The sequence below is a fragment of the Xenopus laevis genome, chromosome 1L (genome assembly GCF_017654675.1).
Source record: "Xenopus laevis strain J_2021 chromosome 1L, Xenopus_laevis_v10.1, whole genome shotgun sequence".
NCBI classification, from domain to species: domain Eukaryota; kingdom Metazoa; phylum Chordata; class Amphibia; order Anura; family Pipidae; genus Xenopus; species Xenopus laevis.
In genome coordinates, this window is record NC_054371.1 from 158,624,124 (window position 1) to 158,755,815 (window position 131,692).

The 131,692-nt window shown below is 42.0% G+C and overlaps 2 protein-coding genes and 1 long non-coding RNA gene across 3 annotated transcripts; 2 read left to right on the forward strand and 1 right to left on the reverse strand.

Moving 5' to 3' along the window:
- The first annotated feature begins 240 nt into the window (after positions 1 to 240).
- tmem119.L (transmembrane protein 119 L homeolog) lies at positions 241 to 4,437 on the forward strand. Its single transcript, XM_018260902.1, has 2 exons — positions 241 to 342; positions 1,893 to 4,437. Exon 2 carries the CDS (start codon positions 1,929 to 1,931, stop codon positions 2,805 to 2,807), a length of 879 nt encoding a protein of 292 aa, XP_018116391.1. The 5' UTR covers positions 241 to 342; positions 1,893 to 1,928; the 3' UTR covers positions 2,808 to 4,437.
- Positions 4,438 to 18,067: 13,630 nt separating this feature from the next.
- Positions 18,068 to 32,603, reverse strand: iscu.L (iron-sulfur cluster assembly enzyme L homeolog). Its single transcript, NM_001087232.1, is given in 5 exon segments — positions 18,068 to 19,080; positions 20,526 to 20,604; positions 21,058 to 21,168; positions 22,394 to 22,507; positions 32,468 to 32,603. Coding segments are annotated over 5 exon segments (477 nt in total). The 5' UTR covers positions 32,558 to 32,603; the 3' UTR covers positions 18,068 to 18,997.
- A 17,774-nt stretch (positions 32,604 to 50,377) lies between these two features.
- LOC121394586 lies at positions 50,378 to 111,345 on the forward strand. Its single transcript, XR_005961798.1, has 3 exons — positions 50,378 to 51,020; positions 98,303 to 98,430; positions 110,950 to 111,345. It is a non-coding gene; the product is annotated as an uncharacterized LOC121394586 (long non-coding RNA).
- The last annotated feature ends 20,347 nt before the right edge of the window (positions 111,346 to 131,692 follow it).

A 131,692-nucleotide genomic window follows, 5' to 3' on the forward strand; every position in this document is an offset into this window, starting at 1 on the left:
AATAAAGTTGTCTGCATTGTTTAAATCTTTTTGACGGCATTTTATAACTGCTTAATTTTAGATCAAAAACTCACAACACCACAAAACACCCCGTCTGGTTTTTAGGGGGGGGGGGGAGGTTGTGTGCAGAAATTTATGTATGCCTCCCAGATACCTAAAGGGTTAATATTCCGCCCATGGATCCAGAAGGATGCACAGAAAAGGCAGGAGGGATTTTATTTTAAGGGTTGAGCCAACCCCCTTCTTCCCTCTCTTTTAATGAAAACAGTGTGCATAAGGCAGAGTTGGAGTCTGACTATCAATGCAGACAGACAGCAGGAAATTGCAAGGCTGGAAAATACAGTAAGTTCTTAAATCCCCCCCCCCCCCTCTAGCTAACTACATAACATCTGAACCCTTACATAAATTGGGCAAAGGTATATATTAATATTAAATTTTTGTTATAGTATCTATGCACAAGTCATATACGTAGGCTGCTCTGATTGTAATTCGCTCATAGATTACATTTAGGTTTGTCATATCCAGGGAAATCAAGATCCCCTATTGTGTGTATTGTGTACTCCTCATTGTTTCATACATCTTTCCATTTATATCATGTACTACTGTGTATTATCTAGATTTAGATACTCGTTAATTGTGTTAAAATGTCACTGAAATGACCAAGCATGAGGCACGATGCTGCATAATGTTACCAATAAGTTTTATTTAAGTTGATATATCTTGGTACTGGTACGGGAATCATGAGAAATGGCTCATATGGTTTCATAAATCAACTCATTCTGACACTGAGATAAATAACAAACGAACTGTAACCATTTAAATATCAAGATGCATTTTTAGAAATAAATCCTATTAATGGCAAAAACACAGAACAAATATGCCAAAATGCTGTGGCTTTAAGACATTTTGACTTAACTTCAGTTACATACGAGAAATAATAGGATCACCTAGACTGCAAATGAATTCCCATGCCAATTTAGCCTCCAGATGTATAACATTTTCTCCAAGCAGACCAGTGTGACTGGGTATAGAGGTCCCCAGGGACAGAAATGTGCAACAAAGAGGCAGACATAGGCCAGATGTGCTTGCTTGCTAAAGTTTTAAGAGGGTTGGTGGGGGGGGGGGTTGGGACGGATACGCAGGCAGGATTTGATTCTGTATGTTTGCAGGGAAAGCCAGTGGGGTTTCTGGAAAAATCAATGCACTGTTCAACTCAGTTTCATCTTATTATGTCTGGCATAAACTGTTCTGCTAGGTAACCAGAGGCCACTAATGGAAGAAGTCTTGATTCTCCCCAAAGAGGAGATCTTAAACTCTAACCTTTTCTATGAGACTTTACTAGCATGACATAAGAAAGGATGATAGGAATTCCTTTCTCTTGTGAGTTTTTTCCCCAGTCCTTGTGATGTCAAAGTTGTGGACCTCCAGCTGTTGTGAATTCCAGGCTATCCATGTCAAGTTAGTTAGTTAATGGTGCTAGGGGTTGAAGGACACAAAAACGGGAATGCTGTTACATTATTATGCTTGATTTAGTGATAAGGTATATTTTATTTTTTTCTAGGATTTCTTTCCAGCAGGGCAACAGGAACTGATTAAACATATTTATTTTAACATATATTGTACATATTACATATTGCTACCAATATAAACATTGAAGAGTTATTTATTTATCCAGTATATTTGTAAGTGCTCGTAATGGAATCTCCTGGACTAAGACCTCAATGTCATGGTTAATCAGTCATTCATCTAATTACATTTCCAGAAATAAACTAAGGTTCATTTTTGTCATACAAACAGAGTTTCAAAATATTTTGTTCCCTCCAAAGCTTTCTCAATAAGCCCAGAGATATATTCCCCATTGACATGCACTGCTTTTGTATTTTCTTTCACAGACTCAAAGATAAGAAGAGGAGATCTGTTAATTAAGAATGGCATTCCTTAAGAACGTCTGTGTGTTCCTTATAATAACATGCCCCTTGTGTCTAGCAAGACATACAACCTCTTATACAGACTCACCAGCAGGCAGTGGAGATGGAGAAGTCCTGACTGTGATGTCTCCTAATCAGAGCCATGATCTTATCAACCTTACAACTGAAGGTCCAGGGTCGTTTTCTAATGGAACATCAAACCATGTTAATATATTTGACAGAATAACAAAGGTCCTTAAAGAATACATGTTGCTTGCCATTGTAGTTGGTACCTTAATTATTCTGTTGATATTTGTAATGTGTGGTGCTATAATTATGAGCCACAAACACAAGGCATCTGCCTACTACCCTTCTTCATTCACACAAAAGGAGTATGTCAATCACAATGATAAATCTGGTGGGACAAAGGCCTTTAATGAGATTCCAGAGAAAGCACAGGATGCCAAGGCTGAAGAAGTTGTAGACTCTAGTAAACAGCTCCAGGCGGACATCCTTAGTGCTGCCCAAAACTTAAAATCACCAGCTAAAGGTGGCAGCAGCAAAGAGGAACACAAAATACAAGAGGAACTCAAAGATCCCCAAGTGGAGACTACTACAGAAGACAAAGATGTGGCTACTAATGATAACACTCAAGTAGAGTCTCCCTCTGGAGAAGCAGAAGAAATTTCAGGTGAGCATACAGAGGAACCAAAACCTACTGATTGCCCTGAGGAACCTTCTGCTAACTTAGCTGAGCAGAAGAATCAAGAGGAGGCAATTGAAATTGTGGATGAGACCAATCCCCACCCATGTGATCTTCCTCCAGCAGAAAACAGCCCCTGCAAGGAACAAGCGGCACAGGAATCTCCTCAGCAGCCTCCAGATACATGTGGAGTTTAAAAGAATAAGGGGTTACCATTTTAAAAAATATTTTTAATGTTTGCAAACAACAAGGACCTGTAGGGCAAATATCTTTAACTTGTTAAACTGGTCATAATATCAGAAGGACCACACATTCATCTAGATTGATTTTTTCTGCTAACTCACATGTAAAAACTTCAAACACAAGACAAGGGCCAATGCTTTGGCAATGTTTTATGGAGATCCAATGATTGCGCAAACATCATTACTGCTCATTACTGTAATGGCCCCTTTAAGATTTTAACCTTTATCCAAAATAATGAGAGCAGGATGAGAGCAAACTTACTTGCTTACTTCTGGCATTACCAATAAAAACTGTTCAATTTCATGAATTTGTCAAAGGTTTTCATGAAGGATACAAGGGAGTTAAAGTGGGTTAGTGTGTGCAGTTTCTTAACTTTGTTAAGAATTATTGTTAATACGTAAGTGCGGAAGGGTGTACACATCAAACATACAGACTGCATCTAAATACTGGCTGATATTGGAGGCCTTGGGGTATTAGAAAGAATGGAGTAATCCACCATGCAGAAAACTACCATAGGGTAAAATAAACATGTTAGCCCCACAGAACCTATGGTTTTTATATACCTGCATTAGAGTCAGTGCAATGATATCTAACCTCTACCTGTTGCCAAACTACAGTTCTTAACAGCTAAAGACTGATAGTAAAGGTTGGATTGAAAGTTTGAAACCCATCAGGGAAGATGTGATGCCAAAGGGGCCAAATGTATTTCACAATTAACTGACTTGTGATGGTACCAAAAAAACAGACTGTCTACAGAGGCTTAATCCCATGGTCAGAAGACAAATAGTAAAATCTAATGTTTAGTATATTTCACAGGATGGAAGGCTTCACAATTTTTTAGTTTGTTGTGCCTTACTTACTTGAATTGATTCTTTACTGATTTTCGTTATTGTCATTAACATTACAGAAAACATAAATACAAATAGTAAAGACAAGCCTGCTAAAAGTAATACAAATGATATAGTTTCAGCTTTGCATTAGCCTTCATAGTTTCACAGGTCTTAAGAAACAAGATTGCAGGGAGTGTGGCCTCAGGATTAGCATGGCAGCAGAAAAAAAAACCTATAATGTATGACAGTGATATAGCCTTTTGCCGCTTTATTGAGTTAGGGGCCACTTTAAAGTGGGGTAAAAAGGACATTTGTCCTGGTGCCACCGATTAGAGAGACAAAGTTTAACTTGTGTAATTGTTCGTAGTTTTATATCAGTGAAATTCAACATGCGGCTTCTAAAATTTTGAGGACAATTGCTACAACATCCGAGATTAAATATTTATTTCTCTAAATCTGGGGCTCCAGCATTCTTCTATAGACCTAGGTCCCCTTTTTTAATTCTAGACCCAGCCAAGTCCATCAGAGATATTTAAACAATTAAAGAATTCCAAGTTATCTTACATTCATTTCTAAATTTCACTACAAGTAGCCAGTGTTCTGTATATATATATATATTTGAAGAAGTGCCTTATAAAAATCTCTTTTTACTTAACTGTTAGATTAGATTTTTGCAATGACAATTTATTTATTTTATGTATTCCTGAAAAAAAACCATATTACTTCAAATAAAACCAGGATGTCTCCATTGTAACTGTAGGCTGTTTGCTTTCATGTCTTTATGCTTTATGACCTTGCATGCAATGGAAAGGAATTACAAATGGTTCTAAAGTTATTTGTAAATGGAACTGTTATTGAAAGCTGTATTTGTCTGGCTCGTTATATTCTCTGCACTCCTGGCTCTGACTCCAGAAACAACATAACAGAAGCCAGCTGGGTAAAAGCTGTTGCAAGTTACATTGGTTTATGGCTCAGACACATAGAGCAGAACGAGATTATGACTTTAATTATTATTATTATTATATTATTAACATGTACTTATAAAGTACCAACAAATTCTGCAGCATTGTACAATAAATGAGGGTATACATACAGGTTACATACAAAAAATATAACCAAGAGGGCCCTGTCCAAAAGAAATGATAAACATTTACACCTGACAATACATAATGTATGTATATTAGAAAGTTGCTTAGAATTATTATTTTCTTTCATTGTGCAACATAAAGTAATGGGTAAAAATTCCCATAAACCTTATTAGAATAGAATTTGGACATATTCTAGGAGTCAGCACTGTGGTCCAAACTTGAGGCAGAATAAGTGATGCAAATTGATGCATCTACTGACAGTTTTTAAAGGTGCTAGTTTTTAAAGGGAACCTGAAACATGTTTTTTTCAAAACGCATCAGTTAATAGCGCTACTCCAGCAGAATTCTGCACTGAAATCCATTTCTCAAAAGAGCAAACAGATTTTTTTACATTCAATTTTGAAATCTGACATGGGGCTAGACATTTTGTCAATTTCCCAGCTGCCCCTGGTCATGTGACTTGTGCCTGCACTTTAGGAGAGAAATGCTTTCTGGCAGGCTGCTGTTTTTCCTTCTCAATGTAACTGAATGTGTCTCAGTGAGACATGGGTTTTTACTATTGAGTGTTGTTCTTAGATCTACCAGGCAGCTGTTATCTTGTGTTAGGGGAGCTGTTATCTTGTTACCTTCCCATTGTTCTTTTGTTTGGCTGATGGGGGGGGGAAGGGAGGGGGGTGATATCACTCCAACTTGCAGTACAGCAGTAAAGAGTGATTGAAGTTTATCAGAGCACAAGTCACATGACTTGGGGCAGCTGGGAAATTGACAATATGTCTAGCCCCATGTCAGATTTCAAAATTGAATATAAAAAAATCTGTTTGCTCTTTTGAGAAATGGATTTCAGTGCAGAATTCTGCTGGAGCAAAAAAAAAAATTTCCCCATGACAGTATCCCTTTAAAGTTGTCAGTTTTTAGGGGACTATAGTGTCCCCCCACAGATAGCATGATGAGCCTTTTTTATAAATATGTTATAAAAACCATTGGATACTCACTCAAAGATAGCCACTGGGAGTTTCCATGCAAGTGTAACTAACACAATGCTCCTCCTGCAAAGATATTTTGTGCTGTTAAGAATAAGAATTTGCAAACCTTGAAGAGTAAAAACCCTGCTTTTAGCTATATAAAGACTATTGACATAATTATCAAAAACACAGCAGTCAAAACAAAGAATATTTAATATATACTTTACGTCAGTACTGAAAGATATTTAAATGGCATTTTAATATGAACAGGTTAATAAAAATGTCATTATTGTATGCTTTGATGGCTGCTAGGAGGGCAGAGGTTAGAAAGAATCCAATTCTTCTGTTTTCAAGCAAATGCAACCTTTCAAAAACATCTTTCTAAATTGGATTCTCTTCAGAGGTTCTCAGTGGCGGAAATACAAATGGCACAAAAAGAACTGGCTCAAAATGTTTGATCTGCTATTCGGGACATTGCAAATAATCACATCCATCTGGAGAACAAATGCTTGTAGGGTGCAATGAAATATACAGAGCCAGATGTAAAATGTCATTGTTTCCTCTCTTGTGAATGGGAAAGATAAAACTGTAGAGGTTTTTGGGAATTTATGGGAATTTATAGCCATTGTTTTATGAACTGGTTTTTGTTCTTAATGCAGGGCAGCATTACTGGCATTTCCATGTGCTGGCAGCTTTAAAACATGAGCAGAAGAGGCCAATTAACCAGAGCTCAGCGGGTCCCACAATAGCCAAGAGTTTATATGGTGCATATCTTCAAGTAATAGCAGATCCGACATTTTTATCAGCAGTAAGACCTCTGTAACATAAATTTTTCATTTACTATAACTTTTGTTAGACATAATTCTTATAAAATATAATCAACTTTAGCTGAGATTCCCTTTGATACGGCAAGTGTGGTGGCATATTAGTCTGGGTAGTAGTTAGCTCTGGTTTGGTTTCCCTTTCTGTGAAGAAATAAGTCGTAAAGATTATAAAGTCAGGAAACGGACACGAGTACGAGTGAACAGTTTTTTTCAATCACTCCCTAATGTAGAAGCAACAGAGTTAGAGGACCATTCATCTGGACTTGGTCACCATAAAATATACATGTTAGAATATATTATAGGGGCATGGGCATCACAAGCCACAAATGAAAAACAGCAGTCCTGGTTTGATTTCCACTCCTTCCTCTTGAACACAGTAGTTCAGATAGAGTTAAAGGGAAGTGATTTTATCTTTTTGCACCCAGGAACCTGGTCCTCTCCTCAGCTGCATAGCCCCTACTTCCCCCAACTCCCCCATAATGCCATTTATTGATCAATCTCATTGTAGCAGACTGCCTTCAGCATACACACCTACGCTGACCTCCCAGTCCAGCATCTTCCTTGGTATATGTGCTGTTCTAAAAAAACACAAAACAAATCTAACAATTCTTACACAATATATGTTTTTGCTTTCATCTACTTTTTTCCCCAAAAAGCGGCTGTGATGTTGGGGTCCCATGGGGGAGTTTAAAAAAGGAAATTGTTGCAAAATAAATCTAAATGTACTATTTTTCATGGGGTTTTACTTTTTTTTAAGCAATGTTGCTTCTCCAACACACACAACCCCACATACTGTATGTGGTTTTTCAATAAGCCCCCTAAAAATTTAAGGAGAGTATTTAATCCATTAAATAGCCCCAGTTTACCACAAGCTGAAAAAGTTCACTTCAGTAAAATGTAACCTTCTACAAGAACATATCAGGCCAAGAGCGGACACTATACCTGCAGTAAAGATGTACACACATGTCACTACCATTTTAAAAACTTGGTCTTGTTTCCCTTGCTTTCTGTACAAGTTTCTAAAGTCCTTGACAGGCACTTCTCTCACTCCGCAGAATGCAGGCCAAAGTAAACAGCTGCCTGGGCCAACATGCTCAAGTAGTGACGAGATGCCTTAAATATCCAGTTCATTTTTTTCTCCCTAGGAAGTAATAAAATAAAATCTGCCTACAGAAAGACATTTATGTTCACAATTTTTTCTTACTCTATTTCTAACACTGTAATACTCAGTTTATCCAAACCATCCATGGTAGTAATGGTGAGAAATCAGGTAGGTCATTTACTTTAGCAGGGTGTCTATTTCTAGCTAAAGAAAAATGGCCAGCTGATTTAATAACCACTTTCCTGCCAAGGCCCTTTGATCTTGCTGCACTATGTTGGCCGGGCTATGACATAGATCAAAGAGTAACCCAAAGGTACCTGACAGCCAGCAGCAGACACTGTATAATCTATGGCAGGTAAGTGATTTAACACACAGAAAGAACAAAGTGACATATATGGCCTCTCTACTTAGCTCTGCCAGTGCAAAGTAACTTGATTATTCTATCCATTTCTCATTCCCACTAAACAATGAAAAATGTTTACTGTAGATAATTTTAAGATGTACACCTTATCAGACTCAACAAAGTCCCAACATAAAGGGTAGTTCGCTATAAAAGTAACTTCCTGTGTTATTTTTATTAGTATAAAATGCTGACATATTCAGCAGAGTATAGAATATTCATTAAACATGCAAATTCCATGCAAATACCTATCAATTCAGAAGCTCAAGAGAGCTCTGTATGATGAAAAGGCTGCTTTTCTTGCCCTAATAAATGACTTCTTAATCCATCAGTTATCTTCACCACAGCCTGAACTTATTGATGATTATTCATTGGTGATTGACTGTTACCAACAGACTGGGGTTTTCTGTGCAAAGAGACCATCTATCTCTACAACCATTTAAGGCTTTATTTATTACATGGTTATTGTTTTTGGTACTACAGTATGTTCCTGTTTTTTAGAGCACAGCCCTAAACATTTTTACTGGCAACCCCAGCACTTTGTATTAGGTAAGAGCAAGTGGATAATGGTACCCCAAACTACATTATACACAGTGAAAGGTGCTGGCACCACAAAATACATTATATATGGGTACTATCACATATCAAGTGAAAGTGTGAGGACAAGGTACATTCTATATATTAAAAGACAGTAGTACTGGCAGATCCACCTTCAGAAATCCAGGGGCAGTGCATAACTTGGTTAGCAAGATTCTCCCCCTCTTCTCCCTCTCAACTTTCTTGCTTCATGACTAGCAGGCCACACAATATGAAATTTATCTCTGAGATAAGTCACCATTCCAGCCAATAATGAAGCAACGACTGACACTAATCTGTAAGGGATCAGGGCCTCGTCTTAATTGAATTGGATAGCAGAACCATTTAGGGTGGTGGCACATGGGGAGATATAGTCGCCTACGATTAACCTTTGCTACTGCCGGCGACCAATCTCCCCGAAATGCCTTCCGACCAAGAATGCGAATTGCCGGCGGGATGGCATAAGTGTCCTGTCGGTTTTCCAAGTCGTCTGAAGTTTTCTTGTGAGGCAACTTCAGAAAACAATAGTGATAATTGGCTTTTGAAGACGCTACATGTGTTTTAGCTGCGGCAATTCTCATTATTGTCTACGGCAGGGTGTTTTTATAGCCACATAAAGTAGCTGCTACTAGTAGCTCTGTTTTTCTTCACCCACGCTTTACTAGGGATAAAACATTTCTAGAAATAGTACTGCTCCATGTGTGGCCATTTAGAATGTAGTGGACTGTTCTATAGGTAAATCAAACAGTAGACCTCAAAGGGGTTCTTGAACCAAAAAAGTCAAAAAAGTCTACCCTGTAATAATAAACCAGTTAGAAATCTCTCCTCATATTCTTTAAGTCATACGGACCTCTGCTGGTAGAATGCTTTTTCTAGTTTGAATTTCAAATATTCAGACATGAGTATTTTTTAGGGATGCACCGAATCCACTATTTTGGATTCGGCCAAACCCCCGAATTCTCCGCAAAAGATTTGGCCGAATACCGAACCGAATCCTAATTTGCATATGCAAATTATGGTTGGAAGGGGAAAACATTTTTTACTTCCTTGTTTTGTGACAAAAAGTCACGCAATTTCCCTCCTCACCCCTAATTTGTATATGCAAATTTGGATTCGGTTCGGCCAGGCAGAAGGATTCGGCTGAATCCTGCTGAAAAAGGCAGAATCCCGAACCAAATCCTGGATTCGGTGCATCCCTAGTATTTTTAAACATTTTATACAACAGGTTAAAAGTGCCAATATTTTAAAATTGTGTTTTAAAAGATGGATTTTCGACTTACCGGAAAATCTTTTTCTAGACGGCCTGGACTGTCAGTGCAGACGCTATGGGGTTAAGTATCCACCTCCGGAGGCAGAACAGAAGAAGAAACTTTTCGGCTCCACCCTCCTCATATAACCTCATACTCCTCCTGATTCCCTCAGTTGTGTCTGTTAGCTTAATTAGGAGGAGAATACAATACATGCACGAAAACTAGCAATATAAGTAACATTAACAACATACAACTATAACTATTTAGCAGAAGGGTGGGGCTTACTGCACTGACAGTCCAGGCCGTCTAGAAAAAGATTTTCCGGTAAGTCGAAAATCCATCTTTCTCTGGACCGGCTCTTCCTGTCAGTGCAGACGCTATGGGGACGTTCAAAAGCTGTCCCTTAATTTGGGTGGGTGCAAAATCATTAATCATGCCTGATTACAGCCTGTAGAACTTTCCTACCAAAAGCTGCAGGGGCAGAGTGAAAAACATGTAGTCTGTAAAATTTGGCAAATGTCGAAAGTGATGCCCAAGTGGCCGTTTTACTAATTTGTTCAGGGGTAGCTGAATTATGTAAAGCCCAAGAGGAGCTGATAGCTCTGGTGGAATGAGCTTTGAGCTTGAATGGTCTGGGTGTATTACTAAGGTCATAAGCACAATTTATGGTTTTCACCAACCACCTAGCAATTGTTCTTTTTGAAGCCGGTGACCCTTTGTTTACTCCATAGGTGACCAAAAAGGTGTCTGTTTTCCTATATAGTTTCGACCTGTCTAAGTAGTATCTAATTGCTCTAACCACGTCTAAGTTATGAAGAGCTTTCTCTTTAGCATTAGAGGGTTTTGGGCACAGGGAAGATAGGTTGATCTCCTCATTTATATGAAAGGAGGCGACCACCTTGGGTGTAAAAGATGGAATTGTTCGAAAGACTGCTCTGTCTTGGTGTATTATAAGCCAGGGTTCCTTTCTGGATAGAGCTGCCATATCTGATACCCTCTTGGCGGAAGTAACAGCCAATAAAAAAATCTTGCATGTAAGGAATTTTAAAGGGCATGAAGCTAGTGGTTCGAATGTAGGACCTTGAAGGACCGTAAGCAAAATGTTAAGATCCCAAGGCGGTGTGGGATCTCTATATGGTGGTCTAACTCTGCCTACCCCTTGCTGAAATTGAATAAGGTCTGGTTCTCTAGCCCATTGGTGTTGAAGTAGAAGGGAAATGGCAGAAATTTGACCCTTTAATGTAGCTAGGGATAAACCTAAATGGAAACCTTGTGTTAGAAATTCGATAACAGTTTGTACGGAAGCTTGCTGCCATGGAGTGCCCATGGAATCACACCATGCTATGAACGTCTTCCATGTCTTATAGTAGATTTTGGTGGTGGACTGTTTTCTGGCTTTTAAAAGAATGTTTGTGGCCTGCTCTGAGAAATCCTTGGAGCGCCATATTTCGGACTCAATAGCCAGGCCGTCAAAAGCAGAAATTGTAATTTGTCGTGTTTGATTGGTCTCCATGGTGGAGCTGCTGACATGTTTACGAGTTCCGAGTACCATGCTCTTCTCGGCCAATCTGGGGCAATGAGAATGGTGGGTGTCCCTTCCTGCCTTATTTTGCCGATTATCCTTGGCAAAAGCACCAGTGGGGGAAAAACTTAAACTTTTTTGAAAGTCCATGGTATGACTAAGGCGTCCACATACGCTGCTCCCGGGTCCTGAGTTCTGGCGCAGTATGTGGGAACTTTGTAGTTGTGTCTTGATGCCATGATGTCTATGTCTGGTGTCCCCCATTTGGACACAATCTCCTGGAAAATGTCCTGGTGGAGTGACCACTCGCCTTCAGGGCTGGTCTTAGGCCGATTGGACCTATTGCGCCCAATCGGGCCCCCCACCCATGGGGGCCCGCACAGCAGCTCAGATGATGAGCTTTCGGCAGGGCTTTCCACTGTGCCGAATAGTTCTCTCTCTGTCCCGAACTTGTGATGACTCTTCGGCTCTTTGCCCTGCTGTTCAGCTCTTTCCGACGTGTTCTTGCGATGTTTCCCCTGCTTCAGCCCAGGCTGGTTGAGACTGGTGGAGTGGAGGGGCGGGCTGCGTTCTAATCTGCCTGCATCTCCGGTCCTGCCCGTGCAGTTTGTTGAGGGTCAGGGGGTCATGCTTTCCTAACCCAAGGATCCTTTCTGATATAGCTAGGTATGTTGTGCTACTTCCGCATAGTTTATTTATTTTTATAAGAAATCCTTACTGCTTATTGTTCTGCTCTGCATTTTGTCTCTACTACAATGCACTTCACAGAATTATTAGCTTGTAGACATCCAGCAGAGAAAGGAGACCAATTCAGCATAACAGAGACATGGGCTGAGGAATTTCAAGGTCAGAAACTCTTACAGAGGATACATAAAAAGAGACCACTAGAGAGGAGGCTCTTTATATGGGGATAAAAGTGGTTCATGGAATCACAAATTGAAAGGAAAGATGTTCATGGACTTTTGGAGATTGTGTTTTAATTACCTGTAAATACTATTCTAACTGTCTTATTAAAAACATTCTGCCTCAGTGGTGCAAATTCCTATCTGCAGCCCAGCTCAAGCAGCATTTCTGTCCTGGCAGACTTTATGAAAAGTTAATTCTTCTTTGGTAGCATTCTGTCCCAGTGGCTGCACAGATCCTATCTGATCCCCATTGTAAGCAGCAGTCCTGCCCTGCTTTATGGCAGCTGAGATTCTAGCTATCTACATATATGTGCTGTTTTTCTATGCAGAACATGGCAGGCTTTGGGCATCTGTTCACAGGTGTTTATCTAATATTCCTCTGTATAATTGTATCCAAGGAGCAGATTAAAAGAACTAATATACCAGGAGAGTTGCCTGCTATAACCCTCACCCCCAAGTTTCTCCTCACAATTTTAAGTACTTTGTTGTTTTTCAGCCAAGAAAGTGGTGATGTAGTAAATTAGGTTAAAACATAATTTTAGAAAACAGTTTCACAGCAGGAATATCCTGTTCCAAGAGATCCTATAAAACAATATAGTATAGGTATTCCCCTGTACTAATCACAATTCTGCAGGAACAGCCCCTAAGTTTGCTCATAGTCTGTACAGAGAGATCCCATAAAACTATGGCAGCATAGGTATTCCCCTGTACTAAGCACAATTCAGCAGGAACAGTCCCCTAAGTTTGCTCATAGTCTGTACAGAGAGATCCCATAAAACTATGGCAGCATAGGTATGCCCCTGTACTAAGCACAATTCAGCAGGAACAGCCCCTAAGTTTGTTCATAGTCTGTACAGAGAGATCACATAAAACTATGGCAGCATAGGTATTGCCCTGTACTAAGCACAATTCAGCAGGAACTGTCCCTTAAGTTTGTTTATAGCCTGTAGAAAAAGATTACATGAATGAATACCAGCATTTCCCTGTACATTAGAGCAGGAAGGTCTGAGGGTAGGGTAGAATGCATCATGCGTTTATTATGAAAATGTTTAGCTGCTGCTGAGTATGCAGTTGCTCCATGAAAATAAAACTGAGTAACAAGTGAAATGTATTCATTTTGTATATATAATCCATGGTACTGCACACACATTTTACACTAGTCACCAATATTTTCACAAACAATTTGTTTTTGTGAACGTACTATAGCCTTAAAAAATGAGGGAGCATCGTCTCTCAGCTGCCCAGCCTGCCCACAACCTCAACTGGCTGACAAGCAGACACTATTTGCCACCCCACCCTGGAACCCTGTGGCAGGCAGCATAATTCCATCGAAGGGGCCCCGTCAAAACGGTTCCAATTCGGCCCCGCAGTTGGTAAGACCGGCCCTGCTTGCCTTGGTCTATCTGTTGCTGGCTGAGATAATCTGCTTCCCAGTTTAGTATGCCTGGGATGAAGACTGCTGAGATGGCAGGGACGTGGGACTCCGCCCAGTTGAGTATTTGAGCAACCTCTTTCATTGCTCGACTTCTGCGTGTTCCTCCCTGTTTGTTTAGATAGGCTACCGCGGTGGCATTGTCTGATTGGATTCTGACGGGTAGACCCGTTAGTTGTTGTGACCAGTGGAGAACTGCATTCCGTATGGCTTGGATTTCTAGAACATTGATGGGCAACTTCACTTCCTCCGGTGACCAGGACCCTTGGCAATTTTGTGGAGGGAAAACTGCCCACCAGCCCGTTAGACTGGCATCCGTGGTTATTACTGTCCATTGATGTGAGGTCCAACTTCTGCCCGAGGACAGGTTGCTTTGTCGTGTCCACCAGTTCAGTGATTGTCTGATTGTTTTGGTGATTGGTATCTGTTGCAACAGGTTGAGATGATCTTTGTTCCAATGATGCAAGAAATGGTTCTGGAATGTTCTCATGTGAAACCTGCCGAAAGGTAGTGCTTTTAGTGCTGTTACCATGTAACCCAACAGTTGTAGACAAAGGTCCACAGATACTGTGGTCTGGAGGCAAACGTGTCGTGCCGTCATTGTGATATTCTGAATCTTTTCCGTTGTCAACGAAATTGTCTGGGTGGTGGAGTCGAACCACATTCCCAGGAACCGAATGCACTGTGATGGCGTAAGTTGACTCTTTTTGTGGTTTATTAGCCATCCATGGTTTTGAAGTGTGCTGACACAAATTTGGGTATCCTTCAAACTCTGTTCATACGTTTGGAGACCTTATCAGTAGGTCGTCTAGATATGGAGTGAGTGAAATTCCCTTGTGTCTGAAGCACGCCATGAGGGGGCTGAGTGTCTTTGTGAATACCCTCGGTGCAGTGCAAAGACCGAAGGGCAGGGCTGTGAGTTGAAAATGTTTGTCGAAGATCGTGAACCTCAGGTATTTTTGGGACTCCTTCCTGATGGGGATATGCAAGTAGGCATCCTGAAGATCCACCATTGTCATGTAACATTGTTGTGTCATGGACATTAAGACTGATCGAATTGATTCCATGCGAAATTTTTGTTTGGACACAAACTGATTTAGAGGCCTCAAATTGAGTACTGGTCTGAAAGAGCCTTCCTTTTTCGAGACCAGGAATAAATTGGAGTAAAACCCTTTGTAGCGCTCTTGAGATAGAACTGGGGTAATGACATTGTTTTGTTGTAGTTCGTCGACTATGGTGACTAGTGCTTGAAATTTGTTGGGGTTCCGTGGAGTGGATGAGTTTTTGAAACTGCGAGGAGATAGTGTGTCAAATAGAATTCTGTACCCATCGTTGATGATGGAAAGAACCCAATTGTCTTGTGTATGTGTCTGCCAAACTGGAAGGAAGTTGTGCCTGCCCCTCCTAGTCTTTGATTGTGTAAGTCAGGTTGAGGTAGTTTTGGGCGGGCCTGGTTTTCTGTTTTGTCTTGGTTGATTGGACCAAGATGGACTAGGCTTTTTGTGATCTGTATTCGCTTGTGATGGGCGAAAGGTGGAATTCCTAAAGGGACGAAAGGAGCGACTTTGAGAGTTCCATTGCCTATTGTAAGGCCTACTGAAAGACTCCTGTCTGGGCCTTTTTCCTGATGGTAAAAAGTTGTTTTTACCACCGGTAACCTCTGTAATGTAGTATTCTTAGAGAGTCTGGCAACTGCGGAATCTACTTTAGGGGCCCTATCCCAACTTTTTTGCTGTTCCTGAGGAATAGGATATGTTCTGAGAAAACATTGAGTTAGATTCAGCCTGTGATCTGGTTTAGCCCATTCATTGTCTATGATCTGAGATACTGACATAAAAGTCATCAGAAGAATTAACGCTATCAGATAGCTCACCTGGTTCTGGGTCACTATCGTATTCACTGGTGTCATCTGAGCCAGAAGAATCAGTATCTAAAGGGACCAGTGGTTTCCTCTTTTTGCTATGAGCTGGAACCTTATTAACCAATGATTTAAATGTGGATTTGATCCAGTCAAATAATTCCTCAAGTTGAGGTGTTTTTGTTGATGTAGATGGATTTTGCTCCGGTGTCTCTTTAACTTGGGGGCAATCCTTTATATCTTGAGATAAAATTGGATGTGGTGAGAGGATTGGTGCAATATCTGGTGGTTCTGCGCAGTCTAGACATATATCCTGCTCACCCTTGCGTAGAGTATGTTTGCATCTCCTGCATTTTATAAATTGGCTATAGGACCTTTTAGTAGTGGCCTTCTTAGTCTTAGGTGTTGTAGTAGTGCTTTGCATGTCCTTTCTGAGATCATCTAGAGCAGAGTCTGTCTCCATGATGTTAAAGGTAAGCTGGTATCGATACCTGTGTGACATAAGAATAACACAGCTTAGTGATGTAACAGAAGGACCCTACGTAAGCTGTAGTGTAGGGGTTATGGTTGTGTACAATCTACACTACCCTAAGGGCTGATGCGCCTCTGTATGTAGTTATAGTCTTAATAAAAGTTGCTGCGCTGTTGGCGCAAAGAAACCATAAAGTACCTGTGCCTTGTAAGCCTGCAATGGCTGTGCGGCTGGTTGTGCCTCAGATCTCTGAACCGTAGCTTGTCAGCGCCTTGCCGAATAAAGAAAATGGCGCCCGCGCAACGTGCGCGACGTTTTGGTGCCTAGACTCCGTGAAACCGGAAGTGCGGCTACGCTTAGTAGCGTACAGGGAGACCGGTGACCCCATTCGGTCTAGTCCCTGTAAACAGCAAACCGATCTCTGTGAGATGGTATTTGCCGTTCTTGCTGCCTTTGCACTTGTGAGTGCCTCAGAGTCGCTCTGTCCCTAGTCCTGAGGACTGGAAAGGAATGGCAGTGTATTTCTGCAGAATTTGTTAAGTGAAGGCAGCGCTTGCATACTAGCAAGTAAAGGATCCCAGAAGAACCTAAAGAAAAAATAAAGAAAAAAAAAAAAAATTGTCCTAACCTCCAGTAGGACAGAAGAAAAAACTGAGGGAATCAGGAGGAGCATGAGGTTATATGAGGAGGGTGGAGCCGAAAAGTTTCTTCTTCTGTCCTGCCTCCAGAGGTGGATACTTAAAGTGATACTGACACTAAAAAATGAATTTTAGCATATGAATGTACATTAAATGTTACCTATAGGTCATGTTGATCATTTGTTGCTGAGATGTTTGTTTTTGTATATAATTGTTAGTTGAAATTCCTAAGCCTGACTCTCTGACACTCTGACTTTGCCAACCTGACTGTCCCATCTCAGCCTGTTAGTTACAGTTTCTAATGCTAATGGACTCCTGCTGCACAAATATGGCAGCCCCCTCATACAGGAACATGGGGGGGATCAGACATGTAATGTAAAAGCATCATGCAAATACTTTATGGCAAAGTTAGAAGTAGCTTGCAAAGCCAATATTATAATAGATGTAAAAAAAAGTTTAATCAGTATCTCTTTAACCCCATAGCGTCTGCACTGACAGGAACGGCCGGTCTAGAGAAAAGGGGATATCCACCACCACCATATACTGTAGTTAACAGGAAAAAATAAAAAACCCATATAGCTTGGTTTCCTGCTTCATACTGTCTCCTTAAACAAAAAATAAAAATTACTGGGGGTTCCAATGCGTTGAGAAACCCCTAGTAAACATCACTGCTAACCTTACATTGGTACTATTCCTGCCACCATTACACATGCACAGAGTAAATATCAGACTTAAGGAATTGCAAACTTTACTGTACTGCGCATGCACGCCATCCGGGCAGTGCAGAGGTTCTCTGGGGCATTGTGGAAGATGGCGGTGCAGTTGACAGGAACATTACCCTGGGCAGTGTACTTTTCAGTGGATAGAAGCACTGGGGTCTAACTTTAGAGATGATATTCACTAGGGGGGGGGCCAGGTCAGGTCAGGCATAAATGGTGCTTCCCTCTGTATGGTTAGCAAAAATAGATATATCAAACATACTAGGGATGCACCGAAACCAATATTTGGGATTTGCCCGAATCCTTTGTAAAAGATTCAGCTGAATACTAAACTGAATCTGAATTTGCATATTCAAATTAGAGGCGGGAAAGGAAAAAGTGTGAATTTTTTCCCCCACTTCCTTGTTTTGTGATGAAAAGTCATGTGATTTCCCTCCCCACCCCTAATTTACATATGCAAATTAGGAATCGAAATTGGTTTGGCCTCACACAAGGATTCTGCTGAAAAAGGCAGAATACTGAATTCTGCTGAAATCCCGAATTCTGCTCAAAAAGGCCAAATCCCAAATTCGGTGCATCCAACAGCAAAATGTCTAAATTACAGAAAGACAATGCATAATATTTTCTTTTCTTTATTATCTTATAGCAAATATATACAAAAGCAAAAGGCAGCTGGTCAAATGCACTGCATACAAAACGGTGAAGCATTATCTCTGCTTTCGATACTGTTACTATCATTCTCAGTCCTCAAAATAGGGAATTTTCCAGGCTGCTGGTATGATGGCTGGAATATGCTACTTCCTTTTTTTTAAGCTTACAAACCCAGTTTTGGTATGGGATCAGAAATTTCCAGCCAGACATTCAATTCTCAAAAATGAACCCTTCTGAGAACAGTTACATTCCAGTTCAGTAATATACAATCACACAAAATAAATTGCATCCACTAAAAAAATTGTACAATGATGTACATATGAACAGGTCACAGTGGCTAGGTTTCTTTCATTCCTGTAATCCAGCATGGGTTTTATTTTCTGACTGCATAGCTGTTTATGTACAAAACCGTACAATATTTACTCAAGCAGAAGGGCGCAAAAACAGATGAATTTAAAAAAAACAGAATAAACACACATCTTCAGTGTCTTGGTGCAGATGAAGATGTGTGTTGTGGTATCTATTTTTATGGAAATACTGAAATTAGACGGACTAGATTACATTTCTATTACTTCACAGGGGTGGTATGAGAAACCTGGCAATGTTATATAGTGGAAAGTCATGTGTTCAAATCAAAGATTGTTAAAATCACATGTGAACAGAGGACAAGTGCAGGTCTTGGATATTAGGGAATAAAGAACAAAATAACTTCCTTTTCTCAAACTAAATATAATCAGCTTGCAAATTGAAAGTAATCACATTAGGAGGAGATTCACACACAGTTTGACAAGCTGCTATATAATTGTGCGTATCAGAAGTCTGCTGTTCAAATGGTAAAGGCATGCTTTAATGCCCAAAGGAGTGGCATAAAGTGACTGAATGTTGCTATGATGGTCTAGCTGATAGTCTGCTCAGCTAGCCACTTGCTGCAGCTTCATCTTTATCCTGCTTCAGTCTGTAATCTGCCAGGGCTGCTCTGATGGCATCTTCCGCCAACACTAAAAACAATGGAGGAGAACAAATACACAATCTGTTAAAAGTGATAAATCAACTAGCCAGAGATGAAAATAAGATGTTCAAATAAAGTATTTTTCAGTAATGTTAACAGTAGCAGAGATAAAGTATTTAAAAAGCCTCTGACTTTCTCTGCAACTTGTATTGGGTTGCTTGTAGGGATGCAAAGAATCCCAAAACCTTTGTGAAAGAAGCATACAAACCCAAATACTAACTTAATTTGCAATTCAAATTAGCGCTAGGAAGGTTCTTAGATTTGGCCAAATCTGAATCCTGCTGAAAAAGGCAGAATCTTGGCCAAATCCCGAACGGAATCCTGTATTTCATGCTTTCCTAGTTGCTCGTTAGCATTATTGCTTAAGTAAACAATACATCAATACATGAGCAACGAGATAGAAGCCTCCCAATATAGGGAACTATAGCGAAAACGAAAATTTAATATCAACTTCAACATACTGAAATAAGAAAATTACTAAATACATTCAAATAAAAATTCTGTACAGTTTCTTAAATACTCAAGTTTATCTTCACTATCCCTCTCTCAGCATCTGTTTTTCTTCATTTTGTCAATGAATCAAAATATCTTATAGGGGGGCTCCTTTTGCCAAGAAGATGTATTAGAGCTAATTTTTAATAAAATCACCAGACATCATGTCTCTCTACATGTCTCTACAGGATTTGAGCAAAAGGCAGCTATTTTGTTAATTTGTTTGTACTGGAATCAGTTATTTAACTGAGCTCTAATACCTCTGCTAGGAAAGGAACCCCCCCCCATAAGATATATTGGATGTAACAGTCAATGAATATCTGACAGACAACTCCTGCATGAAGACAGAATAAAGATAAACAGATGCTGTGAGAAGGATAGTCAAGACAAACTTGATTTCAGAAATGATGCAGAAAGTTTCATATTTCAGTATGATGAAGCTTATATCAAATGTTCATTTTCACGATAGTTCCCCTTAAAAAAAAACCTTCCACCTAAGGGAATTGACCAGAAAGTGTTTTCACCTCTACTGCCATCAACCATGTGAAAAATGCACTGCCTGAGTGACACACGTCAAAACACAAAGATGTTAGCTTTCCTAGCATCCCATATAGCCAGTGAGATATGGCAGCTTTAGCTGCATGTTGTTCATCTCACAGGAACAATACATGAAAATGTATTGTGGGTCTCAGTGAGAAATTCAGAATGAAATGCACCAGATCTTAAAGGCTGTTGTGGTTAATCTATAAAAAAAAAGAGTATTTTTACATTAAAATAGGCAGAAAACAAGATAACTCCTTAATGTATAAAATAGGACAAATACCACCCACTTCATCCCTTCACATATCTGATTTAGACAATATGTTCTGTTTATATACAAGCCATTGAATTAGACAGATGCTGTTAAACATTCATAAGTCTGGTAAAAGCATACATCCTTACTTGAACAGTGCAGCTTCACAGGGGGAAGGCAGAGTTCTTTGGCTATATCTGTATTCTTGATAGTCATGGCTTCATCTACCTGTGTTTAAGAAACAAAGCAACATTAACTAGCAAGAAACAAGCCATTGGTTTACCCAAAGGGGCATATTTGTTAATATTGGAGACAAACATCATTGGTGATGTTACCCATAACAACCAGATATTTGCTTTTGTTTTCTATCTTGTAAGTTACTCTTCAAATCTAATTGCAGATTGGCTGCTATAATAAACACCACATGTGATCTATGCATCCAATGTTAATAAACAAGCACTTAAGTGTATAATGATTCCTGCCCAAGAGTATATGACAAAGTTACAAGGTTATCTCAATATACCCATTAGAAATGTTACAAGCTGCCAGTAGAGTAGCGTTAAAGAAATTATTTTAACCTCTAAGACACCTGTTTATGAATATCATACTAATTCACAAAAGGGATAAGTAAATTCCTCAATACAGGGGCAACATAGATTAAAAAAAAATCTATTACATTACCGTTTTTCCCTTAACCCATTCTGTGGCCAGAGAACTGGAGGCAATGGCAGATCCACAACCAAACGTTTTGAACTTGGCTTCAATAATTTTTCCATTGGCATCCACTTCAATCTGCAAAGTGAAACATCATGCAAATATCAGTCTGATTATAACTGCCATCCCAGTAGTACATTGAAAAATGGACATTACAGCAAGAAAAGGTATAAAAAATAAACAATGTGATTGATTCCAGTATAGCTGGACCCTTTGGGCACAAAACCCCTCCCCCTGTAGGCCCTCCGGCCTAACTCCCCCCCGGGCAAATGCCCCTAACTTGATAGTCACCCCACTGTGCAGGTCCTCTCTTGCCGAGTTCACGGGCGCCATCTTCGTCCGAGCGCACTTCTTCCTGTACAGTAGGAGGCATTTGCTGGTTGGATCTACTGCGCATGTGCCCGAATTTCACGATTTATTTTTTCGGTAACTTTGTGACTTTCGGCGCATGCGCAGTAGATCCAACTGGCAAATGCCTCCTACTGCGCATGCGCCACCAGATACAGAAAGAAGAGCGATCGGACGAAGATGGTGCCCGTGAACTCGGCAAGAGAGGACCTGCATGGAGGGGTGACTAACAAGTTAGGGGCATTTGCCCGGGGGGGAGTTAGGCCGGAGGGCCTACAGGGGGAGGGGTTTTGTGCCCAAAGGGTTTCCTTCTCCTTTAAAACATTGAAAAACCCATCGCCGCTGATGTTGTCCATAGCAACCAATCAGATCTTCACATTTGTTTTATAACTTGTAGGTTACTTTTGAAATCGAATTGCCAATTAGATGCTATGGGCAACATCGGTGATGTTTTTCTCCAATGTTCTACACAGCATTATAAATAGGTCCCTAACTGTTTAATACTAAGTGGAGTGTTTATGAACATTGCTGAAAAGTACTCCATTAGTGATGTTGCCCATAGCAACCAATTAGAATCTTTGCTTTTGTTTTCTATCTTTATGTTGACTATTGAAATTTAATTGCTGATTGGTTGATATTGGGCAATATCACGGTGATGTTTGTCTCCAATGTTAATAAATACGCCCCTAAAACTAAAAAAAACATGTAAATCTGGTGAAGCCGAAATGAACACTTTGTTCCCCACAGTTTACAAATCAGTGATCTAAAAAGCATACTAAAGTAAACACAAAATGTCACAAGCCAATTCAACTTTATTATTACATTTCTACAGAGTTTTAAGTGACATTTTTATCCTTAGCAATTCTAAGGTCGCCCTACAGAATAATGAGCTGTTTTTGTAAGCAAAAGAAGAAAAAGTTTGGAAAACACAGATCGAGTTCTGAAAAGCGTTTACCTGTAGTTTCATGACATCTCCACATGCTGGTGCTCCAACCAAACCAGTCCCAACATTCTTTGCATTCTTGTCAAGGGATCCAACATTTCTTGGATTTTCATAATGATCAACTACCTGTGAGAAAAAGCAGGTGTATGATTTAATAGCACGATATAATAGACAATTGTTTATATCTTTAAAAATTAGCTAAGTTCATTTTTTTTATAATAGGAAAAAAGCACTGGTCTATCATACCTATTCAACCCAATGTGATTGTTTTGCCATCAATATGGATTCATGTATACTGTATAAATATGGCCAAGGTCACAAATTCTATCATTTTAAATGTTGCCTACAATTGCATAGTAAGTTAGGTTGAAAAAATGACACACGTCCATCAAGTTCAACCTTTTAACTCTATTTTAACCAGCCCAACGAAACCTGACTGACTAAATCATTGGCTCCAAAATCTGAAAAAAAATGCCCTATTAAATTATTACAACCAGAAGTGGATTATATAATTTTTTTTTTACAATTCTATACAGGTATGGGATCTGTTATATGGACAACCGGAAAGCTCTGAATTACGGAATGGATGTGTCCCGTAGACTTCATTTTATCCAAATAATCCAAGTATTTAAAAATGATTTCCTTTTTCTCTGTAATAATAAAACTGTACCTTATCCCAACTAAGCTATGATTAATCCTTATTGGAAACAAAACAATCGTATAGGGGTTTAATTGTTTACATCATTTTCTAGTAGATTTCCATAGGATAAACAAAAACCTCCTGATTTTGTAGGCAATGATGTATACTATATGTTGCTGGTTTTACTTTAGCCTGTAAATTAACATTATCTTCAAAAATGGCCCCTTTATTGGAGCTCCCCATAGATGTTCTCTGTTTCAAATGAGGGGTGGGCATGTCCTAATGGTCCCTGGCAGAAGTACAGTAGGAGGTGACGGGCAATCACAGCCCTGCAGTCACACAAGCAGAGACAGGCTTAATTTCCCTATCAGGTCAGCCGAGCTGCTGATTGGTTCCTATCCTACAGTGCAGTGTGTGGAGTGCTGCTGACTCCCCTGCACAGCCTGGGAAAGGAGGCAGCAGGAAGTGGAACAGATGGGCGGGAGAAGGGTGGGTTTTTGCATAAGTTTTCAATAAAGTAACCAGAAACATAACTTTTTCAAGCGCATTCTTTATATATCTAAAAGTGTTTAATGCACTGGTAGATTCTTGTACCTTTAAGGTATGTAGAGAAAGATCCCTTATTCGGAAAAACGCAGGTCCCAAGCATTATGGATAACAGGTCCCATACATGTACAATGGGTTTTTTTTTTAATTGCTCTTGCTTACTCAGACATACTAGTGCGTAAAACATTCAGCATAAATAAATACTGCTAACAATTAAGAGCTTCAAGGGTAATGAAACGGTGCAATTATGTGATTTGAGTGTTTTAGCAAGACAATTCTTAGTGCAGGTATTGGGCCCATTATCCAGAATGCTCAGAACCTGGGGGTTTCCAGATAAGGGGTCTTTCTGTAATTTGGATCTCCATACCTTAAGTCTACTAAAAAATAATTTAAACATCAACTGAACCCAATAGGTTGGTTTTGCTTCCAATAAGGATTAATTATATCTTAGTTAAGATCAAGTACAAGCTACTGTTTTATTATGACAGAGAAAATGGGAAATCATTTATATAAATTTGGATTATTTGGATAAAATGGAGTCTATGAGAGACAGCCTTTCTGTAATTCAGAGCTTTCTGGATAATGGATACCATACCTCTATTGTCTATGGCAGGGTATATAAGGTTGCAACAAAATGCAGGTGACAAGTAGCACCAAGTGTTATTGTAATAAAGCCTCACATTTTCATGCCAGCCGCATTTACCACTCTTAAGACAAACATGTAACGGTTCTATAAAATAAACACTAGCATAAGATTACCACTCGTTAATTTTTAACCATGTTATAACAAGCACTGCACATAATTACCCGTCTGCTTTACAAAGTTGGCTATGCAGCATTAACATTTTTAACAAGTTTTCTATTTTCATTAAAAGATTGTTTAACCAGCACAAAATAACACTACTTTAGTCATCATATTTGTACAGGTATGGACCCGTTATTCAGAATGCTCGGGACCCCTAATTTGGATCATCATATCTTAAGACTACTAGAAAACCATGTTAACACTAAATAAACACAGCAGGTTGGTTTTGCTTCCAATAAGGATTAATTATATCTTAGTTTGGCATTCCATAGTTCGGAGCTTTCTGGATAACGGATCCCATACCTGTAAAGCTTCTTATGTAAAACGTCCTTTTAAACAGTGTATTATCACTTTGTTTGAACTTTTAAATAAAGCATAACCTCGGTTTTCCATTTTCCATGGAGTAGGGGTTAAACAGTTGGAAAAAATAAATTCAAAGAAGTTAAAGGAGTATTTTGGAACTGAATTTAAGGGTGTAAACTGGATGAATGTAGGAATACAATAGAGGTTTGTTTTTTTAGTAAATCTGTGAAAGCATTTTGCACTGCGTGGTTCAAGAAACCAAGCCCTGAACTGTATTATCTAAAGCTCAATGAAAAACAGGTGAGACAGGGAAGGGGATTACATAGAAACACAGCCACAGAAAGGGTCAGTGCTTCTGGGAACCTGTGTATTCCAGGTGACAACCATCACAAACCTATGATCAGACTGCCACAAATATTGTTTCAACTCCACACACCTAAAACTGGATGTGAGCGCTTGCAGAGGCACAGAGGACTCTTTCCCACTGACTTCTATTAAAATTACAGTGCATATTTGACTAGCGCTATTGGTTTAATTTCACTGAGGATAAAGCTGTAGTACCTCAACTTTGTGCAAAAGTGTGAAATATACACTGATCTTCATGTATATGAGTGATTGCATCCAATTATATCTGACGAGCAATTACAACATAAACATCCATAATGCCTATAGCATGAGGTGTTTCAAAAATCATGATTTTCTCAAGGACAGCTACAAAAGGTCAAAACACCCTTACTACATTCCCTTCTAGGGATTCACCGAATCCACTATTTTGGATTCGGCCGAACCCCCGAATCCTTCGCGAAATATTCAGCCGAATACTAAACCATATGCAAATTAGGGGTGGGAAGGGGAAAACATTTTTAAATTCCTTGTTTTTTGTCAAAAAGTCATGCGACTTCTCTCCCGCCCCTAATTTGCATATGCAAAATTAGGATTCGGAATGGGTTCTGCCGGCCGAATCCTGCTGAAAAGGGTGAATCCTGGATTCGGTGCATCCCTACTCCCTTCACATTCAAATGAATGGCAAAATCTCTAGCTATACTATGTTCTGTGATGTCAGCTTAGCGACATTACCAGCTACTAAGTGTTTCCAATTCACATGAATAAATTTTTTTTTCCCAAGCCACCCATGGCAGCATATCACCAACATGAGTATTCCCCGCCCCTCAGGTCACTGGACAGGAAAGGGTTAACTCCCAACCCTATAACATCCGCTCTGCACCGCCCCCACCTTGTCTTTTTTCCTGTCCAGGTCACGTGTGTAGCTTACCGCTTCCAGGGTCTCTCTGCTCTCTCTCTGCCCTGATGCCTCCCATATGCTCCCCGGAGGGGATCGCGGTGGAGAAGGACCAATGGCTGGGTCACATTCCACCTATCAGGCCCACAGTTAAATACTGGCCGTGTTGTTTGGTGGCGAAGTGCGGATCCTCTGAAAACCGCTTCTAACAGACGCAGGAAGTACGTCATTTTCCTCCCAGAGCCAGGCGTTCTTGCGTTCCACCGGCCGGATGTACGCGTCATTTCCGGTCGCGCGTCATTCCGGTCGCGCGTTATTTCTGGAGCGACGGACGCGTGCGCCGGCGTCTGACGTCACGACGCGCGACGGAATTGGAAGTGAAGCGTGGTGTGTTGGTGAGCATGAAGGAACTTAAATTCTCAATTTTTGGACGCAAGGGTGCTTACTATTGCCTGTCTCATAGGTTACAGACAACATGGATCAGTCTGGCTCTGGGAGAGGAGTGCAGCCAAAAGTTTCTAAGTAAGCAAACGATAACAGAGTTATTGTTGGGGAGAGAGTGGAGGCTAATGGTGCTTGTTTCTTTCCTATTAGCCTCTCTGCCTCTACTGAAGCACAGAAGGTGGAAAGTCAACAAGCAAGAAAGCAGTCGGTGGCGGAGCAACCCTTAACGGCTGAGCCTCAAACTTCTACAGCACCCCAATTGGATGCCTTAGTGTCCCTAATTAAGCAAGCAGTGGTGCAGGGGGTGCAGGAAGCATCCTCTTCAAACAGGAGGCCTAAAAGGTCTCGGGAAATGCTGTATGAGTCCCTTTCGGACATTTCAGAAGAGGAATATTATGATCCGGCGGATGATCAGTCGGATTTATCAGAAGAAGGTGAAATTTTTTCTGAGGATGAGTCTGCCTTTGATGCCTCCACAGTAGAGAGTCTGGTGAAGGCAGTTAGGAAGTCATTAAGCTTAACGGAAGAGACACCAAAGAGTTCTTCTGCAGACAAGTTGTTTCCGTCTGTGAAAAAGCGTTCCTCTACCTTTCCGGTTCATGGCTCAATTAAGGAGCTAATTAGCTCAGAGTGGAAGAAGACGGAAAAGAGAGTGGTTATTCAAGGTAAATTTGCAAAGAAATACCCTGTGGATGAGCCTAATGCAAAGTTGTGGGATAATCCACCTAAAGTTGATGCGGCAGTGGTTCGATTGGCTCGGAAAACTACCCTTCCGGTTGACGATGCGGGTGCGTTTAGAGATCCGATGGAAAAGCGGATGGAATTGGATCTGAAGAAGGCGTTTGTCTCTGCCTGGGCATCTTGCAGGCCTGCAGTTGCACTAACTTCAACCTCTAGGGCGATGAAGATCTGGGTAAACAATCTAGAGGATGCCATTTCTTCAAATGTCAAAAGATCAGTCTTGCGAGAGATGTTGTCTGATCTAAAGATAGCTACTGATTTCATGGCAGAAGCTTCCATCGATTTAGTCAGGTTGGCAGCGAGGTCAATGGCTCTTTCAGTAGCATCAAGGAGAGCACTATGGCTGAAGTCCTGGTCAGCAGACACTGCCTCTAAAGCCAATTTGTGTCAGTTGCCTTTCGAAGGAGACAGATTGTTCGGTGAGAGTCTGGATTCAATTATTAAAAAGGTGTCTGGTGGGAAAAGTGTTTTTCTTCCACAAGAGAGGAAATTCAGACGTCATGGGCCAAGAGCTGAATCACCTAAGAATAGGAATTTTCGTAACTCAAGGCAGTACAGACCTGGGAGATCTCAAGGCAGACAGTCTCCATGGAGATCTTCTAGAGGGGAGCCACGACAACCGGCAAAAAAGGCAACTGGGTTCGGCTCCTCCTCACACAGAACACAATGAGATCAGGCCGGCTCAAACCTGTGCAGTAGGAGCGCGTCTAGCACTCTTCAAGGAGGTTTGGGCCGAGAATATTCGGGATCGTTGGGTTTTAGAGATTATAAGAGAAGGTTACCATCTCGAATTCTCCAGGATCCCAAGATACGATGTGTATCGAGTTTCTTTGGTGCCGAAGGTTCAAGGTGCAAAGGAAATAGTCCAAGAATATATGGATCAGTTGCTAGAAACCGGTGCTGTAGAACCAGTACCCCGGGAGCAACGAAGGAGAGGGTTTTACTCCAAACTCTTTCTAGTAAAAAAATCCTCAGGGGCCTTCAGACCAGTTCTGGATCTTCGTCCACTAAATCAATTCATACGTTGCAGAAAATTCAAGATGGAGTCCCTGACATCCATAATTGCAGCAATTCCGCCTCGAGCATGGTTGGTAAATCTGGATCTCAAAGACGCGTACTTTCATGTTCCAGTGTACGGTCCACACAGAAAATACCTGCGGTTTGTGTTTCAGGAACAACACGTGCAGTTCACTTGCCTTCCGTTTGGCCTATCCACGTCTCCAAGGACTTTTTCAAAGGTCTTAGTAACAGTAATAGCTTTACTGAGAGTGAAGGGGGTCCCAGCCTTCCATTATCTGGACGATATACTTCTGGTGTCCAACTCAGAAGAAGAAGCTGTAAAAAACAGAGACAAAGCGATTGGAATCCTGCAACTCTTCGGCTGGGTGATAAACTGGCAAAAGAGTCATCTGGTGCCAACTCAGAAGATAATTTTCTTGGGAGCCAGCTTGGACACTCTTCAAGGGATAGTGTCTCTTCCAGATCAGAAGGTCTCATACATCATGGACCGAGTGAGATCCTTTCAACAGCTCACCAGAGTGTCAGTCAAGGATTGCATGTCAATTCTGGGTCTATTTTCCTCCACCATTCAGATGGTACGTTGGGCAAGATGGCACATGAGACCCCTTCAAATATTTTTTCTGGGTTCAGGGTCGACCAATCCCATAAATCTGAAGAGGCTTCTTCATATTCCAAGTCAGGTGATGGCGAGCCTAGACTGGTGGTTGATCCCGAGAAATCTAACCAGAGGAATGCCGTTGACAGAACCAGACTACGTCACAATTACAACAGACGCCTCTCAAACAGGCTGGGGAGCCATGTTAGACGATCTGTCAGCTCAAGGGCAGTGGGAAGTCTCTCATCTTCCTTCCAATGTATTGGAGTTGAGGGCAATAAGGATGGCTCTGTTGGCCTTTTCGGAGAGGATAACACACAGGTGGGTGAAAATCCGTTCAGACAATGCCACGGCGGTGGCATATGTACACAGACAAGGAGGCACCAAGAGTGCGCGGTTGATACAAGAGCTGTCAACTATCATGTCATGGGCAGAATCAAACCTAAGAGGTTTAGTAGCCTTTTTTGTACCAGGCAAAATGAATGTGCAGGCGGATTTCCTAAGCAGAAATTCCTTGGAGCCAGGAGAATGGTCCCTGAATCCCGTTGTGTTCCAGACCATTACCAAGAGATTTGGCAATCCAGAGATAGACCTCATGGCCTCGGATCACAATCACAAGTGCAAGAGGTTCTTTTCAAGGTACCCGTCCCGGATATCCAGTGGGGTAGATGCCCTAAATCAGAACTGGAGAGGGATGTTCGGGTATGTCTTTCCACCCTTTCCATTAATTTGGAGGGTATTGAAGAAAATAGACAAAGAGGAGACACAGGTGATTGCTATAGTCCCATTCTGGCCCAGGCGTCCCTGGTTTCCACTTCTAAGACAGATGTCAGTGGAGCCTCCAATGAAACTTCCAGTTATGAAAGATCTGCTGATGCAGGCCCAGTTCCATTTCAGGAGGTGTTCCACCTGTCTCTGAGGGCGTGGAAGTTGAAAGGCAGAGGTTATCAGGTATAGGCCTCAACAAAGATCTGATAGAATTGCTGTTGAAGTCTAGAAAGCACTCTACGTCAAGTCAATACTATCGTGTCTGGTCTTGTTTTGTCAAATTTGCGGAAGATAAAGGATTTGATCCCAGATGTCCTGGGGCGTCAGAGTTGGTGCAGTTTCTCTTTGCTGGGTACCAGAGAAGGCTTAGTGTCAGCACTTTGAGAGGACAAGTTTCGGCACTGTCGGCATTAACTGAAAAATCATGGGCGGAGGATCCGTTGGTCATTCGCCTGTTTAATGCACTTAAAAGAGTGTGTCCAATAAGACGACTAGGGGTACCTCCATGGGATTTGCCTTTAGTCTTAAAGGTTTTAATGGCAGCTCCTTTTGAACCGTTGGAAAAGGCTTCGGATTGGCATGTTACTCTGAAAGCTTTATTTCTGGTGGCGATCACTTCAGCCTGCAGAGTAGGGGAAATTCATTCTCTTTCAGCGAAGGAACCTGATACGGTGGTGTTCCCAGATAAAGTGGTCTTGAGACCAGCGTTTGAATTTCTTCCGAAGGTTGTATCACAATTTCATATGAATTTGGAGATAACTTTGCCCTCCTTTTGTCCAGATCCCAAAACAGTGCGTGAACAACAGTGGCATACGTTGGACCTAGTTCGAATAATATCTCATTATCTGACCCGTACACAGGCGTGGAGGAAGTCAGAAAGACTGTTTGTCATTCCGAGGGGTCCTAGAAGAGGTTGTGCCCCGTCTAAAGCGACTATCAGTCGATGGATCGTTGAATGCATAGTGTTCGCCTATCACAAAGCAGGCAGAGAGGTACCTAGAGACTTGAAGGCTCACTCTACTCGAGCATTGGCTGCTTCCTGGGCGGCGGAAGCCAGAGCGCCGCCAGACGTAATTTGCAAGGCTGCAAGATGGTCCTCCTTGCATACATTTATAAAGCATTATAAGTTAAATGTTTTTCTTTCCCAAGAGGCTAAATTTGGGAGAAAAGTTTTGCAAGCTGTATTGCATTCATAATAAATGTTAAGCATCAGTTGTTGTCCCTCCCTTCTTTTGGCTTTGGAAATTCTCATGTTGGTGATATGCTGCCATGGGTGGCTTGGGAAATAGAGAAATTTAATTACTTACCGTAATTTCTATTTCCAAGTCACCTACCATGGCAGCACTCACCAACTTCCCTCCCTTCTGAAGCTAAGAAACATAGACAAGGTGGGGGCGGTGCAGAGCGGATGTTATAGGGTTGGGAGTTAACCCTTTCCTGTCCAGTGACCTGAGGGGCGGGGAATACTCATGTTGGTGAGTGCTGCCATGGTAGGTGACTTGGAAATAGAAATTACGGTAAGTAATTAAATTTCTCTATTTCTTTTTTTTTTTAAAGAAGTCAACTTTCACTCAACACTGGTGCCTGTAAACACGTGTTATAATCTTTACACAACCATGGAAAGATATTGTGCAGTTTCCAATCAGGGCTGTCAAGCCGCTGGCAGCTAAGGAATCTTAGAAGATTAGAATTGGCTACCGTTCTGCAGTCCACATTGCAGCCAATGGAAATCAAGGGGTAGGAAATTTTAATTAAGACAAAAGGTATTTTAGAGGTGTAGAATGTACAACTTAAAGGTGTGGTTCATTTTAAAGTTAACTTTTAGTATGTTATATGTGAATTCTATAGGTTTTTTTCAATTATTTGCCTTCTTCTGACACTTTCAAACGGGGGTCTCTGACCGCAGCTAAAAAAATCAAATGCTCTGTAAGGCTACACATTTATTGTTAGTGTCACTTTTTATTACTCTTTCTATTCAGGCCTCTCCTATTCATATTCCAATCTCTTATTCGAATGAATGCATGGTTGCTAGGATACCGCTTGCTGAAACTGCAAACTGGAGAAGTGCTGAATAAAAAGCTCAATAACAAAAAACAACATTAATGAAAAATAAAAACCAATTGAAATTTGTCTCAGAACATCACTCTCTGCATCAGACGAACAGTTAATTGACAATTATTTGACACTATGGGGGGGGGGTGTTCACCAAAGTGTTGGAAAGAAAGCAGTTGTTAAAATGCTGGTTATCACATTTTAGTAGTGGCAAAATCTGGGCAGGTATTGACAGTGAAATGGTCATCTCTGCTTATAATGCTATTTTCTGACAAAACTGTCAGTAGGGGCAGAAAAGGTCTGTGAATTTGTTGCTGCAATTGGGACATTTTGCCTTAAGAGTCCATGTTGCTAATTCAGTTCTTGTGTCCAGTCAAGAGCTTGATAGTGATACATTTCCACTAGCATGTGTACATTATATAACAGTGTGTGTCACCAGAGAAGTCTCCCTTAAACACTCACACTGGCGCTTGGGAGGGATACCCTCAGTCATTCGTTTATTAGTTACTAACTCTCGAGTCGCACACTTTTCCTCTGAGCCATCTAGACAAGTAGAGATCATGTGACAGAGCCGCTGGCTGATGTTACAGGATTACGCCGGACTGTGGATCAACACAAGCGAAGTTGGCAGCAGGTCTCTAGCAGCAACTATACGACGCATGTAGAGAAACGTGTGGGTTTACGGAACGCATTTTAGGACATCCCGCAGCAAAATGCATCTCCTTCCTGTGATGTCCTATGCCTTTGGAATGGCGCATCAGTTGCTTTTACCGTCAGTCATCATCCACATTTCCGTATGGGTTAGCGTTGGTTAAAAAGTAACTTTCACTGACATCTGTGTACCTTATACTTATGTAACACTCGTTTGTCAGTCCGCACACTACCCTGTTACGTACCCAACTTGTACGTCAAACACACACACACCGTCCTACCTTCTTATGATAATAAGCACAAGGCACCCGAAGGTCGAGCACCCCATAGCTTCTCCAAAACGAGCAAAACACCCGACCCACACCAGCCATAGTAGCGTGGTAGCTGCTAGTTCCCAGTAGATAAGACGCCGTGGGTGACGTCACGAACGTCTCCGTCACGTGACCTTCGGCGCGTATTCGGCGCCTTCGTCAAATGGTGGTCACGCGGGGATTGGCTGGAGCCGTACGCTACTACAGTGCTCCACTTAGTAGTTGTTTACGCTGACTAGCTTTAGGATTTTTCTTTGGGGCAGGATTTTATTCAGTCTTCCCTTGAGGCTACGAACCTGTTTACATACTTGCTGGTTTCTATAAGGTGTGTGTCCTTAATATTAGGGGGTTATTGGAGGCTGTTTACACATAATGCTGTTGTGTGGTAACTCGGAGGGCCCAAGAATAAGCAGAAGCCACCCACACGTCACGTAGTTCCATTAGTCTGATTTATAGCGGCCATTGGCCCTGCTGCATCAGGTAACACGTGCTATTAATGACAAAAGAGTTTTATTAGACATGTTGGACGAGAATAAACCTGGGTATTGCGCTTTATAGCAACCTATACCCAATACGTACCTACATGTGAATAACAGCCAAACTGTACAATGATCAAGAAGTGAAGACATATAAATATCCCAATGTAAAGTGTAGTGGCACTTAAAGGGGTTGTGCAACTTTAAATTAACTAACCCCCGAAAATTTGTCAGCGACGGCTTCACTCACACCGCCACACTTCGCCAGGCGTAGATTTGCTAGGACATTGCTAATTCACTAAAATCCGAAGTTGCGTCCAGGATGCCGGGGAAGTTGCGCTAGCGTAATTGCGCCAAGTGAAGCGAAGTTGCGCTAGCGATGCCTAATTTGCATACGGGCAGGAAGTTAAAGTTGAATGGACGTATATGTTGCAGCAAATACATTACACTACACAATCCCGGGAAAACTTAATAAAATAGAGTTTTTATATTGCCCTACACATGAGTCCACTGTATAGTTTATGTGCCATATGTTAGGAAATGTAGGGGGGAAGCCAGTTACCCCCCAAAAAAATCAGGCTCTTTTTCAGCCTATCACCCTGAAAAAGTAAAAGTCGCCAGAGTTTTTTGGGACTTAAATTAAATGAAAAAATGTTCAACTATTTTTTGAGGAAGTCCTATCTACTCTATTGCACTTTGCCTGGTCTGAGGTGGCGAAGGCAAGTCGTTCAGTAAAATCCACATATTAGTGAATTTGCGTAGTTACGTCCATTCGCCAGAGCGCAAATTCGCCAGGCATTAGGGAGCGAAGTACCGCTAGAGTCTATCTCCTTCGCTAGCGAAGTTACGCCAGTTACGAAGTTAGTAAATCGGCGATGTACCAAAATGACGTCACGCTAGCGAATTTTTGCACGCATTAGTCACTTCGCCCTTTAGTAAATTTGTCCCATAGTATGATGTATGGGTGATATTCTGAGACAATTTGCAATTGATTTTCATTTTTTGTGGTTTTTGACCCCCATTTGAAAGCTGGAAAGCATCAGGAGAAGAAGGCAAATAATTCAAAGATTATAAATAATGAAGACCATGTCAAAAGTTGCTTAGAATTAGTCATTCTATAATATACTACAAGTTCATTTAAAGGTGAACTACCCCTTTAAATAAACAGTATATGTGCCATGGTATAGAAGTATATAACTGGAATATGACTGCATTTAAACATCCAAATAAAAGTTTCTTGTGTAGGATATATTACATATTAACTGGCTAGATTGTAATAAGATTAAAGGGGACATTTTACATAACCTTCATATTCAGATATATGATTAATCTTTCCCAAAACAATGTAGTGATGCAGGAAAAAAAAAGTTTTGAATGCGTTTTTACCTGCTAAAAGTGTCATTATATCAGAGCTGCAATGAGAGGTGGGAGTGTCTGTTCATTCTCTCACAGGAAATGGTGACAGCACTGACTGACAGGCTGAACTCTGCTGTAGCTTGGAAAACTCCTCCCATCTCCCTGCCTGTGTGTCTGTTCCATGTCTGCACATAACTGTCCTATGTCCATCTCTCTGCCATATACCTGCCACGTGGGAGCTGTAGTTTACGAACTTAAGGCTGCACATTTTGGACACCTGGGATGTGGGGGGCCTTTCTACCACTTTCTAGAAACATAATAGATGGATTTTTCCAAGGCCGCTTTATGCTAGTTATTTGCAGCTTGGAAGTCTTCCAGCCACCCTCCCCTTACGTGCACAGATTTATGCTGAAGCCGTTTGTAAAGCAAGCGTTCTCCCTCTATCTGATCATCACTGCGGCCTAGGGTTGCCACCTGGCCGGTATTTTACCGGCCTGGCCGGTAGAAATGATGGCTGATCCCAATGTTATTAATAGGGAAAAAAGTTAAATATATAGGAAGGCCGGTATTTTTTTCCAGAAAAGGTGGCAACCCTACTGCTGCCCCCTGCGACCCACCCCCTCCTCGTTGTGTAGTGCAGGGAAATTCATTGGGGAGGAGCAGGGTGGGTGACGAGTGGAGTTAAATCTAAACAGTTTCAGCGTTAAGCAGGCTAAATGTGTCACTGCTGGGACACAGCTGCTTTAAATCAGTGGATCACTTCTTCTCCTAGCTCCTGCCTGCCTTGCTTGCCTGCCTGTGTTCCATTCTGCTCCCCTCGCAACCTAATTGTTCGATGCCCTGTGCTTGTGTGACCCGCACCTAACCCGCCCTGCTGCAGCCCGCGCCCACCCTTTCTTCCGGGGTCCTTTTATAGACCCGTGCCACCCTGCAGATGACATCACAATGATGTAACAAAAGGGGCGGGGCGAGCAGACGCGAGACTATAAAACCGGAAGTTGGATGCCGGCATTTGAACGTGGCGGGCAGGGAGGGCAGGAGAAGAGCTCAACCCGCACCCGCCCGCCACCCACGAGGAGCAGTGCGAGGTCGACCCAAACCCGCCCGTCCCGCGGGTATTGGGTCGGCCCGCACATCACTATTGTGTAGTGTGGAAAACACATTGTCGAGGGGGAAGAGTGGGAGGGGAGATGAGTCGCTGGTCTTCGACCATCTCCTGAGCTCCATTGTTCAGTCTGAAGGTGCACTGAGTCTGTGTGCAAGGGTGCCTGCCCGAAGTTGGGCGAGTGGGCGGGGCAAGCACAAGCAGCCCTGAGAAGGACCCAGGCTTGATTGACATTTTTATCTTATAGGGTTACTTGATTAATTAGCCTTTAAAAATTACCTAATCTATTACTTTATACTCAATCCATCAATTCTCCACATTATTAGTTAAAATTTGCATATTTGTTACATATATATAGGGAGGTTTTTTTTTTTATACAATTTGTATATATCAAGAAGGTATATTGTACATAAGTTTAGATAAAGACCTCCTAAAAAGGACCTTAGATTGAAGTCTATGTTGAGGCTCTTAGGTTCCAGTGTTCCCATTTTATATATCCTTCTGCTTTCGCATCTTCTACAATGTTTCCCCCCTCCACTTTCTGGTTAATGCCTCCACACCCCAATATGTTAGACCCTTGGGGTTACATCTATGTGCCGCCTTAAAATGTTTATATACACTATGGGTTTATATACCTTTCTCTATATTTCTCAGATGTTCCCCAATTCAACTTATTTTGTCGTTTGAACCCTCATCAACTTATTTTGTCGTTTGAATACTAAGCTCAAGGAGAACGAGCCTTCCTGTGGGTCGGTTTTAAAAGGGGATTTCCAGAAACTGATTTCCAGTGCACTTACCCTTTACTCAGAAGCTCTAGTCTAGTGAGAAAGCAAGGAGCTTTTAGGGCTCTTACAGACCAGTTAGAGTTACTTTCCGGTTTCATTCGTTCAGCCGCAGGGGAGCGCAGGAGTAGATGCACTGATTTCTTTTCAATGGGGCTGTACTCACACAGACGCATGTAAGCGCCGAACGCATTTTGGGATGCAGCATGTTGCATTTTACCTGCAATCGGTGCTTACATGCATCTGTGTGAGTACAGCCCAATTGAAAACAATTCATTGCATCTACTCCTTGCGCTCCCCTGCGGCTGAACACATGAAACCAGAACGCAGGGGAGCGCAGGTAAAAACGCTCGCCTGTAAGAGCCCTTAAGCCCCAGCCCATTAACATACACCTGTAATCATACCTTGTTTTAATGGCTCAATGTCAGCTATAGGCAATTTTTGGCTGCAATTTGTGCACAAAACACAGAAAAAAATCACCAGCGCTCAGTCTAACCCATACTGTGGCATTGACCAGCTGCTAGAAGCACCTTGCCAGTGCTCGGTCTAACCCACAATCTGGAGTTGACCAGCTGCTATAAACGATTTGAAGCCAATAATTGTACACAATGAGAAAGAGAAAAATTGCCGGCACATGGTTTGCCTTTAAAAACAATTATTACAAAAAATGAGGTGTTAGTACCACACATTGGCCAACATATGTAAGCTGTCACGGAGCCGGGATTGGGCAGGTATGGGACATCGGGGTGCAGAAATAGGCATATTGGGCAATTGTAAGCTGTGGGAGATGAGAGGGAATGTTTAAAAAGGAGTTTTTTTTAGCGAACCACTTTAGGGAGGGAAGGAGAAGATTCTTCTTATTTCTGGGGAACAATCTAAAAACAACTGAATTGAAGAAATTATTTGGCAGATGAACAATTTTATTGCCGGTAAATTAGTAATACCAGCCCCGGTTCTAGCTGGTGTTTTTCTTGCTAGCCCAGTCAAATATCAGCTGTGTGGCAACCTTAGGGGCTATACCTATTTTCACTTGGCATTGTATAAAATAAAATGCTATCAGGACATTTATAAGTATTCTTTTGTGTTTGAGTTGTTATTGGTAAGGGATTTCTCCCTACCAAGTCCTCGTACATACTGTATACCGTATACCAGGTAGTAAACTAAAATACATAGGAAGTTTCCTGCTATCGATTGCGGGGTAATGTCTGTACATATTTTGTCCAGGTAGCAAAGAAGGTAGTTACTTAGTGCTCTATGTTCAAGGTGGCTTCCAGCCAATCCATGTGATAGGCAAAATCAAGCTTAGTAATCGTCATTTCAAGTGATGGGGGGAGGGTTGATATCCAGGAATACTGTGTCTCCCAAGATTGCCCACAAAGATGTGATATGTATCTGAAAATGTAGCGTGAATTTACAATAGGAGGTGACAGTCTCCCAGAATTGTTTGATCAATGGATAAGACCATAGACAGTGGTAAATATCAAAATAAGCAATCGTTTGGGTTATCGATTTACTCTGATAGTATGTTACAAATCACTATTTGTGCATAAAGCCTAATTTGGAGATATATTTGTTAAAGAATGAAATGGGGAAAGTATAAATGAGAGAATCCTTTAAACTAGGCTTGTTGAACCAGAGGGGTAGTTGAAAATAAAACAATTTCTCTTTGTCAGAGTTTTGACATTTGCTTATACAATCACCCCAACAAAGAATATTTGTAGGGGAATTGAGATGTTGTAACCAATTAATATTTTTTCTTTTCCATTTAGGAGACTGGAGGCTAAGCCGAGCAGAGGAGACTCACGTTCCTTGATAAAGGGGAAGGAAAGTCTTTTTAACTTGTGGGTGCCACAATTTAGGCATCCCAAGTGATTTTATTTACTTAACTGATAACCCAGGCTGCTGCTCCTGTCAACAGAAAACTGCACCGGCCTAGTGTTCTTCCAGAGATCACCACAGAGTGATTCTCTTTTTCCACTTCTTCAGACATAACTGCATAGTGGTGTGAAATAGCTGTTTTTTTCTGTTGTTAAAGTATGGCTTTTCACTCTGCTGTGTATGCACAGCTGCGGGAATAAAGAATAAGCATGAACAGGATCCCTCTGTGTAGCTCACTGGGCCTCTGCAGTTTTCTGTTGATAGGAGCAGCAGCCCTGGGTAGATACAATCACTTAGAGCTGCCTAACTTTTGGTACCTTCAAGTAAAAAACTTGCTTCTCCTTTAAAGGTAAGTAAGGGTAACCTGATAATCATATTTATGTAATCAGTATAGTATTTGCCATACTATAAAATTGTTTCTATAAACTTGGTTATCTTTAATTTCAGAGGGGTGTTTTTTGAATTGTTCATTAAGCATTTCTAATATATTTTCTTTAGATTGTGTAGTTATTTTTAGATCTATATTAATATATTTGTCATTTTCAGAGATGTGCCTGGTTAATGCTGACTAGTTAAATCTCTGTAACCAGGTACCCCAAGACCATCATTTATTTTTGGACAATAACATCAAAAAAATTAAAATGTAACAAAGTAATAACAATTTGATGAACTGTGGCCCTACATTGATAGCACTGATGTGTTTGTTTTAGAAACACTACTAAAGTTTATACAATCAACCTGCTGTGTAGCCATGGGGGCAGCCATTCAAAGCTGGAAAAAAGAAAAAAGGCACAGGTTTACATAGCAGATAACAGATAAACTATGTAGAATACAATGGGATTCTACAGAACTTTTCTGTTATCTTCTATGTCACCCGTACCTCTTATCCTTTTTTCAGACTGAATGGCTGTCCCCATGTTTATCTGTATAAACTATAGTAGCCTTTCTGAAGCAAACACACCAGTTTTACCAGTACAGGGCAACAGTACATTACATTTTAATTAATTGTAAACACTTTTTTAGTTTCGGTAGAACAATTTTTTTGATTTTTTCCCTTTCCAAATGAATTAAAAGTATTGAGCAAATTCACCATAGGATAGATGCATTTAAGAAAGATCAACATTTTTTAGAAGGCAGTCCTTCCTTTTAAATTTAATGGTGCATTTTTCTGTTTATTATAAAAATGTGCCATCTTTTTTTTATCATTGGAAGTCATCAAAAATAGAGCCAATAAAGATCTGCTGGAAGTTATATACCTAGATTTTTGATTTTAGGATTGTTTCTTTTCGATACCTAGTTGCAATAGGACTTCAGCAGAAGAAAGGCCTTATATATTTATTAGTTCAGTCTTTTGGGTTTAAACCCAGAAATAGACTCAAAGTTTGTAATATTGAGAAGATATTTTTATATTATGAGAAGGATTTTTCACAATTAAGAAAACTCAAATGCTGGTAAACACACGGATAGATTATTAATATCCAGAGCAGGTAATCAGGAGGACATCTTGAGATATCTGATGAGGGATTCCAATGTTATGTTGAACAGTAGGAGTGAGAGAGGCCAACCCTGTCCAGTCCCTCTTTTTAGGTGGATTACTCCTCATATTTCATCAGCTGCGATTTTATGTCTCTTCGAAGAAGTGTATAGCAGCTGAAAAATATTCCATCACTAGCAGATTCCATAGCGGGCACTATTGCTACTTCTATTGCGAAAGCCATGTCAAAGGTTCAGGAGGTTCCAGTGGAAAAACACAAGCGCACACTATCTAAGCGTGACGATATACCCTCCCGCACTTCTCACTCTCCGGATGTATCTGAAAGTTAGGGATCCAACAGGGAGGTATTTTCGTCCCCTGCCCAATCAGAAGATGACGACAACGATGAGGAAGAAAATACCAGAGAGAAGGATACCTCTCACGACATTGACGGCATTATCATGGCCGTCATTGAGGTGCTAAAGCTTGACTCCAACGCAATTCCTCATATCATAAAGGTCTTTTTAAAAGAAAGAAAAAAATCTGCAACCTGCTTTCCCTCGCATGAACAGCTGACAGCGGTAATCCAGGATGAGTGGCATATACCAAAAAGGGCTTTTCAGGCATCACGCAGGTTCTCCAAGTCCTACCCCTTTCAAAGGAGTTTGTGGAGAAATGGTCCGTTCCACCACTAGTAGATGCGCCAGCCTCACACCTTTCCAAAACAACTACTCTACCAGTCATGGACACAGCCACCTTCAAGGATACTACAGAGAAGAGGTTGGAAGGATCCCTAAAAGCGATCTTCTCAGTTGCAGGATCAGCTCTTCGGCCATCCCTAGCCTCAGCATGGGTGAACAGGGCCATAGAAGCATGGGCAACCTCGCTCATACTGGGCACACCCCAGGTAGAACTCATTCACACTGCTCGTTGCATAGCAGAAACCAATGCATTCTTATGCAAAGCAGTTCTGGACACGGCATAGCTCATAGAACGTACCTCGGAGCAGCACCGCGGACCTTATGGCTAAAGAACTGGTCATCCGGCATCAGTTCCAAGAAATTCTTTACAATTTTACCCTTGAAGGGTCTTCGACTATTTGGGGAAAAAATTATCAGGCAACAGGGGGTAGGAGCACTTTTCTACCACAGTCCAAATAACGTTCCGCCTCAGCCCCCTGTAGGGGGTGATTTTTTTTCGTGGCCAAAGCAGCAGGTCAACAAAAAAATCAAACTCTCCATTCAGGTCATCCTTTAGCTCCAAACCATCAGACAAACCTCGTTCAGAATGGAAACCGAACAAGCCCCAAGGCAAGGTCACCCATGACAAGCCCTCATCGGCATGGCTGGGCACTCCCTCCGAGGTCACAAAGCACATAGGGGGACAGCTTCTCCAATTCTAGGAGGCGTGGCTATGCCACTCTTTAGATTCCTGGGTGAAGGAAATAGTCACAGACGGCTATCACCTGGACTTCACTTCTCTTCCCCACAGGAGATTCTTCATTTCAAAAGTCCCGTCCACTCCAAGCAGAGCTCAGGCCTTCCAGGAATGTGTCAGATGTCTTTGGGACCTAGGGGTTATCGAACCAGTCCCATCACAAACGAGATTTTACGACTACAACTCCAATCTCTTCATAGTTCCAAAGAAGGACAACACATTCAGACCGGTGCTGGACCTCAAAGAATTGAACCTCTTGATCAGATTTGTGCAGTTGAAGAAGGAAACCTTGTGCTCCATAATCTGGGGAATGGAACCAGGACAACTGCTGGTGTCCTTGGGCATCAAAGACACTTTTCTCTGTCGTCTCTGGGGGACACAGGGACGCTAGGGGTTAAGCTCCATCCTCCAGGAGGCAGGACACTTATGAAAAATGTAAGGGGCGTGACTGGAGAGCCAGCTTGACCCCACACACTTACTGTACTAATCAGTTTTTTAAGTGTCCTGCTGTCAGGAGGATTGATTTTATCTGATGGGGAATAATTTGCTTTCTTCATCAAGAACACTACATCTGACCAAGTCAATCCCAGAAGCAGGCGTAACCCTGGCATTCTAGAGGGTGATTTCTACGTGGGAATCCACCGTGGGGTAGGTTTCCCAGCCCGAAAAAGGCTGGATGCAACCCCCCAGACGTTCCCGTTCCTACTTGGAGCACACGGTGGAAGAGGCTGATTTACAGAGGGGACTCTCAGGTAAGAGTTCACCCTTCCTGCCTATCCAGCACGTTACAGGCTTCGGTCCCATTCAGGTAACCACGGCTGACATTAAGGCAAAACAAAACCCCCACTTCTCCTCTCTCTACAACGGGGTGCTACTGACAGCTGTATCCCACCCCCCTCTAAAAGTAAGGTGACTATCGCTCACTAGAAGGGACTTGCGCATTTCATCGCAGCCCTGCGGTCCGCGCAGCTTTCCTCTACTCTTCGCATTCAAAGAGGAAAGGGCGCGCGGCTGCAGGGAGGTGGTCGGCACGGGCAACAGCGCCTCGAGGTGCACGCAATTGCGTGGGCGCCATTTTGGTTGAGGGAAGGTGAATCGAAGCACGCCAATTACACGGGCGCCATTTTAAACTGCCTTAACGCCACTATACACTGTTACAACAGCCGACCCACGCTCCAGTGCACCTATACAATCAGCGCAGTGACAAGCAACGGTGCTCACATCCTTGGTCGGCGGATTAACCCGTTCCTCACCAGGGGGGGCTGCAAGGGACAGACTTCAACAGTCTACAACAGTTTTTCCCTCATATCTGCAGGATGGCAGAAGGTAAGGCAGGGGGATTATTCCCTAGGGTAGGGGGAAAAGCCCCAACAACGGCGCAGGTCTCCCACTTTGCCTGCACAAAATGCCAAGCAAAATTTTTGGGGGGCCAGAATGAGTCGCTGTGCAGATCCTGCTCTGGGGGACAAATTAATCCCTTACAGCACCAACCTCAGGTAGCAACCAATGATTCACAGGGCAATTCTCAAAATACAGGAGACACTGCCACACAAGACGCAATAGTACCACCCTGGGCCATACACCTTTCTTAATCCTTGGCATCCTTATAGGGACTTCCAGCTATTGCTGATAACCTGGGAAAGGTACTTTCAAAACTTAACCAAAAACACACAGGCAAGCGAAAAAGAGCAGATAGCCCTAAAACCCTTGCTACCTCACACATTTTTTCTGATGTATCATCAGAAGATCAGGACTCTTCCCAGTCGGAGGGGGAACTTCCTCAGTCTAATGCATCTTCAGAAGATGACGAGAATCAAGGGGAAAGCAACCAAAAGGAAACGCAACATGATATTGATGGCATTATTAAGGGAGTACTCGAGATACTTAATATCACGGCGTCACCAGATGAAAAGGCTCAGACCACAGGCCTTTTTAAACGAAAACAAAATCTACATCTTGTTTCCCCGCACATTACCAATTGACAAACCTTATTCAAGACGAATGGAATTTTCCGGAACGAAAATTTCAAGCCGCTAAAAAATTCTCTAAGTCCTATCCATTCCCTAAGGATGTAGTGGATAAATGGTTCAATCCCCCATCCGTGGATGCACCAGTTTCCCGATTGTCGAAATCTACTACCCTGCCGGTTACCGATGCCGCTGCATTCAAAGATCCAGCAGACAGGCGAATGGAAGGCACCCTGAGAGCTCTCTATTCAACCTCAGGAGCTGCATTACAACCGTTACTGGCTTCAGCATGGGTATCCAGGGCCATACAAGCCTGGGCTGAGGCCCTTCTCAAAGATGTGCAAGAAGGAGTACCCAGATCCGAACTCACTGCATCCATCCTATCAATCGTGGATGCTTCAGCTTAACTGTGTGACGCCACACTAGACGCTGCACAAACCACAGCTAGAGCATCAGCACTATCAATATCAGCAAGGCGGATTCTATGGCTTAAGAGTTGGTCAGCAGATCTCAGCTAAAAGAAATCCCTCACATCACTTCCATTCAAGGGAAAACGGTTGTTCGGCGAAGAACTTGAAAAGATCATTTCCCAAGCCACTGGGGGTAAGAGTACCTTCCTTCCGCAGTCCAAAAGCAGGCCAACTAACACCCCTAGAAAAGGACGGTTTTTTCGAGGCCAAAGCGGACGTTTTCCCAGAAGGAATCATTCTCCACCTAGATCACACTTTCGCTCCAAGCCAAGTGACAGAGGTCGGCCAACATGGAAGTCTAACAAAACCCACAACAAGCCGACACACGAGAAATCGTCAACAGCATGACGGCCCACTCCCTCCGGAATCACAGGAACAAATAGGGGGCAAATTACTGCGATTCCGGGAGGCATGGATCCAGCACTCTTCAGATGCCTGGGTCAAAGAGATAGTATCAGAGGGGTACCACATAGATTGCCTCAGTCTTCCCCCCAACAAATTTTTCATGTCCAGAGTTCCCTCCAACAGCATCAAGGCTCAAGCTTTCCTAAAATGCATCTCCAGTTTGGAACTATCAGGAGTCATAGTGCCTGTGCCCTCTCAAGAAAAATTCTCTGGTTTTTACTCCAATCTATTCATCGTCCCAAAGAAGGACGGATCATCCAGACCGGTGCTAGATCTAAAATTGCTGAACAGATTTGTCCGTTCGACCCGATTCAAAATGGAAACCCTGTGATCAGGGGAATGGAGAAGGATCAACTAATGATGTCATTGGACATAAAAGATGCATATCTCCACGTCCCAATCTGGCCTCACCATCACTGATTCCTACGGTTCGCATTTGCCAACAAGCACTACCAGTTTGTAGCTCTACCTTTCGGATTATCGACAGCACCACAAGTGTTCACCAAACTGATGACGATCTCGGCGGCGGCTCTAAGACTAAGGGGAATTTCAATCACTCCCTATCTCGACGGCTTACTCATAAAAGCCAGATCAGTGGAAAGAGCAAAAGAAGACCTTCATCTAGCGATCTCGTTGCTACAAAGTTTCGGATGGACCGTGAATTGGTCAAAATCCAATCTACAACCCAGTCACCAAATGACCTTTTTGGGGATGGAATTCAACACGATCACACAAGTAGTCTGTCTTCCTCTCGACAAACAGAAAAGACTCAGAGACCAGATAAAACGCCTACTTCACGCACAAAAGATAACGATTCAGGCCGCAATGAGAGTATTGGGGGTCATGGTCTCAGTCATCGAGGCGGTACCGTTTGCACAGATACACCTTCGACCACTCCAGACGAACATATTAGCCGTCTGGAAAGGGGGACCACTCACCCGAACATTCTTCCTATCCCAACCGACCAGGAATTCTCTCCTCTGGTGGCTAAAACCCGACAACCTCAACACCGGTCAGTCATGGGCGACACCAGACTGGAACGTCATAGCCACAGACGGCAGTCTGCAAGGTTGGGGAGCGACATGGACCAACCTATCAGCACAAGGGTTTTGGTCAGCAGACGAAACAAAACTCCCAATAAATATACTGGAATTAAGAGCTGTGAGACTGGCACTCAACGAGTGGACACAACCGCTACGAATAAAACCAGTACGAGTACAAATCAACAATGCCACAACAGTGGCATACATAAATCGACAAGGTGGAACCCGCAGCAAGGCGGCACTAGCAGAGGCTCAACAAATATTACATTAGGCAGAAACCAACAGAGTGACGCTGTCCGCAATCCACATACCCGGGATAGCCAACACCAAAGCGGACTACCTCAGCCGCAATCAGTTGGAGCCCGGAGAATGGGAATTACATCCGGAGGTTTTTGCAGAGTTAGTGCATCGCTGGGGTCAACCACAGATAGACCTCATGGCCTCAAAACGCAATCACAAAGTACCAGCATATTTTGCTCGATGTCGAGATCCGGCAGCACAAGGAACAGACGCAATGACTCAAGACTGGCGGTTCGATCTAGCCTACGTATTTCCACCTCTACCCATGTTACCCAGGGTGTTAAAGAAGATCAGACAGTCGCAAGTCACAGTAATCGTAGTGGCACCATATTGGCCACGACGGACATGGTTCTCAGATCTACAGGACATGTCGGTAGATCAACCAATGCACTTGACCCAACGGTCGGATCTCCTCCTTCAAGGGCCAATAGCCCACCACAACCCAGGGCTGTTTCTTTTGACGGGGTGGCTATTGAATCCGACATCTGGAGAAGACAGGGGCTATCAGAAGATGTAATTTCTACAATGTTGAAAGCCCGAAAAGCAACATCGTCCAAATCTTATCATAGGATTTGGCACTCCTACCATACCTGGTGCTGTGAAGGGGGTCTACCTTTTCGAGAACTTGACATTCCCAGGATATTATCTTTTCTTCAGAGAGGAATCCGACTAAATCTCAAGCTAAGTTCGATTAAGGTCCAGATCTCAGCCTTATCGGTTCTTTTTCAGACAAGACTAGCACTCCATGGATCAATAAAGACCTTCGTACAGGGAGTACAACACATAAGACCCCCGTTCCGTTCCCCAGTACTAGGGTGGGACCTAAACCTAGTACTTGAGGCACTGCTTGATCCGCCCTTTGAACCCATGGGATCCACTTCAGAATCACAACTGACCAAGAAGGTACTATTCCTAGTGGCAATATCATCAGCAAGACGAGTGTCCGAACTGAGCGCACTTTCATGTGATGAACCTTTCCTGATTTTCCACAAAGACAAAGCTGTTCTACGGACATTACCTTCCTTCCTACCAAAGGTAGTATCCAATTTTCACGTTAATCAGGAAATTGCAGTACCGACGCTGTGTCCGGATCCCAAGAACGAAAAGGAACGTCGACTACACAAGCTGGACGTAGTCAGAGCACTCCGTTGGTATGTTGAACGTTCAAAGCACTTTAGACGTTTTAGATCATTTTTCCTACTACCAGTGGGACCTAAAAGAGGTCAAGCAGCTTCTAAGGAAACCTTAGCACGATGGATTAAAGAAACCATTCGGCAGGCCTATCTCTCAAAAGGGAAGGCCCCGCCACTGTCTGTTCGAGCCCACTCAACGAGGGCAGTCGGAGCATCATGGGCATTGCGCAATTCTGCCTCAGTGGAGCAGATCTGCAGAGCGGCCACCTGGTCCTCAGTTCACACATTTTCGAAATTCTACAACATTGACACCTACTCCTCAGCTGAGGCGGCGTTTGGCCGTAAAGTACTACACTCAGTGGTACAGTAATAGGGTCAATTCATCCATTACAAATTCAATTCCCACCCGTTGTTTTGGGGCTGCTTTGTTAAGTCCCCTAGCGTCCCTGTGTCCCCCAGAGACGACAGAGAAAACAGGATTTTTAATACTCACCGTTAAATCTGTTTCTCTGTAGTCGATAGGGGGACACAGGGCTTCCCGCCCTCTTGTGAAGTTGTTGACCACGTTGGTCTAATGGGAATATTCTTCTGTTTTACCTTTATGCTATTGTTCTTAGTTTTATGGAGTTAAATATAGCAGTATCTTTGGTACAAACTGATTAGTACAGTAAGTGTGTGGGGTCAAGCTGGCTCTCCAGTCACGCCCCTTAAATTTTTCATAAGTGTCCTGCCTCCTGGAGGATGGAGCTTAACCCCTAGCATCCCTGTGTCCCCCTATCGACTACAGAGAAACAGATTTAACGGTGAGTATTAAAAATCCTGTTATCTCCATGTCCCCATCTGGCCACCCCACCACCAGTACCTCCGATTTGCCTTTGGCAAGCGGCATTTCCAGTTTGTAGTACTCCCGTTCAGGCTAACCTCGGCGCCATCCATCACACGGATGATTTTCCTCGAGTTGGAATGCGACACGCTGGAACCAAGAGTGTTCCTACCACAAGAGAAGCAACTCAAGCTCCGCAACCAGATTCAGCATTCCAGACATTCTCTCCTTTTTACAAGAGGGATGGACATAGGCCTTAAAGGAACAGTAACGCTAAAAAAAATCTACCCTGCATAAAGTGTATTAATAGCAATTCTTTATTAAAAAAATACTGTTAGAAAACACTGCTTCCTGTCTACTGGAGAACGGCGATATGGCGACTCACTCTGCAGCTCTGCACTCCGCATCTTCTCGGTAAACCGACTTCTGCCAAAACCGGAAGTTATGAATCCGGAGCCCACAGGCTTGTGGCCAGTTACATAGGTGAGATCCTGGCAGCCTAAAGCCCCTGTCCGACCCATTATCTCCCTGGGCAGCAGCTCGTCTGCCCTCCCTGGGGGCATCCGTTCATCCCCCGACCCCCCTCCAGAAGAGAAGTGAGCAAGAGGAGCAGATCTGCACTACTCTCTTGGATTTACCTGTACAGCTCTGCCTCGCGATGGGATCTCAGAAAGGATTTGTGCCTCCAGTTGTTGTTGATCGGTGGTTCGATGCGGGGGGGAAAGAGCAGAGAGAGCACAACAGGCACAGTGACTGCAGCTCCGCGCAGGATAATAGTGCTCTTCATCATTGCCGACCTTTCTCTCCTCTGCCCTGTAAATCAACTGATTAGCTGAGGAACCCTCTGTAAATCGTTGATTGTTGAAATAGTGTTACTGTTCTCTCTACCTCTCTGTGTCCGTTTACTTGGTACCAACTGAGTTGAATAGGAAAGTACTAGGGGTAAAGCTGGAACATCCAGGCATGCCCTCTTTTTCTTATCCAATCAAGTGTCCTGCCTCCAGGAGGATGGAGCTTAACCCCACTGGTCTCATGTGTCCCCCTGTCGACTACAGAGAAACGGATTTACCAGTAGGTTAGTGATGTGCGGGTAGGCCCAATACCTGCGGGTTTACACATGGGTCTGGCGGGTTCGGCCCCGCTCCTCCATTTGTGGGTGGGAGCTACTGACTTCCTGCTTGATTTTGTAAAGATGCTCGCCTCCTGCGCCTCCCCTTTTGTGACGTCATCAGCTGGGCGGGTTATGGTAAAACCCGACCCGCACATCACTACGGTAGGTACATAAATCCTATTACAAGTGCCAATTACAACCAGTGCCTTTATTTTTAACCTATTTTGCAATGTAGATAATCTTTATACTAGTACTTCCCAGATCTTCCTTTTTCAAGGCTCTTCTTTCCAGGGGTGATATGCTTCAGAGGAGTTTTAATAAACCATTTTGGGATCTGTTATCACCTTAGTAAGAGAAATTAGGCTTGATGTCAAAGGTTGTTTTGAGAAACAACGGTATTAAGCAAATGGGTCAAAAAAAGAGAAATTCAATTGATTAACTATTTGTTAAAGGGGTTGTTCACCTTTTAACATCTGTTCAAACATAAACAGTCTGGGTCATTTAAGCATTTTACTTAATCATCTTTATTATTTAAAAAACTTTTTTTTAAATTACAGATCACTTTAGCTGCAGGTCAGAAGCTCTTAAAGAGATACTGACACCAGAATTTAAACTATTTTTTACATCTGTCATAATATTGCCTTTGAAAGCTACTTATAACTTTGCCATAAAGTATTTGCACAATGCTTTTACAGTACCTGTCTGATGCCCCATGTTCCTATATGAGGGGGCTGCCATATTTGTGCAGCAGTAGCCCATTAGCATTAGAAACTTTAACTGACAGGCTGAGATGGTACAGTCAGGTTGGCAAAACAGTCAGGTTTAGAAACTTCAACTTACTTACAAAAACAATACTCTCCACAAAAAAACGATCAACATGACCTATAGGTAACTTTTAATATACATTCATATTTTAAAAAGTAGTTTTTAGTGTCAGTATCACTTTAAGTTTCTTTCTGTTCTCCACTTAGGGAGGGGATCTCTCACATCTTTGCCTGTGTGATGTGATGAAAGCCCAAGGAGGAAGTTCTGGACTGAAGAGCTACTGCACATTCCTTTCCTCTCCTGCTTCATTTGCATGTCTTCGACCCAACTGGCTGGCAAGATTTTACATAAGAGAATTAATTTAATTTATGTTCCAGAATATGACTTTGATTTTATCATTATAAACAATTGAAATGTACTATGCCACAAAAGAGATCATATTCAGTTAATCTATCCATAGAAAAAAATATATATATATAAATGTCAGCACAAAAGAAACCAAAAATAAACATTAAGAAACATGTTCTGCATTCTCTAATGAACCAGTGTGGCAGAAGATTTAGGGGTAGATTTATTAAAATGTGAGATCAGAGCTCACCACAAAAAAAATACAGTTCACCATTTGATAAATACACTTATAGGAATGACTAGAAAGGGGATGAGTTTTTTTGTGGTGAGCTCTGATGTCACATTAAGGGGCCTATCTATTATGCTGTGTAAATGGAGTCTTGTCAAAAAAGGTGATAAGTGTGAAGACACGCAGAGCTACTAGTAGCAGCTACTTGCCGCATCGACAAAATAGACAATAGTGATTATTGGCTTAGCTAAGACACTACATGTGTTTTAGCAGAAGCAAGTCTTAGGGGCACATTTACAAAGCTCGAGTGAAGGATTCGAATTAAAAAAACTTCGAATTTCGAAGTGTTTTTTTGGCTACTTCGACCATCGAATGGGCTAGTTCGACCTTCGACTACGACTTCGACTACGAATCGAACGATTCGAACTAAAAATCGTTCGACTATTCGACCATTCGATAATCGAAGTACTGTCTCTTTAAGAAAAATTCGACCCCCTAATTCGACAGCTAAAAGCTACCGAACTCAATGTTAGCCTATGGGGAAGGTCCCCATAGGCTTGCCTGCGTTTTTTTGATCGAAGGATATTCCTTCGATCGTTGGATTAAAATCCTTCGAATCGTTCGATTCGAAGGATTTAATCGTTCGATCGCAGGATTTGCGCTAAATCGTTCGACTTCGATATTCGAAGTCGAACGATTTTAGTTGCTGGTCGAATATCGAGGGTTAATTAACCCTCGACATTCGACCCTTAGTAAATCTGCCCCTTAGTATTGTCTATGGCAGGATAATTTTTTGGCTTTTTGTAGCTGCTACTAGTGGCCCTGTGTGTTTTCACCCTAAACGTTGTGTAAAATAAACAGCAAATTCCTCAACATTTGTGCGCCTTCCAAATTCCACATTTGGCGGCATTAGAAAAGTAGAATGCATGATAAGTGCACCTTTTTCCTTTTGATGTGTGGTGAATTTGAATGTTGTTTCTTTGCTGTATTTTTACACAACCGTAAATATTCCCCGTAGTGTCAGTCAATCGTTCAAGTGTCCATTGCTAATTGATGTGAAAGGGATATGCTCTTAGTCAGAGAGGATCTGGATAATTGGCTATATATATTTTTCATTGTCCTTTTATTTGATAAGGCTGAGAACTCTGCTCCCTGAATATCGCATAATCATCTTTTGGTAGGGAGTCATCAGTTACCAGAGAGAGAGTCTGATAGTAATAAAGCAAGCAAGTCTTTATAAAGTTCAAGAATGCCTTTGAAACATACATTTTATCTTCTGGACCTGTTTTCCCAATACTTAGCTTTTCTTGCTAACTGTTTAAACTTTTTTTCCTAGATACAACAATTTATTTTTTGTGGAGGAAGAGTTATCTTCTTTGAAAGGAATGCTGTCTTCCATCTCTAAAACAGTCATTTTGGAGGTAGGTAGGACAGTTGATTATTTATATAACTCTGTAACCTATCTCTTGCTTTCTATACATAATTCTCAATAGTCATGTCAGCTGTCTAGCTATAATTCAACTGTTTTTGCATGACATGACATGTGGGAGAGACTTATAATTGCACGTTGTCTGTTGGTGTCTTATATTTTATGCAGTTCTTAACACAGATTATACCCCATTCACATCTGTCCCTGCCCCACAGGAACTTACAATATAAACTTCCTATCACATTCATTCACAGTTAAGTCAGTTATATGTTAATCATATCACACACACACACACAGAGTTTACAATCTAAAGATCCTATCCTTTCATACATAGTAGGGTCAGTTGTAGCGTGTGGGTTGTATAAAGGAGTGATTGGAAACAATGTGGATTTAGTGAATCTGGTGTTTGAACTACTGAATTACATACTAGTGAAGAAGCACAGAATGCTAAGGTGTTTTACTCATTGCATGTTGGGAGGGACACCGTGATCGATAAAGCCTGGCTTTACCCCTCAATAGAGCAGTGAAACCCTTTATCAGACGGGATAGTAGCGAACAGCTTAGCTTCTGGCTTGTGAGTGCTAAAGGGTTTTTACCTTACAAGATACATAATCATTAGAAAAGGTCCTTTTACAGATTATACATCATTCACATCAGTCCCTGACCCACGTGAAGAGCTTACAATCTAAGTATCCTATTATGTTCATTCACAGTAAGGCCAGTTATTTCTCAATCATATGGCTCACACACACACACACACTTCGTGCAGATGTTCCAGAGAGTTTACATCATTCACATAAATCCCTGCCCCACGGGGGGAGTTTAAAATCTAAGGATTCCTATCACATTCATAGACAGAAGGGTCAATTATAGGTTGTGTAACTGAGTGAGTGCAATCAATTTTGATGATTTTGTGAATCTGGTGTTTGAAAGATCCTATCACATTTATACACATAACGGTCAGTTGTAGTGTGTGGGTTGTATAACGGAGTAATTGGAACCAAGGTGCATGATTTAGTGAATCTGGTGTTTGAACTACTGAATTGCATAGTAGTGAAGAAGCACAGAATGCTAAGGTGTTTAACTCATTGCATGTTGGGAGGGACACCCTGATTGATAAAGCCTGGCTTTACCCCTCAATAGAGCAGTGATACCCCTCATCCTTCATGCTCCGAGTGAACAGGCACTACTGTCTGTCTTCCGTAATGAGGTATGCCTTCTTCCCCACATTACAGTCGAGCGTGCACTACCAGACGGGACAGTAGCGAAGAGCTTAGCTTCTGGCTTGTGAGTGTGGAAGGGTTTTTACCTTACAAGGTACATAATCATTAAAACAACTCATTGCATTGCACAGATTATACATCATTCACATCAGTCCCTGGCCCACGGGGGGAGCTTACAATCTAAGGATCCTATCACATTCATACACAGAAGGGTCAGTTGTAGGTTTAGGTTGCATAACGGAGTGATTGGAACCAAGGTGCATGATTTAGTGAATCTGGTGTTTGAACTACTGAATTGCATAGTAGTGAAGAAGCACAGAATGCTAAGGTGTTTAACTCATTGCATGTTGGGAGGGACACCCTGATTGATAAAGCCTGGCTTTACCCCTCAATAGAGCAGTGATACCCCTCATCCTTCATGCTCCGAGTGAACAGGCACTACTGTCTGTCTTCCGTAATGAGGTATGCCTTCTTCCCCACATTACAGTCGAGCGTGCACTACCAGACGGGACAGTAGCGAAGAGCTTAGCTTCTGGCTTGTGAGTTGCGAAAGGGTTTTTACCTTAGAAGATATACAATCATTAAAAAAGTCCTACCTTCTGTTCTTCAAATGTGCCATCGTCATTTGTTCCATGTCATCTGGCTTCCTCTTCTTATTTCTATAGCTCCGTCACATTTTATGCAGTGCATTTTACAGATTATACATCATTCACATCAGTCCCTGCCCCACTAGGAGAGCTTACAATCTAAGGATTCTATTACGTTCATTCACAGTAAGGTCAGTTATTTGTCAATCATATCGCTCACACACACACTTCATGCAGTGGTTTCCAGAGAGTTTACATCATTCACGTCTGTCCCTGCCCCACAGGGGGAGCTTACAATCTAAAGATCCTATCACATTCATACACAGAAGGGTCAGTTGTAGTGTGTGGGTTGTATAACGGAGTGATTGGAACCAAGGTGCATGATTTAGTGAATCTGGTGTTTGAACTACTGAATTGCATACTAGTGAAGAAGCAGAGAATGCTAAGGTGTTTAACTCATTGCATGTTGGGAGGGACACCCTGATTGATAAAGCCTGGCTATACTCCTCAATAGAGCAGTGATACCCCTCATCCTTCATGCTCCGAATGAACAGGCACTACTGTCTGTCTTCCGTAATGAGGTATGCCTTCTTCCCCACATTACAGTCAAGTGTGCACTACCAGACGGGACAGTAGCGAAGAGCTTAGCTTCTGGCTTGTGATTGTGGAAGGGTTTTTACCTTACAAGGTACATAATCATTAAAACAACTCATTGCATTGCACAGATTATACATCATTCACATCAGTCCCTGGCCCACGGGGGGAGCTTACAATCTAAGGATAGTATCACATTCATAGACAGAAGGGTCAGTTGTAGGTTTAGGTTGCATAACGGAGTGATTGGAACCAAGTTGCATGATTTAGTGAATCTGGTGTTTGAACTACTGAATTGCATAGTAGTGAAGAAGCACAGAATGCTAAGGTGTTTAACTCATTGCATGTTGGGAGGGACACCCTGATTGATAAAGCCTGACTTTACCCCTCAATAGAGCAGTGATACCCCTCATCCTTCATGCTCCGAGTGAACAGGCACTACTGTCTGTCTTCCGTAATGAGGTATGCCTTCTTCCCCACATTACTGTCGAGCGTGCACTACCAGACGGGACAGTAGCGAAGAGCTTAGCTTCTGGCTTGTGAGTGTGGAAGGGTTTTTACCTTACAAGGTACATAATCATTAAAATAACTCATTGCATTGCACAGATTATACATCATTCACATCAGTCCCTGGCCCACGGGGGGAGCTTACAATCTAAGGATAGTATCACATTCATAGACAGAAGGGTCAGTTGTAGGTTTAGGTTGCATAACGGAGTGATTGGAACCAAGGTGCATGATTATTGAATCTGGTGTTTGAACTACTGAATTGCATACTAGTGAAGAAGCACAGAATGCTAAGGTGTTTAACTCATTGCATGTTGGGAGGGACACCCTGATTGATAAAGCCTGGCTTTACCCCTCAATAGAGCAGTGATACCCCTCATCCTTCATGCTCCGAGTGAACAGGCACTACTGTCTGTCTTCCGTAATGAGGTATGCCTTCTTCCCCACATTACAGTCGAGCGTGCACTACCAGACGGGACAGTAGCGAAGAGCTTAGCTTCTGGCTTGTGATTGTGGAAGGGTTTTAACTTTACAAGGTACATAATCATTAAAACAACTCATTGCATTGCACAGATTATACATCATTCACATCAGTCCCTGGCCCACGGGGGGAGCTTACAATCTAAGGATCCTATCACATTCATAGACAGAAGGGTCAGTTGTAGGTTTAGGTTGCATAACGGAGTGATTGGAACCAAGGTGCATGATTTAGTGAATCTGGTGTTTGAACTACTGAATTGCATAGTAGTGAAGAAGCACAAAATGCTAAGGTGTTTAACTCATTGCATGTTGGGAGGGACACCCTGATTGATAAAGCCTGGCTTTACCCCTCAATAGAGCAGTGATACCCCTCATCCTTCATGCTCCGAGTGAACAGGCACTACTGTCTGTCTTCCGTAATGAGGTATGCCTTCTTCCCCACATTACAGTCGAGCGTGCACTACCAGACGGGACAGTAGCGAAGAGCTTAACTTCTGGCTTGTGAGTGTGGAAGGGTTTTTACCTTACAAGGTACATAATCATTAAAACAACTCATTGCATTGCACAGATTATACATCATTCCCATCAGTCCCTGGCCCACGGGGGGAGCTTACAATCTAAGGATAGTATCACATTCATAGACAGAAGGGTCAGTTGTAGGTTTAGGTTGCATAACGGAGTGATTGGAACCAAGGTGCATGATTTAGTGAATCTGGTGTTTGAACTACTGAATTGCATAGTAGTGAAGAAGCACAGAATGATAAGGTGTTTAACTCATTGCATGTTGGGAGGGACACCCTGATTGATAAAGCCTGGCTTTACCCCTCAATAGAGCAGTGATACCCCTCATCCTTCATGCTCCGAGTGAACAGGCACTACTGTCTGTCTTCCGTAATGAGGTATGCCTTCTTCCCCACATTACAGTCGAGCGTGCACTACCAGACGGGACAGTAGCGAAGAGCTTAGCTTCTGGCTTGTGAGTGTGGAGGGGGTTTTTACCTTACAAGGTACATAATCATTAAAACAACTCATTGCATTGCACAGATTATACATCATTCACATCAGTCCCTGGCCCACGGGGGGAGCTTACAATCTAAGGATAGTATCACATTCATAGACAGAAGGGTCAGTTGTAGGTTTAGGTTGCATAACGGAGTGATTTGAACCAAGGTGCATGATTTAGTGAATCTGGTGTTTGAACTACTGAATTGCATACTAGTGAAGAAGCACAGAATGCTAAGGTGTTTAACTCATTGCATGTTGGGAGGGACACCCTGATTGATAAAGCCTGGCTTTACCCCTCAATAGAGCAGTGATACCCCTCATCCTTCATGCTCCGAGTGAACAGGCACTACTGTCTGTCTTCCGTAATGAGGTATGCCTTCTTCCCCACATTACAGTCGAGCGTGCACTACCAGACGGGACAGTAGCGAAGAGCTTAGCTTCTGGCTTGTGAGTGTGGAAGGGTTTTTACCTTACAAGGTACATAATCATTAAAACAACTCATTGCATTGCACAGATTATACATCATTCACATCAGTCCCTGGCCCACGGGGGGAGCTTACAATCTAAGGATAGTATCACATTCATAGACAGAAGGGTCAGTTGTAGGTTTAGGTTGCATAACGGAGTGATTGGAACCAAGGTGCATGATTTAGTGAATCTGGTGTTTGAACTACTGAATTGCATAGTAGTGAAGAAGCACAGAATGCTAAGGTGTTTAACTCATTGCATGTTGGGAGGGACACCCTGATTGATAAAGCCTGGCTTTACCCCTCAATAGAGCAGTGATACCCCTCATCCTTCATGCTCCGAGTGAACAGGCACTACTGTCTGTCTTCCGTAATGAGGTATGCCTTCTTCCCCACATTACAGTCGAGCGTGCACTACCAGACGGGACAGTAGCGAAGAGCTTAGCTTCTGGCTTGTGAGTGTGGAAGGGTTTTTACCTTACAAGGTACATAATCATTAAAACAACTCATTGCATTGCACAGATTATACATCATTCACATCAGTCCCTGGCCCACGGGGGGAGCTTACAATCTAAGGATAGTATCACATTCATAGACAGAAGGGTCAGTTGTAGGTTTAGGTTGCATAACGGAGTGATTGGAACCAAGGTGCATGATTTAGTGAATCTGGTGTTTGAACTACTGAATTGCATAGTAGTGAAGAAGCACAGAATGCTAAGGTGTTTAACTCATTGCATGTTGGGAGGGACACCCTGATTGATAAAGCCTGGCTTTACCCCTCAATAGAGCAGTGATACCCCTCATCCTTCATGCTCCGAGTGAACAGGCACTACTGTCTGTCTTCCGTAATGAGGTATGCCTTCTTCCCCACATTACAGTCGAGCGTGCACTACCAGACGGGACAGTAGCGAAGAGCTTAGCTTCTGGCTTGTGAGTGTGGAAGGGTTTTTACCTTACAAGGTACATAATCATTAAAACAACTCATTGCATTGCACAGATTATACATCATTCACATCAGTCCCTGGCCCACGGGGGGAGCTTACAATCTAAGGATAGTATCACATTCATAGACAGAAGGGTCAGTTGTAGGTTTAGGTTGCATAACGGAGTGATTGGAACCAAGGTGCATGATTTAGTGAATCTGGTGTTTGAACTACTGAATTGCATAGTAGTGAAGAAGCACAGAATGCTAAGGTGTTTAACTCATTGCATGTTGGGAGGGACACCCTGATTGATAAAGCCTGGCTTTACCCCTCAATAGAGCAGTGATACCCCTCATCCTTCATGCTCCGAGTGAACAGGCACTACTGTCTGTCTTCCGTAATGAGGTATGCCTTCTTCCCCACATTACAGTCGAGCGTGCACTACCAGACGGGACAGTAGCGAAGAGCTTAGCTTCTGGCTTGTGAGTGTGGAAGGGTTTTTACCTTACAAGGTACATAATCATTAAAACAACTCATTGCATTGCACAGATTATACATCATTCACATCAGTCCCTGGCCCACGGGGGGAGCTTACAATCTAAGGATAGTATCACATTCATAGACAGAAGGGTCAGTTGTAGGTTTAGGTTGCATAACGGAGTGATTGGAACCAAGGTGCATGATTTAGTGAATCTGGTGTTTGAACTACTGAATTGCATAGTAGTGAAGAAGCACAGAATGCTAAGGTGTTTAACTCATTGCATGTTGGGAGGGACACCCTGATTGATAAAGCCTGGCTTTACCCCTCAATAGAGCAGTGATACCCCTCATCCTTCATGCTCCGAGTGAACAGGCACTACTGTCTGTCTTCCGTAATGAGGTATGCCTTCTTCCCCACATTACAGTCGAGCGTGCACTACCAGACGGGACAGTAGCGAAGAGCTTAGCTTCTGGCTTGTGAGTGTGGAAGGGTTTTTACCTTACAAGGTACATAATCATTAAAACAACTCATTGCATTGCACAGATTATACATCATTCACATCAGTCCCTGGCCCACGGGGGGAGCTTACAATCTAAGGATAGTATCACATTCATAGACAGAAGGGTCAGTTGTAGGTTTAGGTTGCATAACGGAGTGATTGGAACCAAGGTGCATGATTTAGTGAATCTGGTGTTTGAACTACTGAATTGCATACTAGTGAAGAAGCACAGAATGCTAAGGTGTGTTTAACTCATTGCATGTTGGGAGGGACACCCTGATTGATAAAGCCTGGCTTTACCCCTCAATAGAGCAGTGATACCCCTCATCCTTCATGCTCCGAGTGAACAGGCACTACTGTCTGTCTTCCGTAATGAGGTATGCCTTCTTCCCCACATTACAGTCGAGCGTGCACTACCAGACGGGACAGTAGCGAAGAGCTTAGCTTCTGGCTTGTGAGTGTGGAAGGGTTTTTACCTTACAAGATATACAATCATTAAAAAAATCCTACCTTCTGTTCTTCAAATGTGCCATCGTCATTTGTTCCATGTCATCTGGCTTCCTCTTCTTATTTCTATAGCTCCGTCACATTTTATGCAGTGCATTTTACAGATTATACATCATTCACATCATTCCCTGCCCCACTAGGAGAGCTTACAATCTAAGGATTCTATTACGTTCATTCACAGTAAGGTCAGTTATTTGTCAATCATATCACACACACACACTTCATGCAGTTGTTTCCAGAGTTTACATCATTCATGTCTGTCCCTGCCCCACAGGGGGAGCTTACAATCTAAAGATCCTATCACATTCATAGACAGAATGGTCAGTTGTAGTGTGTGGGTTGTATAACGGAGTGATTGGAACCAAGGTGCATGATTTAGTGAATATGGTGTTTGAACTACTGAATTGCATACTAGTGAAGAAGCACAGAATGCTAAGGTGTTTAACTCATTGCATGTTGGGAGGGACACCCTGATTGATAAAGCCTGGCTTTACCCCTCAATAGAGCAGTGATACCCCTCATCCTTCATGCTCCGAGTGAACAGGCACTACTGTCTGTCTTCCGTAATGAGGTATGCCTTCTTCCCCACATTACAGTCGAGCGTGCACTACCAGACGGGACAGTAGCGAAGAGCTTAGCTTCTGGCTTGTGAGTGTGGAAGGGTTTTTACCTTACAAGATATACAATCATTAAAAAAATCCTACCTTCTGTTCTTCAAATGTGCCATCGTCATTTGTTCCATGTCATCTGGCTTCCTCTTCTTATTTCTATAGCTCCGTCACATTTTATGCAGTGCATTTTACAGATTATACATCATTCACATCAGTCCCTGCCCCACTAGGAGAGCTTACAATCTAAGGATTCTATTACGTTCATTCACAGTAAGGTCAGTTATTTGTCAATCATATCGCTCACACACACACTTCATGCAGTGGTTTCCAGAGAGTTTACATCATTCATGTCTGTCCCTGCCCCACAGGGGGAGCTTACAATCTAAAGATCCTATCACATTTATACACATAACGGTCAGTTGTTGTGTGTGGGTTGTATAACGGAGTAATTGGAACCAAGGTGCATGATTTAGTGAATCTGGTGTTTGAACTACTGAATTGCATACTAGTGAAGAAGCACAGAATGCTAAGGTGTTTAACTCATTGCATGTTGGGAGGGACACCCTGATTGATAAAGCCTGGCTTTACCCCTCAATAGAGCAGTGATACCCCTCATCCTTCATGCTCCGAGTGAACAGGCACTACTGTCTGTCTTCCGTAATGAGGTATGCCTTCTTCCCCACATTACAGTCGAGCGTGCACTACCAGACGGGACAGTAGCGAAGAGCTTAGCTTCTGGCTTGTGAGTGTGGAAGGGTTTTTACCTTACAAGGTACATAATCATTAAAACAACTCATTGCATTGCACAGATTATACATCATTCACATCAGTCCCTGGCCCACGGGGGGAGCTTACAATCTAAGGATAGTATCACATTCATAGACAGAAGGGTCAGTTGTAGGTTTAGGTTGCATAACGGAGTGATTGGAACCAAGGTGCATGATTTAGTGAATCTGGTGTTTGAACTACTGAATTGCATACTAGTGAAGAAGCACAGAATGCTAAGGTGTTTAACTCATTGCATGTTGGGAGGGACACCCTGATTGATAAAGCCTGGCTTTACCCCTCAATAGAGCAGTGATACCCCTCATCCTTCATGCTCCGAGTGAACAGGCACTACTGTCTGTCTTCCGTAATGAGGTATGCCTTCTTCCCCACATTACAGTCGAGCGTGCACTACCAGACGGGACAGTAGCGAAGAGCTTAGCTTCTGGCTTGTGAGTGTGGAAGGGTTTTTACCTTACAAGATATACAATCATTAAAAAAATCCTACCTTCTGTTCTTCAAATGTGCCATCGTCATTTGTTCCATGTCATCTGGCTTCCTCTTCTTATTTCTATAGCTCCGTCACATTTTATGCAGTGCATTTTACAGATTATACATCATTCACATCAGTCCCTGCCCCACTAGGAGAGCTTACAATCTAAGGATTCTATTACGTTCATTCACAGTAAGGTCAGTTATTTGTCAATCATATCACACACACACACACTTCATGCAGTGGTTTCCATAGAGTTTACATCATTCATGTCTGTCCCTGCCCCACAGGGGGAGCTTACAATCTAAAGATCCTATCACATTCATAGACAGAATGGTCAGTTGTAGTGTGTGGGTTGTATAACGGAGTGATTGGAACCAAGGTGCATGATTTAGTGAATCTGGTGTTTGAACTACTGAATTGCATACTAGTGAAGAAGCACAGAATGCTAAGGTGTTTAACTCATTGCATGTTGGGAGGGACACCCTGATTGATAAAGCCTGGCTTTACCCCTCAATAGAGCAGTGATACCCCTCATCCTTCATGCTCCGAGTGAACAGGCACTACTGTCTGTCTTCCGTAATGAGGTATGCCTTCTTCCCCACATTACAGTCGAGCGTGCACTACCAGACGGGACAGTAGCGAAGAGCTTAGCTTCTGGCTTGTGAGTGTGGAAGGGTTTTTACCTTACAAGGTACATAATCATTAAAACAACTCATTGCATTGCACAGATTATACATCATTCACATCAGTCCCTGGCCCACGGGGGGAGCTTACAATCTAAGGATAGTATCACATTCATAGACAGAAGGGTCAGTTGTAGGTTTAGGTTGCATAACGGAGTGATTGGAACCAAGGTGCATGATTTAGTGAATCTGGTGTTTGAACTACTGAATTGCATAGTAGTGAAGAAGCACAGAATGATAAGGTGTTTTACTCATTGCATGTTGGGAGGGACACCCTGATTGATAAAGCCTGGCTTTACCCCTCAATAGAGCAGTGATACCCCTCATCCTTCATGCTCCGAGTGAACAGGCACTACTGTCTGTCTTCCGTAATGAGGTATGCCTTCTTCCCCACATTACAGTCGAGCGTGCACTACCAGACGGGACAGTAGCGAAGAGCTTAGCTTCTGGCTTGTGAGTGTGGAAGGGTTTTTACCTTACAAGGTACATAATCATTAAAACAACTCATTGCATTGCACAGATTATACATCATTCACATCAGTCCCTGGCCCACGGGGGGAGCTTACAATCTAAGGATAGTATCACATTCATAGACAGAAGGGTCAGTTGTAGGTTTAGGTTGCATAACGGAGTGATTGGAACCAAGGTGCATGATTTAGTGAATCTGGTGTTTGAACTACTGAATTGCATACTAGTGAAGAAGCACAGAATGCTAAGGTGTTTAACTCATTGCATGTTGGGAGGGACACCCTGATTGATAAAGCCTGGCTTTACCCCTCAATAGAGCAGTGATACCCCTCATCCTTCATGCTCCGAGTGAACAGGCACTACTGTCTGTCTTCCGTAATGAGGTATGCCTTCTTCCCCACATTACAGTCGAGCGTGCACTACCAGACGGGACAGTAGCGAAGAGCTTAGCTTCTGGCTTGTGAGTGTGGAAGGGTTTTTACCTTACAAGGTACATAATCATTAAAACAACTCATTGCATTGCACAGATTATACATCATTCACATCAGTCCCTGGCCCACGGGGGGAGCTTACAATCTAAGGATAGTATCACATTCATAGACAGAAGGGTCAGTTGTAGGTTTAGGTTGCATAACGGAGTGATTGGAACCAAGGTGCATGATTTAGTGAATCTGGTGTTTGAACTACTGAATTGCATACTAGTGAAGAAGCACAGAATGCTAAGGTGTTTAACTCATTGCATGTTGGGAGGGACACCCTGATTGATAAAGCCTGGCTTTACCCCTCAATAGAGCAGTGATACCCCTCATCCTTCATGCTCCGAGTGAACAGGCACTACTGTCTGTCTTCCGTAATGAGGTATGCCTTCTTCCCCACATTACAGTCGAGCGTGCACTACCAGACGGGACAGTAGCGAAGAGCTTAGCTTCTGGCTTGTGAGTGTGGAAGGGTTTTTACCTTACAAGGTACATAATCATTAAAACAACTCATTGCATTGCACAGATTATACATCATTCACATCAGTCCCTGGCCCACGGGGGGAGCTTACAATCTAAGGATAGTATCACATTCATAGACAGAAGGGTCAGTTGTAGGTTTAGGTTGCATAACGGAGTGATTGGAACCAAGGTGCATGATTTAGTGAATCTGGTGTTTGAACTACTGAATTGCATACTAGTGAAGAAGCACAGAATGCTAAGGTGTTTAACTCATTGCATGTTGGGAGGGACACCCTGATTGATAAAGCCTGGCTTTACCCCTCAATAGAGCAGTGATACCCCTCATCCTTCATGCTCCGAGTGAACAGGCACTACTGTCTGTCTTCCGTAATGAGGTATGCCTTCTTCCCCACATTACAGTCGAGCGTGCACTACCAGACGGGACAGTAGCGAAGAGCTTAGCTTCTGGCTTGTGAGTGTGGAAGGGTTTTTACCTTACAAGGTACATAATCATTAAAACAACTCATTGCATTGCACAGATTATACATCATTCACATCAGTCCCTGGCCCACGGGGGGAGCTTACAATCTAAGGATAGTATCACATTCATAGACAGAAGGGTCAGTTGTAGGTTTAGGTTGCATAACGGAGTGATTGGAACCAAGGTGCATGATTTAGTGAATCTGGTGTTTGAACTACTGAATTGCATACTAGTGAAGAAGCACAGAATGCTAAGGTGTTTAACTCATTGCATGTTGGGAGGGACACCCTGATTGATAAAGCCTGGCTTTACCCCTCAATAGAGCAGTGATACCCCTCATCCTTCATGCTCCGAGTGAACAGGCACTACTGTCTGTCTTCCGTAATGAGGTATGCCTTCTTCCCCACATTACAGTCGAGCGTGCACTACCAGACGGGACAGTAGCGAAGAGCTTAGCTTCTGGCTTGTGAGTGTGGAAGGGTTTTTACCTTACAAGGTACATAATCATTAAAACAACTCATTGCATTGCACAGATTATACATCATTCACATCAGTCCCTGGCCCACGGGGGGAGCTTACAATCTAAGGATAGTATCACATTCATAGACAGAAGGGTCAGTTGTAGGTTTAGGTTGCATAACGGAGTGATTGGAACCAAGGTGCATGATTTAGTGAATCTGGTGTTTGAACTACTGAATTGCATACTAGTGAAGAAGCACAGAATGCTAAGGTGTTTAACTCATTGCATGTTGGGAGGGACACCCTGATTGATAAAGCCTGGCTTTACCCCTCAATAGAGCAGTGATACCCCTCATCCTTCATGCTCCGAGTGAACAGGCACTACTGTCTGTCTTCCGTAATGAGGTATGCCTTCTTCCCCACATTACAGTCGAGCGTGCACTACCAGACGGGACAGTAGCGAAGAGCTTAGCTTCTGGCTTGTGAGTGTGGAAGGGTTTTTACCTTACAAGGTACATAATCATTAAAACAACTCATTGCATTGCACAGATTATACATCATTCACATCAGTCCCTGGCCCACGGGGGGAGCTTACAATCTAAGGATAGTATCACATTCATAGACAGAAGGGTCAGTTGTAGGTTTAGGTTGCATAACGGAGTGATTGGAACCAAGGTGCATGATTTAGTGAATCTGGTGTTTGAACTACTGAATTGCATACTAGTGAAGAAGCACAGAATGCTAAGGTGTTTAACTCATTGCATGTTGGGAGGGACACCCTGATTGATAAAGCCTGGCTTTACCCCTCAATAGAGCAGTGATACCCCTCATCCTTCATGCTCCGAGTGAACAGGCACTACTGTCTGTCTTCCGTAATGAGGTATGCCTTCTTCCCCACATTACAGTCGAGCGTGCACTACCAGACGGGACAGTAGCGAAGAGCTTAGCTTCTGGCTTGTGAGTGTGGAAGGGTTTTTACCTTACAAGGTACATAATCATTAAAACAACTCATTGCATTGCACAGATTATACATCATTCACATCAGTCCCTGGCCCACGGGGGGAGCTTACAATCTAAGGATAGTATCACATTCATAGACAGAAGGGTCAGTTGTAGGTTTAGGTTGCATAACGGAGTGATTGGAACCAAGGTGCATGATTTAGTGAATCTGGTGTTTGAACTACTGAATTGCATACTAGTGAAGAAGCACAGAATGCTAAGGTGTTTAACTCATTGCATGTTGGGAGGGACACCCTGATTGATAAAGCCTGGCTTTACCCCTCAATAGAGCAGTGATACCCCTCATCCTTCATGCTCCGAGTGAACAGGCACTACTGTCTGTCTTCCGTAATGAGGTATGCCTTCTTCCCCACATTACAGTCGAGCGTGCACTACCAGACGGGACAGTAGCGAAGAGCTTAGCTTCTGGCTTGTGAGTGTGGAAGGGTTTTTACCTTACAAGGTACATAATCATTAAAACAACTCATTGCATTGCACAGATTATACATCATTCACATCAGTCCCTGGCCCACGGGGGGAGCTTACAATCTAAGGATAGTATCACATTCATAGACAGAAGGGTCAGTTGTAGGTTTAGGTTGCATAACGGAGTGATTGGAACCAAGGTGCATGATTTAGTGAATCTGGTGTTTGAACTACTGAATTGCATACTAGTGAAGAAGCACAGAATGCTAAGGTGTTTAACTCATTGCATGTTGGGAGGGACACCCTGATTGATAAAGCCTGGCTTTACCCCTCAATAGAGCAGTGATACCCCTCATCCTTCATGCTCCGAGTGAACAGGCACTACTGTCTGTCTTCCGTAATGAGGTATGCCTTCTTCCCCACATTACAGTCGAGCGTGCACTACCAGACGGGACAGTAGCGAAGAGCTTAGCTTCTGGCTTGTGAGTGTGGAAGGGTTTTTACCTTACAAGGTACATAATCATTAAAACAACTCATTGCATTGCACAGATTATACATCATTCACATCAGTCCCTGGCCCACGGGGGGAGCTTACAATCTAAGGATAGTATCACATTCATAGACAGAAGGGTCAGTTGTAGGTTTAGGTTGCATAACGGAGTGATTGGAACCAAGGTGCATGATTTAGTGAATCTGGTGTTTGAACTACTGAATTGCATACTAGTGAAGAAGCACAGAATGCTAAGGTGTTTAACTCATTGCATGTTGGGAGGGACACCCTGATTGATAAAGCCTGGCTTTACCCCTCAATAGAGCAGTGATACCCCTCATCCTTCATGCTCCGAGTGAACAGGCACTACTGTCTGTCTTCCGTAATGAGGTATGCCTTCTTCCCCACATTACAGTCGAGCGTGCACTACCAGACGGGACAGTAGCGAAGAGCTTAGCTTCTGGCTTGTGAGTGTGGAAGGGTTTTTACCTTACAAGGTACATAATCATTAAAACAACTCATTGCATTGCACAGATTATACATCATTCACATCAGTCCCTGGCCCACGGGGGGAGCTTACAATCTAAGGATAGTATCACATTCATAGACAGAAGGGTCAGTTGTAGGTTTAGGTTGCATAACGGAGTGATTGGAACCAAGGTGCATGATTTAGTGAATCTGGTGTTTGAACTACTGAATTGCATACTAGTGAAGAAGCACAGAATGCTAAGGTGTTTAACTCATTGCATGTTGGGAGGGACACCCTGATTGATAAAGCCTGGCTTTACCCCTCAATAGAGCAGTGATACCCCTCATCCTTCATGCTCCGAGTGAACAGGCACTACTGTCTGTCTTCCGTAATGAGGTATGCCTTCTTCCCCACATTACAGTCGAGCGTGCACTACCAGACGGGACAGTAGCGAAGAGCTTAGCTTCTGGCTTGTGAGTGTGGAAGGGTTTTTACCTTACAAGGTACATAATCATTAAAACAACTCATTGCATTGCACAGATTATACATCATTCACATCAGTCCCTGGCTGCCCCACAGGGGAGCTTACAATCTAAAGATCCTATCACATTCATAGACAGAAGGGTCAGTTGTAGGTTTGGGTTGTATAACGGAGTGATTGGAACCAAGGTGCATGATTTAGTGAATCTGGTGTTTGAACTACTGAATTGCATACTAGTGAAGAAGCACAGAATGCTAAGGTGTTTAACTCATTGCATGTTGGGAGGGACACCCTGATTGATAAAGCCTGGCTTTACCCCTCAATAGAGCAGTGATACCCCTCATCCTTCATGCTCCGAGTGAACAGGCACTACTGTCTGTCTTCCGTAATGAGGTATGCCTTCTTCCCCACATTACAGTCGAGCGTGCACTACCAGACGGGACAGTAGCGAAGAGCTTAGCTTCTGGCTTGTGAGTGTGGAAGGGTTTTTACCTTACAAGATATACAATCATTAAAAAAGTCCTACCTTCTGTTCTTCAAATGTGCCATCGTCATTTGTTCCATGTCATCTGGCTTCATCTAAAAACAACATCATATGCATTGCACAGATTATACATCATTCACATCAGTCCCTGGCCCACGGGGGGAGCTTACAATCTAAGGATAGTATCACATTCATAGACAGAAGGGTCAGTTGTAGTTAGGTTGCATAACGGAGTGATTGGAACCAAGGTGCATGATTTAGTGAATCTGGTGTTTGAACTACTGAATTGCATACTAGTGAAGAAGCACAGAATGCTAAGGTGTTTAACTCATTGCATGTTGGGAGGGACACCCTGATTGATAAAGCCTGGCTTTACCCCTCAATAGAGCAGTGATACCCCTCATCCTTCATGCTCCGAGTGAACAGGCACTACTGTCTGTCTTCCGTAATGAGGTATGCCTTCTTCCCCACATTACAGTCGAGCGTGCACTACCAGACGGGACAGTAGCGAAGAGCTTAGCTTCTGGCTTGTGAGTGTGGAAGGGTTTTTACCTTACAAGGTACATAATCATTAAAACAACTCATTGCATTGCACAGATTATACATCATTCACATCAGTCCCTGGCCCACGGGGGGAGCTTACAATCTAAGGATAGTATCACATTCATAGACAGAAGGGTCAGTTGTAGGTTTAGGTTGCATAACGGAGTGATTGGAACCAAGGTGCATGATTTAGTGAATCTGGTGTTTGAACTACTGAATTGCATACTAGTGAAGAAGCACAGAATGCTAAGGTGTTTAACTCATTGCATGTTGGGAGGGACACCCTGATTGATAAAGCCTGGCTTTACCCCTCAATAGAGCAGTGATACCCCTCATCCTTCATGCTCCGAGTGAACAGGCACTACTGTCTGTCTTCCGTAATGAGGTATGCCTTCTTCCCCACATTACAGTCGAGCGTGCACTACCAGACGGGACAGTAGCGAAGAGCTTAGCTTCTGGCTTGTGAGTGTGGAAGGGTTTTTACCTTACAAGGTACATAATCATTAAAACAACTCATTGCATTGCACAGATTATACATCATTCACATCAGTCCCTGGCCCACGGGGGGAGCTTACAATCTAAGGATAGTATCACATTCATAGACAGAAGGGTCAGTTGTAGGTTTAGGTTGCATAACGGAGTGATTGGAACCAAGGTGCATGATTTAGTGAATCTGGTGTTTGAACTACTGAATTGCATACTAGTGAAGAAGCACAGAATGCTAAGGTGTTTAACTCATTGCATGTTGGGAGGGACACCCTGATTGATAAAGCCTGGCTTTACCCCTCAATAGAGCAGTGATACCCCTCATCCTTCATGCTCCGAGTGAACAGGCACTACTGTCTGTCTTCCGTAATGAGGTATGCCTTCTTCCCCACATTACAGTCGAGCGTGCACTACCAGACGGGACAGTAGCGAAGAGCTTAGCTTCTGGCTTGTGAGTGTGGAAGGGTTTTTACCTTACAAGGTACATAATCATTAAAACAACTCATTGCATTGCACAGATTATACATCATTCACATCAGTCCCTGGCCCACGGGGGGAGCTTACAATCTAAGGATAGTATCACATTCATAGACAGAAGGGTCAGTTGTAGGTTTAGGTTGCATAACGGAGTGATTGGAACCAAGGTGCATGATTTAGTGAATCTGGTGTTTGAACTACTGAATTGCATACTAGTGAAGAAGCACAGAATGCTAAGGTGTTTAACTCATTGCATGTTGGGAGGGACACCCTGATTGATAAAGCCTGGCTTTACCCCTCAATAGAGCAGTGATACCCCTCATCCTTCATGCTCCGAGTGAACAGGCACTACTGTCTGTCTTCCGTAATGAGGTATGCCTTCTTCCCCACATTACAGTCGAGCGTGCACTACCAGACGGGACAGTAGCGAAGAGCTTAGCTTCTGGCTTGTGAGTGTGGAAGGGTTTTTACCTTACAAGGTACATAATCATTAAAACAACTCATTGCATTGCACAGATTATACATCATTCACATCAGTCCCTGGCCCACGGGGGGAGCTTACAATCTAAGGATAGTATCACATTCATAGACAGAAGGGTCAGTTGTAGGTTTAGGTTGCATAACGGAGTGATTGGAACCAAGGTGCATGATTTAGTGAATCTGGTGTTTGAACTACTGAATTGCATACTAGTGAAGAAGCACAGAATGCTAAGGTGTTTAACTCATTGCATGTTGGGAGGGACACCCTGATTGATAAAGCCTGGCTTTACCCCTCAATAGAGCAGTGATACCCCTCATCCTTCATGCTCCGAGTGAACAGGCACTACTGTCTGTCTTCCGTAATGAGGTATGCCTTCTTCCCCACATTACAGTCGAGCGTGCACTACCAGACGGGACAGTAGCGAAGAGCTTAGCTTCTGGCTTGTGAGTGTGGAAGGGTTTTTACCTTACAAGGTACATAATCATTAAAACAACTCATTGCATTGCACAGATTATACATCATTCACATCAGTCCCTGGCCCACGGGGGGAGCTTACAATCTAAGGATAGTATCACATTCATAGACAGAAGGGTCAGTTGTAGGTTTAGGTTGCATAACGGAGTGATTGGAACCAAGGTGCATGATTTAGTGAATCTGGTGTTTGAACTACTGAATTGCATACTAGTGAAGAAGCACAGAATGCTAAGGTGTTTAACTCATTGCATGTTGGGAGGGACACCCTGATTGATAAAGCCTGGCTTTACCCCTCAATAGAGCAGTGATACCCCTCATCCTTCATGCTCCGAGTGAACAGGCACTACTGTCTGTCTTCCGTAATGAGGTATGCCTTCTTCCCCACATTACAGTCGAGCGTGCACTACCAGACGGGACAGTAGCGAAGAGCTTAGCTTCTGGCTTGTGAGTGTGGAAGGGTTTTTACCTTACAAGGTACATAATCATTAAAACAACTCATTGCATTGCACAGATTATACATCATTCACATCAGTCCCTGGCCCACGGGGGAGCTTACAATCTAAGGATAGTATCACATTCATAGACAGAAGGGTCAGTTGTAGGTTTAGGTTGCATAACGGAGTGATTGGAACCAAGGTGCATGATTTAGTGAATCTGGTGTTTGAACTACTGAATTGCATACTAGTGAAGAAGCACAGAATGCTAAGGTGTTTAACTCATTGCATGTTGGGAGGGACACCCTGATTGATAAAGCCTGGCTTTACCCCTCAATAGAGCAGTGATACCCCTCATCCTTCATGCTCCGAGTGAACAGGCACTACTGTCTGTCTTCCGTAATGAGGTATGCCTTCTTCCCCACATTACAGTCGAGCGTGCACTACCAGACGGGACAGTAGCGAAGAGCTTAGCTTCTGGCTTGTGAGTGTGGAAGGGTTTTTACCTTACAAGGTACATAATCATTAAAACAACTCATTGCATTGCACAGATTATACATCATTCACATCAGTCCCTGGCCCACGGGGGGAGCTTACAATCTAAGGATAGTATCACATTCATAGACAGAAGGGTCAGTTGTAGGTTTAGGTTGCATAACGGAGTGATTGGAACCAAGGTGCATGATTTAGTGAATCTGGTGTTTGAACTACTGAATTGCATACTAGTGAAGAAGCACAGAATGCTAAGGTGTTTAACTCATTGCATGTTGGGAGGGACACCCTGATTGATAAAGCCTGGCTTTACCCCTCAATAGAGCAGTGATACCCCTCATCCTTCATGCTCCGAGTGAACAGGCACTACTGTCTGTCTTCCGTAATGAGGTATGCCTTCTTCCCCACATTACAGTCGAGCGTGCACTACCAGACGGGACAGTAGCGAAGAGCTTAGCTTCTGGCTTGTGAGTGTGGAAGGGTTTTTACCTTACAAGGTACATAATCATTAAAACAACTCATTGCATTGCACAGATTATACATCATTCACATCAGTCCCTGGCCCACGGGGGGAGCTTACAATCTAAGGATAGTATCACATTCATAGACAGAAGGGTCAGTTGTAGGTTTAGGTTGCATAACGGAGTGATTGGAACCAAGGTGCATGATTTAGTGAATCTGGTGTTTGAACTACTGAATTGCATACTAGTGAAGAAGCACAGAATGCTAAGGTGTTTAACTCATTGCATGTTGGGAGGGACACCCTGATTGATAAAGCCTGGCTTTACCCCTCAATAGAGCAGTGATACCCCTCATCCTTCATGCTCCGAGTGAACAGGCACTACTGTCTGTCTTCCGTAATGAGGTATGCCTTCTTCCCCACATTACAGTCGAGCGTGCACTACCAGACGGGACAGTAGCGAAGAGCTTAGCTTCTGGCTTGTGAGTGTGGAAGGGTTTTTACCTTACAAGGTACATAATCATTAAAACAACTCATTGCATTGCACAGATTATACATCATTCACATCAGTCCCTGGCCCACGGGGGGAGCTTACAATCTAAGGATAGTATCACATTCATAGACAGAAGGGTCAGTTGTAGGTTTAGGTTGCATAACGGAGTGATTGGAACCAAGGTGCATGATTTAGTGAATCTGGTGTTTGAACTACTGAATTGCATACTAGTGAAGAAGCACAGAATGCTAAGGTGTTTAACTCATTGCATGTTGGGAGGGACACCCTGATTGATAAAGCCTGGCTTTACCCCTCAATAGAGCAGTGATACCCCTCATCCTTCATGCTCCGAGTGAACAGGCACTACTGTCTGTCTTCCGTAATGAGGTATGCCTTCTTCCCCACATTACAGTCGAGCGTGCACTACCAGACGGGACAGTAGCGAAGAGCTTAGCTTCTGGCTTGTGAGTGTGGAAGGGTTTTTACCTTACAAGGTACATAATCATTAAAACAACTCATTGCATTGCACAGATTATACATCATTCACATCAGTCCCTGGCCCACGGGGGGAGCTTACAATCTAAGGATAGTATCACATTCATAGACAGAAGGGTCAGTTGTAGGTTTAGGTTGCATAACGGAGTGATTGGAACCAAGGTGCATGATTTAGTGAATCTGGTGTTTGAACTACTGAATTGCATACTAGTGAAGAAGCACAGAATGCTAAGGTGTTTAACTCATTGCATGTTGGGAGGGACACCCTGATTGATAAAGCCTGGCTTTACCCCTCAATAGAGCAGTGATACCCCTCATCCTTCATGCTCCGAGTGAACAGGCACTACTGTCTGTCTTCCGTAATGAGGTATGCCTTCTTCCCCACATTACAGTCGAGCGTGCACTACCAGACGGGACAGTAGCGAAGAGCTTAGCTTCTGGCTTGTGAGTGTGGAAGGGTTTTTACCTTACAAGGTACATAATCATTAAAACAACTCATTGCATTGCACAGATTATACATCATTCACATCAGTCCCTGGCCCACGGGGGGAGCTTACAATCTAAGGATAGTATCACATTCATAGACAGAAGGGTCAGTTGTAGGTTTAGGTTGCATAACGGAGTGATTGGAACCAAGGTGCATGATTTAGTGAATCTGGTGTTTGAACTACTGAATTGCATACTAGTGAAGAAGCACAGAATGCTAAGGTGTTTAACTCATTGCATGTTGGGAGGGACACCCTGATTGATAAAGCCTGGCTTTACCCCTCAATAGAGCAGTGATACCCCTCATCCTTCATGCTCCGAGTGAACAGGCACTACTGTCTGTCTTCCGTAATGAGGTATGCCTTCTTCCCCACATTACAGTCGAGCGTGCACTACCAGACGGGACAGTAGCGAAGAGCTTAGCTTCTGGCTTGTGAGTGTGGAAGGGTTTTTACCTTACAAGGTACATAATCATTAAAACAACTCATTGCATTGCACAGATTATACATCATTCACATCAGTCCCTGGCCCACGGGGGGAGCTTACAATCTAAGGATAGTATCACATTCATAGACAGAAGGGTCAGTTGTAGGTTTAGGTTGCATAACGGAGTGATTGGAACCAAGGTGCATGATTTAGTGAATCTGGTGTTTGAACTACTGAATTGCATACTAGTGAAGAAGCACAGAATGCTAAGGTGTTTAACTCATTGCATGTTGGGAGGGACACCCTGATTGATAAAGCCTGGCTTTACCCCTCAATAGAGCAGTGATACCCCTCATCCTTCATGCTCCGAGTGAACAGGCACTACTGTCTGTCTTCCGTAATGAGGTATGCCTTCTTCCCCACATTACAGTCGAGCGTGCACTACCAGACGGGACAGTAGCGAAGAGCTTAGCTTCTGGCTTGTGAGTGTGGAAGGGTTTTTACCTTACAAGGTACATAATCATTAAAACAACTCATTGCATTGCACAGATTATACATCATTCACATCAGTCCCTGGCCCACGGGGGGAGCTTACAATCTAAGGATAGTATCACATTCATAGACAGAAGGGTCAGTTGTAGGTTTAGGTTGCATAACGGAGTGATTGGAACCAAGGTGCATGATTTAGTGAATCTGGTGTTTGAACTACTGAATTGCATACTAGTGAAGAAGCACAGAATGCTAAGGTGTTTAACTCATTGCATGTTGGGAGGGACACCCTGATTGATAAAGCCTGGCTTTACCCCTCAATAGAGCAGTGATACCCCTCATCCTTCATGCTCCGAGTGAACAGGCACTACTGTCTGTCTTCCGTAATGAGGTATGCCTTCTTCCCCACATTACAGTCGAGCGTGCACTACCAGACGGGACAGTAGCGAAGAGCTTAGCTTCTGGCTTGTGAGTGTGGAAGGGTTTTTACCTTACAAGGTACATAATCATTAAAACAACTCATTGCATTGCACAGATTATACATCATTCACATCCAGTCCCTGGCCCACGGGGGGAGCTTACAATCTAAGGATAGTATCACATTCATAGACAGAAGGGTCAGTTGTAGGTTTAGGTTGCATAACGGAGTGATTGGAACCAAGGTGCATGATTTAGTGAATCTGGTGTTTGAACTACTGAATTGCATACTAGTGAAGAAGCACAGAATGCTAAGGTGTTTAACTCATTGCATGTTGGGAGGGACACCCTGATTGATAAAGCCTGGCTTTACCCCTCAATAGAGCAGTGATACCCCTCATCCTTCATGCTCCGAGTGAACAGGCACTACTGTCTGTCTTCCGTAATGAGGTATGCCTTCTTCCCCACATTACAGTCGAGCGTTGCACTACCAGACGGGACAGTAGCGAAGAGCTTAGCTTCTGGCTTGTGAGTGTGGAAGGGTTTTTACCTTACAAGGTACATAATCATTAAAACAACTCATTGCATTGCACAGATTATACATCATTCACATCAGTCCCTGGCCCACGGGGGGAGCTTACAATCTAAGGATAGTATCACATTCATAGACAGAAGGGTCAGTTGTAGGTTTAGGTTGCATAACGGAGTGATTGGAACCAAGGTGCATGATTTAGTGAATCTGGTGTTTGAACTACTGAATTGCATACTAGTGAAGAAGCACAGAATGCTAAGGTGTTTAACTCATTGCATGTTGGGAGGGACACCCTGATTGATAAAGCCTGGCTTTACCCCTCAATAGAGCAGTGATACCCCTCATCCTTCATGCTCCGAGTGAACAGGCACTACTGTCTGTCTTCCGTAATGAGGTATGCCTTCTTCCCCACATTACAGTCGAGCGTGCACTACCAGACGGGACAGTAGCGAAGAGCTTAGCTTCTGGCTTGTGAGTGTGGAAGGGTTTTTACCTTACAAGGTACATAATCATTAAAACAACTCATTGCATTGCACAGATTATACATCATTCACATCAGTCCCTGGCCCACGGGGGGAGCTTACAATCTAAGGATAGTATCACATTCATAGACAGAAGGGTCAGTTGTAGGTTTAGGTTGCATAACGGAGTGATTGGAACCAAGGTGCATGATTTAGTGAATCTGGTGTTTGAACTACTGAATTGCATACTAGTGAAGAAGCACAGAATGCTAAGGTGTTTAACTCATTGCATGTTGGGAGGGACACCCTGATTGATAAAGCCTGGCTTTACCCCTCAATAGAGCAGTGATACCCCTCATCCTTCATGCTCCGAGTGAACAGGCACTACTGTCTGTCTTCCGTAATGAGGTATGCCTTCTTCCCCACATTACAGTCGAGCGTGCACTACCAGACGGGACAGTAGCGAAGAGCTTAGCTTCTGGCTTGTGAGTGTGGAAGGGTTTTTACCTTACAAGGTACATAATCATTAAAACAACTCATTGCATTGCACAGATTATACATCATTCACATCAGTCCCTGGCCCACGGGGGGAGCTTACAATCTAAGGATAGTATCACATTCATAGACAGAAGGGTCAGTTGTAGGTTTAGGTTGCATAACGGAGTGATTGGAACCAAGGTGCATGATTTAGTGAATCTGGTGTTTGAACTACTGAATTGCATACTAGTGAAGAAGCACAGAATGCTAAGGTGTTTAACTCATTGCACGTTGGGAGGGACACCCTGATTGATAAAGCCTGGCTTTACCCCTCAATAGAGCAGTGATACCCCTCATCCTTCATGCTCCGAGTGAACAGGCACTACTGTCTGTCTTCCGTAATGAGGTATGCCTTCTTCCCCACATTACAGTCGAGCGTGCACTACCAGACGGGACAGTAGCGAAGAGCTTAGCTTCTGGCTTGTGAGTGTGGAAGGGTTTTTACCTTACAAGGTACATAATCATTAAAACAACTCATTGCATTGCACAGATTATACATCATTCACATCAGTCCCTGGCCCACGGGGGGAGCTTACAATCTAAGGATAGTATCACATTCATAGACAGAAGGGTCAGTTGTAGGTTTAGGTTGCATAACGGAGTGATTGGAACCAAGGTGCATGATTTAGTGAATCTGGTGTTTGAACTACTGAATTGCATACTAGTGAAGAAGCACAGAATGCTAAGGTGTTTAACTCATTGCACGTTGGGAGGGACACCCTGATTGATAAAGCCTGGCTTTACCCCTCAATAGAGCAGTGATACCCCTCATCCTTCATGCTCCGAGTGAACAGGCACTACTGTCTGTCTTCCGTAATGAGGTATGCCTTCTTCCCCACATTACAGTCGAGCGTGCACTACCAGACGGGACAGTAGCGAAGAGCTTAGCTTCTGGCTTGTGAGTGTGGAAGGGTTTTTACCTTACAAGGTACATAATCATTAAAACAACTCATTGCATTGCACAGATTATACATCATTCACATCAGTCCCTGGCCCACGGGGGGAGCTTACAATCTAAGGATAGTATCACATTCATAGACAGAAGGGTCAGTTGTAGGTTTAGGTTGCATAACGGAGTGATTGGAACCAAGGTGCATGATTTAGTGAATCTGGTGTTTGAACTACTGAATTGCATACTAGTGAAGAAGCACAGAATGCTAAGGTGTTTAACTCATTGCACGTTGGGAGGGACACCCTGATTGATAAAGCCTGGCTTTACCCCTCAATAGAGCAGTGATACCCCTCATCCTTCATGCTCCGAGTGAACAGGCACTACTGTCTGTCTTCCGTAATGAGGTATGCCTTCTTCCCCACATTACAGTCGAGCGTGCACTACCAGACGGGACAGTAGCGAAGAGCTTAGCTTCTGGCTTGTGAGTGTGGAAGGGTTTTTACCTTACAAGGTACATAATCATTAAAACAACTCATTGCATTGCACAGATTATACATCATTCACATCAGTCCCTGGCCCACGGGGGGAGCTTACAATCTAAGGATAGTATCACATTCATAGACAGAAGGGTCAGTTGTAGGTTTAGGTTGCATAACGGAGTGATTGGAACCAAGGTGCATGATTTAGTGAATCTGGTGTTTGAACTACTGAATTGCATACTAGTGAAGAAGCACAGAATGCTAAGGTGTTTAACTCATTGCACGTTGGGAGGGACACCCTGATTGATAAAGCCTGGCTTTACCCCTCAATAGAGCAGTGATACCCCTCATCCTTCATGCTCCGAGTGAACAGGCACTACTGTCTGTCTTCCGTAATGAGGTATGCCTTCTTCCCCACATTACAGTCGAGCGTGCACTACCAGACGGGACAGTAGCGAAGAGCTTAGCTTCTGGCTTGTGAGTGTGGAAGGGTTTTTACCTTACAAGGTACATAATCATTAAAACAACTCATTGCATTGCACAGATTATACATCATTCACATCAGTCCCTGGCCCACGGGGGGAGCTTACAATCTAAGGATAGTATCACATTCATAGACAGAAGGGTCAGTTGTAGGTTTAGGTTGCATAACGGAGTGATTGGAACCAAGGTGCATGATTTAGTGAATCTGGTGTTTGAACTACTGAATTGCATACTAGTGAAGAAGCACAGAATGCTAAGGTGTTTAACTCATTGCATGTTGGGAGGGACACCCTGATTGATAAAGCCTGGCTTTACCCCTCAATAGAGCAGTGATACCCCTCATCCTTCATGCTCCGAGTGAACAGGCACTACTGTCTGTCTTCCGTAATGAGGTATGCCTTCTTCCCCACATTACAGTCGAGCGTGCACTACCAGACGGGACAGTAGCGAAGAGCTTAGCTTCTGGCTTGTGAGTGTGGAAGGGTTTTTACCTTACAAGGTACATAATCATTAAAACAACTCATTGCATTGCACAGATTATACATCATTCACATCAGTCCCTGGCCCACGGGGGGAGCTTACAATCTAAGGATAGTATCACATTCATAGACAGAAGGGTCAGTTGTAGGTTTAGGTTGCATAACGGAGTGATTGGAACCAAGGTGCATGATTTAGTGAATCTGGTGTTTGAACTACTGAATTGCATACTAGTGAAGAAGCACAGAATGCTAAGGTGTTTAACTCATTGCATGTTGGGAGGGACACCCTGATTGATAAAGCCTGGCTTTACCCCTCAATAGAGCAGTGATACCCCTCATCCTTCATGCTCCGAGTGAACAGGCACTACTGTCTGTCTTCCGTAATGAGGTATGCCTTCTTCCCCACATTACAGTCGAGCGTGCACTACCAGACGGGACAGTAGCGAAGAGCTTAGCTTCTGGCTTGTGAGTGTGGAAGGGTTTTTACCTTACAAGGTACATAATCATTAAAACAACTCATTGCATTGCACAGATTATACATCATTCACATCAGTCCCTGGCCCACGGGGGGAGCTTACAATCTAAGGATAGTATCACATTCATAGACAGAAGGGTCAGTTGTAGGTTTAGGTTGCATAACGGAGTGATTGGAACCAAGGTGCATGATTTAGTGAATCTGGTGTTTGAACTACTGAATTGCATACTAGTGAAGAAGCACAGAATGCTAAGGTGTTTAACTCATTGCATGTTGGGAGGGACACCCTGATTGATAAAGCCTGGCTTTACCCCTCAATAGAGCAGTGATACCCCTCATCCTTCATGCTCCGAGTGAACAGGCACTACTGTCTGTCTTCCGTAATGAGGTATGCCTTCTTCCCCACATTACAGTCGAGCGTGCACTACCAGACGGGACAGTAGCGAAGAGCTTAGCTTCTGGCTTGTGAGTGTGGAAGGGTTTTTACCTTACAAGGTACATAATCATTAAAACAACTCATTGCATTGCACAGATTATACATCATTCACATCAGTCCCTGGCCCACGGGGGGAGCTTACAATCTAAGGATAGTATCACATTCATAGACAGAAGGGTCAGTTGTAGGTTTAGGTTGCATAACGGAGTGATTGGAACCAAGGTGCATGATTTAGTGAATCTGGTGTTTGAACTACTGAATTGCATACTAGTGAAGAAGCACAGAATGCTAAGGTGTTTAACTCATTGCATGTTGGGAGGGACACCCTGATTGATAAAGCCTGGCTTTACCCCTCAATAGAGCAGTGATACCCCTCATCCTTCATGCTCCGAGTGAACAGGCACTACTGTCTGTCTTCCGTAATGAGGTATGCCTTCTTCCCCACATTACAGTCGAGCGTGCACTACCAGACGGGACAGTAGCGAAGAGCTTAGCTTCTGGCTTGTGAGTGTGGAAGGGTTTTTACCTTACAAGGTACATAATCATTAAAACAACTCATTGCATTGCACAGATTATACATCATTCACATCAGTCCCTGGCCCACGGGGGGAGCTTACAATCTAAGGATAGTATCACATTCATAGACAGAAGGGTCAGTTGTAGGTTTAGGTTGCATAACGGAGTGATTGGAACCAAGGTGCATGATTTAGTGAATCTGGTGTTTGAACTACTGAATTGCATACTAGTGAAGAAGCACAGAATGCTAAGGTGTTTAACTCATTGCATGTTGGGAGGGACACCCTGATTGATAAAGCCTGGCTTTACCCCTCAATAGAGCAGTGATACCCCTCATCCTTCATGCTCCGAGTGAACAGGCACTACTGTCTGTCTTCCGTAATGAGGTATGCCTTCTTCCCCACATTACAGTCGAGCGTGCACTACCAGACGGGACAGTAGCGAAGAGCTTAGCTTCTGGCTTGTGAGTGTGGAAGGGTTTTTACCTTACAAGGTACATAATCATTAAAACAACTCATTGCATTGCACAGATTATACATCATTCACATCAGTCCCTGGCCCACGGGGGGAGCTTACAATCTAAGGATAGTATCACATTCATAGACAGAAGGGTCAGTTGTAGGTTTAGGTTGCATAACGGAGTGATTGGAACCAAGGTGCATGATTTAGTGAATCTGGTGTTTGAACTACTGAATTGCATACTAGTGAAGAAGCACAGAATGCTAAGGTGTTTAACTCATTGCATGTTGGGAGGGACACCCTGATTGATAAAGCCTGGCTTTACCCCTCAATAGAGCAGTGATACCCCTCATCCTTCATGCTCCGAGTGAACAGGCACTACTGTCTGTCTTCCGTAATGAGGTATGCCTTCTTCCCCACATTACAGTCGAGCGTGCACTACCAGACGGGACAGTAGCGAAGAGCTTAGCTTCTGGCTTGTGAGTGTGGAAGGGTTTTTACCTTACAAGGTACATAATCATTAAAACAACTCATTGCATTGCACAGATTATACATCATTCACATCAGTCCCTGGCCCACGGGGGGAGCTTACAATCTAAGGATAGTATCACATTCATAGACAGAAGGGTCAGTTGTAGGTTTAGGTTGCATAACGGAGTGATTGGAACCAAGGTGCATGATTTAGTGAATCTGGTGTTTGAACTACTGAATTGCATACTAGTGAAGAAGCACAGAATGCTAAGGTGTTTAACTCATTGCATGTTGGGAGGGACACCCTGATTGATAAAGCCTGGCTTTACCCCTCAATAGAGCAGTGATACCCCTCATCCTTCATGCTCCGAGTGAACAGGCACTACTGTCTGTCTTCCGTAATGAGGTATGCCTTCTTCCCCACATTACAGTCGAGCGTGCACTACCAGACGGGACAGTAGCGAAGAGCTTAGCTTCTGGCTTGTGAGTGTGGAAGGGTTTTTACCTTACAAGGTACATAATCATTAAAACAACTCATTGCATTGCACAGATTATACATCATTCACATCAGTCCCTGGCCCACGGGGGGAGCTTACAATCTAAGGATAGTATCACATTCATAGACAGAAGGGTCAGTTGTAGGTTTAGGTTGCATAACGGAGTGATTGGAACCAAGGTGCATGATTTAGTGAATCTGGTGTTTGAACTACTGAATTGCATACTAGTGAAGAAGCACAGAATGCTAAGGTGTTTAACTCATTGCATGTTGGGAGGGACACCCTGATTGATAAAGCCTGGCTTTACCCCTCAATAGAGCAGTGATACCCCTCATCCTTCATGCTCCGAGTGAACAGGCACTACTGTCTGTCTTCCGTAATGAGGTATGCCTTCTTCCCCACATTTACAGTCGAGCGTGCACTACCAGACGGGACAGTAGCGAAGAGCTTAGCTTCTGGCTTGTGAGTGTGGAAGGGTTTTACCTTACAAGATAAACAATCATTAAAAAAAGTCCTACCTTCTGTTCTTCAAATGTGCCATCGTCATTTGTTCCATGTCATCTGGCTTCCTCTTCTTATTTCTATAGCTCCGTCACATTTTATGCAGTGCATTTTACAGATTATACATCATTCACATCAGTCCCTGCCCCACTAGGAGAGCTTACAATCTAAGGATTCTATTACGTTCATTCACAGTAAGGTCAGTTATTTGTCAATCATATCGCTCACACACACACTTCATGCAGTGGTTTCCAGAGAGTTTACATCATTCACGTCTGTCCCTGCCCCACAGGGGGAGCTTACAATCTAAAGATCCTATCACATTCATACACAGAAGGGTCAGTTGTAGTGTGTGGGTTGTATAACGGAGTGATTGGAACCAAGGTGCATGATTTAGTGAATCTGGTGTTTGAACTACTGAATTGCATACTAGTGAAGAAGCACAGAATGCTAAGGTGTTTAACTCATTGCATGTTGGGAGGGACACCCTGATTGATAAAGCCTGGCTTTACCCCTCAATAGAGCAGTGATACCCCTCATCCTTCATGCTCCGAGTGAACAGGCACTACTGTCTGTCTTCCGTAATGAGGTATGCCTTCTTCCCCACATTACAGTCGAGCGTGCACTACCAGACGGGACAGTAGCGAAGAGCTTAGCTTCTGGCTTGTGAGTGTGGAAGGGTTTTTACCTTACAAGGTACATAATCATTAAAACAACTCATTGCATTGCACAGATTATACATCATTCACATCAGTCCCTGGCCCACGGGGGGAGCTTACAATCTAAGGATAGTATCACATTCATAGACAGAAGGGTCAGTTGTAGGTTTAGGTTGCATAACGGAGTGATTGGAACCAAGGTGCATGATTTAGTGAATCTGGTGTTTGAACTACTGAATTGCATACTAGTGAAGAAGCACAGAATGCTAAGGTGTTTAACTCATTGCATGTTGGGAGGGACACCCTGATTGATAAAGCCTGGCTTTACCCCTCAATAGAGCAGTGATACCCCTCATCCTTCATGCTCCGAGTGAACAGGCACTACTGTCTGTCTTCCGTAATGAGGTATGCCTTCTTCCCCACATTACAGTCGAGCGTGCACTACCAGACGGGACAGTAGCGAAGAGCTTAGCTTCTGGCTTGTGAGTGTGGAAGGGTTTTTACCTTACAAGGTACATAATCATTAAAACAACTCATTGCATTGCACAGATTATACATCATTCACATCAGTCCCTGGCCCACGGGGGGAGCTTACAATCTAAGGATAGTATCACATTCATAGACAGAAGGGTCAGTTGTAGGTTTAGGTTGCATAACGGAGTGATTGGAACCAAGGTGCATGATTTAGTGAATCTGGTGTTTGAACTACTGAATTGCATACTAGTGAAGAAGCACAGAATGCTAAGGTGTTTAACTCATTGCATGTTGGGAGGGACACCCTGATTGATAAAGCCTGGCTTTACCCCTCAATAGAGCAGTGATACCCCTCATCCTTCATGCTCCGAGTGAACAGGCACTACTGTCTGTCTTCCGTAATGAGGTATGCCTTCTTCCCCACATTACAGTCGAGCGTGCACTACCAGACGGGACAGTAGCGAAGAGCTTAGCTTCTGGCTTGTGAGTGTGGAAGGGTTTTTACCTTACAAGGTACATAATCATTAAAACAACTCATTGCATTGCACAGATTATACATCATTCACATCAGTCCCTGGCCCACGGGGGGAGCTTACAATCTAAGGATAGTATCACATTCATAGACAGAAGGGTCAGTTGTAGGTTTAGGTTGCATAACGGAGTGATTGGAACCAAGGTGCATGATTTAGTGAATCTGGTGTTTGAACTACTGAATTGCATACTAGTGAAGAAGCACAGAATGCTAAGGTGTTTAACTCATTGCACGTTGGGAGGGACACCCTGATTGATAAAGCCTGGCTTTACCCCTCAATAGAGCAGTGATACCCCTCATCCTTCATGCTCCGAGTGAACAGGCACTACTGTCTGTCTTCCGTAATGAGGTATGCCTTCTTCCCCACATTACAGTCGAGCGTGCACTACCAGACGGGACAGTAGCGAAGAGCTTAGCTTCTGGCTTGTGAGTGTGGAAGGGTTTTTACCTTACAAGGTACATAATCATTAAAACAACTCATTGCATTGCACAGATTATACATCATTCACATCAGTCCCTGGCCCACGGGGGGAGCTTACAATCTAAGGATAGTATCACATTCATAGACAGAAGGGTCAGTTGTAGGTTTAGGTTGCATAACGGAGTGATTGGAACCAAGGTGCATGATTTAGTGAATCTGGTGTTTGAACTACTGAATTGCATACTAGTGAAGAAGCACAGAATGCTAAGGTGTTTAACTCATTGCATGTTGGGAGGGACACCCTGATTGATAAAGCCTGGCTTTACCCCTCAATAGAGCAGTGATACCCCTCATCCTTCATGCTCCGAGTGAACAGGCACTACTGTCTGTCTTCCGTAATGAGGTATGCCTTCTTCCCCACATTACAGTCGAGCGTGCACTACCAGACGGGACAGTAGCGAAGAGCTTAGCTTCTGGCTTGTGAGTGTGGAAGGGTTTTTACCTTACAAGGTACATAATCATTAAAACAACTCATTGCATTGCACAGATTATACATCATTCACATCAGTCCCTGGCCCACGGGGGGAGCTTACAATCTAAGGATAGTATCACATTCATAGACAGAAGGGTCAGTTGTAGGTTTAGGTTGCATAACGGAGTGATTGGAACCAAGGTGCATGATTTAGTGAATCTGGTGTTTGAACTACTGAATTGCATACTAGTGAAGAAGCACAGAATGCTAAGGTGTTTAACTCATTGCATGTTGGGAGGGACACCCTGATTGATAAAGCCTGGCTTTACCCCTCAATAGAGCAGTGATACCCCTCATCCTTCATGCTCCGAGTGAACAGGCACTACTGTCTGTCTTCCGTAATGAGGTATGCCTTCTTCCCCACATTACAGTCGAGCGTGCACTACCAGACGGGACAGTAGCGAAGAGCTTAGCTTCTGGCTTGTGAGTGTGGAAGGGTTTTTACCTTACAAGGTACATAATCATTAAAACAACTCATTGCATTGCACAGATTATACATCATTCACATCAGTCCCTGGCCCACGGGGGAGCTTACAATCTAAGGATAGTATCACATTCATAGACAGAAGGGTCAGTTGTAGGTTTAGGTTGCATAACGGAGTGATTGGAACCAAGGTGCATGATTTAGTGAATCTGGTGTTTGAACTACTGAATTGCATACTAGTGAAGAAGCACAGAATGCTAAGGTGTTTAACTCATTGCATGTTGGGAGGGACACCCTGATTGATAAAGCCTGGCTTTACCCCTCAATAGAGCAGTGATACCCCTCATCCTTCATGCTCCGAGTGAACAGGCACTACTGTCTGTCTTCCGTAATGAGGTATGCCTTCTTCCCCACATTACAGTCGAGCGTGCACTACCAGACGGGACAGTAGCGAAGAGCTTAGCTTCTGGCTTGTGAGTGTGGAAGGGTTTTTACCTTACAAGATATACAATCATTAAAAAATCCTACCTTCTGTTCTTCAAATGTGCCATCGTCATTTGTTCCATGTCATCTGGCTTCCTCTTCTTATTTCTATAGCTCCGTCACATTTTTTGCAGTGCATTTTACAGATTATACATCATTCACATCAGTCCCTGCCCCACTAGGAGAGCTTACAATCTAAGGATTCTATTACGTTCATTCACAGTAAGGTCAGTTATTTGTCAATCATATCGCTCACACACACACTTCATGCAGTGGTTTCCAGAGAGTTTACATCATTCATGTCTGTCCCTGCCCCACAGGGGGAGCTTACAATCTAAAGATCCTATCACATTTATACACATAACGGTCAGTTGTTGTGTGTGGGTTGTATAACGGAGTAATTGGAACCAAGGTGCATGATTTAGTGAATCTGGTGTTTGAACTACTGAATTGCATAGTAGTGAAGAAGCACAGAATGCTAAGGTGTTTAACTCATTGCATGTTGGGAGGGACACCCTGATTGATAAAGCCTGGCTTTACCCCTCAATAGAGCAGTGATACCCCTCATCCTTCATGCTCCGAGTGAACAGGCACTACTGTCTGTCTTCCGTAATGAGGTATGCCTTCTTCCCCACATTACAGTCGAGCGTGCACTACCAGACGGGACAGTAGCGAAGAGCTTAGCTTCTGGCTTGTGAGTGTGGAAGGGTTTTTACCTTACAAGATATACAATCATTAAAAAAATCCTACCTTCTGTTCTTCAAATGTGCCATCGTCATTTGTTCCATGTCATCTGGCTTCCTCTTCTTATTTCTATAGCTCCGTCACATTTTATGCAGTGCATTTTACAGATTATACATCATTCACATCAGTCCCTGCCCCACTAGGAGAGCTTACAATCTAAGGATTCTATTACGTTCATTCACAGTAAGGTCAGTTATTTGTCAATCATATCACACACACACACTTCATGCAGTGGTTTCCATAGAGTTTACATCATTCATGTCTGTCCCTGCCCCACAGGGGGAGCTTACAATCTAAAGATCCTATCACATTCATAGACAGAATGGTCAGTTGTAGTGTGTGGGTTGTATAACGGAGTGATTGGAACCAAGGTGCATGATTTAGTGAATCTGGTGTTTGAACTACTGAATTGCATACTAGTGAAGAAGCACAGAATGCTAAGGTGTTTAACTCATTGCATGTTGGGAGGGACACCCTGATTGATAAAGCCTGGCTTTACCCCTCAATAGAGCAGTGATACCCCTCATCCTTCATGCTCCGAGTGAACAGGCACTACTGTCTGTCTTCCGTAATGAGGTATGCCTTCTTCCCCACATTACAGTCGAGCGTGCACTACCAGACGGGACAGTAGCGAAGAGCTTAGCTTCTGGCTTGTGAGTGTGGAAGGGTTTTTACCTTACAAGGTACATAATCATTAAAACAACTCATTGCATTGCACAGATTATACATCATTCACATCAGTCCCTGGCCCACGGGGGGAGCTTACAATCTAAGGATAGTATCACATTCATAGACAGAAGGGTCAGTTGTAGGTTTAGGTTGCATAACGGAGTGATTGGAACCAAGGTGCATGATTTAGTGAATCTGGTGTTTGAACTACTGAATTGCATACTAGTGAAGAAGCACAGAATGCTAAGGTGTTTAACTCATTGCATGTTGGGAGGGACACCCTGATTGATAAAGCCTGGCTTTACCCCTCAATAGAGCAGTGATACCCCTCATCCTTCATGCTCCGAGTGAACAGGCACTACTGTCTGTCTTCCGTAATGAGGTATGCCTTCTTCCCCACATTACAGTCGAGCGTGCACTACCAGACGGGACAGTAGCGAAGAGCTTAGCTTCTGGCTTGTGAGTGTGGAAGGGTTTTTACCTTACAAGGTACATAATCATTAAAACAACTCATTGCATTGCACAGATTATACATCATTCACATCAGTCCCTGGCCCACGGGGGGAGCTTACAATCTAAGGATAGTATCACATTCATAGACAGAAGGGTCAGTTGTAGGTTTAGGTTGCATAACGGAGTGATTGGAACCAAGGTGCATGATTTAGTGAATCTGGTGTTTGAACTACTGAATTGCATACTAGTGAAGAAGCACAGAATGCTAAGGTGTTTAACTCATTGCATGTTGGGAGGGACACCCTGATTGATAAAGCCTGGCTTTACCCCTCAATAGAGCAGTGATACCCCTCATCCTTCATGCTCCGAGTGAACAGGCACTACTGTCTGTCTTCCGTAATGAGGTATGCCTTCTTCCCCACATTACAGTCGAGCGTGCACTACCAGACGGGACAGTAGCGAAGAGCTTAGCTTCTGGCTTGTGAGTGTGGAAGGGTTTTTACCTTACAAGGTACATAATCATTAAAACAACTCATTGCATTGCACAGATTATACATCATTCACATCAGTCCCTGGCCCACGGGGGGAGCTTACAATCTAAGGATAGTATCACATTCATAGACAGAAGGGTCAGTTGTAGGTTTAGGTTGCATAACGGAGTGATTGGAACCAAGGTGCATGATTTAGTGAATCTGGTGTTTGAACTACTGAATTGCATACTAGTGAAGAAGCACAGAATGCTAAGGTGTTTAACTCATTGCATGTTGGGAGGGACACCCTGATTGATAAAGCCTGGCTTTACCCCTCAATAGAGCAGTGATACCCCTCATCCTTCATGCTCCGAGTGAACAGGCACTACTGTCTGTCTTCCGTAATGAGGTATGCCTTCTTCCCCACATTACAGTCGAGCGTGCACTACCAGACGGGACAGTAGCGAAGAGCTTAGCTTCTGGCTTGTGAGTGTGGAAGGGTTTTTACCTTACAAGGTACATAATCATTAAAACAACTCATTGCATTGCACAGATTATACATCATTCCCATCAGTCCCTGGCCCACGGGGGGAGCTTACAATCTAAGGATAGTATCACATTCATAGACAGAAGGGTCAGTTGTAGGTTTAGGTTGCATAACGGAGTGATTGGAACCAAGGTGCATGATTTAGTGAATCTGGTGTTTGAACTACTGAATTGCATACTAGTGAAGAAGCACAGAATGCTAAGGTGTTTAACTCATTGCATGTTGGGAGGGACACCCTGATTGATAAAGCCTGGCTTTACCCCTCAATAGAGCAGTGATACCCCTCATCCTTCATGCTCCGAGTGAACAGGCACTACTGTCTGTCTTCCGTAATGAGGTATGCCTTCTTCCCCACATTACAGTCGAGCGTGCACTACCAGACGGGACAGTAGCGAAGAGCTTAGCTTCTGGCTTGTGAGTGTGGAAGGGTTTTTACCTTACAAGATATACAATCATTAAAAAAATCCTACCTTCTGTTCTTCAAATGTGCCATCGTCATTTGTTCCATGTCATCTGGCTTCCTCTTCTTATTTCTATAGCTCCGTCACATTTTATGCAGTGCATTTTACAGATTATACATCATTCACATCAGTCCCTGCCCCACTAGGAGAGCTTACAATCTAAGGATTCTATTACGTTCATTCACAGTAAGGTCAGTTATTTGTCAATCATATCACACACACACATTTCATGCAGTGGTTTCCATAGAGTTTACATCATTCATGTCTGTCCCTGCCCCACAGGGGGAGCTTACAATCTAAAGATCCTATCACATTTATAGACAGAAGGGTCAGTTGTAGTGTGTGGGTTGTATAACGGAGTAATTGGAACCAAGGTGCATGATTTAGTGAATCTGGTGTTTGAACTACTGAATTGCATAGTAGTGAAGAAGCACAGAATGCTAAGGTGTTTAACTCATTGCATGTTGGGAGGGACACCCTGATTGATAAAGCCTGGCTTTACCCCTCAATAGAGCAGTGATACCCCTCATCCTTCATGCTCCGAGTGAACAGGCACTACTGTCTGTCTTCCGTAATGAGGTATGCCTTCTTCCCCACATTACAGTCGAGCGTGCACTACCAGACGGGACAGTAGCGAAGAGCTTAGCTTCTGGCTTGTGAGTGTGGAAGGGTTTTTACCTTACAAGGTACATAATCATTAAAACAACTCATTGCATTGCACAGATTATACATCATTCACATCAGTCCCTGGCCCACGGGGGGAGCTTACAATCTAAGGATAGTATCACATTCATAGACAGAAGGGTCAGTTGTAGGTTTAGGTTGCATAACGGAGTGATTGGAACCAAGGTGCATGATTTAGTGAATCTGGTGTTTGAACTACTGAATTGCATAGTAGTGAAGAAGCACAGAATGCTAAGGTGTTTAACTCATTGCATGTTGGGAGGGACACCCTGATTGATAAAGCCTGGCTTTACCCCTCAATAGAGCAGTGATACCCCTCATCCTTCATGCTCCGAGTGAACAGGCACTACTGTCTGTCTTCCGTAATGAGGTATGCCTTCTTCCCCACATTACAGTCGAGCGTGCACTACCAGACGGGACAGTAGCGAAGAGCTTAGCTTCTGGCTTGTGAGTGTGGAAGGGTTTTTACCTTACAAGGTACATAATCATTAAAACAACTCATTGCATTGCACAGATTATACATCATTCACATCAGTCCCTGGCCCACGGGGGGAGCTTACAATCTAAGGATAGTATCACATTCATAGACAGAAGGGTCAGTTGTAGGTTTAGGTTGCATAACGGAGTGATTGGAACCAAGGTGCATGATTTAGTGAATCTGGTGTTTGAACTACTGAATTGCATACTAGTGAAGAAGCACAGAATGCTAAGGTGTTTAACTCATTGCATGTTGGGAGGGACACCCTGATTGATAAAGCCTGGCTTTACCCCTCAATAGAGCAGTGATACCCCTCATCCTTCATGCTCCGAGTGAACAGGCACTACTGTCTGTCTTCCGTAATGAGGTATGCCTTCTTCCCCACATTACAGTCGAGCGTGCACTACCAGACGGGACAGTAGCGAAGAGCTTAGCTTCTGGCTTGTGAGTGTGGAAGGGTTTTTACCTTACAAGGTACATAATCATTAAAACAACTCATTGCATTGCACAGATTATACATCATTCACATCAGTCCCTGGCCCACGGGGGGAGCTTACAATCTAAGGATAGTATCACATTCATAGACAGAAGGGTCAGTTGTAGGTTTAGGTTGCATAACGGAGTGATTGGAACCAAGGTGCATGATTTAGTGAATCTGGTGTTTGAACTACTGAATTGCATACTAGTGAAGAAGCACAGAATGCTAAGGTGTTTAACTCATTGCATGTTGGGAGGGACACCCTGATTGATAAAGCCTGGCTTTACCCCTCAATAGAGCAGTGATACCCCTCATCCTTCATGCTCCGAGTGAACAGGCACTACTGTCTGTCTTCCGTAATGAGGTATGCCTTCTTCCCCACATTACAGTCGAGCGTGCACTACCAGACGGGACAGTAGCGAAGAGCTTAGCTTCTGGCTTGTGAGTGTGGAAGGGTTTTTACCTTACAAGGTACATAATCATTAAAACAACTCATTGCATTGCACAGATTATACATCATTCACATCAGTCCCTGGCCCACGGGGGGAGCTTACAATCTAAGGATAGTATCACATTCATAGACAGAAGGGTCAGTTGTAGGTTTAGGTTGCATAACGGAGTGATTGGAACCAAGGTGCATGATTTAGTGAATCTGGTGTTTGAACTACTGAATTGCATACTAGTGAAGAAGCACAGAATGCTAAGGTGTTTAACTCATTGCATGTTGGGAGGGACACCCTGATTGATAAAGCCTGGCTTTACCCCTCAATAGAGCAGTGATACCCCTCATCCTTCATGCTCCGAGTGAACAGGCACTACTGTCTGTCTTCCGTAATGAGGTATGCCTTCTTCCCCACATTACAGTCGAGCGTGCACTACCAGACGGGACAGTAGCGAAGAGCTTAGCTTCTGGCTTGTGAGTGTGGAAGGGTTTTTACCTTACAAGGTACATAATCATTAAAACAACTCATTGCATTGCACAGATTATACATCATTCACATCAGTCCCTGCCCCACGGGGGGAGAGCTTACAATCTAAGGATTCTATTACGTTCATTCACAGTAAGGTCAGTTATTTGTCAATCATATCGCTCACACACACACTTCATGCAGTGGTTTCCAGAGAGTTTACATCATTCACGTCAGTCCCTGCCCCACAGGGGGAGCTTACAATCTAAAGATCCTATCACATTTATACACATAACGGTCAGTTGTTGTGTGTGGGTTGTATAACGGAGTAATTGGAACCAAGGTGCATGATTTAGTGAATCTGGTGTTTGAACTACTGAATTGCATAGTAGTGAAGAAGCACAGAATGCTAAGGTGTTTAACTCATTGCATGTTCGGAGGGACACCCTGATTGATAAAGCCTGGCTTTACCCCTCAATAGAGCAGTGATACCCCTCATCCTTCATGCTCCGAGTGAACAGGCACTACTGTCTGTCTTCCGTAATGAGGTATGCCTTCTTCCCCACATTACAGTCGAGCGTGCACTACCAGACGGGACAGTAGCGAAGAGCTTAGCTTCTGGCTTGTGAGTGTGGATGGGTTTTTACCTTACAAGGTACATAATCATTAAAACAACTCATTGCATTGCACAGATTGTACATCATTCACATCAGTCCCTGGCCCACGGGGGGAGCTTACAATCTAAGGATAGTATCACATTCATAGACAGAAGGGTCAGTTGTAGGTTTAGGTTGCATAACGGAGTGATTGGAACCAAGGTGCATGATTTAGTGAATCTGGTGTTTGAACTACTGAATTGCATACTAGTGAAGAAGCACAGAATGCTAAGGTGTTTAACTCATTGCATGTTGGGAGGGACACCCTGATTGATAAAGCCTGGCTTTACCCCTCAATAGAGCAGTGATACCCCTCATCCTTCATGCTCCGAGTGAACAGGCACTACTGTCTGTCTTCCGTAATGAGGTATGCCTTCTTCCCCACATTACAGTCGAGCGTGCACTACCAGACGGGACAGTAGCGAAGAGCTTAGCTTCTGGCTTGTGAGTGTGGATGGGTTTTTACCTTACAAGGTACATAATCATTAAAACAACTCATTGCATTGCACAGATTATACATCATTCACATCAGTCCTTGGCCCACGGGGGGAGTTTACAATCTAAGGATAGTATCACATTCGTAGACAGAAGGGTCAGTTGTAGGTTTAGGTTGCATAACGGAGTGATTGGAACCAAGGTGCATGATTTAGTGAATCTGGTGTTTGAACTACTGAATTGCATAGTAGTGAAGAAGCACAGAATGCTAAGGTGTTTAACTCATTGCATGTTGGGAGGGACACCCTGATTGATAAAGCCTGGCTTTACCCCTCAATAGAGCAGTGATACCCCTCATCCTTCATGCTCCGAGTGAACAGGCACTACTGTCTGTCTTCCGTAATGAGGTATGCCTTCTTCCCCCACATTACAGTCGAGCGTGCACTACCAGACGGGACAGTAGCGAAGAGCTTAGCTTCTGGCTTGTGAGTGTGGATGGGTTTTTACCTTACAAGGTACATAATCATTAAAACAACTCATTGCATTGCACAGATTGTACATCATTCACATCAGTCCCTGGCCCACGGGGGAGCTTACAATCTAAGGATAGTATCACATTCATAGACAGAAGGGTCAGTTGCAGGTTTAGGTTGCATAACGGAGTGATTGGAACCAAGGTGCATGATTTAGTGAATCTGGTGTTTGAACTACTGAATTGCATACTAGTGAAGAAGCACAGAATGCTCAGGTGTTTAACTCATTGCATGTTGGGAGGGACACCCTGATTGATAAAGCCTGGCTTTACCCCTCAATAGAGCAGTGATACCCCTCATCCTTCATGCTCCGAGTGAACAGGCACTACTGTCTGTCTTCCGTAATGAGGTATGCCTTCTTCCCCACATTACAGTCGAGCGTGCACTACCAGACGGGACAGTAGCGAAGAGCTTAGCTTCTGGCTTGTGAGTGTGGAAGGGTTTTTACCTTACAAGGTACATAATCATTAAAACAACTCATTGCATTGCACAGATTATACATCATTCACATCAGTCCCTGGCCCACGGGGGGAGCTTACAATCTAAGGATAGTATCACATTCATAGACAGAAGGGTCAGTTGTAGGTTTATGTTGCATAACGGAGTGATTGGAACCAAGGTGCATGATTTAGTGAATCTGGTGTTTGAACTACTGAATTGCATAGTAGTGAAGAAGCAAAGAATGCTAAGGTGTTTAACTCATTGCATGTTGGGAGGGACACCCTGATTGATAAAGCCTGGCTTTACCCCTCAATAGAGCAGTGATACCCCTCATCCTTCATGCTCCGAGTGAACAGGCACTACTGTCTGTCTTCCGTAATGAGGTATGCCTTCTTCCCCACATTACAGTCGAGCGTGCACTACCAGACGGGACAGTAGCGAAGAGCTTAGCTTCTGGCTTGTGAGTGTGGAAGGGTTTTACCTTACAAGGTACATAATCATTAAAACAACTCATTGCATTGCACAGATTATACATCATTCACATCAGTCCCTGGCCCACGGGGGGAGCTTACAATCTAAGGATCCTATCACATTCATACACAGAAGGGTCAGTTGTAGGTTTAGGTTGCATAACGGAGTGATTGGAACCAAGGTGCATGATTTAGTGAATCTGGTGTTTGAACTACTGAATTGCATAGTAGTGAAGAAGCACAGAATGCTAAGGTGTTTAACTCATTGCATGTTGGGAGGGACACCCTGATTGATAAAGCCTGGCTTTACCCCTCATTAGAGCAGTGATACCCCTCATCCTTCATGCTCCGAGTGAACAGGCACTACTGTCTGTCTTCCGTAATGAGGTATGCCTTCTTCCCCACATTACAGTCGAGCGTGCACTATCAGACGGGACAGTAGCGAAGAGCTTAGCTTCTGGCTTGTGAGTGTGAGGATTTATAGCTTACAAGGTATTTAATCATTTAAAAAATCCTATCTTCCCTTTTTCAGATGTACCTTCTTTTATTTTTCCCATGTCTTCTTCTCCATATTAAATCCAACTGGCTCTACTGGATGGAATAGTAGTAGATAGTATAACTTCTGGTTTCCTCTTTTTATTTCTATGTCATCATCACATTTTACACATTTCATTACACAAATTAGATGTAATTTAAACCAGTTTCTGCCCCAACGGAGCTTACAATTTAATCTTCCTATCACGTTCACTTACAGTAAAGTCAGATATACGTTATCACTATGGCTCATACGCACACTTTATGCATTGGTTTCCAGAGAGTTCACATCATTTACATCACTTCTTTCCCCTTGGGGGAGTTTATAATCTAAGGATCCTATCATATTCGTACACAGAAGGGTCAGTTGTAGCGTGTGGGTTTTATAAAGGAGTAATTAGAATCAATGTAGATGATGGAGTGAATGTTGTGTATGAACTACTTAAATGTATACTGAGAGAAGGATTCATGAATGCTAAGGTGTTGCTGTCTAGAAGTAGAATTATTGGAAGGTGTAATTGTGTTTGAGATGTATTGAAGTGGAATCAAGCACACAATGCCAAGGTATTTTCTTCTGTGGCATTTTGGATTAGGTGCCTGCAGGTTAGGCTCTGCTTTGGAAGAAGAAGCAGGGCAAACCGCACTCAGGTGGATCCACAGGACCAGAGAAAATTAGTTAAAAAATATATATTTTATTTGGACAAAGTTAAAAAGTGTATATTTGCATCTCCATCCGCCCAATGCATTTGCACCCACTTGCGGCACTTAGTCATGGACTAACTAATTTTCTCTGGTCCTGTGGATCCGTCTGAGTGCCGGTTGGCCCTGCTTCTTCTTCATACCTGCTCTCTAAAGCTGGGGGGCTGGGGCACCCATACCATATTTACTATTTGGTGAGACATTTATAATCTATTCTGGGGCATCTTTTTTTTAATCGTAACTATAGACTCTGCTTATACTGTACCTCCAACACTGTTGGTTCTAGCCCCACCTCCATGCTGTGTCTGGAAAAGACCTTATTCACAAAATTGGAAAAATAGGGACAAGCTAAAGAGGCTACACAGCACTCAGAAATCACACCAACCCCCGTGGAAGACTCACCACCTCCACAACACTCAAACTACATTAATCATACGCTTCAAAATGCACAATAGATTTATTTAATTAGACTTTTAATAATCTACTACGCTAAGTTTGATGTGCTACAGCAAACCGTAATCACAACACCTTTTAGAATTTAATCTAATACTCAGGGACTGAATACTGGAGATTAGAGGATTATTAATGTAGATTACCAAATTAACACAACAGAAAACGAGATCAGCTATAGACTTAATTACTAAATTAACTTTGAGAAAAAATAGATAATCTAGATAATAGATCTTGGAGAAGTAAGTTTCATTGGGGTACCAGTGTCAATACGTCTGGCAGACATTCCCAATCTCTGCAATTCTCTGAGTTTATAACATCAGTTATCTGACAACAGTATTGAAAGGGCACACGGGCTGGGGCGTGAGTAATCCTAGAATAGGAAAAGAAGTCACCCAGTTATGGCAGAATTGATCTTACAGGCATGTAGAAAAGTAAGAGATCTCAAGGTACAAGACCATAAGATACAGGTCTTTCAGGGCTTCTCAGCCAAAGTATCACAGAAGAGAGAGAGAATTAACACCAATTTGCAGATACTAATTTCAAAACGGCATGCACTTTTCGCTTACATACCCAGCAAAATTAAGCATTATTTTGAATGGTTAAACACACATCTTCCTCAACCCCCAAACATTAAGGGAGCACTTGGGTTTATGCAGAAAGAAACAAAAGGAAACTGTCACAATGGGCAGAGGCCATGCAACTAACAGACATATGGCAATGGAAAAACCCAGAGGAAAGTGTTCTCATGCTACTCCGCTACGCACAACACAATGTCCAGAATAGACCTGGCCCTAGCCACAGGTGACTTAATACAACATGTACGGACAGCAAAATAATTACCCTGAGGTATTTCTGATCATGCTCCTTACTTGTCAACCTAGGACTACTTTCACCCAGGGAAACCAAACCCTGGAGATTAAGCCCACTATGGCTAGTTAATGACACAGTGGCAGAGGCATCAACCAAGGCTATAACAGAATACTGGGCCCTAAATACAGCAACTGCAGCCCTCCCCCCCATGGTTTGGAATGCATTTAAAGCCACAATGAGAGGAACCCTTATCCGTGCTATAGCGGGAGCTAGAGCCAAAGCTGCAGAAGAAATTCAGAAAATGCAGTATATAGCTGTATATTGCTGCAAAGGAGAACATACTTTACTCTTTACTCATACCCCTAAAATTTCTTCTTTTTTCTAACTAAAAGTTGAACAGAAAAAAGTGAAGCACACTTGCAAGTAAGCCAAATCGAAACACTGGGTGATACCCCTTTATGCCAGAGAGATCGACAGATATAAATATAAGGCGGCTTTACAGCAATATCCTAGCAACACATAGGGAGGTAGGCTCTAGAGTGGTAGTCTCTTTGGATGCAGCCAAGGCTTTTGACTCGGTCGAATGGTCGTTCTTGTGGGAGGTCAATGAAAGTTTTGGATTGGGCGGCCAGTTCATCACATGGGTGGGACTCCTGTATCAAAACCCCCAAGCATGAATAAGTGTCAATAATATATTGTCAAACGCCACTCAGCTGAGTCGTGGCACCCGCCAGGGATGCCCCCTTTCGCCGTTATTGTTCGCCTTGGCGATAAAAGCAATGGCTATTCTAATACGCACAGCCCACAATATAGCAGAAATGCATCTGGGTAGGGTGGAGGAGCGCATCTCCCTATATGCTGATGATGTATTATTATACTTAAGTGATCCCGGACCCTCACTACAGTCAACTTTTGCAGTTATAAATGAGTTCGAAGGATACTCAGGGTTACTCATAAACTGGGAAAAATCCAGTATCTTTCCAGTAGATGAAGGCATAGACCCCAATAGCTACCCCCTTCCCCTCTAAGCTGAGTAAGCTCCTTCAAGTATCTGGGCGTTACGACCACGAGGGATAGCACTAAATACACAGAGTTAAACTTTACCCCGGTCACAGAAAGTAGTCAATCAAACTCAAGCAATGGGGGAATTTACCCCTGACAATATGGGGTAGGATCAACCAACATTTTTGTATATCCTCCACAATTCTCCTATGTACATCCCCAAAACAGTATTCCAACATATTGAACAAATGCAGTCTTCGTTCATATGGGGTAATAAATCCCCGAGATTTACCAAGTCCAAACTAAAGGCCCCAATTGACGAAGGCGAACTGGGCTTCCAAGACCTACAATACTACCTCTTAGCCTCTCAATTGTACTATGTGGGCTGGTGGCTAAAGCCAGACCCCAACAACCCTAACTTCCAATTTCAGGCTACTTTGGCAGGCTCAGCAGAAACCCTTTAACGTATACCTTATAGGAAAATAGCAGACCTGCAAGTGAGACAACTGATTCTTACCACCCCACACAAGGATTGGACGGTGGTTCTGCGGATCACTAGCCTTAAAAACCCGTTACTCAAAATTGATTAACCTATTTGGGCCACTCTAACCTTCCCCATTTCCAACAACTCCTAACATATATGAGGTGGCCAAGGGCCGGGATCAGGACTTTGGGCGATGCAGCGTTGGATGGGCAGTTGCTCACCAGAGAACAACTATTACAGTCTCATCCCGGAGTCCAAATTAACCATCTAGTGTACCAACAATATAGGCATGCCTTCATAGCACAATTCACATCAACCAGAGTGGAACTGGTAACACCTGCCTTTTTAGAGGCCCTTAAATCGCCAAACCAAAAAAAAATGGTTACCAACCTATATGGGAAATTACTCTCCGCAATTCCCTCACCATTTGCCAAAGCATATGAGGCTTGGCATTCAGATATCCCCACTTTAACAGCAGAAGAATGGGAGGAGAGTAAAGACAAAGTGTACCAGTACCTCATTGCTAATAGAGATAGGCTTATCGAGTTTAAGCTATTACATCGGATTCACATCATACCACTGCGCCTAAGCTAAATGGGTGAGATAAATAAAGCATATTGCCCAAAGTGTCAACAGCAGGCGGCTGGTTATGTTCATATGATGTGGAACTGCCCTCAAATCAGTAAATACTGGGATAGATTTATGTCCCACATCCAGGACAAAACTACCTTCCCCAAAATTATGTCTCCACAAGTCTGTGTACTGGGGGTGATAGATGAGATTTTCCCACTAAATGCAAAGAGAGACCTATGGCGATCTCTACTGTTCCACGCCAGGAAAGCATTGCTTATGAAATGCATGGACCCAAAGCCACCTTCCCTCTGGTTTTGGTTAGCCTTAAAACTTTGAAAGAGAACCTTAAAGCCACACAGCTACAGTGAAACTTCAATTTTTACTACCCTGATTTCATTTTTCAGATATTTTACATTGTTCTTTGTTTTTTGTCCCACCAATTTATAATGCATTCCAGTGATTTTATATAACGTTTTCCAGATTTCACATAAAAATGGCCGTTTGTTCTCTATGACTGTTATTATTAGTGAAAAAAAGAGGTTTAAAATGGTAACCAGTTTGCATGCCTTGGTTGTGCCTGTAAATAGTCAATTCTAATTAGTCATACACAAGTCACTTATTGCTGTAGCTTGTGTAAGTGACTGCCAGAGAGGCCTTGCACATGCCCCCCGTAGTGTAACATTATGCTTCAATCCTTAACCCTTGTTATTAACAAAGTAACATTTCCCTGATTTTATATTTTCCTGGATGTTAATTATTTTTTTTGTGGTAAATAGAATAAGTTAAAGTAAAACAGACTTCTGTGCTTAAATCTTTTGAGTACTTGAAGGGTGGTTTATCTAAGTCAAATTTTAGTATGTTATAGAACGGCCAATTTTAAGCAACTTATAAATTGGTTGTTATTATCTTTTTAGAGTTTTCAATTATTTGCCTTCTTCTGACTCTTTTCAGCTTTCAAATGGAGGTCAGCGTCCTCACCAAAAATGCTCTATAAAGCTATATATTTATTCTTATTGCTATTTTTGATTGCTCAACCTTCTATTCAGGTGCTCTACTATTCATATTTAAGTCTCTTATTCAAATCAGTGCATGTAAAGGTGAACAACCCCTTCAAGGAATATGTTGCTTTCCCCAAATTTTTATTTTCCCTAATTACAGCTAAAGTTTTTCTGGTCCCTCTGAAAAATAGGGGTTCTGCTGCAGTTAATTTTAGAGTAGAAAACTCTCACTACCCAACAGAACAGGAATGAGCTGTCCTGAACTGTTAAGATACTGAAAAACAGGAGCAAATATTGGTATTGTAAATATGTAATTAGATGATTGTTATTTAAGTTATAATGTCAATCTCTCTCTCTTAATTCTACTGTCTCTAGTACACAAGCTTGGCCCACAAAAGTTTTGGAAGGTCGAAGAGGCTAGAACATTACCGGGTGGATGGAGCCAGGGCATACCTAATAATGCACAGTTAAGACTTCATGACAGAACAGTTAGATGAATACAGGTAACATCACAACCAACTCGCTACACATGTTCAAACAACATATGAGACAGATAGTTTGGAATGTAGGTTGGTTGACCTCACCAATCAAAAGAAAAAGATATTAACAAATCTCAAGAAACTAAAACCCAATAAAATATTATTTTTAAAGACCCTCTGGAAATTAGGAGATACCAGTGTACTTAAAGCGCCATGGATACGTGAATTCCTATCAGCACTATATAAAGCCAAACAAAGGGGAGCAGCCAGTCTTATTTGCACATCTCTGCCAAACAAATTGGATGACCTGATATATATGTCACTATTTAATATTGTGTAAATCAGATATCAGACAAAAAAAGACATGGTAGCCAACATATATGCTCTGAATAGCCCAAATCAGGACATTTTTACTTAGCCTCACTCAGAAACTTATGGAAACCCCCTCCCCAAACTTGATTTTGGGACAAGCAACGTTTTGGCTGGTTTCCTAGTTATTCATTCCAGCTTGCCTTGTGAAAAATGTGCTATACATACTTAAAATATGATTTTGTACAAATGCAATGCCATTTCCCCTAATATATGTCCCTAGTTCATCTGTGCAACACTTAAAGCTGATCTAAAGCTGCATCTGATAATCTTGTAACTGTCATCAGTGTTTCCAGTCTGCAGGTTGGAAAGCCCTGATGTAAAGTGTTACTGATTCCAGCTTGCCTCACTGGACATGTTATTACACACACTTTAAACATGATTAGAACTTGATTTATTACAAGTGCAATATCAGGGGGGTATACTAGGAGTTGTCAAAATGCACATGGTTGTCTGTAGGTCTGTCTGGGTTGGTGTGCCTCTAGCATGGCTACTAGCAATCCAGCTTCAATATATTTTAGTATGTGTACTGTTAGTATGTGTACTGTACGGTATATTGCATTAGTGCATTAGATTAATTATCTTTTCAAATTCTGTCCTACTCTCTAATATCATTTCCTCACCATTACTTCACCTTTAAGCATTAAGAAGACAATTATCTTAGAGTATATGATAGTTTTTTAAAGTTAATATCTTATTAGTACTGATTTTTATATAATTTCACCCATGGTTTCCATATCTTTAAATAAGTATTAATGCTGCAATGCTTAACCCTAGTCAATAACAAAGTAAATATTGTATTTCAGAGTAAAAGAGACCTGTGCTTATAACCTTCGTATACTTAAAGGATGCATTTATTATGCTCATTTCACTGATTTTACATTTACATATTTTTTAGTGGGGTTTCTACTGTACCTAATTTCAGAGTAAAAATCTCTCACTGCCCAACACCAACCAGTTATCATCACACCATGTAACAACCCAAAATTGATTGACAGCATTTGAAGAGTACTTTAGGAAAATATACTCCACTGAGGAACCATCTGAAGACTTTATCAATCTTATGTTACAAAAAGCCAAACTATTAGAAATTGACCAGACACAGAGGGAGATGCTTAACTCACCAATAATAGCAGCAGGGATATCAGGCATAATAAAATAACTGGCCACACATAAATCACCCAGATTGTTATATAGTGTAATATTATAAAATACTGAACCCACATATGATACAATTATCAAAGCATATATATAATGCAATGTTCCAGAGGTGAAGTAATAATTGTTTAATGTTTTTCACCTTTAAAATGTATATTTAGTATGATATAGAGCAGAGTTGTCCAACTTCTATGGTACCGAGGGCCGGAATTTTTCTAATCTACATGGTGGAGGGCCATTAATGGAAGCCAGTGTTAGCCACTCCCTGTTTTTAGACCACACCATGTCCATATTAATAGCACACCAAAAAATCAAATGGTTGATGCTCACTGCAGGGATCAGGGCCGGAACTAGGGGTAGGCAGAGTAGGCGGCTGTCTAGGGCGCCATCATTAAGGGGCATACTTTTAAGGGGATTTTTTTTCATTTTTTAATGTTTTTGTTTTTTTCAAGCGTTTATTTAATAATTTGTTTCAGTAATCATGGTTACCCAGTTGGGTGGAATCCATCTCCTTCACCTTCTCCCTCTTGCTGCGGTAGTGCAGCGCGAGGTGCGTACACGTTTCAATGATGTCACTGATGTGTTGGGTGACAGAGAGCTGGCGGGCTGCTTGGTGTGGCTATATGATACATTTTAAACTTTACAAATGGTAAACAGACACAGCAGGCAGACTTTGATGTGGAGGGCCATATAAAGGGGGGTCGCGGGCCGCCAGTTGAACAGCCCTGATATAGAGAGTGACATTCTAAAACAATTTGCAGTTGGCTTTCATTTTTTTTTTTTGAGTTATATTTTTATTTACCAACTCTCTAGTTTGCAGTTTAAGCAATCTGGTTGCTAGGATTCAAATTACCCTAGTAACCATGCACTGATTTGAATAAGAGACTGGAATATGAATAGGATAGAGCCTGCCTACTCTTCTGTTTGTATGTGCCATACACTATTTTCCCTGAGCTGTCGATGTTTTCCAAATCTACCTGTTTGGGCCATACTCTGCTTGTGTACTCCATGTGTGTACTCTGCTTTCCCGAAGCTACCTGTTTGTGTCATACTCTTATTGTCTCTATGCTGCTTGCCATATTCTTCCTGTGTTTAACATTCTACCTGCCCTACTTTACCAGTTTGTGCCATACTCTGCCTGCCGTGTTCTGCCTGTATGTGCAATACTCTGCCTGTGCTAACTTGTCTGTGTTTGTCATACACTGCCTTTTCTTTTCTGCCCATGTGTGCTATACTCTGTCTACGCTATGCTGCTTGCATGTGCTATACTCTACTTGCCCTATGTTGCCTGTGTGTGCTATACTCTACTTGCCCTATGTTGGCTGTGTGTTCCATATTTTGCCTGCCATATGCTGCCTATGTGTTTTATATTGTGCCTGTCCTACTCTATCTGTGTGTGCCCTACTCTGCCTGCCCTACACTACATGTGTGTGCTATACTGCTTGCCTCTATGCTGTCCTTGCCTTCCATATTCTGCTTGCTCTACTCTAGCTGTATGTGCCATACACTGCCTTCCCTATGCTGCCTGTGTTTTCCACATTCTGCCTACCCCAATCTACCTGTCCCAATCTACCTGTGTTTGTGCCACACTACTTGTGTCTTCCATACTCTGCTTGCCCTATGCTGCCTGCTTGTGTCATACCCTGCTTGCCTCTATGCTGCCTGTTTTCCATAATGACCTAGTGGAAGTATGCACTACACTAATCCCTAAACTGAATAAAAACCCCACTATGTCATGTCAACCTTAAACTAATTACTAAGATACTGGCCTAGAGACTTCAACTTTTGTTCAAGGTTCTTTACATTCATACATTATTTAGTACGATGTAGAAAGTGAGATTCTAAAACAATTTGCAGTTGGCTTTCATTTTTTTAATTATTACTTGATTTTTATTTTTGAGTTATTAAGATTTTTATTCACCAGCTCTCCAGTTTGCAGTTTCAGCAATCTGGTTGCTAGGATCCAAATTACCATAGCAATCATGCACTGATTTGAATCAGAGACTGGAATATAAATAGGATAGAGCCTGAACAGAATGAGAAGTAATAAAAAGTAGCATTAATTATTAATGTGTAGCCTTATATTTGTTTTTTTTTAGATGTGGCCAGTGACCTCTATTTTAAAGCTAGAAGGTAGAAGGCAAATATTTGAAAAACTATTAAAAAGAAAAAAAAACACCAAAGCAAAATATCCTTAGAAGTAACCATTCTATAACAAGTTAGAATTTAATAGAAAAGTGAAGCACTCCTTTAATGAAGCACCGCTTGGCTTTGCATGCAAGTGACAGTCGACACGGTGAATTAGGATGGCAATAAATGCTACAATATTTTTTACTAGGGACAAGGAAAGTAGAGACTTCCCTTTGAGCCTTGAGACAGAGAAGGCATTTGATAAAATGTTATGGCTCTTTTACATTAGTGCACTACATATTAGAATGCTGGGTGACACCTTTACATATTGTATCAGAAAAATATAAACTCATGTTCAAGCTAGGCTACTCATCAATGGCACCATAACCAACCCAATTGACATAAACAGAGGTATGCCTCCTCTCCCTTCTTCTGTTGAACCTATCATTTCCTCTCCTTAGGCTCCTTTGAGATATGACCACATTTCAATGCATCAAAATTGAATCACATGAAACAAAGTTTACAGTAGTTGGTTATATATAACAAAGCCGAAGCAGGGCCTGCCACACATCCTATCCTTCATCCAACAATATGGCAAGTCTCTGAGTATTGGTATTGATGCATATGAAATATTACTATTGAGCAATAAAGGGAACCCCAGATGGAGTAGAAAATAAAGCTTTAAGTAGGCCAACAACACAATCACTTACTTTAGCAGACAAATACAGAAGAATTCACATAATATATATGCATATAACATCACATATTGCATAGAGGAAACTCTGCAAGAACCAAACAATGGCAAGCACATCATGTGTCATACTCTGCCTGCCTTATTCTCCCTGCATGAGCTATACTTTATGTTACACACACTTTCTGCCCTACGCTACCTCTTTGTTCCACATTCTGTCTTTCCTACTCTATCTGTGTATGCCATACTCTGATTCCATGTGCTATATGTGTGTTCCATATTTTGTATGCCCTACTCTACATTTGTGTGCAATTTTCTTTCTGCCCTACACTGCCTGTATTCCACATTCTGCCTTCCCTACTGCCTGGCCTGTTCTACCTGTATTTGCAATACTTTACTTGCACTAATCTGTCTGCATTTGCCATACTCTTCCTGCCCTATGCTGCCTGTGTGTTCTATATTCTGCCGGCCCTATTCTGCCTGTGTTCCACATTCTGCTTGGCCAACTTTACCTGTGTGTGAGATACTCTGCCTGCAGTGTTTTGCCTGTATGTGCAATAATCTGCTGGTGCTAATCTGTCTGTGTGTGCCATACTCTGCTTGTTCTATTCTGCCTGTATGAGCCATACTCTGTTTTTTCATTGTTGCCTGTGTGGTCCATATTGTGCCTATCCTACACTGCCTGTGGGTTTCATATTCTGCCTGCCTTACTCTGCCTGTGTATGCCATACCCTGGCTGCCCTCCACTCACAATCCAAATAGTTAACATTGAATTGAATTAAAAGAGAGAGTACTGGACCCTTGTTAATTATATGTGGAATTTCATTTTTGGGAAGAGGAGGTATCGATTACCCAATTGACATTTAATTTATTAAAGAAAAATAGTAAATAAACCCTCTCTCTCCACCACCTCACCAATTCTCAGTATTTTACCTACTGACAAAGTGCTTAGTGCAGTTATCAAAAGTTGAAATAACAGCATAACATCTCAAATATAATTCATTTGTTAATTACTGAGGATTAAATAAATAAAGTTAATTGACAAATCAAAGTGCTTGTGCTTAATTAATAGCGTGTTGAGGTAGAGAAATGTGTATTAATTGCTTGCCTATGTAGGACCAACTACTCATGACCATTAGGTTGTACACATTTAAGAACACTTCATTTAAGTGTGAGGGCTAGTGCTAATCAGGCCCAGACTGGCAATCTGTGGGTTCTGGCAAATGCTAGAGGGACTGCTATAAGGTCCTAAGAAAGTCAGATTACTATTTCAGCAATCTGGTTGCTAGGATCCAAATTACCATAGCGATCATGCACTGATTTGAATAAGAGAATATGAACAGGATAGAGCCTGAACAGAAGGCGAAGGTAATAAAAAGTAGCATTAATTATAAATGTGTAGCCTTATATTTGTTTTTGAGATGGGGTCAGTAAACCCCTATTTTAAAGCTAGATGTTAGAAGAAGGCAAATATTTTAAAAACTATTAAAAAGGATAAAGGAAAAAAAAAACGCCAAAGTAAAATATTCTTACTGTTAGCCATTCTATAACAAGTTAGAATTTAATAGAAAAGTGAACCAATCCTTTAAAGGAACAGTTCAGTGTGAAAATAAAAACTGTGTAAATAGATAGGCTGTGCAAAATAAAAAATATTTCTAGTATAGTCAGTTAGCCAAAAATGTAATATATAAAGGCTGGAGTGAACAGATGTCTAATAAAACAGCCAGAATCCAACTTCCTGCTTTTCAGCTCTATAACTCTGAGCTAGTCAGCGACTTGAAGGGGGGCCACATGGTACATTTCTGTTCAGTGAGTTTGTAATTGATCCTCAGCATTCAGCTCAGATTCAAAAGCAACAGATATGACCCATGTGCCCCCCTCAAGTCTCTGATTGGTTACTGCCTGGTAACAAGGGTAACCAGCCAGTGTAAACCAAGAGAGCTGAAAAGCAGGAAGTAGTGTTCTGACAGACATGTTATACATCAAATCATTACATTTTTGGCTAACTAACTATATTAGAAACATTTTTTATTTTGCACAGCCTATCTATTTACCCAGTTTTTATTTTTACACTTAACAATTCCTTTAATGTAGCACCGCTTGGCTTTGCACACAAGTGACAGTCAACACGGTGAATTAGGATGGCAATAACTGCTACAATATTTTTTGCTAGGAACAACGAAAGTAGAGACTTCCCTTTGAGCCTTGAGACAGAGAAGGCATTTGATAAAATGTTATGGCTCTTTTACATTAGTGCACTCCATATTAGAATGCTGGGTGACACCTTCACATATTGTATCAGAAAAATATACACTCATGTTCAAGCTAAGCTACTCATCAATGGCACCATAACCAACCCAATAGACATAAACAGAGGTATGCCGCCTCTCCCTTCTTCTGTTGAACCTATCATTTGGCCCTCTCCTTAGGCTCCTTTGAGATATGACCACATTCCAAGGTATCAAAATCGGATCACATGAAACAAAGTTTACAGTATTTCGTTATATATAACAAAGCCGAAGCAGGGCCTGCCACACATCCTATCCTTCATCCAACAACATGGCCAAGTCTCTGAGTATTGGTATTGATGCATATGAAATATTTCTATTGAGCAATAAAGGGAATCCCAGATGGAGAAGAACATACATCTTTAAATAGGCCAACAACACAATCACTTACTTAAGCAGACAAATACAGAAGAATTCACATAATATATATGCATACAACCACATATTGCATAGAGGAAACTGCAAGAACCAAACAATGGCAAGCACATCTTGTGTCATACTCTGCCTGCCTTATTCTCCCTGCATGAGCTATACTTTATGTTCTACAGACTTCCTGCCCTATGCTACCTCTTTGTTCCACATTCTGTCTTTCCTACTCTATCTGTGTGTGCCATACTCTGATTCCATGTGCTATATGTGTGTTCCATATTTTGTATGCCCTACTCTACATTTGTGTGCAATTTTCTTTCTGCCCTACACTGCCTGTATTCCACATTCTGCCTTCCCTACTGCCTGGCCTGTTCTACCTGTATTTGCTCTACTTGCACTAATCTGTCTGCGTTTGCCATACTATTCCTGCCCTATGCTGGCTTGGTGTACCATACTCTGCCTGTGTGTGCCATACTATGCTTGCCCTTTGTTGCTTGTGTGTTCCATATTGTACCTGCCCTACGCTGTGTGTGTGTTTTATATTCTGCCTGCCGTACTCTATCTGTGTGCCCTACTCTGCCTGCCCTACTCTGCCTGTATGTGCCATACCTTGCCTGCCCTATTCTACCTGTGTTTTCTATACTCTGCCTACCCTATTCTGCCATACCCTGCCTGTCCTATTCTGTCTGATTTTGCCATACTTTTCCTGTGTGTGCCAAATTCTGTTTGCCCTACTCTGCCTGTATGTGGAATACTCTGCTTGCCCTACTATGCATGTGTGTGTGCCCTACTCTATCAGTATGTTCCATACTTTTCTTGCCCTATTCTGGCTGTATATGCAGTAATTTATGTGCTGTAGTAAACCTGTTTGTGCCATACTCTGCCTGCCCAATTTTGCCTGGGTGTGCGCGCTCCATCCTCTGCCTGCCCTACACTGTATGTGTGTGCCATATACTACCTTTCCTGTGCTGCTTGTGTTTTCCATATTCTTCCATATTCCCAATCTACCTGTTTGTGCCATACTCTGCTTGTGTTTCATACTCTGTTTGCCCAAAGCTGCCTGTTTATGTCATACTCTGCTTGCCTCTATGTTGCCAGCATGTTCCATATTCTGCCTGCCCTATTCTATCTGTGTGTGCCATACTCTGCCTTCCCTGATCTCCCTGTATGTGCTATACTTTTCCTGTGTGTGCCTTACTCTGCCTGCCATATTCTGTCTGTATGTATAATATTCTGCTTACCCTATTCTCAGTGTGTGCCTTACTCTGTCAGTGTGTGCCATACAATATCTTCTCTGTGCCGCCTGTGTTTTCTATATTCTGCCTACCCCAATCAACCTGTTTGTGCCATACTCTGCTTGTGTGTTCCATACTCTGTTTGCCCTATTCTGCCTGTATGTGCACTGCTCTGCCTGTGCTAATCTGTCCGTGTTTGCCATACTCTGCCTGTTCTATTCTGCCTTTGTGTGCTATACTCTGCCTACCCCATGCAGCCGGTGTGTGCCATGCTGTGCCTGTGTGCTACATACTCTGCCTGCTCTACACTGCCTGTATGTGCAATACTCTGCTTACCCTACTAAACCTGTGTGTGCCATACTCTGCCTGTCCTATGTTGCCTGTGTGTTCCATAGTGTGTCTGCCCTTTGCTGCCTGTATATTTTATATTCAGCCTTTCCTACTCTATCTGTGTGCCCTGCCCTGCCTACCCCATGCTGCCTGTGTGTGCCATACCCTGCCTGCCCTATTATGCTTGTGTTTTCTATACTCTACCTGCCCTATTCTGCCATACTCTGCCTGTTCTATTCTGTCTGTTTTTGCCATACTCTTCCTTTGTGTGCCAAATTCTGTTTGCCCTACTCTGCCTGTATGTGAAATACTCTGCTTGCCCTACTACGCCTGTGTGTGCTTTACTCTGTCAGTGTGTGCCATACTCTGTCACTGTGTGGCATACTTTGCCTGCCCTATTCTGCCTGTATGTGTAATAATCTACTTGCCCTAGTAAACCGTATGCCTTATTCTGCCTGTCCTACACTGTATGTGTGTGCTATAACTGCTTGCCCTATGCTGTCCGTGTGTTCCATATTCTGCCTTCCCTACTCTGTGTGTGTGTGTTTCATACACTACCTTCCCTATGCTGACTGTGTTTTCCATATTCTGCCTACCCTACCATACTCTGCTTGCCCGAAGCTGCCTGTTTGTGTCATACTCTTCTTGCTTCTTTGCTGCAAGCATGTTCCATATTCTGCCTGTGTTCCACGTTCTGCCTGCCCTACTCTACCTGTGTGTGATATACTCTGCCTGCCCTGTTCTCCCTGTATGTTCCATACCATGCCTGCCCTGTTCTCCCTGTATGTGCTATTCTCTGCCTGCCTTATTCATCCTGTATGTGCAATACTCTACCTGCAGTAATCTGTATGTTTTTGCTGTACTTTGCCTGTTCTATTCTGCCTGTGTGTGCCATATTGTGCCTGCCCTGTTCTCCTTGTGTGTGTCATACTGTGCCTGCCCTGTTCTCCCTGTATGTGCCATACTCTGCCTGCTGTATTCTGCCTGTATGTGCAATACTCTGCCTGCAGTGTAGGGCAGGCAGAGTATGAAGCGCACACACATAGGCAAAATTGGGCAGGCAGAGTATGGCACAAACAGGTTTACGTAAATTATTGCATATACTGGCAGAATAGGGCAGGCAAAGTATGGCACACACTGACAGAGTAGTGCACACACACATGCATAGTAGGGCAAGGGCCCTACGCTGCCTGTGTGTTGCATATTCTGCCTGCCCTACTCTATATATGTATGCCCTAATTTGCCTGCCCTACGTTGCCTATGTTTGCTATACTATGTCTGCTGTATTCTGCCATACTCTATCTATCCTATTCTGCCTTCTTTGCAATACTCTTCCTGTGTGTGCCACATTCTGTTTGCCCGCTCTGCCTGTATGTGCCATACTCCGCCTGTCCTTTTCTGCCTGTATGTGGAATACTCTGCTTGCCCTACTAAACCTTTGTGTGCCAAAATCTGCCTGCCCAATATTGCCTGTGTGTGCCATACTCTGCCTGCCCTACACTGCATGTGTGTGCTATACTCTGCCTGCCCTACACTGCATGTGTGTGCTATACTCTGCATGCCCTATGCTGTCCATGTGTTCCATATTTTGCTTGCCCTATTCTTTCTGTATGTTCCATACACTTCCTTCCCTTGGCTGCCTGTATTTTCTATATTCTGGCTACCCCAGTCTACCTTTTTGTGCTATACTCTGCTTGTGTGTTCCATACTCTGCTTGCCCTATGCTGCCTGTGTGTTCTATATTCTGCCGCCCTTATTCTGCCTGTGTTCCACATTCTGCTTGGCCTACTTTATCTGTGTGTAAAATACTCTGCCTGCAGTGTTTTGCCTGTATGTGCAATAATCTGACGGTGCTAATCTGTCTGTGTGTGTCATACTCTGCTTGTTCTATTCTGCCTGTATGTGCAATAATCTGTTTGTCCTTTGTTGCCTGTGTGTTCCATATTGTGCCTGCCCTACACTGCCTGTGAGTTTCATATTCTGCCTGCCTTACTCTGCCTGTGTATGCCATACCCTGGCTGCCCTCCACTCACAATCCAATAGTTAACATTGAATTGAATTAAAAGAGAGAATACTGGACCCATGTTAAATATACGTGGCATTTCACTTTCCGGGAAGAGGAGGTATCGATTACCCAATTGAAATTTAATTTATTAAAGAAAAATAGTAAAAAAAAAACCCTCTCTCCACCACCTCACCTAATGGTCATGAGTATTTGGTCCTACGTAGTCAAGCAATTAATACACATTTCTCTACCTCAACACGCTATTATTTAAGCACAAACTCTTTGATTTGTCAATTAACTTAATTTATTTAATCCTCATTAATTAACAAATGAATTATATTTGAGATGTTATGCTAAGTTATTTTAGCTTTTGATAACTGCACTAAGCACTTTGTCAGTAGGTAAAAGATTGAGAATTGGCGAGGTGGTGGAGAGAGGGGTGTTTTTTTTTTTACTATTTTTCTTTAATAAATTAATTAAATTGGATTAGTAACCATATACTTGAAGAACAACTTCTCCGCCTTTGGCAGCTTTTGGAGTTGTTGCTTTGACTTCAGCTAAAATCTGCAGGTTGGAAAGCCCTGCTACACTTAAACCAGGATGACACCCTGGATGGAGCTCAAAGAAGATTTTTAGTGACCTTATTGCAAATTGTATTATGCAAAAATTACTTCCTTTTTCAGGATGATTACTATTTACAAATCAGGGGTACTGCCATGGGATCGAATGTTGCCCCGTCTTATGCAAATTTGTTTATGGATTTATTTGAACAAAAATTTGTATATAATGATGATGGATTCAGACGTCATTGTAGATGCTGGTTTCGCTACATAGACGATATCTTTGCAGTTTGGACGGGGCAACATTCGGAGCTCATGGAGTTTGTCGAAAGATTAAATGATTGCACTACATATATCAAATTTACCATACATTGTGATGCAGTAAGTATCCCATTTTTGGATGTAATGGTTAAAAATACCACAGAAGGTTGTTTGGATACAGATTTATTTGTTAAAAATACAGATAGAAATACACTGCTCAGATATGATTCTTTTCACCCTCCCCACATTAAGAAATCTCTCCCCAAATCGCAATTCCTTCGAGTAAAGCGTATAGTAAAACATCAGCAACAACGGGATGTAAGGATATCTGAAATGAAAGAAAAATTCAAATTAAGAGGGTATCCTGATAGGGTGTTAGACAGGATGGATAGTGAGAATAGACTGTTGGGACAGATCAGTGATAGGGTGGTACACCAAAAGACACGGAGAATCCCGTTTGTTAACCAGTTCAATATCTTAAGTGGTGAAATCTCGAAAATAATAAAAAAAGATTGGAGCTTACTAGCTAATAACATCCCAGATAAGGATATCTTTAAATCTTTACCAGTCATGTCATATACAAAGGCAGAGACAATTGGGACAAAATTGGTGAAGGCTGATTTGGGGCCCTCTGCAGGTTATAAACAAACCTTTTTGAAAAAACAAAAAAATGGAACCTTCCCATGCTGTGGATGTAACCATTGCAGCAGTGTGGTAAAAGGTGAATGGATACATCATCCCCTAAAAGGGACCCGTATCCCAATTAAAGGTTTCTATACATGTGCTTCTACCTATGTAGTGTATAGTTTAAAATGCCCTTGCGGAAAAAGATATGTTGGGAAAACCATACGTTGTATTAGGGATAGATTAACAGAGCATAAGTCAGCCATTAGAAACAAATTGAACCAGCCGGTAGCCAAACACTTCAACGAAAATGGCCACACAATTAGTCAACTGCGTTTTTAAATTTTGGACTCAGTATCAAAGAGGAGACGTGGGGGAGATCGTGGCAAGGAGTTGCTACGTAAGGAGGCCCATTGGATAAAGAAACTGGGTACCATGTCCCACAGGGTTTAAATCAGGAGTACGATCTGAGTCCATTTTTATTTAAATAATAATTGTAAAGAAAATATTTTATCTTTTGCAGGTTTCATTCAAATCTTCTGTCTACTCGGGAGTGGGCTATTACCTTGAATGGACAGTACCATATGACAGATAAGCCAATTGTCTATACTATACAGACTCTATATGTAAGAAATTTAAAGTAAAGGTCTATGATAGATACATTTGTATTAAAATAATATGTGCAGAATGAAACACTGTTATATGTTTTAATGATACTATGTTATAATTTGGTCCTCAAGGATACTATGTTATAATATGGTCTGACACTAGGTGGCGGTATATTTTAGGCTATTTAAAGCCATGTGGTTATTGAATTTTATGCTTGACAAAGAGTGGAGTGCCACTCGAAACGTTGCACTATGTTGCTATGCTGCTATGCAATGCTTTGCAAACAATAAAGGCGGTCTTAATGAAAAATTGGCGTGCTGTCGATGGATATACTTTCATGTGATATAAAGAAGCCTTTGTGAACAGGCTTAAGGACGTGCACCCACCAAGAAAATTGGGCCTAGTAAGTAAGTGCGGTTTTGATTGGAAGCCCTGCTACTAGACATGTTATTATATTCACTGTTCCAAAGCAGTAGATTTTTCCTCAAATATAAATCTAGGAACCAGGGCCCAATGTTAATTTGCTTAGGTGCCCATCATCACTAATAGCAGCCCTAACGTATGATATATTGTATAAAAGCACCTACCATCTCCTAAACAAACTGGGACTGACCATTCCAATCTAAATTATTTAAACCTGATTTAGTACACATGCATTATTTGCATATGCAAATTAGGGGTGGGAAGGGGAAAACATTTTTTACTTCCTTGTTTTCTGACAAAAAGTCACTTGATTTTGCTCCCCACCAATAATTTGCATATGCAAATTAGGGTTCAGATTTGGTTTGGCCGGGCAGAAGGATTCGGCCGAATCCGAATCCTGCTGAAAAAGGCCGAATCCCGAACCGAATCCTGGATTCGGTGCATCCCTAATTATTTTCCACAAAATGTGTAGCTAGCATGTCTGTGCTGCACTTACTAACGCCACATTGCCTTACTGGAAAAGTTACTTTATACACTTTTAACATGATTAAAACCTGATTCAGTTCAAATGCCATATTATTTTCCATCATATGTGTTCCTATAGTAGCTGTGCTGCACTTACCTCTCATCTAAAGCTGCCTTTGATAATCTTGTAACTGTCACTAGTGTTTCCGACGGTCACTTTGTAGTTGAAATACAGCTACAATCTGCAGGTTGGAAAGCCCTGCTCTAAAGTGTTACTGACTCCACATTTGAAAAGTTACTTTACATACATTAAACATGATTTAAACATGATTTAGTACACATGCAATGCCATTTCCCCTAATATATGCCTCTAGAGCATCTGTGCTGCCCTTACCTCTGTTCTAAAGCTGCATCTGGCAATCTTGTAACTGTCACTACTGGTTTTAACTGTCACTTTGTAGTTCACTTACTGCAATCTGCAGGTTGGAAAGCCCTGCTCTAAAGACTTACTGATTCCAGCTTGTCTCACTGGAGATATCACTATACACATTTTATACATTAAAACATGATTTAGTACAAGTGCAATGTCAGGGGGCATAGTAGGTATGGTCACACTGCACATGGATGCTTTTAGATCTGGGTTGGTGGGACAGCCATGGGCTTTTGTTACAACACAAGCTGTTCCCGGTGTCCAAATCCACAAATTGGGGATTTAACTAAAAATTACTCTGACAAAAACCTAAGACCAAATGGCACATCACCAATCCATCAACTTTATCCTAAGAGCCACCCCCTTAAGGTAAGAAAATTTGGTTGTGTCCTTACCTGGCAAAACATCATTATGTTGAGCTGGCAGACTGATTGGCTGTTGCTGATGGGAGATAAAATCCTATTCCCTTCACTGCCTTCTCTTGCCAACATTCAGTTTTTCCTACAGCTGGTACCAGTGCATGATGGGAAAGTGTTTAGCCAATCAGTAAGGTGTCCTTAGACATATGGTGCATGGAGCTTCACAGTCAATACCAGAACCCTAGGAAAGAGAGCTTAACCAGTAAGGAAGTTGGGCTAAACCACTATCTGAAATAAGAAGGGGGGGCAGTTAAGCTGTGAGTGCAGAAGTGTCAGAATCATTGTGAACATAATTCAGATTGTTGATGTCATTGCTAGCCTGATAGGTAGTTGTTATTGCATGCTGATAGCTAATCCCACTCTATGGAGAGCCCATATATGAACTGCTGGTAAAAATGTTGAGAGATTTACAGTGTAGTTACATGTCATAGGCAGTGCTATCAAGTGGCCGCACTGCACATGGATGCTTTTAGATCTGGGTTGGTGGGACAGCCATGGGCTTTTGTTACAACACAAGATGTTCCCGGTGTCCAAATCCACAAATTGGGGATTTAACTAAAAATTGCTCTGACAAAAACCTAAGACCAAATGGCACATCGCCAATACATCAACTTTATCCTAAGAGCCACCCCCTTAAGGTAAGAAAATGTGGTTGTGTCCTTACCTGGCAAAACATCTTTATGTTGAGCTGGCAGACTGATTGGCTGTTGCTGATGGGAGATAAAATCCTATTCCCTTCACTGCCTTCTCTTGCCAACATTCAGTTTTTCCTACAGCTGGTACCAGTGCATGATGGGAAAGTGTTTAGCCAATCAGTAAGGTGTCCTTAGACATATGGTGGATGGTGCTTCACAGTCAATACCAGAACACTAGGAAAGAGAGCTTAACCAGTAAGGAAGTTGGGCTAAACCACTATCTGAAATAAGAAGGGGGGGCAGTTAAGCTGTGAGTGCAGAAGTGTCAGAATCATTGTGAACATAATTCAGGTTGTTGATGTCATTGCTAGCCTGATAGGTAGTTGTTTTTGCATGCTGATAGCTAATCCCACTCTATGGAGAGCCCATATATGAACTGCTGGTAAAAATGTTGAGAGATTTACAGTGTAGTTACATGTGATAGGCAGTGCTATCAAGTGGCACAGATTTAATATGACGGCCATTTTGATCTGATTATGGAAATCAGGAAATTCCCCAATTTTCAGGTGCCTGTGTATTTTGATAGATATGTTTATGAGCATATTTTGTCCTTTGTATGAGTATGGAGTGGCCCAGTGTCATTGTGATGTGATTGTGGATCAAATAAAAACCAATCTGGATAAGCTCATTCATGGTATGTGCTTAATTTGTTTTATTTGTTTTTTATAGAAACCAAAAATTAGATAAACCCAATAAAACGGTCTTGCCACCAACATGGATTTATGTATCTTAGTTGCTATCAAGTACAAGGTACTGTTTTATTATCATTTTTAAAAATTAAAACTGAAGGTTTAGGAATGGACTCTATAGCTGATGGGCTTCCCATTTGAAACTGGAATCCCATACCTGAACTATGAATTGGTGTAATTTGCTCCATCCAATGGGAGGCTTGTTGGGGTACAAAAAGAAAATGGACTGGGGATCAAGTAAATATATATATAAACTCAAATGCAGCCATTATAATCATATACTGTCGAAGCAGAAAGAAAAAAAGAATAATACAACTTCAACATATTTTGTATGTGTACTGTTTTATTAGTATATTGCATTAGTGCATTAGATAAATTAACTTGTGAGATTCGGCCCTTCTCGCTTATATCATTTATTCACCAATACTTCACCCTTAAGCTTAAAAAATACAATTTCCTTTAAGTGTATAAGATATTTTTATTCAAGTTCATATTGTCATATTTAATTTTCCTTATCTTAAAATGAGCACAAGCTTTCTCTTTTTTTTCTGCAATAATCTCCTCCATAGATCTTAAATTCTCACTCACATTATACCAATCATCTATATTAATAAAATCTTTTGCTTTTGACTTAACAGTTACCATACTTCTTGCTGAATGCAGCATTTAGTCAGTGGATCTGAGATTTCTCTTGGGGGTATGTGTGCCATATAATATAAATATACTGATAAGTATTGTTTCACCTGTGAAAACACCTCCAGCATAAGTCTGTGGTGCTGTATAATACCATCTTGAGATAATTTTTTTATCCTGATTCATATAATCTTATTACAGAAAAAGCAGGAAGTAGTGTTCTGGCTATTATGTTAGGCATCCAGTCACTCCAGCCTTTATACATTAAATTTTTGGCTAACTAACTATATTGAAAATTGTTTTATTTTGCACAGAAAAACTATTAGAAACTTGTTTTATTTTGCACAGCCTAACTATTTACTTAGATTTTATTTTTACACAGAATTATTCCTTTAAGCTTTAGTTCTCCTTTAATGCAAACCTTTGCTTAGCGATGGTATATTCACCAGCAAAATGATTTTACACATTCACAAAAACATCATTTTAAACATCTTTTTACATCCCCCTTTTGTATTTTTCTGTCAGTGGACCTTTTGGGTTGCAGACTGGAAACACACAGGCTAATAACTGAAAAACGATACACACATTAAAATGTGAACTTCCTCTTTTATTCATATTATACTGTATATCTTCCTAGTTTGAGTGGGACCCAGCAACCAAATAACATTTTAAATTCCAGACTAAAGACCTTTAGGACAATATTTTACTCCACCTCACCCCTTTAAAACCAATCACAATAGGGCATGGAGCATAAAATGTGTTCAGTGAAGTTACATAGTTAAATCGGGTTAAAAAAAGAAAGTCCATCATGTTCAACCCCTCCAAATGAAACCCAGCATCCATACACATACGCACACTCCCACTGACCCCTCTATACACTCACATAAATGATATATACCCATACCTATACTAACTATAGAGTTTAGTGTCACAATAGCCTTTGATGTTATGTCTGTCCAAGAAATCATCCAAGCCATTCTTAAAGGCATTAACTGAATCAGCCATCACAACATCACCCTGCAGTGCATTCCACAACCTCACTGTAAAGAACCCCTTACGTTGCTTCAAATGAAAGTTCTTTTCTTCTAGTCTAAAGGGGTGGCCTCTGGTACGGTGATCCACTTTATGGGTAAAAAGGTCCCCTATTGTCTATAATGTCCTCTAATGTACTTGTAAAGTGTAATCATGTCCCCTCGCAAAGCACCTTTTTTTCCAGAGAAAACAACCCCAACCTTGACAGTCTACCCTCATAATTGAAATCTTCCATTCCTCTAACCAGTGTAGTTGCACGTCTCTGCACTCTCTCCAGCTCATTTATATCCCTCTTAAAACTGGAGCCCAAAACTGCACTGCATACTCCAGATAAGGCCTTACCAGGGACCTATAAAAAGGCATAATTATGTTTTCATCCCTTGAGTTTATGCCCTTTTTTATGCAAGTACTTTATTTGCTTTAGTGGCCACAGAATGAAGTAAATCTATATTAACTAAAAAAACTGTATATGTGTGTGTGTGTGTGTGTGTATATATATATATATATATATATATATATATATATATATATAAATATATATATATATATATATATAAATAAAGGATCTTTTCAAGTCCCTGTGTGCAACAGCATCTTCCTATTTTGTCAATATAATATTCTGTTAGCACCAGGGCCCAATACACCCATCTAGTGTGTGCATATGGCTCCAGCAAATAAATAAATAAATATATATATATATATATATATATATATATACAACCGAACCAGATCCGCACTCCGTCAGTATAAAAATGCAATAACCCGGGTGCTGCTCCAAGGAAAAACTGCACAAGAACGTAGAATCGGATATATAGCACTCCTGGGATTTTTTAAAAAGTAAAATTTTTATTCCATGCTTATAAAATTAATCAACGTTTCGGCTACTGTCTAGAGCCTTTGTCAAGATTAAAAAATCAATTAAACATGCCCCATTTAAATTAACCCTCTATAAAATCGCACATACATATACGCATAGTATACTATGCGTATATGTATGTGAGATTTTATAGAGGGTTAATTTATACAGTATCCACAAAAATAGAAACAAATGGCACACTCACTTCAATGCTTCTGCTTCAATTCAAATCATTATCTTTTTATTTCGGTGAGATCCCAATAAGCAAACGTTTCGGGGTCAAGCCCCTTCATCAAGTGCTACTTACAAACAGTGTGATTGAAAACATTTAAAGGGTAGGGCACTGTGTGACCACACCCCTTCGTGATTAGGTAAAATTTGTTACACCTTTAATGTCCATTAACATTGTATTTTTATATTCTTTGTTATATTCTCCACCATTGAAAGGATACAAGGTGCCTCTGTAATAAATAAATCCATAAAATGTGTAAAAAATTCCATACTGCAATCCTTTTTGTGGTGTTCCATGTGTCAATATTTATCAAAACTGTGGAATAAAATTTATAATATAAAACCTTCATATTATAAAGATCACGTGTTCTTAATTACAATCAAAGGCTAAACATATATCAATAAAAGCAAGAGTAGCTCAGTTCCTCATTTAATCCCATGGGTGTTAGGGTATTTAATCTTTCAATCCACAGAACCTCCTGTTGTAAAAGTAACCTGTCCTTATCACCACCCCGTTTAGGGAACTTCACAACCTGTAACACCTGCCATCTTAGTTGTTTGCTATTATGGCCAAAAGTTTTAAAGTGTCTGCTCACTGGAGTGACATATTTCATTTTATCTAAATCGCAATTATCAATTGCCCTCCTGTGTTCACCAATCCGTAGTTTAATTTGTCTTTTTGTTTTCCCCACATATGCCTTCCCACAGGGGCATTTAAGCATATAATTCACCCCTGTTGTGTTGCATGTAGCAAAATCTTTTAACTTAATTTCAAACCCTTTCGAAGGATGATTTATTTTATTCCCCTTTATTATGCTATTGCAACACTGGCAAGACAAACATGGGTATGTGCCCTTCTGTGGTGTGCCAAAGAATATTGGTTGACGGTCGTCATTTTCTATCATATCAGTCTTAGTCAATTGGTCACCTAGATTTCTAGCCCGTTTATATGAAAATAACGGTTTCTCTTTGAATAAATTCCCATATTGTTTATCCTTCCTCAAAATCTCCCAATGTCTGTAGACAATTGTCTTAATTTTTTGGGAATGTAAGTTATAATTAGAGACCAATGGTATTTTTTGAAATTTACGTGTCTTATTCTCTTTAGGGGAAACCGAAAGAAGGGTAGATCTATTAATACCCATAGCTTTCTCAATATTCTGTTTCAAATCCTCTCGCGGATAACCTCTCTCAATAAACCTTTGCTCCATTTCCAACATTCTTTTCTGACACACCTGATCGTCAGAGACAATTCGTCTTATCCTCAGAAATTGACTATACGGAAGACCTTTACTGACATTCCTAGGATGAAAACTTGAACACATCAACAAATTGTTCCTATCTGTTTCCTTACGAAATAAATCTGTATTTAAACCGTTAGACTGTTTAGTAATCAATACATCCAAAAAACTTATACTATCTTCATCATAAGTTAATGTAAATTTGATTGTGGGATGTAATAAGTTGATTTTCTGACTCATTTCCATCAACCCTTCTTTGCTCCCATGCCACGTAAAGAATATGTCATCCACATATCTATAGTAATTCTTTATGTTCACACTATGGGCTTGTTCAAAAAATACCATTACCTCAATAAATGAGACAAATATGTTGGCATAACTTGGGGCTACATTACTGCCCATACTTGTGCCTTGCTGTTGTAAAAAATAGGTCTTATCAAAACGGAAATAATTTCTGAAACGTAATAGTTCTATCAGAAAGATTACCAACTGTGTGTCATAGCCATATTGATATAAAGCTTCCTTAATTTATACAGTGCCTATGGGGGTTAAAAGAGAGGTGTGTCCATGATGGTGGATTTGTGACAGGGTTGAGGGTAACACCCAGGGTGGGCCTTTAAATGGGGCATGTTTAATTGATTTTTTAATCTTGACAAAGGCTCTAGACAGTAGCCGAAACGTTGATTAATTTTATAAGCATGGAATAAAAATTTAACTTTTTAAAAAATCCCAGGAGTGCTATATCCGATTCTACATTCATATATATATATATATATATATATATATATATATATATATATATATATATATATATATATATATATATATCTTATATATATAGCTTTCCAGAGGAGAATGAGTGCACACTGGGAACCCTTGGATAGGTTATTGTAAAACCATAATTTTATTTTATGTTAATTTTTTAACGTCTTTATGATAACATATTTTTACCTTTTGTATTATACATTCTGTGCACAGGACTTTTTTCTATGCTCTTTTCTAATCACATGGGCAACAATGCATATGCTGGTGATTGGTCTCTTCTCTAAATTCACATGACTCCATCTGGTGCACGTGATAGGGTGAGTGCTTCCTTCTTTGTCTATGTAAAGTGTTGATTTTAAACATTCATGGTCTTGAAAAAGGTCCTAGAGGTGGACCGAAACTTCGGCCTGTTTTTAATTAACTTAAATAAAATGATGGTTTTAAAATAACCTATCCAAGGATTCCCAGTGTGCACTCATTCTCCTCTGGAAAGCTATTGATAATACATATTTGAGTAGCACCTGGGTATTTTGTTCAGTTCAGTGGTGTGCGGAAAAAACTAATTTTATATATATATATATATATATATATATATATATATATATATATATATATATATACACACACCAAATGAAAAGGAACGCACAACCATAAAGAAGATCCGAAGGCTGGGTGCCAGTCTTTTAAATATATAAATAATAAATAAATAAATCAGTTCATGCAGGTTTATTAGGTGGACCAACGTTTCGATTCCACACAGGAATCTTTGTCAGGGTGAGAGTGCCAAACACAGACAGCCAATTTAAACAAACAAAATGGTGCCAAAATTCTATTGCTAGGGAGCCTAGCAACACGAGTGTGAGGAAAAAAGGGTTAGGCGTGAAGTGAAAAGGAGAAAGTCACGCAGTACCATCCAGACTCCCCTTACCTGAAATCGCAACACTAGTGGGACAGCCTGTACAGTATGCTGCAAGAAACCTGGATTACTCGTCCGACATCCAAATGGAAGTGAGCCGACATCCCGGAAGTGTCAGGCAGGTTGCGTGAGTGAGGCGCTTCCCCTGTTGCTAGGCAACCGCAGCGGCTTCTCAATCTCCATGCACAGCAGAGTGTATTGCCCACCAGAGCCGGTAACAGCGTCCCAGCGCAAAGCGCAGGAAGCTGGAGCCGGTGACTGGCTGTATTCTATGCGTGACCCTAGTGCAGAGAGAGATCTATAGGGTATGGGTTCCAATACGTCACTGGTACCGTTCAGCGGTATCAATGCGAATCAGTTCAGTGTCCTAGGGGGTGGTATAAAGTGAGTATATCTCACGTGCATCTGCAATCTCACATATAGGGACTAGGGTAACATCCAGCGCAATGAACTATTATGTCAAAGGAGCATACTGCTTGGCTATATATCCCAATTTTAGCCAAGGGTGACATCACCCATATGGCATGCTAAGGGGTACTCCTGCTACCCACTAAGCTAAGGGGGGCATTGAGGTGGTACAATCAGGCGTGCAAGAATGTAAGAGTAATAAAAGCAATATCTGTGTATCAGAGCATGGTGCTGTATAGGACGTAACAAGACAGTAAGGAGCTGGTATGTCTATGCATATTGGTATATATCAAACAAAAAAGAAAACAAAAAAATAAATGTTAGAGGCAAAAGAGAGAGAGCAGAGATGTAACACAATTCTATATCCTGGAAGGGGTAAATAGGGGATATGGCAACATAGTCTGTGAGTCAGCAGGTGGACTTCGATAGGAACAATAGTCATTAGGCGGTACTTATACAAAACAAGAGGAAGTGTTTCATTAAGCCCACGTGGGGCTACAGTATCCAGTTTGTAGATCCATCTGGATTCCATCATTAGTAGCGATTGATCTCTGTCACCACCGCAGTCCAGGGGGGGTTGATGATCTATAGCCATACATCTGAAAGTTGGCAGAGAATGTCCTTTAAGTATGAAATGTTTGGCTACTGGTTGTATTGCCTTTCCTTCCTTAAAGGAACAGTTCAGTGTGAAAATAAAAACTGGGTAAATAGATAGGCTGTACAAAATAAAAAATGTATCTAATATAGTTAGTTAGCCAAAAATATAATATTTAAAGGCTGGAGTGAACAGATGTCTAATAAAACAGCCAGAATCCAACTTCCTGCTTTTCAGCTCTATAACTCTAAGTTAGTCAGCGACTTGAATGGGGGCCACATGGTACATTTCTGTTCAGTGAGTTTGCAATTGATCCTCAGCATTCAGCTCAGATTCAAAAGCAACAGATATGACCCATGTGGCCCCCCCTCAAGTCTCTGATTGGTTACTGCCTGGTAACCAGGGTAACCAGTCAGTGTAAACCAAGAGAGCTGAAAAGCAGGAAGTAGTGTTCTAACAGACATAATATACATCAAATCACTCCAGCCTTTATACATTACATTTTTGGCTAACTAACTATATTAGAAACATTTTTTATTTTGCACAGCCTATCTATTTACCCAGTTTTTATTTTTACACTGAACAATTCCTTTAAGTGCTTTGCTGATAGCGGACCTATGATTTCCAATATGTTCGTTTAAGGTGGTGCAGGTTTTGCCTACATAGTACAGCCCACAGGGACAGGTAATGATGTATACAACGAATGATGATGAACAGCTCAATCTGTGTGTAATCCTGTATCTTTTTCCTGTGTGAGGATGAGGGAAATCAGGGCCAGTGAGGAGGCTTCTGCATGTCACACAGTCCGGGCATTTATAGCACCCCAGTTTTTTCTGTGTAGTGAGCCAATTGATTTCAGTGTTTGCCAATCTGATAAAGTCTGTACGTACTAGTAGATCAGTAAGGTTTCTGTCTCTTCTGTATCCAAACATGGGTTTAGGAGTGCGATGGAGGGAAAGTGATTCATCCATGTTTAACATTGGCCAATGTTTATTGACACTTGTGGTCAGATGTTGAGAAGCTTTGGAATATGTTGTTAAGAAAACCAGTGAGGTATTTGATATATCTTTGGGTTGTTTTGCCATAAGTAGGTCGGACTGTGTGTATTTTAGTGCCCTTTCAAGCTGTTGACATAGCAGGTTCTCTGAGTAGCCTCTCTGCAGGAATCTCTCAAACCTGTGAGCTGTTATTCCTTATCACCCGGAGGAACTGAGAATAGGGAATACCCCTAATTGTAGCAGGCGGGTGATTACTACTTGCTTGCAAAATAGAGTTACGGTCTGTTGCTTTTCTGAACAGTCTTGTGCTGATATTGGATTCCTCCAGGAATATGTTTAAATCGAGGAAATCAATGTTGTTGTTGAAATTCATGGTCAGCTTGATCGGAGTATCCAGGCTGTTACGATGTTGGTGAAAAGAATGTAGTGCCTCTTCTATGTCAGTCCAGATCAGGAAGAGATCGTCTATGTACCGAAAGTAGGTCAATATCGACTTTCCCAATAGTGGGTAGATGTGTGTGCCTTCGAATGCCAGCATAAACAGGTTGGCGTATGATGGTGCCAACCGTCCCCGCCACCTGTAGGTAGTACAGCTTTTCAAAGTGAAAGAAGTTCCTTGTTAGGGTTAATTCTAATAGTTGGAGTAAAAATTCAATGGGGGTGTCCGTGGGGGAGAAGTACGGAGAGCCTTCCTACATGCCCAAATCCCTTGTGCATGTGGTATCACAGTGTAGAGGCTCTTGACGTCCATGGTCACAATAAGCAGTTATGAGGTAGGTCATGTAGTTCAGAGAGTCGCCTGATCACATGGCTTGAGTCCTGTGTATATGACTCCATTCTTTGTACAAAAGGCTGTAGATAGTGGTCAATGTAGGTTGCAACAGATTGATATAAAGACCCTATGGCCGATATAATGGGTCTTCCTGGCGGAGAGTAGAGAGACTTGTATACCTTCGGTAAGGTATATATAATGGGGGTACGGGGATATTCTGTGGTGAGGAATCGATGTGTGTTCTGGTCAAGCCACCCAGAGTCCTTTGCCAGGCCTAGCATGGAGTCCAATTCTTTTTTGAATTTAAAAGTAGGGTCGCCTGGGAGCAATTTGTAGGTGTTTTCATCTGACAGTTGCTTCAACAGTTCATTTCTATAGAACATATAGTCTAATAGTACAATTGCTCCCCCCTTGTCTGCAGGGCGTATAACCAGATCAGTATCATCTTTCAGACCCCAATGGGGGCCGAAACGTCGGATTTATGTACACAATAAAAGAACTTTAAATTTTGCACAAACAAGGAAAAGTTGTGCTCACCGCTAATTTTTAAAACCATTAGGTGGGGGTGCAATGAGGCTGTGACCACAAAATACATATAGACAAATACAAGAGGTCCTCTGCACTCAACCCATTATCAATATATTTAAGACAGCGACATTTTGTGCATACTGCTACTGAAAAATGCCTTACCCTTTAAACAAAACAGGGATTGTTTGTACATATATTGCAATATATTTAAGCTGGCCAACTACGTCAAAGTCATCCCATATCTGGCCAGTCCTATGCTCAATTTTCATCTGATTCATTAAGAATTCTATTGCTTCATTATACATTTTACAAAGGGACTTGGTTTTACCTGCAACTTACTAGCTGCTTTCAAAGTAAAACTCCCAAACCTGGCTGCCCTTTTATTAGACAACAGTGGGATCACCTGACTATAGCTGGGAGGGGTGGGGGCCAGTATATTTTGGGACCATATATATATATATATATATATATATATATATATATATATATATATATATATATATATATATATATATATATATATATATAGAACAACAAAAAACCGCACACACAGGACTTGAGGACTTGTAAGGTGCAAATAAATAAAAAAGATTTATTGCAACGTTTCGGCTCCTGTACTCGAGCCTTCTTCAGGTGGTGAAGAAGGCTCGAGTACAGGAGCCGAAACGTTGCAATAAATCTTTTTTATTTTTTTGCACCTTACAAGTCCTGTGTGTGCGGTTTTTTGTTGTTCTATGTATTATTCATTATAACCTGCACCCGGGCAATTGCCTAATGGATTAGAGTGCTCCAGCTGCAGGAAAGAGTATATATATATATATATATATATTAACATAAGGTGTAGACAAATTCTAATTTAATAACAAGATGCTAATTTGGACCAGTGGGTAACCCATAGCAGCCAATGAGGCATTTGCATCTGTTGGACTGATAAAAGATTATTGCTGATTGGTTGTTATGGGTTACTGCACAAGATACTTGTAAGTGTTCACTTAATGTCCAAGTGTTGGTTTTCGAGGAGTATAATTAAACCTTTTTAAAAATGTATGTTTTCTCCACTTGACTGAAACTTGATGTCCCTGGGTTCAGAAGCTCATACTGTATATGTTAGGACTCAGTCCATTGAAACTGGGACATGTCCTTCAACTGCCAGTTAATGCTCAGAGAACTAGTCAGCCTTTGGGCTCCAGAGGCACAATAATTTGTAAATATGTAAACTGAGAAATGTTTCTCAATTAGTATTACTATAGTGAAAGGTGTCGTGAAAAATCTACCTTTTTGTCAATAGGTGTCACTCAAGCTCCTCACTGCCCAAGAAATGAGCAGCCATAGTGTTTAATACAGATAAAACCGAGGCCCGTCAAACTGTACATGCTTGAATGAGGATGTGTAACAACATGGTGTCCATCACTATCTTTGACATCATTTTTACACAGAGGATTATGCTAGAGTTTTTTTCTACCTGATGGTTTCCTGTTAACTTGAATGTGTCAAGCCAGGTCTATGGTGCTGTAAAAAAGGCATCAAAATTAGGAAAGGCAATTTGTATGCTGGCGTTTCACATTGGGGTTTACATACACCTACAATAAAATGCACAGATTCATAAATGTGCCAGATTTTATGCAGTGTTGTATGGGAAGCATATTAATACACCATGTTCATTGGCTGATTTGATGTAATTCTTTCTAATGCATAAATTCAGGGTCTAAGATATACACAGCTATATAAATGTGCCATTTGTTATACACCATATTTTACACCCTTTTGCGGCATAACTATATATATAGTGTATATATTACACTATAAATAGTGTAATGTGTAATAGTTTCGTCTCTTACACAAGGGAAGGTTCCCTGGATGAAGATATATTGTATATATAGACAGGCATACCTAAGCAGATCACATATAGATAACCTATGTAATGTTTTGTGAGATGCAAGTCACTGATCCCAATAGGCCTGACTACACTAGGCAGTCATACCAATCATACTATGGTTCAACCATCAGTCTGAATCAGTGTTTCTTTCTCAGGTTACTCAAATTAAGTTGGAGAATCACCCTCAGGACCCAAGACTTAATTTAAAACCAGTTAAAATCACCTTGATCAATGACTATTTTCTATTAAAATGGAGTCATAGGATCATGGAGGCCCACTGTTATCACAATGGGGCCTAATTTTGGCTCCTAGCCCACAAGTTAAGAATCTCTGGGCCAGATGGAAAGGGTTAATAAACAAATAACCTTTTTATAGTAAACAATAGTAGGATATTTAAGGAATTAACTTCGCCACCTGTGTGGCAGTTCAGCATGGTACTACGGGTATGGCTGTGGAACATATAAAAAAAAGCCACCAGAAACGTATTAATAAACATCCCTGTGTCGTGCACAAATCAGTCCACTGAAAAGCCCTCTGTATAATGTGCTACTTTTTCTTTGAAAGGCTAAACGGCTTTATACAGTACCCTATATTAGTTACTGTACACTGCTTAATTATATAACTATATCAATAAAAATAATATACATTCATTTAATATTTAATAAATGTGTCTCTTGTAGTTCAGCAGTTTTACTTTTTGGAATAAAATTCCGAACTGAACGTAAATACATTTAATTTAAATTCATTCTTGATAGGTACTTCTATCTCTTACAATTTTACATCCATGTAGCGAGAAAAAAAGACTCCTTTTCAAAACTGGTCATTTTAATATCAGAAATGACTAAATCAAAATTCCCTTTAAAAATAAATTACACAGAGTGTTATACAGAGGCATAACTGCTGTGAACATCCGCAAATTTACAAAATAATTTTCAGAATTGCTCTTTTATTATTCCTTCACTGTGCAAAGTAAATGCAATACAGAAACTCACTCTTTGATATTACAGATGGGCTACTATTTTTAAATTGCTGCAGAACTGTGTAGAGAGCTCAGGTGCATTTGTCCTTCAGAAATTACACATAAACTAGACACTGAATAAGAAATCAAAGCAGCATCCAGTAATTGAAAAGTACTAATAAGAGTAAGAAAAGCAGCCGCAGCTGATGTTCTGCTGATGAAACACTACCTTCATATCTGATACACAGTCAATGATGACTATTCATGTGTACCCAACAAAATATGTATCAGCTCTTCACTAAGCTCAGGTTCCAAGAGTTCTATTGGCCTATTAAGAATTATGAAAAATGCCTCATCGGTTAGGGCAGTGGTTCCCAAACTGTGAGGCGGTGCCTTTGCAGCAGCCAGGGGAGGCCCGGGTTAAGGGTCAGTTAGGAAAAGAGAGAATGCCTATTTGTACAGATATGGGACCTGTTATCCAGAATGCTTGAGACCTGGGGTTTTCCGGATGACAGACGACTTCCGTAATTTGGATCTTCATCCCTAAGTCTAAATGAAGATCATGTAAACATTAAATAAACCCAATTTGCTGGTTTTGCTTCCAATTAGAATGTATTATATCTTAGTTTGGATCAAGACCAAGGTATTGTTTTATTATTACACAGGAAAAGGAAATCATTTTAAATATTTTGGATAAAATGAAGTCTATGGGAGATGGCCTTTCCATAATTTGGAGCTTTCTGGATAATGGATCCCATACTTGTATTCGAAAAGGCTCCTGGATTTGAGGCTGAAGGTCAGTTTAAAGGAGAACTAAACCATAAAAATGAATATGGCTAAAACTGCCATGTTTTATTTATATAATATATTACACCAGCCTAAAGTTTCAAAGAGGGCTTGAACTGAAAAAATGTATTTCTAACACTGAGTGAAACAGAGCCAGAAATATTGTGTCCCTTTAGGAGAACTAAACTGTAAATATGTATATTACTAAAAATGGTATATTTTATATTCTGAACTTATTGCACCAGCCTAAAGTTTCAGCTTGTCAATAACAGCAATGATCCAGGACTTCAAACTTGTCACAGGTGGGTCGCCATCTTGGAAAGTGTCTGCGACACTCACATGCTCAGTGGGCTCTGAGCAGCTGTTGAGAAGCTAAGCTTAGGGGTCGTCGCAAATTATCCAGCAGAAAATGTGGTTGCCCTGTAATATAAGAAGATGCTACACGGCTGTTTATTAAAATCTGATACAATTGCACTGGTTTCTGTGCTGCAATGTAGTAATTATATGTATTAATTACTAATCAGCCTTATATTGGGGCATTTCTATTCTATGTGTACTGTATATTGTGAGTGGGTCCCTAAGTTCAGTAAGTGACAGCAGCACAGAGCATGTGCAGTGAATCAGCACAAAAGAAGATGGAAAGCTACTGGGGCATCTTTGGAGACACAGATCTTTACTGCGTAAGGGCTGTGGTTGCCTTGGGCTGGTACAGATGCCCAAAACATAATGTACAACATTTCTAGCTTACTTCTTTAGTTTAACTTTCCTTGTCCTTTAAGGACTGAAACATGTTCTAGATATGGAACAATAGCTGAATTATTGATGCTGGGATCTTTTTATCTGTCTTATTATGAAAGGGGGTTGAAAGAAAATGTTGAACTTCAAAGGGAGGTTAGAACCAAAAACACTCTGAAAACCTCTGGTGTGGAGTATGTATATTTGGGGGAATTGCCTAGTTCATGTCTAAGGTGAAATTTCCAGATGTGCTATCTAGGGATGCACTGAATCCACAATTCAATTAGGGATTTTGCCTATTTCAGCAGAATTCAGACTGGGTTGAATCCAAATACCTGTTTATACTGAATTGAATTCTACAAAATTATGTGAATGTTTTCTTTTGCTGCATGTATGTTTTTTTTCAACCCCCTTTGCCTGGTCTTCCTCGCATTTGGTTCATGATCCTGCCAAATCCTTCATAAATGATTGGGATTCAACCAAAATAGAGGATTCAGTGCATTCCTAATTATAATGCAGTTTTTTTGGTCCACCTGAGACCCTGATATGCAGGACCCACCGGTCCTGCATAAAAAAAGCTTCTGCATCGACCAGTCCGAGACACCTCCCGATTCTGCCTTAGAAAGATGTCTGCTTAATGCTGCTAAAATTCTTATCCCAAGTAGATGGAAGACGACTACCTCCCCCTCCTTAAAGGACTGGCTAGGTAAGGTTAACGAGCTGGCAAAATTTGAGGAACTCTCAGCTAGAACTGAACGACAAAATCAATCCTTTAGGGACACATGGCTACGGTGGTTTCTATTTAGAGACTCAGATACATACAAACAACATAGCCAGGGTACCTGCTAGAGGGCTAGATATTCACAGCATGTTCTTAGAAACCAGACTATTCCGTCCCCAAATCGATAAACCATTCCTTGTGATGACCATTCAGTTAGATGTGCAACAATGACCTATAGGAATAATTACTGGGGTAAATCTAGGTAATGGGCAGTCCCTATAATTCTTGGCTCTCCGATACCGCATATTACTGTATGGCATTTTACACTTCATAGCGTGTAATTGTTCTGTGCTGACATGATCCATGACTGTAGATATTTCTATGCAACCACTGTGTGGCAACCCCTCACCTTTATTTGTTTTGCATTTTTTTTTTTTTTTTTTTTCTTTTGTTTTGCCATATACCCCTCCTCCTTTCTTTCTTCTGTATCCCCCTCCTTTTGTTGGAAATCTCTTCAATAAAAAACTATTGAACGAAAAAAAAGCTTCTGCAACATATTTGGTAATCTTAATTTTCCTCCAGGATTGGACCCTTGCCCTTATATCAATTGGCCATTAAGGAGACATTAAGGGATTTACTCTCTGGTTCCTAACACCACTGTCCCCTCTTGGGAAATGTTATTACCGTATGTTATTGAACAGGTGAGACATTTTATAATGGTATGTCACCTACATCTTACAACCAAAGAGACACCTATGCAGGTAGAAATTCTTTGGGAATCGAAGGAACCTCCACAGAGAACTATCTCTTATCTATACAAGTGTATTCTAAACTATCAAAATCTCGCCAAGCGATGCATTCAAACTTAAATGTAAGGAAGAATTAGAACTTACAATAGAGGAGGAAGATTGGGAAAAAATTGTCCTTTTGGTGCATTCAACCTCGGTCTGTTGCAAAATTCAGGAGCTCAATTATAAATTGTTAAGCAGTTGGTATAGAACCCCGGTTAAATTGGCCAAGATATACAAAACACTTCGACCAACATGCTGAAGGTGCAATGAAGGGATGGGGAATCTGTCTCATATCTTCTGGGGATGCCTGGGATTAACGAACTACTGGTCTCAGATAAGGGAAACCATTAAAGAAATCACAGATGTAGAAATTCCAAATGCTCCTTTGGATCTACCACACGTCTAGATCAATTCGGACATATCGCAAGTCTGTTGTACCAATTTTGCTAGATACGGCTAAATTGCTTATTTCCTTAAACTGGAAACAGCACACATCCACACAAGAGATAGAGAAATATAATCAGAAATGGTTTTATTGGACACAGTTTAAGGAAACAGACAGTGTAACAGGGAAGGTTTGCTAGGATTATCATGCACATAGAGCTGTTTGTAATTCCTAGGGAATGTAGAGGTTAGTAGACTATTTAAGCATTTTTTACTCCTTTGTATAGTAAAGCTAGACTGGCTGATCTGAGACGCCTGCTCATAGGATATTTCACGTGGGAGATATGTGTAATAGCTAAAGCTTCTCTTTTCTTTCTTTCTTCTATCGGATTCATCTTATCCATGTCACCTGCTTTCTTTACACTCAGAGTGGAAATGGTTCCCCAATTGCAGCTTTGTAATACAGACTGTAAAGAGTTAAAAGGGATAATGTGTATTAACTGAATTTCTTTTTCTGTTTCTTTATGCCCTGTTTAAAACTTTCAAATAAATCAGAATTTAAAAAAAAGAAAAGCTTTTGCAAAAAACACTGTACCCCCCACCCCACGTAGACTCCCCCTCCTCCCCCCTGGCTAACTACCCCCGGGGAAATGCCCCATACTCCATACTTACCCTTCGGCGCAGATTCTTCCAGCGGAGTCCTCTGTAAGCTGACTGGGAGATCGGTATTTCTTCGCATGCGCAGTTGGAGCAGTTTGCCGGTTTGCAACAACTGCGCGTGTGTGGAATTATAAGGAAATTGCCGATCTCCCTCTCAGTTTTCATAGGATGCGGAAGATGGATGCGCGGAACTCCGCTGAAAGAATCTGAGGCGAGGAGTAAGTATGGCATATGGGGCATTACCCCAGGGGGTAGTTAGCCTGGAGGGAGGGGGGTCTACGTGGGGTGGGGGGTAAGGTGTTTTTTGCAAAGGGTTTCCTTCTCCTTTAATGTCATCTTCCATTTTAGGGAATGCAGTAATCTTTCTACTCTTAAAGTGGAGGTGTGTTCTCATTTTCTTGTGATCATACTTACAGAGGAGGTTTCCATTGGACGGGCAATGGCATAAAGTCCATAGTCACCAGTGTTTGCTTGCAGGTCTGGACTGAGATTAAAATAGGCCCTGCCACTTCAGGTACAGAGAGGCCCAAACAGCCCTCCACCAGCCCACTAAATAGTAACTGTCTATGGCAACTTTCAGCAGCCCCTCTGCAATTTACCAGAACCCACAGATTGCCAGTGCGTGCCTGGTTGCTCTACATGAAGTATTTCCATATTATTCATTCCCAGTACACTATAACATTTACTTACTGTCATACAATGGGGTCTAATCTTTCTCTATGCTGCCCTAATTAATATATACAGATGGTTCAGGAATAAATCTATGGATGCAAGTTTGAAACCCCTCTGTCTCCCACTGCATTTTTAGCAAGGGCTGATTTGCATCAATGATTCTTTTATCCAGATATTCAGTGCCTTGCAGGGTTTTTTAATTCTGGTGCACCAGGTTGAATTCAGGGATCCAGTTATCAGTCCCTTTAAAAGATCACATTAAATGTATTTTCCTTTCTACTCTTTTTTGGTAGTAAATGAATGCCACATTTTCCCCTACTATTTTGGGAAGGTGCTGAGAGCATTCATTAACTTCTTCTTTTCCTCCACCTTAGTTTTTAGGCAGTTATTATTTTGCCTACCTTTTCTTGCAATGTTTTTGGTCCCATTTTACATCTAGTATAGGTCAATCTAAAAAAAAAAGATTTTTACATTAACCCATTATGGAGACAGTAGTATACTCCCTTTTCAACATGTGCTCATTAAATAGGGCAGGTGCTGAACATATTGTATATGTATGGTGTCTCTTAATTGTGGCACTACCAAGAAAATAAAGTCTTTCACGTTAGTATTTCATGTCAATTGCTGATCACGGGATAAATTAGCTGATAAAACATAATTACCATAATTTATCAGCCCGATAAATTATGTTTTCATAATATATGGCACACTGGGCACATGCATAGGGCAATAAAACATCTCTATTTGCAGTTATTAAGGTTCCCTGTGCTTGTGTAGTTTTATGTATTTGCTGTAACATATGCAAATTTTACATGCACGATATTGTCTAGTTTCTATTCATTTTCCAACTAGAAAATTGTTCCATTAGCAACTTGGAACTAGCTATATCTGACTGAATTGTCTAGTACCTTTTCCCACCAGGATTTAGCCCAACCACACTGAAAGATCTATTTCCTAATCTGTAAAGATCCTCTGTAC

Excerpts from the sequence above, each read along its gene's own strand:
- tmem119.L (XM_018260902.1), top strand. The coding sequence starts at position 1,929 with ATGGCATTCCTTAAGAACGTCTGTGTGTTCCTTATAATAACATGCCCC.